Raw genomic sequence first — 111336 nt, 5'->3', positions numbered from 1 at the left:
AATCTTCAATGACTCACATTCAAGTCTTTGTTTCACACACACATTCTTACATATCAGCGAACAGAAACGAATTGCGACTCACAGCTACATACACACTAACAAGAATAAGGTAAATCAACACACATACACACATGAATACAAATAAATCTAATTTAATGTATTTTCGAAATTCCTACTGGACAATGAAATACTAAAATAATTTCAAAAGTTATTCTTGTTCAATCTTAATCAATTTCAAAAAGTCACAACTAACTGCAAATTATTGCACATGTATTTCTTTTCAAATAAATTGAACTTTTCGAGATGTACCCTGCGTTCTAATGAGAAAATGAAAAGAAAAAAACATAAAACAAGAAATGAATAATCTTATTTCATATTAATGAGTAAGACATTTATTTTATAAAACACTCATCAAGACGAAATATACAATGTCCAAAGAACCAGGTGTGAACTCTTTGACGTTTTAATAAAAAGTGAGTAAAATAGTTTATTTTGAAAGCAAAAGAGGAGGAAAGAAAAGTTCTTATCTATCATATAATTTGTAAGGTTGGATAAAGAGAAGGGCTGACTGTGGAACTGTAATGTCTCATCTGAAGATTATAAGTTTAATTGTGTTTGCTCTGCAGTGTGTTTGGTTATTAAGCATCATAACACACCGAGTTAGCAGTTTTAAATTCTAGACAAAATGCATGTAAAGAGGTCGCGAATATGAAACAATCCGTGTGATACAATACATGATACCTCTCACTTGTCTCTCGTTGACCACAAGGTTGTGTAACATGGATTTTTTGCTGAGGAGGCGCACGCAGAGGTTCGCAAGTGTAAAAATAAAATAAAACAAAATACAAAATCACAAACTCTGGCACATTCTGCAAATATCAGGTGAACTTTGGGTGTGATGTATGATACCATTGACTCTCCACACATCAAGGTCCATATCTACGTTCTGTCAAAGCCGTGTTCATCAGCTTATCTCGATCCCCTAAAGCTCTCTCAATCTGCTCTAAGCCACAACCTGCCTTCAACTGTCTAACTCACCTGTCATCAACTGTTCTAAACTGTCCACAACTCTTGTAAACTGTCGCAAAACTTACCGCCACACCTAAAACTGCCTGTAAACTAATTCTAAATATATCTATTGTTATGGCTGGTCTTTTATCAGCCACACCTTGATTAACAATTCCATTTCTGTTTCCTTTGTGTATCTTGCTGAATAACTTCCTTTCCGTTGTTCTGCTGATAAACCCATTGCCTCCTTTTTTTGTTAGATTTTTTCCTCTTCTTTTTATTTCCTAACACTTGGGGGCAGGGATATCGATAGTATCACCTCAGTACATATCTTAAGAAAGATAATCACAGAATCAGAAAATTTGAGTTCATTTATTAATTTTGAACTATTGAAATTTATGATTTCACCCAAATGAAGTACCTTATAAAATTTGTAGAAAGCCCATCAACTTACGAGGGTCGTTCAAAAGTAAGGCCTCCTCTGAAAAACTAAAACATTGGAGAGCTACGAAGACGGGAGTAGTACCATTAAAATGAGCAACCTTTTGAGTTCTAGAATTTATTTTTCTACATAGTGTTACAAAATCATTGCCAAGAGCTCATTCCAATTTATCAAGCTATCTCCTAAACTGATAGAACCTCTTTCAGAGTTATCAAAATAACAAAGTAGCAACAATGACAAGAACAACAAAAATTAGCAGCAGTAGCAGCAGCAACAGGGACGAAATCAGTAGGAGCAGAAAAAAAAACGATTTTTGTAAAAATAATCAATTCTGATTGGCTAAATACTCAAAGTTTGATTGGTCATCAAGATCCAATTTCAACAAATCAGAAAGCTGGGCATCTGCCAAATTTCTAAATATAAGGAATAATCCAAGCACACCAAGCAGAGAGACTTAGAGAAGCAGCAGTGATCGCCAAACAAACACCAACTTCAAACATTTGGATTTGCACAAAAACGTCATCTTCATGGACAAACAAACCAATATCTTATTTTCTCAGCAGATGAGAGATGACTTTCGCGGTTAAAGTCCACTCAATATTATCACAAATAATAATAGCTCCAAACAGAAATATTTCTCCAAATCTAGCGATTTAACTCCAAACAGAAATATTTCTTTGAACCGCATAGTTAAAACGTACTCAATATTACCTCAAAGGCCTCCTGCAAAACAGAAATATTTCTCTGAACAATGTGTTTAAAGCATGCCCAGTAGTATCACAAAAGGATGTCACTCACAAAAAAAACCGTTTTCTCTAATAATCTTTTTGTCATTAAATTGATAACTTTCTTTCAATTTTCATCTAAATAAAATAATTGAACAAAAACCAGTTAAAAGTTGTTGTCTGTTTTTTTTTCTTTCTACCATATACTTATTTGTATTATAATTCCCAATGGACTCTTGCCAACCTCTTTTGATGCATCTGAAGCATCAAAAGAGGTTGGCAAAAGTCCATTGAGAAGCACTTTTTCACTCAGATGTCTATCACCACTCTGAAATCGACGAACCCATCTCCTAACTGTGCTGATACCAACTGCATCGCTTTTATAAATGTTCAACAGGTGGCAGTGAATATTGATTGGTTCAATTTTTTCTGTATGAAGGAATTCAATGACGCATCTCTGTTTCTGATGCATGTCCATGACAGGGGTTACTTTCTTAGAGTTTCATATCTGCAACAGAGAGATGAAACTTTCAGGTCATGAATGCAGAAGTTCAGTCATCATAACAATTTGTAATCTTCTTTGATTCATTTGGATGGAATAAAAAAACAGGAGGCATTAGGGTAAATTTTGGAACGTCTTTTATAAGTGAATAATAAGAAACTGTTGTATTGACTATAATGTTCATTCATTTTGTGAATGTAATCATTATGAACGGTAAAGAAGATGAAGAAATTGAGTGAGTGTTCGTTTTATATATGGAGAATTGAACATGGTTTATTTGTGAAGAATTGAAGTATTTTGTAAAATCGTAATCATTTTAGTTGAAGAATCTTTCTTTTTGTAATGTAAGGCGTTTTACTGAATGGAGCGATATGAGATGTCATGTTTGTTTAGTGTTCGGCAATAATATTTAAATATTCCATAATCAGTCAGACAATCAAAATGACGTAAAAGAAGTTCCAACGGACATTGTCGAGAGTGCCCCCCCCCCTAAATTCCACAATTTTCATTTTTTTTTTACTTTTGCCTGTTAATATCATCGATTATAGACTTAAGTTTCAGATTATAAAAAAAAAAAATTGAAAAAAAAAAAATTTTCATAACTTTTCACGTGGAGGTTCAGTTTTCAATTATAATGTTGCACTCAATTGAACACAAAATTTGTGATCACGATGAGAGAGGGGGAGGGGGGAGGGTAAAGAAATCTGTTTTTTTTTAACCCTTTCGTTCTAGCCCCTACCATCCAGTCACATCAGAGAGAGTTGCCATTTTTTTTTTCATTGTGGCCACAAATTTCATGTTCAATTTAGTACAATGTTATAATAGAAAACTGAACCCCCACATGAAAAGTTATGAAAATGTTTTTTTTTTCAGTTTTTATTTATAATATGAAACTTAAGTCTGTAATCGATGATATTAACAGGAAAAAAGTAAAAAAAAAGTGAAAATTGTGGAATTTAAAGTGAGAAGGGGGGGCACTTTTGACAACGTCCATCGAAGTTCTTAACCTGAAGGGAGTGATCTGATTTAGTAAAGAAAATTATATTTGGCAAAAAATAATATCATGGAATAAGAAAAAGAAAAAAAAATGACTGACTGAGCTGGAAAATGTAGCCATGAAGGAAAAGCCCCGTTGATTGATGGGAGAGTCTAAATTAGTAAAAGTTATGCCTATTTGCTCTAAGTATGACAGTTTTGTGGAATTCAAGTAGGTTGGAACAGTGGCATAGCTAGAGCATCTATTTTATTCTACTGACTGATACGTTACTGTTTATATGTATGATCCAAGACAAAATCCAAAGATTAAAATGCAACTGTTCACTTCCAAAACAACTAAATACAAAACATGGTAATACACAAACGAATAACATTCAATACTATGGTCTTAGAATGAATGTTTTCTTAGGCAAACTGGTCAGTGACATCATCAAAATATGTTTGTCTTGTAAGTTCGCTTTCAATGGATAGCACAGCCCGATTCAACAGTTGCGACTGGCTCATGGTTGACCGGAGGTAATTTTTTATGTTTCATTTTAGAGAAACGTTTTTTACACGATGCCACACAAACGCATATTGTCAAAAAGATTCTTAGAGTCAGTGTAAGGTATGGCAATGACTCAACAAAGTCCCACTTGATGATAAACTTCAGGAACTGCAGTGCAGTTCAGTACTCGGCTTACTTCAAGTTTATTTCGTCCATTCTTTTTTGTTTTACAACCAGTACAGACACATAAACTGAAATCAAGGAGAAAATGACGCCAAAAAGTGCCGCTGTGTGCATAAAAGTTTTAATACACTAATTCTATTAATGTAATTCATCTGACGTCAAGACCTTGAAATTGTCAAGTGTTTTTTCACACTTTTTTGATAACTACTTGTAACGTTTGCCAATGCTAATGAGGGGACTAAAATCTATCATATAATTGGAAGAAAAAAGACAAAATCCCAACAGCATAAAATAAATGAATTAAAAACATTAAAAATCATTTTTTATATTTTACTTTTAATTTAGGAAAATTAGGCAATGATGGGATCAATGTCAAATGAAGATAGATTTTAGGACCATGCTTGAAGAGGATATAGATTTAAATACGATTTAAGTGCCGAAAGATACATATTTTAAAATATTTACTCTTGTTTTAAAGCAAATAAACCGATTTTTCTATATTAAGTAAATTTCTGTTGCTAATTTTCCGGTGTCTAATCTTCTGTTGCATCATTTTCTGAGTACTATCAATGATTTTTAAAAGCATTTTTCTTGACAAAAATGTTCTATTGAATTTTTAAGCCTTTTTCGGAACACTGTAGATCAACTGCATTCTTTTAAAGTTTACCTAGAGAATTTATGCAAAGTTTATTTTTTTGTTTTTCTTTATACAAGTAAAATAAATTTACATTGTATTTTGATATTATTAGGATTTTAGTTTTAAAAACAATAAATGTTTATCATCAATACCAATAATGGAAATTTAAGTTAAAAAATTGTTAAAATTGTTTTTTGGAATTGGAAAATAGGCATAAATTTCCCCGATTCCAATACCAATTCCGATACCCTCAAAAGTTCTGATTTTTTTTATTCTTGATTCTGATTCCAATTAATCGTCCCAACACTAGTCAATATATTTCAAAATATATAACTCACTCAATGGAAAATTGTATCAATGGGTTTTGTTAGGTGTGAAAACATGCAATAACGACGCCATACCAAAAAATAACAAGACCGACAAGGAACATTTAACATTTGGATAGCTTTTATGCGCAATAAAAGTTCAGTTAAAATTTGAGTGTTAAGAAAAAGCCCGGTTTTATATTTGGAAGGAAAAAGAAAGGAAAGAATTGAAAGACAAATTTTTTAAGAGTACTTATTATTTTTGCTGGGGGAATATCTTTTCTTCAGTTTTTGATGGGTTTGTAGGAGAGGAGTATTGTTGACTTTAATTTCGAAAAGGAAACTTTTTCTCACTTGACGCGGTGTCTGTGTCTTGTTTGCTGGGTCCCTCTTCTTTCTTCTCTCTTGGTTCACAAAATCTCGACTATTTATCTCTCCCAACAGGCTCCCACAGCATGCTGGCTGTTTATACTGTATTTTAGGTGTACAATTTCTATTTTTCTTTTTCTCTGTGAAAAAGTGTATGGAGCCAATGTGCAGAGATGCTTTTGTACACTTTTTATGTAACAGCTGACTAGTCAACATCTGGTTGGGAATTTCATTATTTTTATTCATACATCCCCAGATATCTCAACGAATTAATAAACAGGCAAGACTGAAATTGTTGCACTTTTGGCCTCATATTTTGCTGATTAATACATATTAATGATGCAAAGTTAAAAGACCATATCATCCCATAAAATATTGCAACAATGTTTCTTATTAGTAACCAACATTGTAGTAATTGAAACACATGAAAGCTGAAAACATTGCTATTTTTCCTACTCACAAATTTTATGACAATTTATTAGAAAATTTCTGACGTGAGCGGAGGTAACAAAACTGGTGGGGGGTGGGGGGTCTTAAATTATTTCGAGAGTGGGGGGCATACGCCCGTCTGCAAAACTTTGTGTCTCCACCATTGTGTTCAGACTATTTTTGGCACCTTAGTCAGGTTGAAAACTTTTGTTAAGGATGACATGTCACCCCTTCTTTGCTGGCATGCGGGGCAGTCCGCTCCCACTCGACTCCTCCTTAGCTACAACACTGAGTTGAAATTAATGGAGGAAATTGTGAAATTGAATGAAAGAGACTTAATTTCTGGAAATACACATCAGCTATTTGCAGAAAGCATGATAATAGTGGAATTGCACTCAATTCTTCAAATTTGCACATTCACCTGCATGCATCATATTCAACCATGCAAATTTATTTGCTATCATCACCTTTAACTGTGCAAACTCACTTGCATTCATCATCTTTAACCATACAAACTCACTTGCACTCATCTTTAACCATGCAAACTCACTTGCACTCATCTTTAACCATGCAAACTCACTTGCACTCATCACCTTCAATTGTGCAAACTCATTTGCACTTATCTTCACAATATCAGGATAACCATGCAGACACACTTGCACGCATCATCTTTAACAGTGCAAACTAAATGGTAGTTATTATCTTTAATTATGTAAACTACCTTTACACATCTCGTCATTACTACCATCATAGCAACTAGATTAGCTATCAACTGATCAGTGTATCATCATCTAACATTTGCAGTTTATTCTCCAGGCAAGTCTGAAATTCTACAGTATTTATACCAAAGCGACAGGTCCCAGTGAAAAGACCAAAGGAAACTATGACCAGAGTTAATTACCACAACATCCATCAGCTGATTCATACACCTGCATCACCATTCAAAATACTCTGGGTTAGGATAACTATCATCATTATCATTCTACAGTAACAATTCATCTTTTCCGGTTGACTCACTGAAGCACCGACTCTTTTCCTAGAGGATACATATTTATTTATTTAGAATAAATGCCACCTTAATATTTTGCTGTAGATACAAGTTTATTTTTTCTTCCTTGCCATTGCTGAATTTTTTTTTTTTTTTTACTTGGAGAGTTGAACACTTACCATAAAAGTATTGATAGAGCAGAGATAGACTTGTGACATTTCTTCTGTTAGAAAAAGAGAGTGGAGAATTGAAAAGGTCGTCGGCCGCTAAATTTCGAAAACAGTTTTGTATCCTGTCAAGCTCCAAAATCTATCATCAGTGACTGGTTCTTGCAACTCAATCATTTGCTGTTATTTCTAACCCCTCTCTCTTTCTCTTTTTTGCCCTGTCTTTTTTCTCCCTGAAAATTTTATAGGATTACTTTTCTCTTTCTTTTTCTCCTTTCTATTGAATCTTACCATCACTCTTTTTTCTTTTTCTTTTTTTTTTTAGCAAAAGTGTTCACCAACGAATACAAATTATCAATTCTCAGCTGAAAAATTCAAAAATATTATTTGGAAGATCATTTATGAAAATCAGGAAGATAGCACCTCAGAATAGATCTTTGAGTAATATCACATTGATACTTTTGTCCATCAACAATTACTTTTATAGATCTATCAGAGAGGATTATCTGGTAATGTTTTTGCAATCAGATGATTGAGAAAACATTGCCAGATATTCCATAGTTAGCAAGTTTATATTACCTGTGCCTGCCAGGATTATTATAATTTTTTTTTTTTTTTTGCCTTGGTAGAGTACAAAATCGACGTTGCAATTTCCTGGGAGATGATTTCATTGCTTCTCTACAGAAAATATAGTGTTTCTTTACTTTATACTTATTTTCATAGCAGATGCTTGACTGGATTTCAACCTCTAGTTCTTAGTAGGGAATGCCTGATTCTTATTTATTCTTTCAGAAAGATTAACTTGGCACAAAAACTAATGGAACTCAGTGATCATTTTTTTCAGTATAAACTCTGTTCCAAGTAACTAACCAATGTCCGGAAGTAGACCGAAATTGAAATCACTTATCAACTCATGTCATTACATGTCCAAACTGTTGGAACTCTTCCTGTTATTGTCTCCCCTTTATTGTAAAAATCTCACAATCCCTTTTTTGCCCCATAATACAATTTTCTTCTCTCTATCCGTCCACATGTGCTTATATTTCCTTCTTTGAATTTTAGCCCATTTCCTATCTCAATTCCACCTAAAATGCACCACTTAACAGGTTATGGGCCCAGCCATCACAATCAGTGGCAGATGGCTATACAAAATTAAAGAAAACTCTGACGGAACTCCAAAATACAAAGCAAGATTCATCGCAAGGGGCTATAATCAAACCAAAGGAGTAGATTATACAGAGACTTTCTCACCGACAGCCGACATCACATCAATCCACATATTAATGCAAATGGCTACCCAATACAAACTCATCGTACATCAAATGGACGTAAAAACAACATATCTTCATGCCCCTATCGACCATGAAATTTCCATGGAGCAAACAGAAGGATTTGAAGTAAAATGGAAAACAGGCGAGAAACCAGTTTATATGTTAAACAAACCCTTATACGGCCTAAAACAATCAGGCAGAAACTGGAACCAAACTCTACATAATCAGCTCACCAAAAATGGCTTCACTCAGAATAAAGTGGATCATTGCATTAACATATGACACAGCAGTAAAGAAAGAGTCATTGTCATCTCATGGGTCGATGATTTAATTATTGCAGCTGATAATAATGATTCACTAAACACTACCAAGCAGATGCTGATGTCCGAATTTGAGATGAAAGACCTTGGAAAACTCCGGCATTTCCTAGGAATAGATTTTAACATAACTTAAAAATATATATCATTGAGCCAGGAACAGTATGCGACAAAAATACTGGAAAGGTTTGACATGCCCAACTGTAAGCCCAGGACAACACCATGTGAGCAGAAGTTGGATTTAACCAACAATAACTCCAATGACATGATCAACCCCAGAAAATACCGTGAAGTTGTCAGTAACTTAATTTATTTAATGATCTGTATGCGACCAGATATAGGTTATATTGTCGTAAAATTATCCCAGTATTTATCCAAGCTGTGCGAACAGCACTGGACCGCAGCCAAGCATGTACTGAGATACATAAAAGGCACTGTATGATATCAATTATGCTATACAAAAACAAACGACCAACTCCAGCTAATTGCGTACAGCGACACCGACTGGGCATCAGATCAATATGACAGATGCAGTACATCTGGGTACTGCTTCAGTTTGACAAGAAACGGCCCACCCATTTCATGGAAATCAAAAAGACAACCTACGGTAGCATAATCCACATGCGAAGCCAAGTATGTGGCATTAGCGAAGACCACTCAAGAAGGTATGTACCTCCTACAATTACTCACAGAAATGGACCTATGCAAAAATTACGGACCGATTAAGATATTCAAAGATAACCAGAGTGCAATAGAACTTTCCAGGAACCCTGTGCACCAACAGAGGTGCAAGCATACAGACATAAAATACCACTTCATCAGGGACGCCCTAAACAACGGAGGCATAAAAATTATCTATTGTCTTACAAATGACATGCTAGTGGACATTTTGACAAAAACCCCAACCCGAGCAAAGTTAGATAAATTCAAAGAACTTATTTTTGGACTTTAGATACGATGGTCTTATATAATATACACAATAACATTCTAAGAGCAAGTGGAGGTGTTGGAACTCTTCTTGTGATTGTCTCCCTTTTATTGTAAAAATCCCACAATCCTTTTTTTGCCCCAATAATACAATTTTCTTCTCTCTATCCGTCCACATGTGTTTATATTTCCTCCTTTGAATCTTAACCTATTTCCTATCTCAATTCCACCTAAAATGCACCACTCAACACAAACACCTCTCATGCCTCCAAATAGACTCCATTTTTTATCATCCTCCATGATGAGCCATGAGATGTCTTATCCATTTTAGTACATTCCTACAGCTTCAGCAATTTTTATAGAGAGTAAAAAGTTGGCCTTGGGTTTAATTTCAGCAGCTTTGCAAATTCTCACTTATTTTGTTCTTTAGTCCTCACATTCCATGAGTGATATTTCTGACAAAAGGAGAAAGAATTATTGTTTTCTGGATTGAATCTAACACTTATTGTTGGCTAAATTTTGATATTGAAACAGTATTTTTTATTAAATTATTATATCAAGTGGCTTCATGCTTTGTATGGAGCAATTTCTAAAAGAAAAAAAGACGTTAATGTAACGGACTTGTCTTGTACAAGTGCAAAGAACTTTCCTTTTTATTCTTCTCACAACATTAAACAGAATTTAGAGTTCCTTTTCAAAAGCTTCTAATTTATGGAACACATTATTATGAGACTGTATCACTGCTGGCTACAACAACTTGTCATAAACTGACAACATAAGTAATCAAACCTTATTTGGTTGGGGACCTACTGCAGTGCACCACCTCCCTGCAGTTACTTAGACTACAATAGGCTGTAGTTTACATCAAACTATAGATAACCTACTGTTGATTTTATATAATGGCTTGAATTAAATTTTAAAATACAAAAGTCAAATATCGTGGTCCAATTGTGCTCTAAACAGAAACATTCATTTTGAACGTAGCCTTGTTCTATCAAGAAACCTACTGTTGATTTATACATTACACCCTTCCGCTTGTGCAACGAAAAAACTTCTTAAATGTACTTGCGATGTATAAGGGTGTTAACTGTGATCAATAATCGATGCTTATCAAATTAAAAAAACACTCCTAGACACACAGAGTATATTTGTGTGATATTTCAAAACAATTTCAGAGTCCATAGGGAATGAACTCACACAGACACAATTATTTCAGCACATTGTTGGTATTTCAGTATATAATAGTTCTCAATTATCATTAAGTGCATGAAAAGCAAAGTCTTGATAATGAACAATAAAAACCAAGTCTTGATAATGGGCAATCGTCTATATTTAAAAAAAAAAAAAATCCTTAATGTGAATATTGGATTGTTGATATGAAAGGACTATCCATGAACTGTTGAAACCCAAATAGACTTTGGTTTTTATGGACTTTTTCTATGCTGATGAGTTGCCTAGTTGATATACTGATAATTGAGAACTATTATATACTTAAATAACAGCAATGGGCTGAAAAAAAAAACAAAACAAAAGACTTATAGCTCTATATAAATGCATTATTGAACTATCTAAAAAAAAACTGTGTTAGTTTAAATATATGTGTGTGTGTGTGTGCAATTTCGTTTTTAAAAATGAGTAAAAATAGAATCATTGATAAAAAAACTAGTATTAGATTTTGAGCATCCATCAGTAATTTGCTCAAAATCTCCTCCTTAAAGATGTCATTATCAATACGATGGTCTGCTATGTCTTTGAATTTGTTTTTCCTTCTGTAACGATACAACCCAAACATGAGTCCCATATATTAGTATATGTCCCGCACAAGCGTTCTGTGTAATGATACTAGCCATGAGAACTTAATTCGGGAAAAGCCGCTATGAAATTAACAGTATCTCACCACATTTTTGTAACGTATTAACTCTGTCAAGGCAGTATAGGGTGCTCTAAGCAGCTCCTGCTCAGATGTGGCATGGCAACAGTTATCCATCCTAATGTACTTGGCTCTTATGCAGGTAAAGGATTGCATTGACAGTGAGATATCTACTAGAGTTGTAGAATGATCCATTTTTCCGGCAATCTTGGCAATGGATTTGATGTATATGCTCCATTTCAGATCAGGAATGAAGGTCAAACCCAAAAGCTTGTCTAAACATTGTGCTTCCTCAAGACGAGAGCCATTCATTTCAATTGGGCCAGATGGGGGTCAGAGCATTGATGATGAAAACAGAGAACTTTGGTTTTAGATGCGTTAAAATTAACCAGTCGCCTTTTCCCCCACTGCACCACATGCTCAAGATCAGAAGAGAGAGAATCAGAGACACCTTGGTGATTACCAACTTATAAAGTGTTGTCATAGATGGTAATGTTGTCTGCATAAACATCTACGAATAATCTAAGAATGTGATTTGGGAGATCATTATATATATATCGACTTGCATTCAAGCATAATTTCTCTTTTAGAAGTTCGCCCTCTTCTGCCATGCAGGAAAATCTATAAGCTGCCTCACATATTTCCATGCAGTTAACTCTAACTCTCCATGAGTTAAACATGGGTGTACAGCAATTTCCTCATTTGTTTCACTGTGGAGTCATATCGTTAAGACATGTCTTAACGATATGACTCCATGCCACTGATGGCCAGTGAATGTCAAATTACTTTCTCTGAATGTCCTTGACCCACATGTACTGATTTCTACTAAAATTGATTTTTCCTAATTTGTGCTATTTCTGTTTGCTCCACATTTGGAAGGGTAGGTGGCGTGAGTAGAGAAAGATATATATATATATATATATAGTGCCGGCAAAAAGAAAGTCTGCACTTGCAATTTTTTCAAAAACTGCAAATTTAAGCTAAATTTAATGTAACTGTTTAAACAACCTACACCTCATTTGATTCACCTTTTATTCCTCTATAATTTTACCTGTTCATATTTGACTTTTAATTGAAATATTCTAGGTTACATTAAATTTAGCTTAAATTTGCAGTTTTTGAAAAAATTACAAGTGCAGACTTTCTTTTTGCCACCTGTGTATATATATGATGCACTAGGGAATGGATAGAGTTACTTGTCTGTCTCACATCCATTCATGTTCCAAAGCATGGGCATTTCAAAGAGAAGGGTGCTATCTGTCTGATGATTATATTAAAAAAGAGGGGATTGTCTAGTCTTTCTACACTAGAATGCTGCCATGAGCTCCCATTACAATCCACATAGCCCTACAAGCATCTAGTTGTAGTTTTTGATCCACTAAGAATGTTGCATCTTTTTTAGTCCAACTAGCTGTTTCCAGCAAGAATTTTTCAAAAGACTTATAATTGCCAGAACAAAGGCACTTTTTCCAACCAAAAATCTACTCAAACCAGAATTACCCAAAAATTTAAATACGATAATTATGTCGGGGAGCAGGAAGGAAGAATATAACTCAGGAAGGAAGAACATTGCTTCAATCACAAAGTAAAACCACTTCAACCATTGCACCCGGAAGTGTGGTACAAATTAAATCACCAAGAAGAGATTAGAAAGAATGGAAGAAAATCATTGTGTGGCAGAGACTGGATGAGAGGTCATACCATGTCAAAGTTAATGGAGAGCTGCATCAACAAAATTGGGTGAATTAAAAAAAAAACAGAACAATCCCCATTATCATCACCAATCTACTAACCATTCCAATTGCATCGTGAGGTACCAGCGAATGTGGGACTGGGTACAGAAGAGACTTGTAACCCCCAGATATCTCAACAAGAAAATGACAGAAGAGAAAGATTGAGCCAAACACCATCTCCAACAAAATCAAACCTAGAAAGGGTGAGGATGACATGGTCAGAAAGACTAGTAAGAAATCTTGCTAGGTTCAAAGACTATGCATCTTAAATTGAGTCCAAAGTGAAAAGGGCAGAATAATCCCTGTTAAATAAAAGGGTAGTCAGCCCAATGAATGCCTCGGTCATTATCTTTTTTTTTTTTTGTCTGTTGCTTTTTATTAGATTTATTTTGTTTTCTTGTTTTTCTTTTTCAAAAAAGGAAAAACGTTGCATGAGGAACTAATTGAGGTTTACGTTGCCTTTAGCAGTGTCACTGTAGTTTTTTCTCTCAAGAAAGGAACCATGCAATAGAACTCTTTACATGCATTGTGTTGTCTTTTCTCTATTGCCATCTACATATAAACATTAATGAAACAAAGATGAAGGAGAAGAAGATCACAGGAAACACCATTGGGGTTGGCAATGTTATTGGAGGGGGGACCATATGGTTTTGTCACTCACTATAAACTTTGATGACACACATCATTAGCATTGTCTAAAGAAACAGACCACAACTCTCAACAGGCAAATCTACAAGAGTGGTTCCACAAGTAAAACCTCTTATCTTTTTTTTTCTTTTTTAACTCAAACAGTTGCACAGCTACAAACACAGGAGTGGTACCATTAAAACAAGTGACCATTTTTCCTCCAGAATTTATTTTTCTACATAGTCACCAACATTCTTAATGCACTTTTGCCAGTAATGAACAATGGCTGTGTATGGAGCGTGTTTGTCATACAAGGGTCATTTCAAAAGTAAAGCCTCCTATTTTTTTTTAATTCAAAAGGTTGAAAAGCTATAAAGACGAAAGTGGTATGATTAAAATGAGTGACCTTTTGCACTTCGGAATTTATTTTTCAACACAGTCACCACCATTCTCAATGCACTTTTGCCAGGAATTCAATAACGCAGTTCTGCTGCTGATGCACATCCATGACACAGCTGCTTTGTTAGAGTATCACACTGCCAATATCTGCAACAGAGAGAGGAAACTTTCAAATCATGAATGCATACTTTCAGTCATCATAATAATGCAATTTGCAATCCTCTCTGATCCATTTGGGGTGGAATAAAAAAATAGGAGGCATTACTTTTGGAACGTTCCTTTTATGAACACTTTTCTCCCACATATTTCTTCTCTTCTCTTTCACACAATAAATTATATCATTACAACCGCTGTATTTCATCTCTAGTTGAATCATATATGCCTTTTTTCAATTATTAATTCTGTGTTAGCTGAGTGTTGTGGTATATTGGAAGACTGGCCATAGCAAATCATGTCATTGCTCTCACGGTAAAATCATACAGACCAGACATAAAGAACGCAGGCTTTCCCACTACTTGTTCATTGGCCATTTTGTATGAGAACTCAACTTGCTATTTTAACTATCGCAAATATTTATGCATGTTTCAGTAAATTAAATCAATGGAATAATTTTTGTATAACTAGTGAAAGGTGATCCGGAAATAAAAATTACTTTGATAAAAATAAATCTAAAATAATTGATTACATTTTATCATTAGTATTCTTTCACTATCTGAGATAAAAAGGAATTTCTTTACAATAACCTCACCATGAAATAATGTTTGTCTCCAGATGATACATGATCTCGAATTAAATTTAAAATCAGAACAAGCAATTTTTATTTCTGTAAAATGTTTTCAAATTTAAAATCCAATCAAGCACTTTTATTTCTGTAAAGTTTTTTTTTTTCAAAATTTAAAATAACATAAAGCAATTTTCTTTCTAAAAATGATTACAAATGTAAAATCCGATCAAGCAATTTTATTTCTGTAAATTGTTTTTAAATTTAAAATGTGATCAAGCAGTTTTTGTACTGTGAAATGTTTTCAAATTTAAAGTATTTTATTTCTAAAAATGCTTTCAAATTGAATATCTGATCAAGCAATTTATTTCTGAGAATGTTTTTCATTTTAATATTCAATCAAGCAAGTTCTTAATTCATACCAGTTTACGTTTAAAAGAAAGACTGCGTTATATAGAATTAATAACAATATTTCTTTGGTCAGAGATGTCAGAAAATCTCTATAATTACCAAATATCCAGTTTTTCTAATATATATATATATATATATATATATATGTTTTCAAGTAAGATCTTTGACTTACTTGTTGTTTCATCAAATACTTCTGCATGCAAAATCCGATCCCGCATTTTGCTAATTCCTTCCCTCTGATGAGAAGGAGAGTATTTCTTCGAAACTCCGCGAATTAAGGACTATCCATTTATCTAGTGTTTCCTTTTCAGATTAAATATGTTTTTAACTCATTTCAAAGTGTTTTTTAACATATTTTATTAACTGTTTGCTCATATATATATATATATATATATATATATATATATATATATATATATATGAGCAAACAGTTAATAAATATATATATAATAATATATATAATAATATATATATATATATATATATATATACTAGCAGTTCAGCCCAGCTTTACTCGGGTCCTATGTACTGTTCATAACTGTTCATAACTTGCCCTACGTGTGAATACACTTTATGTAAGATTTCAAAAATGAGTAATTTTGTAGAGATCGCAGAGGTCAATTTTTTAAAATTTGACTCTAATTTTGACCCCATTTATTATTTTGCTCAAAATACAAAGTTTAACCCACGTCCAAGTTACCTACATCTAAAATTTCAAGTCTATAGACCTAAAATTGGCAGAGGAATTTGGTAGAATCTGCAAAGGTCAACTCTTTCAACTTCGACCTTTTGGCAGCCAAATTTTCGCTCCGAAACTGATTAAAATGCTTGCCACATGTCTGAATACCCGTTATGTATAAATTTCAAATGTTTAGACCCAAAATTGGCTGAGTAGTTTGCGAGACATCGCAAAAGTCAAATATTTTGAACTTTGACCTCTCGGCAGCTCAAATTTTCGACCCAAACCGATTAAAAAGCTTGCCCTATCTCTGAATAACCTTTATGATAAATTTCAAATGTTTAGACCAGAAATTGGCTGAGTAATTTGGTAGAGACCGCAAAGGTCAAATTTTTTAAAACTTTAACCCTAGTTTTGACCCCTTAACATTTGTTTTGGGCTCAAATCAAATTAAAAAGTTTGATCCATGTCCAAGTAACCTACATTTAAAATTTCAAGTGTTTAGACCCAAAATTTGCGGAGGGGTTTGGTAGAGTTTTTAAAGGTCAAATCATTGAACTTTGACCCCTTGACAAACAAATTTCTGGCCGGAAACCAATTAAAATAATTTTCCCATATCTCAATACTCCTTATGTCAAATCTCGAGTCTCTAGACCGAAAATTGACAGAATTATTTGGTAGGGAAATGTACACAGACACACATATACACACATATGCAGCCATTTTCACTTATTTATATATATATATATATATATATATATATATATATATATATATATATATATATATATATATATACTAGCGTTGAACTTTGACCCCTTAGCAGTCAAATTTCTGGCAAAAAACGGATTATAAAGATTTTCTCAAATCTCAGTACCCTGTATACCAAATTTCGAGTCTGGTGACTTAAAATTGACAGAGTTATTGCATAGGGAAATGTACACACACAGACACGTTCACGTTTATAGATTAAACAAAAATATATATGTATACATAAATATATATGGAAACAATTTTGTGTTTACTGTAAACTTTTTACGCAAATATAATGCAAGTATAAATCATGTAGAATATCTGCATGAATATAATTATACGTAATAGTTAACTAAAGATGATCATCCCATAAGAAAACCGAAAAAAACTAATAGAGAATTAATTAAAATGAATGTTTAAAAGAATATGCAAATTAACTAGATATTTTGCTAGTGAATGCAATTTCATAACCCATATATAACAAAATTGTATTTTCTTTTTAAATAAATAGAAAAGAGCGTTGAGTTCGGCTGTCTTTTCTGTTTGCTGCTGTCCAAAGACCGGCTGCCGGTCCCTGTTGGGCGGGTGAGCCTTGTTTTTATTTTTCTGCCTCCCCGCGAGGCCATTAACTGTCTTGTTTTCGAATTATTTCAGGTTGTCTCTTTTCCCGACTCGACCGGTCTGCGTCTGAGGTGGTTGTTCAGTGTCATATCCAACGGAAGCTTCAGCCAGGCCAACCGGAAAGAAGACGTAGAGGAGGAGGGTAGCTGGTCCGGGCTCCAGTGCAGACATGCCTAGCCCGGGGTCCGGTTCCCAGAGGGGGCTTCGGCCACCTCTGAGCACCGGATTAGGCCTTGGAAAAATTCTACCGCCACGTGGTCCGGGTTCCGCCCCCCTGCCTAACCCGGGTTCTGGCGTTCGTGTCCCCGACACGCCCGCCGGTTCAGGCCCAGTAGACAGACCACTAGGATGGATTAGTGTTGACCCCCGCACAAAACTCGGTGTTATCCCCCGCACCGCTAATCTAGGGGAATCGTTTGCGTTAGGCAGCGACTCTCACGTAACTAGTCGTACTGCTGTTCCTGGCAGTAATAGTAGTAGCAGTAGATTTAGGCCAGCTGAAAGAGGTGTTCCGACTCGGTGGAATCACAAGAGGAAGAGGGCTTTAATTGTCAGCCCTCCCGCCCATAGGAGAACGGACCCCCTAGGGTCGGGAATTAAACCAGCAACCTCTGGAGATATCTCAATATTGAGGAACACCGAGTCGGAGCAGACGTTTTCGAACGGGTTGCCGGACGACAGGGAAGAGGCTATTAATATGTTAATGCTTCTAGATGAACAGTTGAACGCCGCGAGGCAAGCCGACTTAGAATTTAGTAGCAGCGACAGTAGCGCAGATGAATGCAACACGCGGCGACCGCTGCTACGACAAGCGAGAAAGTCGCGTCAACGAGAAAGAAAGGGGGCCGCTCAGACTGAAAAAAAGAATGGGGCAGCTAGTACCACAGCCACAAAAGAACCGGCACTGACCCCTAAACCGTCGTCCCCAAAGGAGAAACCAGGAGAGTGGCCGACGTTGCCAGGGAGTTCACAAACAATAGACTCGTCCGGCTCTATTATTCCCCTGGAACAGAAATCACCGCCGTTAACAGTGTCACCGACGATAATATCAACACCGCAGACGGCCGCGGCGGCAGTGGTCAAAGAATGGGGCCCCCAGTCGCAACTAACTCTCGGGGATTACCGCCGGTTATTCGATACAAAATACAAGGATTTGACCGACGGTAATGTTATTAGAGTAGAACCGAAAACTATGGAAGAACTTTCGAAGAGAATAATATCGTTAGTCTCCATAGACACAAAGAAACGAGCATTAACCGGTGTGCCGAAAGACGACATGGCGAAAATTCTGGGGGAATTAAATATCCCCGCAACCTATATCTGCCGTAGAAGCTATGCAGTGTGGGATTTACTACTGCCCAAAGAAGAAGACGCCGTCAATATATTCAAATCGAAACACATGTGGCGACATATTCAACTTAAGCCGGAATATTTAAGTAAGACGCGGACGAACGTGTCTATTTTGGGAGTCCCCTGTATTCTCGGCCCTGAGCAATTAGGTGCCTTTATGAGTCAATATGGGGACGTAGAGTCCGTCATTCCTGTCCGTGGTCCCCGTAACCTTATGGTAGGGGACTACAACCTAAAAATGCGTGTTGACAAGGAAGGATTACAAAACATCCCCCCCATGCTCAGGTGCGACATATGGTCGATGAGCATTATAGTAGAAGGTCGCAGGCCCCACTGTTGGAATTGTCAACAGCAGGGCCATATGGCACGGGAATGTCCGAAAAGAAACCCGCAGACAGTAGTAGTAGTAGCAAAACCGGCGGCAGTGGTACCAGCAGCCCCTGAGAAGCTAACCGGAGGGGGCAAAGAAGCAACAACGTCGGACGGCTGGACTACAGTGGTAAAGAAGAATGGCAGAACCACTAAGACCCCCTCCACAAGAGAGCAGCCCCCTGAGGTACAAGGTCGGCCGGTTCCCACAGTGTCGTCAACGGTCTCTTCCACCAACGTTACCACTAAAGAAGTTGTTAGCGGCCAGAAAAGAATGCATCCGGTCTCCTCGTCTGACTCAGAAGGGGAGCACGATAAGGAAACGGCTACTGTGGTAGAGTACCAAGTGCCGAAAAAGGAAACTAAAAAGAAGGCGAGAAAAAACAAGGAGGCAGGGTCCCGTTCCCCGTCCCCTATGAATGTAGAGAAGACTGTCTCTACGGTGCAGCCACCCAAAACCCCTACCCTAACCCCATCGGCTGAACCAAAATCCCCATCCCTTTTCGATACCCCCCCAACTGGTGCCCGCTTGTTGTCCCGGGAGAAGCCGGCGACAAAAACCAACAGCGGTAGAAGAGCCGCCTCTGTATCTCCTGTAAGGAGTGAAAAGACGAAAAAGCTCCCCTACCTTCCTGGAGACCGGATTTGCGAAGTAGACCCCCTTCACGCTGACACGTATATAACGCAGCGCCATAGGGGTCTGATTAAGCCGCTTAGAGAAATGAAAATAATCGACGGGAAAAGTGTTACCAACCCTAAAAACTTCCCAGACGCCCCCCTAGTCATGACCTTTGTGCGCCATAAAAAAACTGAACGCACGAAGGCCATGTGGAATATGATCGACGACGCCAGGAGGGCGATTCCAGATTTAAAGTTGGTGGAAGAGAGGCATGACTCCCTCAATCAGCTGGCGCCGAGATGCGAAGGTAGGGTTCCTATTTACGTCCACCCTTGTTTGTATAGGGCCCTTAAATTAACGTTTCCCCTGGATGTCGGAGGTATTGCGCGAGACGGACGAGTAACGTCCGAGTTGCTTTCGGGCAACCTCGCCCAGTCCTGCGGCACCCTTTCTAGCAAAGACTTTAGGTCGGTGGTTGCGGATATCTAGACACAATGGCCACGTCCTTGAGCTTGTGTAGTTTGAACGTTAGGGGCATGAGGTGCCGAAGCAAAGCCGCTAGGGTACTGAGGGACCTCATGTCGATGAATATAGATGTGGCTGCGTTACAGGAGACTCACTACGATTGCGTTGATGATCATCGGGTGCTGGAGGGGCATTATGATGTCTTTTCAACATACGGTGATAGTCAAAGTAGGGGGGTTTCTTTGTTAGTTAGGCGCACCCTTTCTGCAACGGTTAGCGTTGTTCACGCGGATACTGATGGTAGACTGATCGTGGCCGATGTTGCCGTGGCAAATAGAGCGTTTCGAGTCGTCATGGTGTATGCGCCCAATTGCGTACGGGAGCGGGTTTCCTTTTTCCGGCGGTTGGAGGTGTTTCTCGGGGGTTCGGAACGGTTAATACTAGTGGGTGATTGGAATGCCATCCTTGACCCCAGGGCAGATAAGGTGGGCGGGACTAGCAGGACGGATGGGTGTGAAACCAGTCTGTCGGACCTGATGGCTAGATGCGATCTGGTAGACAGGTATCGGGTGGATCACCCGGGGCGGGAGACGTGGACGTGGCTCTCTAGCAGGCCTTCCGCTTCAAGTACTTACTTGGATCGGTTGTTAGTTAGAAGAGGCAACATAGAATACATATCTTGTCCCATGTTCCACTGGTTAGGCCACTCTGACCACAAACTACTTGTGGCCAGGTTAGACTTAGATAGCAACCCCAAGTTAGCTGGGTACTGGAAGTTAAATACCTCCCTACTGGAGATAGGTGACTTTTGGGAAAGGCTAACTAAACACATACAGAAGGGATTAGTGGGGGCGGTTACCGGGAGTAAGTGGTGGGTAAACGCCAAATCTAGCATTAAAGACTTCTCTGTCAAATATGGCCAACGCCTCGCGCTAGATAGGGCCAAGGCAGAGAAGCGTCTAGAGGATAGACTATCCCGGGCCGTGGCTGGGGGGGATTCCCTAGAAATAGGGTTAGCTAAGGCGGACCTGAGTCGTTTGGCTAGCGAGCGATATCAGAGCCAGGTAGTTAGGGCTAGAATTAAAAAGATGCCCAACGAAGCTGTGAATGTTGACAAAGCCGAATGAGTCTATTCGCTCGGGCGCAAATCGGATAACTACATTCGTAAAATTCAGAGTCCGGAAGGGGACTCCTTAGTGTCGGCTCGGGGGATTTGCGAGCGGTTTCGAGTGCACTTTGAAGATCTCTTTGCACAGCTGTCCAGGCTCCGCGTCCAGGAGTTTGGCAACTATTTAGCTGGCTCGCCCCGCCTGGAGGCGGCCCGAGCGGCTGGTTGCGATGGTCGGGTTACAGAGTGTGAGGTCATAGCTGCTATGAAGCAGGTCGCCTATAACAGATCACCAGGACTGGATGGACTACCCTACGAACTTTACTTGAGGATGTCGCACATGTTTGTTCCGATTCTGACGGGTGTGTTTAACCACTGGTTTGACACGGGATCTATCCCGAGTCAGGTTACCAAAGGAGTGGTCACACTTCTGAAGAGGAACGACACACATGTTGGGGGATAGATGATTTTAGGCCAATCACGTTGCTGAATACGGATTTAAAAATCCTGGCCCGAGTGCTGGCGAATCGTTTGCAGATTGTTATCGCTGACTTGGTCGAACCGGATCAGAATTACGCTGTGAAGGGAAGATCAATTCAAAGTAATTTGCATTTGATACGTACAGTCATAGAAAATTTAGAAGACGACACTGAAGCCGCGCTGATTAATTTGGATCAGTCCAAGGCGTTTGATAGGGTGGATCATCGTTTCCTGATGGCTGTTTTAGAGACCGCCGGATTTGGATCCGGCTTCTGCAGATGGATTTCCATTTTGTACGCTCGTCCGACGGCAGTTGTGCAGGTCAACGGGGTGCGGTCGGCGCCGTTCGCGGTTTCTCGGTCGGTGCGACAGGGGTGTTTGTTGTCGCCCTTGCTGTATGTCCTCGCGCTGGAACCATTCCTTAGGAAAGTGAGGACCAGGGTGGCTGGACCGGCCCTGCGCGGAATTGCTCTTCCTGGCGGTGCGCGAGCCAGGGTTTCCGCGTTTGCCGATGATGTCACCGTATTTGTTTCGAGCGTCGTTGATATTATTACGGTGATTAAGGCTCTCAAGCGTTATGAACAAGTTACAGGGGCCGTAGTCAATCTCAGCAAATCCGTTGGCCTGAGGTTGGCCGCTTGGCGGGGCTCGAATGCTTTGCCTGGCGCATTTGTCTGGACGGATGGCCCGGTCCGTATTCTGGGTGTTTGGTTTGGACCCGGTCTATGTCTAGATAAGAACTGGTCGGAAGTACAGAGCAAGGTCGAAGCGTCTGTGAGGGTTTGGCTTCGAAGGGGATTGTCCCTTAAAGGTAGGGCGGAGGCATGCGCCACTTATGTGTTTCCGCTGATCCTTTACCGATTGGCTGTACTTCCTCTGCCTGCGGTCCGCATGGCGGCCTTAACGCATGCGCTCTTCTTACTGTTGTGGAATGAGCGACGGCCGCTTGTCCGTAGACAGGTCTGCACTCAACGTCTTGAAGATGGGGGCCTGGGGATGCCCGACCTGGCTAGCCACAAAAATGCCAAAAGGTTGGCGTTCTTGGGTAGAACTCTGATTGAGGAGTCTGATTGGGGTCCCGCGGTCGGTGCAGCTTTTCCCGACCTTATCCCCAATCATTTAATTGAATGCCAAAGAAGGCCGAGAGGGCAATCAAGATTCTTCAACGAATGCCGAAATGCGCTTAGAGCGATGCCAGGGTCCTTGGACCTTGCACAGCCTAGAAGGGCATTATATCAGGGATTAGTGGTGGGGACCGCTTCGGACCCGCTTGGGGAGCGGCTGCAGCTGTCGGAGGGGGAGGTTCGCTCTCTGTGGAATTGGGCGCCAGGCCGGGGATACCTAAACAATTCACAATTTTCCCTGACCTGGCGATTGGTTAGAAACGCTCTACCCCTCAATGACATATTGTTTAGAATTGGTATGGTATTTAGTCCCTTTTGTCTACGGTGCGACGAAGATAGCTTAGAAACCGTAGAACATGCTTTTTATACTTGTTCCAAGCTCCGTGAATTCTGGGAGTATGTCAGTGAGGTCACGGCTCGCATCATCCCCGATCAGGTGACGATCCTGGATTTAGCATCCGTTGTCTACAACGCAGATCCCTTGTGGCCTAGGGAGGAACGAATGGTGTTCCTAGCGACCTTGGCCGTAGCTAGACTGGTAGTGTGGGTTTCACGCATAGAGATAGGGCGTGGGGGGAGCCGCCTTCTCATCGGGATTTGATTTTGTATTTTAAACACCAACTTAAAATCAAAATCAGATGCGATAGAAGGAGGTTATCTCGCTCACAGTTTAGTAGGAGGTGGATTCACACCGCTAGCTTATGTGCGTTTGTACGAAACAGGCTTGAGTACGTGTTCCCTGCCTAGGCATGGCACACGCCGACCGTAAAAGCAACCCCCAGACCAGATCAAGATAATCCCGTAGTGGATCAGTCCCTTAGCTAGTTGGTATAAATGAGTTCCATGTCCCCAATTTTTATTTTTAGGTGTTAGGATACCTCCAAAGAAGCCCAGTCCTGATTAATTTATTTTAGTCCCAACCCGTCCCGATGTTATTTTTCTTGGAGGTCACAGAATATCCCTCCCCCCCCCCTTTATTTTGTCCGTAGCTGTGCCCACTCCCTCTTAGGAAGTGCTTCCTTGTTTTCGGCCGATACCGGAAAACAGGAACCATTTCAAAATTAAATAGGTAAGGGTGGGTCCGTACTAACACAGTCACCGTTTAACGTTTTATTTGGTTCATTTAATTTTTATTACTGTTATTTTTCTTTATTTTGGGGTGTTTTTAAGGCTCTCATTATCCCCGCCCATCATCCGCATATATCATACACATCACAATTTCATCCGCATATATCATACACATCACAATCTCCATTTTGTCATTATTTCATTGTAAATATAAAGGCATTATATATTTTAATTTAAAAAAAAAAAAAAAAAAAAAAAAGAAAGGAAAAGCCATTGTATATAATTTTATTGTTAAAAAAAAAAAAAAAAAAATTGTACATATTGTCATCTGGGGCTTTAAGTAGATCCAACTCCTAGAGTGAATGCGGCATTGTGGTGATTGCAACTAGTGATAGGGAATAGACAAGTGGACGACCCCCGACACCCATCTTCCCCCCCCCCCACACCCTTTCTGGCCTCATGCCACATTTAAAAAGAATTAGTTGCCTGTTTTATATAATTTTAACCCTAAAATTCTGTAAAATTTGTGATTTTTCTTCTTAAATAAATATTTAAATAAATAGAAAAGAGGGTTTTTAATATGAATATCAATACACACAAAAGAAAAACGAATTTATAGGAGTATATATATATATATATATATATGTATATATATGTGTGTGAATATATATATATATGTATGTATGTGTGTGCTTCATTTTACTTTAGTCAAAGTTCTCAGAAATCAAGGAGCTCAAAGATTTGATCTTTATGAGACAGATAGATATTTGAATATTCCATTAAAGTTCTCATTTGCCTCTCAAACATTAAGTTAGTAAAGAAGTTTCGAAGATTATTTCCCGCTCCCCAAATGACCATTTTAAATGTTATATCTTTCTTGTGGTTCTTTTAGTCTTACTGAAATCCAGGACAAGTACCCATCTAGTTTGGTGGAATATCCAGCTTAGTGCTGTTACTCTAAATAAAATCACTTAGAGAAGGTGCACAATTCCTAAGCCAGTGCAGGATAGCCATACAGAGGAGATCTTATTTGGCCTTTAAATACTGCGTTATTTTAAATATTTAGTTACGGTTTATTGTAGGAAGAAGTATCCTGTACATGGATTTGTCAGGTTGTCCTGACAAATCCATGTACAGAGAGACTCAAGTTCTCTACTGTAGACATCTATTATCTCTCCAGCAGGTATGTGCATGTGTGTGTGAATGTGTGTGCGTGCGAGTGTGTGAATGTGTGTGAATGTTTGAATGTACGCGCGTGCGCGTGTTGGGGGTGGGGGTGAATGTAAGCTGGCGTTTACTACTAGAAAAACAATAGAAACTTGTTTACGTATTTAGGCAGGAATAGATGTGTTCTGTTCGTTCCCAAAATAAATCTGAAAGCTTCACACGTGTTTTATATTTTCTCTTCATTTGATTTAAAATGTGCACCTTATTTCCTTCGGGATTATTGTATAATGAATTATTGAGCAAAGTATTCACATAGTCCCTCCCCACCACCACCAAACATAACAAGACGCTATGATAATCTTAGTATAACCAAAATCATGAAGAACGTCATCAGGGCACAAACTGCAAACGTGGTGTTTTAGTCTCATAGGAAGGAGTCGTCAAGCCTTGACATATTGCTTTTGTGGCACAGCAATGGAAAGAACTAATTACACCGCCTCATTTCTGTATTCTTCTCCTACACATATAAGGGTACAATAAAACTCAATAGAAAGCTTTTCTTGGGTGCTACTGTACCCATATTACTCCTTTCTCTTCTCGGAGAAGGGGAACTGCAGTGCACTAAACAACCCATTTCCTTTTTAAATTTTATTTTTTAAACATTGTTCTTATTCTTCAAGGAAATTAATTCGATGAGTTAGATTACTTTGATGACGAGGAGAGAAATGGGTGCCAACAATAAAACTTAAATTGACTTAAACAACAAAAAGAAATGGTGAAACACTGAAAAATCACCTTATTGTGAGTGGTGCCGTGAAGAGGAGCAAAGTGTAGGATCTGTTCTGATACCAAACTTCATCTTTTCTGTCCTCGATCTGTAAAGGAGAAATCCTTTTAGACTAAGGCAATTAAATTTTTTCTTCTAATCCAAAGTGCACAATTTTGGGGTGTTCTGTCCTCGTGGGGAGCAAGTAAATAGAAACAAATAAGAAAAACTTCCTGGTTCCAACATTTCGAAGTTAAATGGTTACTGCCAACAAACAAACAATAATAATAATAATAATAATAATAATAATAATAATAATAAAAATATCATCAAGTAAAATATAAAAAAAGTAGTATAGCAACTTATTTATCATGTTACTGTTCCTTGAGGAGACATTCCTTTTCCCTCCGGCAACTTGTAGTTAAGAAGTTTGACAACGGTCGGTTACATTTTAGGTCAGACGTGTCACGTTCTCCCTAAAATTCATTGAAATAGATTTTTTTTTTTTCTGTTTTACGATATATCACCCCCCCTCCTTCTGTATGTTGAAGATCTATCAATGTGGCTCATTGATACAATACTTGCGCAGTGAAAAAATATGATTTATTTAGTTTTTGTGCGGCAGGTTATCTCAATATTCCATAAGAATTTTTCACTTAAGCACCTTAAGTGAAAAATTGTTTCAGCAATCTGTCCCACTATTTAGGCACAAACGAACCATAAAACGCATCATTTTGTATATAAAATCTAATTTTAACCAGCAATTATTTCTAATCAATCAACAATTTAAAAAAGGTTTTGAAATCATTTTCAGATGTCTGACAACGGTGTTGTATATTTTTACTCTAATTAGATTTTTTAAAAAGACGTCACACTGCATTCTTTGAGTTTTGGAAGCGATTTGAGAGGGGAAAAAAAAGGAAAAGAGAAAATGTATAAAATTCTGAGGATGGAGTCTATCTCTGTGCAGTCACTCATGCACGCATGCACGCACGCACACACACACACACACACACACACACACACACACTCGTGCGCAAATAACTAACCATTATTCAGTGCAATTTTCCCTGCGCATTTTGAAAAAAAAACAATCTCTCAGCAACGGCACAATTTCAAATACGCCCACACATTTTTCTCAAACAACAAAAGTAAAAATAACATATGCTGGGCAGACGTAGGTGAAAGCACCATCACGTGACACAACCAGCCAATGAGAAAATTAAGAAAATAATCCTTTTAACGAATTTCCAAACGCCAAAATATCAGCAGAAGCTAATGCTCTCTGGAGCCGGTCTAGATCTATAAAAAGAGCATTTTGCGTCCAAACGAGTCAGTCGACCTTTTGAGCAACATGGTGTAAACGTCAACGTCGACCCGTCTGCGTTGGACGTTAAACACGCATACGCCTGACAATTAATTCCTCCACATGGAGACGGACTTGCTACTCTAATGGGCTTTTTACTCTTTTCTATCTCTCCGCTAAGTAAGCGAGGAACTTTTATATTGATTAATTCTTCCTTAAAAAGAAGTGTTTTCTTCCTTACATAAAAACATTTAATTACCTCCGTCACCGTTCACAAAGAAAACAACCCTGTCTGTTTTGTTCATTTATTCACCTTTGTGTAATCACCTTATTGTTTTGTTATAAAATAAATGCGGTGCATTTAAATCAGAAGGAGGTGTCGTTTGTTTCGTTCTCATTCCTTTTTTTTTATTATTTGTTTGGGGCGAGGAAATTTAATCTCACTTAAATTTCTGACCCCCACTACATCTCCGAAATATTAATTTTAAACAAATAAATATGTGCTTATTTTCATAATATTACGTTATAATTTGGCTTATAAACATATTTATTTTAAAATTCAAGCAACGCTTCTATCATGGAAAATACAATTCTGACTTTAAGAATGTTTTTTGGAAGCGGCAAATTTTAAATTAAAATAAATCATAGAAAAATATTTTTATTATACGAATATTCCAAGGACTAATTTTTGGCATTTATAATTTAATTAGAATTTCGGAGATATGACCTCTACGTTCCATGTGTATATGGCATAATAGGACGTCCAATTTTCATAAACTCTACACATTAAATTAGGCTGTATTTCGGTCCATTTTCTGAAATTATTTGTTCATCAAATATTTCTCTCAGTAAATTGATTATATCATTTGCAATTTGCAAATGCTGCTCGGATGTCAGTCTCTTCATGATGAATTGCCGAACCAAGCTGAACTCAAAATAAAGATAGTTGCCAAATCTGCAATTAAAGAAAATAGAGTTGTCAATTTACAACCACTAGAAACTGATTGTAAGATTATCTCTGAATTTGTGACTTAACATGAAAACAGAATGTCAGTTGATATATAATATATATTTCTACTATTATATAAAAGGAACTGTCCATGTGTGTCACTTCATTCTCTATGGACTCAAAATTGGCTGGGTTGATTTTTATGAAATTTCACATGGGGGTACCTTATGTGGTTGGAGAGATATGTATCTTTGTCTTTGATAAGTATCGCTAATTGAAATAATCCTGTAAAAGAAAGAAACAGGCGATATTGACCAAAATTAAAACCTTACAAAGCCTAACATCACAAGTGCATTGGAAAAGTTTCATTACCACACAAGCCGAAAGGCTCTATATATAAAATTAACAGTAGGTTCTTTGATATGACAGGGGCTCATTCGAAATGAATGTTTTGAGCACAATTGAAGCATGATGCTTGACATTTACAATTTAAACTTTAACATTATATATAAAAAATTATTTTATAAAATCAACAGTAGGTTCTCTACAGTGCAATATAGACTACAATATATTGTGTATTAAGTCACTTGGTGAAGGAGTTTTGTAGAGTCTGCAAACCTCTTCCAACTTTAACCTCTTGGCAGCCAAATTTTCACCCAAAAACTGATTAAAAAAAATTTCTGCTTGTCTGAATATCCTTTATGTAAAATTTCAAATATTTAGACCCAAAATTGGCTGAATAGTTTGCTAGAGACCACAAAGGTCAAATCTTTTGAACTTTGACCTCTTGGCAGCCAAATTTTCAGCCAAAAACCGATTAAAAAGCTTGCTCTGTATCTGAATACACTTTATGTAAAATCTCAAATGTTTAGACCAAAAATTGGCTGAGAAGTTTTTAAAATTTGACCCCAATTTTACCCTCTTACCATTTTGAGCTCAAATCAAGTTAAAACGTTTGATCCATGTCCAAGGAACCTACATCTAAAATTTGAAGTGTTCATACACAAAATTGGCGAAGAAGTTTGGTAGAGTTTTCAAAGATCAAATCGTTGAACTTTGACCCCTTGACAGCCAAATTATTGGCCGAAAACTGATTAAAAAGATTTTCCCAAATCTCAATACCCCTTATGACAAATCTCGAGTCTGTAGACTGAAAATTGACAGAGTTATTTGGTAGGGAAATGTACACACGCAGGCAGACACACAGACAATTTCATTTTTGTAGATATACTAGCATTTCAGCCCAGCATTGCTCGGGTGTTTGGAAATGTGTGTTGAGCAAAAAAAAAAAAAAGAAGTGGCAGCAGGAAGGCATGCTCGCACCCGTACCACGAAGGAGGAAAAGAACGGGGAAAAAAAACTGACGTCTTTGCTGTTACGACCATCGCCAAACCGGAAGTGACGTAGGTTTTAATTAAGGCCAGACAATCGAAAGGAGAGGATGACATTAAAAAATATCGTAAAAAAAAACCCTTCCCTGTAGAAAACTGCCCAGTTGAAGGTGAAGATATTAATGTTTTTAGCCAATTTTTCGATATTTGTCATCCGAAAGGTCGAACTTCAAAACGATACTGATCATGCAAACATACATACATACATACATTTATATATTGGTAACTCAAATTTTCGACCCAAACTGATAAAAATGCCTGCCCTATCTCTGAATACCCTTTATGTAAAATTTCAAATGTTTAGAGCACAAATTGTCTGAGTAATTTGGTAGAGACTGAAGCGGTCAAATTTTTAAAAGATTTGACCCCTATTCTGACCCCTTAACATTTATTGATTTGGGCTCAAATCAAGTTATTAAGTTAGATCCATGTCCAAGGAACCTATATCTAAAATTTCAAGTGTTTAGACCAAAAATTGTTGGAGGAGTTTGGTAGAGTTCTCAAAGGTCAAATCATTGAACTTTGACCCCTTAACAGACAAATTTCTGTCCGAAAACCGATTACAAAGATTTTCTCAAATCTCACTACACTGTATATCAAATTTCGAGTCTGTAGACTGAAAATTGACGGAGTTATTGTGTAGAGAAATGTACACATATACACACACAGACACTAGCATTTCAGCCCGGTGTTGCCTGGATGTTTGGATGTGCATGTTGAGAAAAAAAAAAAAAAAGTGGTAGTAGAAAGGGAGACTCGAACCTGTACCGCAAATGAGGAAAAGAATGGGGAAAAAACCTGACGTCTTTGCAGTTACGACCACCGCCAAACCGGAAGTGACTTATGTTTAAATTAAGGCAAGACAATCGAAAGGAGAGGATGACTTTCGAAAATATCGGCGAAAAAAGCGACCCCCTCCCCCTGTAGAAAAGTGGCCAGTTGAAGGTGAAGATATTAATGTTTTTAGCCAATTTTTCGATATTTGTCGTCTGGAAGGTCGAACTTCAAAACAATACTGATCTTAGTAAAATCCGTCGCCCTGTCGAAAGTTTTAGGCAGACATGCAAACATACATACATTCATATATTGGTAACTAAAAATTTTCGACCCAAACCAATTAAAAAGCTTGCCCTATCTCTGAATACCCTTTATGTAAAATTTCAAATGTTTAGACCAGAAATTGTCTGAGTAATTTGGTAGCGACCGCAGAGGTCAAATTACTTTTAACTTTGACCCCTATTATGACCCCTTAATATTTATCATTTGGGGCTCAAATCAAGTTATTAAGTTAGATCCATGTCCAAGGAACCTATATCTAAAATTTCAAGTGTTTAGACCAAAAATTGTTGGAGGAGTTTGGTAGAGTTAACAGACAAATTTCTGGCCGAAAACCGATCACGTAGATTTTCCCAAATCTCAGTACCCTGTATATCAAATCTCGAGTCTGAAGACTTAAAATTGACAGAGTTATTGCGTAGGGAAATGTACACAGACACACGTTCACTTTTATAGATATATAGATAGATAGATATAATGAGGGCGAAACTGGAGTCTTGGACTTCCGGTTTGTTGGCTGTCATGGCTCTTGTGAGCTACGACGTTGTTTGACTGTGGAAATAATTATATAATCTCTCACATTCTGAAAATTATATATATATATATATATAGTTGAGTGTGTTGCTTATCTTCAGGTGAAATAAGTTAAAAACGAAAAGGCGGACCTGTACAAGAATCCCCCCCTTATATATCAGTCAATAATAATCCACTGAAAAAAAATTGCAAAAAAAAAAATGAAGCTGTTCTTAACATGAGGAGGTTGGGGGTGTTCATTCCGAAAACTGTTCTTAACATGGGGAGGTTTATTCTGAAAGCCGTTCTTGAGGTGGGGTGGGGGGTGATTCTCGTTCAGGTCCACCAAAGAAAATAATAACTTATCCTATTACTAACCCTGTCCAGGGGAAAGACAATTTTGCCAAGTAGACTTAGGATTAGTGGCAGGATATGTCATTTTCTTTTTTTGTTACTATTTTGTAAAGAATGACAGAGGGCCAAGATACTAACTGGACTAGTAACCCATTTTGTTTCTTGCGCGTCGAAAATAAGAGATTTGAATGAAATATAATTTAAAAATTATACACAAACTTGAAACAATTTATGAACGTTAAAAGTATGTAGGTCGGTAAAAAATTAAATTTGAATACGTTTGATGAAACTTATTTGTTAGTTGTATATATATATATATTTTTCTATATCTCGGTTAATGTTATTCTTAACGATACTGAAATTGTACCGAAAATGCTTATAAAAAAAGCAAATCTGAGAGTTTTTAAATCACCAGAAAATCATTGTCCCTATTTAGTTTCCTAGGCACGAGGGCAAAGTTAGAAATAATATAACGTTTTAATGTGAGAGGTTACATAGCTCTCATCAAAACGAGGCACTTTAGGTAGGAACAAGAATAACAAAAAAATTACCAAAGTTTAAAAGAATTTCTCCTCTGACTGAAGACAGAACAGATTGATTTTAGCTAGAGAGTAGTGAGATTATTTGTTTGTGACTATTTAGTTGCCTCCACACGAAGGCAAAAGGATATTTTTTTTTTACCTGTCCCAGCGTAGTATAAACACCCCCAACCACCCCATGTTAAGAATGGCTTTCGGAATAAACACTCCCCCCAACCTCCCCGTGTTAAGAACGGCTTTCGAAGTTGGGGGTGTGTTTTTCCGAAAGCTGTTCTTAACATGGTGAGGTTGGAGTGTTTATAATACGATGGGGCACGTCGTAAAAATTTACCGGCAAAAGATAGACACAAGGCCGTCTTTCATTGTGGAGGAAATGAAAAGTTTCTCACAAAATTGTCACTTTTAATTGGCCCACTTACCTCTCACAACGCAAGGTTAAAACGAAATTCCGCGCTTCTTTGTTGACATTCTTTGTCGGCTGTTCTAATCTGATATATACTAATACCCAGGAAAAGTCACTTCCGATTAATGTTTACCAGGTTTAAAGTTTCTGCTTATTCTGAAAAGTAGTCATGTTCGTTTGCCTATTTTTAAAATCTGGTAAACATTAATCAGAAGTGACTTTTCCAGGGCATCCATATATATCAAAATCAGATCAGCTGACGAAGAATGTCAACAAAGAAATACGGAACTTGACTTTAGCGGGTTAAACGTAAGGCTAGTTTATAGTGGGAATCAACGACCTTAAAAAGAGAGAAGTTTTGATGGGAAAAATATAGTTAATGTTTAGCCAAGAAAGGAAGTTTTGCCTTGGCGGTTTTCTTTTCGACAAGAATTACACGAGAGCCAACGCGCAAATTGATTGGTTGAACCGAAATCGAGGCTGAAATTTTATCCAATCAAAATCAAGTGTTGAATGTCTGCGACCATTTACAACGTAAACAACGTGGCAGCTTTCCTTGGGAGCGTAATTTTTTTTTCTTTCAATCGCATCTCCAAAATCTTTCCAAACCTTTTATTCCTCTTTTTCTTCAAAGACGGTGGATAGATCACAACAATTATCATTTTGACGTGGATTTTGTTTTACACATTCTGTTGGATGCGCCTTTATTTTGTCCGTTTGCGTGTATAGTTGTTAAAACAAAACAAAACAAAACAAAAAAATAGGAGTGTTAGCAGAATCCGAAGGTGGGATCAATTTCGGACCCAGCGATTTTCCCTTTTTTTTCCCCCTCATCTAATTTAATTCGTTCAGAATTAATAGAAACATTTCCCCTCTTTTTTGCTCTTAAAGGACTTTATCAATTTAAAATCATGTCTCGGTTATACCAAAGTGTAAAATCTTGTATTTACAAGGTAGGTTTTTTTTTTTTGTTGTTTTGTTTGTTTTAAATTATTGATGTGTAGACACTACAGCTGATCTAACAAAAACATAACCTTTGTGTACGTTTTCAGCGCTCGAAATGAATTCTCTTTTTAAAACAAGACTATCATTCGATTTGCAATTTTGAAATTACATTGCAATTTAATGCATTTAAAGAAGAAAAAAGTGAAAATATTTAGAAAAAAATTTATTTAATATCGATTATTTTTAAGAACATGCTTTTTTTTTTCATATATATAACCAAGTTTTAAATTGTGATTTTTTTTTCTTCATATTAAAGTTAATAAAATACAAAATTCTCCTAGAGACTGGGAATTAAATTAATGAACATTTGATATTAATTCCAAGATAATTTTAAAACTACAAATCGTCTTAATTTTTTCGAAATGAGAATTTCAGACGCTGAACACGTACACACGTACACATCCAACATAACCTATTGTTTGCGATCGAATCCTGTAAACAAATAGAAAATTTGTTTGCTTTCTAGCTAAAGTTATATACCCAGAATTTTCCCTATTGCGTAATTTTATTTAATTTGTATGTTTTGAATTAATGTTTTCAGGAAATTTGTTATCTTTCTATATACTGGGAGGGGGGGGTATTGTTTTGCTTTCCGATGACGATCTTCATTTTTAATTGATAATCCAGAATTATTGTGTCCTTTATATCACCAATACCTTACGATGCAATTATTATATTTGAGAACCAAAAATAAGGTTATTAATCTAATAACTATTAAAAAAATTTGATTCGCGTAAAAAAAAACAAACGTGACGTTTCATCATTAGAACGAGTTCTTTGTATTGTCAACAATAAAAAAAAATCATGTTATTGTAATGAAATTTAAGTTAGAAACTTTTTTGCTAAAATGATTTTGAAAACGAGTTTTTAATCGATGCTTGAAACTGTAAGCATTGAAATTAAGCAATTTTTAAATTTCTTAATTGCATTCTTAAAAGAAATGACGGTAACTCCTTACCCCCCCCTCCTCCGAAAGTTCCCTTTTTTCTTCCTTTTTCTTAAAGAAACCAATTAATTAACATTTTATATTAAAGTTATTGGTTATGATTTAAAGTGTCTATTAAAAAATAAAAATGGCACTTGTACATTTTAATACCACTCCTCGTGCAAATTTAGAAAGTGATTCTTAACATGGGTATGAGGATGGTTGTTAACTCTTCCCTTTCTCCGGACGGAAAACAAAAATTAAAATGCATAAGTGCTGTAAAAATATATCTTCGCAATGTTTCCAATTTTACTAGTTAAATAATTAAATAGTACTGTCTTTTTTTTTTTTTCTCGGGGTGCTAGTGATCCGGACGCAAATAATAACGTTATTATTTAAAAAGCCATTCTTAACATGGGGAGGGTGTTTTGTACATATTCTATACTTTAACCTTACAATTGAATTTAAAAAAAAAAAACTTTAATTAAACTTGGAAATACGATTTAAAAAATAGTGCAGATCACTCTCTGCACTAGCAAACACCCATTAATGCTTAGCGAAGTGGTTTTTTGATGATTGTTTATTTTTAAAATTTTAATAGTACTTAACTTTCGTAGTGACACGTATTTTATCTGAAGTTGCATCATTTTTTTTTTTTTTTTTAGATCTTTCGCAGAGTAATATATAATACATGCTACTAAAACTTTGATTTCTAGGGGGGAAAAAAAAAAAAAAAACTTTCAAATTTGCTTAAATTCTAATGAAATGAATTCCCAGTGTTTATTTTATTTTAAGGTGAAAATATATCTAAAACACCTAAGGATGGTTATCGAAAAAAAAAAAAAACTGACGTAATTTATTTTCAATGTTTCTTTTAAATTTGCGTTTATTTTGCGCAAACGTTTCAAGACTTTATTCCGTACATTACCACCTTAATTTTGTCCCCTTTCCCGTTAAAGTGATTACTAAGAAACATTATTATTCCTAAACAACAAATTCTGCGACCACAATTTCATTTTTTAATATTTTTTTTCACATTTACCTAATGGTGCCTTTCTATGATTTGTGAATAAGATTCCCCCCTCCCTTTTGCATCTAAAGAAAAATATGCCAATTCCAATTGTCTAAAAATGGTAAACTCTTGAAAAACCTTATTCTAGATTCTTATTTTATATAAAAAAAAAAAATATTCGTTGGAAAATATCTTCGTAAAATATTTTACTTGTCGGAATCTCCATGTTTTAACTTTTTTCTCTCAATTCAGAAAAAAAAAAAAAAAAAAGGGGAGGTACTTACGCACTTTTGTTACCGTGCTGTGCTGAAATAATTATTTTGAAAGCTCTTAACATGAGAACGGGAGGGTGTTTTGTAACTATGCTGTGCTTCCACCTAACAATTTAATTTAAAAAAAAAAAAAAAAAAGATATAGTGAAACTTGAATTTAACCTGAAAAAAAAAAAACTATTTAAAAATAGAATGGTAACAAAAGTGCATAAGCACCAAAAGAGAAGATGCTTAAAAAAGATGTTTTATATTTTAATCAGTGGTTTCCCAACGTTTCAAAAAAAAAAAAAAAAAAAAAAAAATTAATTTGATTATATTGCTCGAATATTTACTTCAACAATATTTCATCATGCAAATAACGTTAAAATGTGGTTTAAAACTTTTACCAGAATCTCTTGAGAAAGATTTTGCTGACATTGCATAAAAAATCCGAAGTAGCAAAATTCAGAAATTCGCCGTCTTTTTGTAAAAAAACAAAACAAAAAAACGTCCTATTTTCTTTTTCTTTCCGATATTAAACTAAAACTTTATGATCCTGTCTTTACTTTTTCATTAAATAATTTAATTTTAAGAATTTTATTAAAAAAAAACAAAAAAACAGAAATGGTATTTATGCTAATAATAGCATAAGTACCATTTTTTTTCACTTAATATGGGAAGAGTGTTTTGTAATTATTCTATACTTTCACCTAACAATTTAGTAACTTATAATTAACTTATATATATTAATAGCATGGTAACATAAGGGTATAAGAACATAAAGTTTTTATGATTGTGGAGTGGGGGCACATTTTTCACAAATCTAAATTAAAGATGCTAAATTATAAACTTGAATATATTTCTTTATGTTCTTGAAAATATGGGGAGAGGGGTAATATTAAATAAATGTGGCACGAGTTTATTTAAGCATAGAGGAATCCAACCTGTGCCCCTAAAAAGGGAGATATTTCTGAAGAGTTGCAAAATTTGCCGTGGTCGCGCCTCATCAGCATTCCCCAATGGAGATGTCTCATGCTCCCGGCGATAAACCAATCCTTCTCCCAAAGGAGGGGTTAATTCCTGGGAAGGTGGCCTCCTGAGACTGAACGTTCAGAACTAAGCTCGCGTGCATGTGATTGGGTGGGTAAGTGGCTCTAATTTTACACACCAACAAAATGAGAGACTATGTCAACTTGTTGGTTAAAAACCACTGAATCAGATTTTGAAGTAGAACACAATTACCAAAATAAATCTCCACTCTTAACCCCTTACTCCTACTTATGATATAATGGTTTTCTTTTGTTCTCGGTGGTTTTTTAGATCTGTTTAATGTTCTCCTCTTACAACTAAAATCTTTTTCGTTGAATGTAAAGTGTGGGGAAAAAGTTGCCACGTACGTCTTCATTTTTTTTTTTTTTGGCAGGTGCTTGCGCCTCAAACCATTTTAAACTTTGAAGGAATATATATACTATAAATGTTTATATTATTTTTATTTTTTTCTACTCTTATCTTTCAAAGTTTTACTTGTAACATTCATTGAATTGTTTGATTCTGATAAAATTTAAGAATTGTCAAACCAAACGAAATAAGGGAATTATTGTAACTGTGCCTATAGTACATTTGAACAAACGATTGTACCTAAGAATTAATCTTTGCAGAAATTTAGTTTGTATTGTTGGAATATGTTCCCCTTTTTTCTGTTTTGAATCTGAAGATTATAATTTTTTTTTAAAAAGCGGTGCTAATGCACTTCCGCGCTATTTTTTTAAAATCGTATTTCCAAGTTTAATTAAAGTTTTGATGTGTTTTTTGTTTTTTTTTAATTATTCAATTGTAAGGTTACACTGCCACTTCCAATGTTAAGAATAGCTTTTTAAATAACGTTATTATTTCAGCACGGATCAATAAGTGCATGATTACCAAAAAAAAAGCAAAGTATAATTTCACGCAAGAAAATCGCTAGCGCCCATGTCTTTTAACCAAGTAATTTTTGTTTTACGGTTTTCAAATTTTTATAACGTCCCACAAATTTATAAGAAAAATAGGGGGGTTGTATTACTGTACACATAGATTCGAAAAAGTTGTAAAAAAAAAAAAAATAAATAAAAACAAATATATAACAAATATTATCAAAGACAAGATAAGTTACTTTTCTACCTAACTGGATGTTGTTAGTGTTTTTATTTAATGTAACATGTTTATTCGGCTCGAAAAACGTACAATGTTTACCGATGTATTGGAAAATTTAAAATGGTGGCCATGGCCGACTCTCTCTCTCTCTCTTTGGCCCGGTAAGTTTGGAAAAAGGAGTTATAAATAAATAAATAAATAAAACTAGACAAAATACAGTTAAAAACTCGCCTAATATATGTTACCATGACATAGGCTGACATATATTCGATGGGTTTTTAACAGTATTTTGCATATTTTTTTTATTTTTAACTCCTTTTCCCAAACTTACCGTGTCAAAGAGAGAGAGAGTTCGGCCGCTATTTTAAATTTTGCTATACATCGGTAAACACTGTTTTTCGAGCTGAATAAACATGTTACATTGAATAAAAACACTAAAAGCATATCCAGTTAGGTAGAAAAAGTAACTTATTTTGCCTTTGATAATATTTGTTTTTGACAACTTTTTCGAATCTGTGTACAGTAATACAAACCCAAAATAGGTTTTCCATAAATTATCGGAAAGAAAATTGCTGCGACTGGTACAAATTCGGCATAAGTTTAATTTGAGATACGGTAAAAAGTAAAGGTGCTTCTTCGTTATTCGAGTGAAAGTTAAAATATTGACTTTCAAGTAAAATGAGAGGTTGTCATATCGTAATGGAAGTGTCCAAAGATTTTGAAAAATAAGGTAGAAAATCATTACTGAAAATGGTTTTGTTAGAGTTCGAATCGCAACAAGGGAGGTGCTTATTTTCTGAAAACTAAAAATCTTGGACCAATTTAGCAAAACTCAATTTTAGCTAATAGTATCCCAAAACTGTTTTCATCCATAATTAATTTTCTACCTTATCGTTTTTTGTAATTTTGGGATATGTTCATTACTACGACATTACAATTAAGTAGATACCATTGGTTTTACTTGAAATTCAATATTTCGATTTTCTAATTTCACTCTAATAACGAAGAGGCACCAAAGTAAATTAGATTTTATTTCAGAAAAAAAAAAAATCAACATTTTGGTAAATAACAATGAAATACTAGGGGAGATAGTTCACTGATCCTGATAATATAATTGAACTGAATTCAGAATGACATTTTTATTTTAGTAATTTGGTCCAAACAATGACCACAAAATGATATACCTTAATATTTTCATCTGGTTTTAAAAAACTTTTGTGACTAAATTAAAGATGTAAAAGCTGTATAAAAATGTAATGGAGACTCGTGAGTCAAAATATTTCTATATTTTCCTTTGTACTGACGAACAAACACTAAAAAGCAAATGACTCTAATTGCTTAAACCCCTTCCTTCGCTTAGTTTGAATTCACTTCCCTATTCAAGCAAGTTTTCACAGGAACGTGTTAACTCAGATGCAGCTCCATTTCGTGAACATCCACTAGCCAGAAGTATTTTCAATTAATGAAAATGGTTTCAAACCCCAAAAGTAACAAGTTTATCAAATTAATAAGCCGAAGTGAACTTAGAAACTCATAAAACCAGAAAATAAACAGATAACAGCTAGAAATTCAACCGGCCGAACCTCGAATAAGGCGCAAGAACGTACACTCTACAGGTGTAGATGAGTTGAAAAGGAATCTTCAGTGACTTGTGTACAAGCCTTCATCTCTTGCACACATTCTTACACATTAGCGAGAGTTAGGCGAACAGAAACAAATTGCTATCCATTCACACACACGCACTTACAAGAACAAGGTAAACTCACACATACACACTGTACGAAACCATGCTGCCATATACTCACATACGTACATTACTTGCATACGCATATTATTCGCACTATGAACATTTTGACTACTAATTCGACTTTCTTTATATCAAACATGAATTTGCATTAATGAACATTTTCTTATTAGTTGAAAATAATTTTTATATTCTTACTAGCAAGCTACCCGGCGTTGCCTAGTCATAATATATGCTTAAATATGATATTTAAATTTGTGCAGATTTCGTATGTATTATTATAGTTAATTCTCTATCGATTATTTCATATTATATTGTACCCAATAAAAAAGACTGGAGTGCCATTAACTAGACTTGAAACTGAAACCAAAATTTACAAGGTTCAAGCAAGCAAGCAAAGACACCTTGATGGTCCACAGAGTTTTTGTAATTATTAAGTCTTCATAATTAAGATAACCTTATAATATAAAAATGTTTTTAAAAATTTTGCCCCCCCCTTTTTTTTTTCAATTTACATAACTATATTTGTTTTAGTAAGCACTTGATAACTGATGACCCTTATATTTTTATATGCATGCCCATATGTATACATCTTTTATTACCAATTTATATTAATTGTTGGTGTGGTTTTTGTCAATACCCAAAGATGCTATTGTCATCCAAAATAGTCCTACCAAAACCAGAGACCATGCCATATCTCCAGTGAAGAAATCCTTCTAGATTGAAGCATTTGTCTAACTTTGATCTTGTTGATGAGCAGCAAATAAGGAAATTTTATTTTAATTTAAACATGTTTGCACCTTTTTGATCAATGAATATCTTTTATACCCCCTCCCCCTTACTTTTGTGGAGATATAATCTGAACAACGTCAAAAAGTGACTGAGTTGAGTAGCCAACCCCTTTCTCAGGTTTGTTGTAATACGCTCTCCTCTTCACATCAAAAAGCAAGTTTTCACGGAAGGTTTTAACTCAATATTTTTCAACCAATGAAAATCGTTTTAATTCCAAAATCTAACAAGCCTATGTTAAATTAACAATACTTCTAAAAACAATGATCTGACCAACGAAATCAGTTGCCAAAGATCATACCCAGCGCAGTAGCGCAGCGCACCGCACCTCGACCCCCACCTCAGGCCTTTGACCGGTGTGCGAAATAAAATAATAAAAAAAAAACACTTCAAAACTCGCATGCAGCTCCATTTCGTGAACATCTACTAACCAGAATAAGACCCCCCCCCCCCAACATTGCCTAATTCTCACAATATGTATAATACTCCTGCGCACATATTCACACTAACAAGTATAAAGATATACACATCTTTATACCTCGTGTCTGACATTCACTCAATATTTTCTTACCCAAAACACAAGTTTGCATAAATTTTTTTACTAAAAATGACTTATCTTTTGGTAAACTTATAGTTATATAAATAGTTTGTTTTTTAATGTTTTTCTCGATTTTTCAAAAACACTGCTTAAGTTAACATTACTAGCTGGTCCCTAATATTCCTCAATGTTTCATTTATTGCTATTTTAATATGCATACACGTCCGTTTAATTCGCTTATTTTTTAAATTTTTTTTTTCCTTCACCATAGTGTAACATTTCTAGACAATTTATATCAATTGTCGGCGTGATTCTTGGCGATACCTACAGATGCTATTGTCATTGTCCAAAATGACCGTACTAAGTCCAGGGACCATGCTATTGCTACAATGCTACACCCTCGCAACAATTATTCAAGTAACATAGCATAGGTCTCTTTCATTAAAAATTTAACATATATATATATTTATATTATATGTTGGTTTGTTTTTTGGTTTTAGCGATATGTTTTGAACGAATTCAATTATTTACGAAAGGGCATTTTTACCTAAATGCGAGCTGGGAATAATTTTACCTTTTAACCAATTTGGTACCCCCACATGGGGAGTGGTATATATTATTTATTATTTTTAAAATGTAATTATCCATTATTATACTTGCATATACACAATTACATTTTAAAAATAATATATATAAAAATAAATTAGTGGCCTGGCACAAACAAGCAAAAAAAAAATATCCCTAAACAAAATTCATCCTAAAGCAGCAAAACTAAAGCTAGCCTGCCAGGACACTATATATACAAATGTAGGCAAATTTGGGCATATTTTATTGCTTTGAAAACATATATATATATATGCATATATTTTTTTTTTTTTTTTTTTTTTTTTTTACCGATTATCATAAATTTTAAGTATAGAATAGTAGTCTTCAGAAAGTCTGTAAATTTTCATGTAATTTCGTCTCATAGAACCAAAGACATGAACATTTCAATATTCAATTTGGCTGTGTGTGTGTGTATATATATATATATATATATATATATATTATATATATGTGTGTGTGTTTACCATCTTTTTTGGCAATTTTATAAGTTCCAAATTTCAGCGACTACTGATCAGATTTAACAAATGAGGGCTTGTTGGAAAGCTAACGGTCTGAATTGTGCAGTGGGTGAGGTGACATTTGCCCTTAAAGTCGCACATTAAGGGGATAATCCATTATCCAATTTTTGGCACTTTTTTACAGCCAGTTTTTTTCTTTTTTTTTTTTTTTTTACAATGTGGTCATCACTTATCTAGGCCCGGAAGCCACTCAGGGATTTTGTTTTCCTAGTTTTGCATATGAATTACAAAATATTTGATATTTTCCCCCAAACCTCTGGCCCTGGTGGAGGGGAGACTAAAACTTGCTGCTATGGTTTCACATGATCATAACAGCAAGGGAAGACTTGATTCCAAATATTTCTCATGTTATATCTCCCCTCTTTGGTTTTAATACATAAAATAAATTTCACAGTGTGTGAGGATTATTTGATACTAGAGATATTCATAATCGTACCCTATTTCCAAAAGAGGGGAGTCATAACATATGAGAAATATTTGGAATGAAGTTTTCCTTTACTGTTATTTTAGATCATTTGGAACCATAGCAGCAAGTTTTAGTCTCCCCTCCATCAAGGCCAAAGGTTTTGGGGAAGTGTGTGTGTGTGTGTGTGTGTGTGTGTGTGTGTGTGTATCCTCTATTATATAAAAGGAACTTTGTGCAAGTTCGTTCCCTACGGACTCAGAAACGGGTGGGCTGATATATATATATATATATATATATTTTTTTTTTTTTTTTTTTTCACACGAAGGTATTTTATGTGTCTGGGAGTGCTCTTATGTGATCTTGTATCAGAATGCAACTGATAAGTATCTATAATAACAAAAAAATGTAATTATAAAGAAGGAAGTTCAATTTTAATGAAAGTTAATACTTTCAACAACCTAACATCACAAGTGCATTTGAAAAGTTTTATCACCATACAAGCAGAAAAGCCCAGCCTATAAAATCAACTATAGATTCTTTTCTGAGAAGAGTACGTTTGAAACGAATGTTTCTGTTTAGAGCATAATTGAACCATGGTACTTGACTTTTGCATTTTAAACTTCAAGTGAAGCTATTATTTACAGATAATTTTATAAAATCAACATTCTCTACAGTGCAATGTAGACTAAAATATATTATGGACTGTCACTGGAGGGAGGCATGTGAAGCTTCCTCCTGGTACACTGAAGGGGGAAGGGGTCCCTAACTAGGCAATCTATCGATTTGATTAAAAAAATAGGCGATTTTTACCGATTTCGATGACAATAAAAGTATGAGAGGGTGGAACATTTGTTGATCTTCATTCAAACCCGGACAACGTCAGGTCTCCCTGTTTATCGATAATGAAAGTGGAGTTAATCAACTATTGTTCCCATTACTTTGTTCCTATTGTTGCAGACAGCAGTGACGTGTTAGCAAAGAAATGCGTTATTGTAAGACACAAACATGATTTTTCTAGATTCAAATAGAAATAACAAAATCGTTATATGTTCCAAAACTCAATTTTTTGGTGTCTCAAAAGATATCAAACACAACAGTCTGAAGAACATATGACACAGAGCATAAAATATATATCTTATGAGAAGATGTACCCAGTGTTGCTTAGTATTAAACGTAATTTTAAATTCCTTTTGAAAAAAAAAAAAAAAATGTGCACGCGAGTATTATGTTTTTTCTAATTTCTAAACAGTTCACTTCTTGTAAGTAAAAAAAAAAAATACTCAAGCTGAAAACACAATGTAAAAATAGTCAAGTATGATAACCATTACACCAGCTTGCCACGTCTTAAAAAAGTGTATGCAAACCTTGCGAAACAGTTGACAGACAAATAAATATCCAATGACCCCCCCCCCCCACGTACCAATTTTTCAATTTTGACCCCTTAGCAGCTCTCTTTTTTTCTGGATGAAAACTGATGAAAAAAGTTTTTCACATGTCTGAATACCTTATATACCAAATTTCAAGTCTGTAAATCAAAAATTTATTGAGTACATAGGTTGAAGTGTCCTTTCAGACACACACTCACATTCTCACAATTATAGATATATAGATTAACATGGATGTTAATAAAACAGGCACAACAAGAATGGGAGAAAATTAACAAAATAATTGTGGTGAAATGATAATGTTCTTGTTTGGAGTGACTAAGGGTTTTAGGATAAAGCAAATTCAAAATTTTCAAAATGTTGGTATAAAAAAGGAATAATGCTTTTGCTTTGAATAAATGGTCTCTGAATGAAAAACTGTTCAAAAGGTACCTATTTTTTTCTTTTTCGGTTAGGAAAAGTTGAAATGTTCACCATATATAATTGAAATAGTTTGTTACTAGTGAACTTCAAAGTCTAAAGATCAATATTTTCATTTAATGTGTTTTGTGGTGTTTCCAGGGCAAGAGATCAAATATTTTCTTTCAATTAAAAATATAGTTATCTGATAGATTACACAGTGTAATATTTGACAATGTCTTTTTCAAAGGTTGATTTTAAGCTTCAGGTTTAAATGATTTTTTTAGTGTGTCTAGGTTGATGACTAGGGCTATGACAACAGCATATTCTTTTCATTGTTTTGACTCTCGAGTGTGTATCCGTTGATATCTTATATGCTTTTATATAGTGATGTAGTTCTCGGTTGATAACCTGTGATGGATAAATACTCCAGAGTTAAAACAATAAGAATATGCTGTTGTCATAGCCCTATTCTTGACTTTGAGGATAGCTGAAAGATTATGTTCTGAAAAGAGTTTTTAGGTATGGTCTTGCGAAATTCACATTTCTGATGACTGGATCCAAACTGAAGAAACTCTACATGTTGATTCTATATACAGACTCATATATAGACAAATCCTCTCCATCGTATAATTATCATTATGATTTATTTTAGTCGTTCTCCTATATTTGTTTTTCCTTTCTGATAGTTTGATTTTATTTTAGTCATCTTCCTGTTTGAATTAGTTTCCCTATACAACCCCCCCCCCCAAAAAAAAAACTCTATTCGGCTTTGAAAATTGAGGGTGAAACCTGGTCGGCTGACTCTACCTCCTTATTTAATTTTTTTTAACCTTCATTTAATGTTTTCCCTCCGCCCTTTTTACCACGAATACAAAAAAAAACTCTGTCTTCCCTTTTTAACAGCTATAATATAGACAAAAATGTATAAAAATATCTTTGATTCTCTTTTGTCCAGAATCTATCAAAAGTTAGTATTGTCAGTTATACAATAAATTATGGCATGGCAAAGCACAACCACTATGCTTGCGGATATGCTATTCGTGTGATATTTAGGGTATGACAAATTGCTTCTGAGTTTTTTTCTTTTTTTCTTAATAGGAAATATTTTTACAAAATGGAAATGAAAAGTATATCGATATATTTATATCAACAAATAAATTTTCCCAAATCTTGGTTTGTCAGTCTGAAATTTAAAAAAAAATTATTTTTTACAAACTTTTAGCAAAAAAAAAAAAAAAAAAAAAAAAAGCATGCCAGTCTAAATTAAAAAATTGCAAGAATCCCAGGTTGCTCGAATGACATGTCTAAATATTACATGAATAGAGAATCGGCCAGAGCAGTTGTACATTTGTCGTACGTAATTAGTAAAACCCGAGTAATTGTTAGTTATATGAAAAGCAGTATTGGTGAGAACATTCTTGTAGGACTGAAAAATCTTCAAAATTTCTCTAAATCTAATAAGTTTTAATTGTCTATAAAAATGTTGGTGTAATCAAGAACATTTCACTCATTAAATCTTTCATTGAAACATTTGTTTTAGCTGACTCCGATGTTAAATCCATAATTAAAAAGTATGAACTATTATTACTGCAAATATTTTTAAACTTGGTCAAAAACTGTCTGCATATGTTGTAATCAATTGTTGGTTGCGATCATCCATAACGTTTTAGCATCTGTGTACATTCCGTTAAGTGTGACATGCTGAACCTTCTAGAAATTGGACCTTTTGATTCAAAAGTTCAGGGTTCACAAACTAATGGAAAAGGAAAGGATCAATAAATGATCCGAAAGAAATGCCAAAGGACAGAAATCAATCCAGCAACTTCACCAGGATTATTACCAAAATAAGGATGTTTTCAATTCTATAGGGAGAGGTTTTAACATCTAGAGCCCTGCTGGTAGGTCATTTTCTCCCATGAAAATGACATCAGGGAGATTCCTCTCCCTCTCATCTTCTCTTGAAGAACTAAAATAGACTCGACTTTTAATGCATCTAAAATAAACCTTTTATCTTTACATCATCGCTCTGATCCCCATCTGGCATCAATTGAAATGAATGGCTCTCGTCTTAAGGAAGCCTCATGTTTTGACAAACTTCTGGGCTTGACTTTTACTCCTGATCTGAAATGGAACATGTACATCAAATCTGTTGCCAAGGCCGCTAGAAAAATGGTGGGATCCTTTATCGATCCAGTAGATATCTCACTGCTGATGCAATTCTCTATCTATATAAGAGCCAGGTACGTCCAAGGATGGAGTACTGTTGCCACATCTGGGCAGGAGCTGCTAGAAAGAATTTGTTTTGTCTTGATATAGTTCAAAATAGATTTCGTAGCCTCGTAGGAGATATGCTTTTCTATTTCCTGCAACCTCTTTCTCACAGAAGAGATGTTGCAAGTTTGTCTCTGCTTTATCGTTATTTTCATGGAAAGTGCTCAACTGAGCTTCAATCTATGGTACCCCCCTCGCCAAACTTTCACAAGACACACGCGTCTAGCTGAAAACACTATCAATAATTCCCCCCACTCTTTATCTGTGCCTAAACCTAAACATAGATTTCATGAACAAAGCTTCTTTCTTAGAAGTGCACGCCTGTGGAACTGTCTTCCGTTTTCCTGCTTTCCAGCTGACTACAATATGATTGTCTTCAAGGCCAATGTAAACAAGTTTTTGATGAACCATTCCACTTAAGTTAACAAATTTACTGAATTTCCATTACTAACGATTACTATATTGTCCAATTGACTACTGTACACCCTTATCTTCGAATGGTCTCTGGGCCTTGGTAAGTGGTGATGCGTATATAAAAAAAAAAAGTCGCTTAAGACTAAAAGCCACTCACAGATAAGAGTTAATTAGATAGTGACTATCATTCAATTGATAATCTATGAGTGGATTAAAAATTCTACATGCTACATGTTCAAAATAACAAGCAACTAAAAAAAAAAACAGCAATTCTTTCACCTTTGTCAAAAACATTGTTCAGCTTTGATTTTGGTCTCCATATGTTAGGATATGCAAGGTATTTTGTTCCATCAATAGCAAATATTGGTGCATTTGAAAGAAATCGCTAAAAACAAAATCCAACTACAAATGAAAAAGTGCTTTTCACCAAGACATTGTACTCTGTCACAAGTCGATAGCAATAAAGGCAAAACTATATGAATTGCACCCGCACCTATCCTAGTCAGGCAGTGATTTGGACATTAGTCTTCCCAGCGGACGCAGTGATTTTTTACACCCCCCACCTCCCAGACCACAGATAAAAGCATATGCGAGAATGAATACTGCGCTGTTCCTCTTTGAAGGAATGCCCAGTGAAGACTATCGCCACCTCCCTGCCTTGTCTGATCATGTAGGGAAAATTGTGGAAACCAAGAAAATGACTTACCGTAAAAACAAGGCACTTTGGCCATTTCAAATTGTCCTTTTCAAGGGCTAGCATTTTTGTCTCACGCGGCTAGGATTTGGGCTCAGTGTGGCACTTCTCATTATAAAATCTGTTATCAACACCATCATATTGCAAGACCACATCATCTAGTGCACTGTGTCAGCAAAAGTCGATGACATTTTCATTAATGAAAGTTTGGTCTCTGCATTGTATGCGCACCAGCATTTTTTCGGACCTCTGTTTGGTCTGCAAAATGTGTTATTAAAAGATGGAGCTAGAGTTCTTGGCTTGCAAGTTGAGGAAGAAAGTTGCACCTTGCAATGGAGATGAGGAAATCAGATTCTGAAAATCCCTGTGTGCAGACCCATCAGTGCGTGCTTTCCTATGTGGGGAATCTTGTTAGTCATTTTTCTGTGTGTGGGTGGCTCAGGGTTGCAGTCGTGTTCAAGTGCATAGTAACCGCAGCAACCAAGGGCTGGGCGAAGAGATCAAAGACCTTTCTTTCTGTTGCATATTAGCAGAGATAAGGACCTTGTCGGAGTAGAATGGTGCATGGGTGGCAGTGAGATTACAGTCTGGGTAGATGCAAATTCTGTAGCTATGGAAGTGGCATTGAAGATGCGTATTGGCTGTGTCTGAGCAACGATGCCAGGCATATAAATTTAGCCGAGCTTGACACAGCACTCATGGAGGGGGGGGTCAACTTGGCCCTCCAGTGGGTGGCAATGGCATTAAACTTGGTCACTGATTTGGCATACGTGCACTGGTGAATTTCCGACACCCTAACCAAAAGGGAACAAGTAAATGTGATATTCATACAGTTTTGTCAGAACCACACAGATCGTCTCACCAGAGTACTAGATCTACTAAAAGAAGGAGGGAGGCCACTGCTTGAAAACTGTGCAGTGGTGGGTGGATGACTGGACCAAGACCAGGTAGCCAATGTCCATTGTCAAAAAAAACCCCTGTACTTTGCCAGATTAATCAACCCACAAATACCCAGAGAGAAAGTTAAATCTCTTGTAAAAGCCTGCCAGTCGATCGATCTAACACCTGTTCACTGGACAAGAGGGAAACTGAATACAAAAGACAACTGGAACAAACTGGATATAACTGACCACAATGGTGAGAATTTTTTTTTTTTTTTTACACTTACTGATTGCGGTCCAGCTAGGTTTGGTGGCATCATCATCCAACAGTTAATAACTTCCTTGAGTTAAGTTCATCAATGGAGATACTGACCACCAATCGCACTGCATTTACTCTTAAGGAGTTCAAGAAATTTGTGGATAGTTGGAACGTGCATCTGCGGTTTCAATGTGCCTATTTGCTGAGTGGAAACCGGATCATCAAACAAAACCACAGAACTCTCAAGACCATTGCAACCAGAAAATACTGTACAGTGTTTAAGCTGGCCTTACTGGTATATCACCTCAAAAGAAGACGTTACACCTTCCACAGTACCGGCCGACACACTGCACAGGTGGCATGTCAGGGTGAAGGGCATTGAAGCCAATCCACTGCTTGAACTAGAAGTGACTGGAGAGAAGTTTAAGAAGGGAGATATCATTTGGGTCAAAAACCCGTGTGACAGGTGTACGACAAAGTATTGTACCAGATGTGTTACCGAAGAAACCAGCCCATAATGATGGTGTACTCCGTCATGTTAAAGACTTATGGCTGGTGACACAATAGCGACCAATCTTGGATGATGAAAGCGAATCAGATTCTGAAACCAGTGAACCATCACTCTGGTTTATGCCAACCCCATCAGGCATGAATTCAGATATTAGCAGCCTCCTTGCAGATGTGATTCTCAGCCCTCAGACTGTGGACAAAAGTACATGTGAGGATGAAGCCTGCATCGTTCCTCTTCAAAGAAGCGCCCAGCGAAGACTATCACCACTTTCCTGCTTTGTCTGTGATTATGAGATCAGAGTGTAGGGAAAATTGTGGAAACCAAGAAAATGGCTTAACATTAAAATGTCTGCGCCATGTGGAATCAAACTCCTAGGTGGGAATGGGGAAGAGTAGAGATTGCGGTGCCTACAACTTTTTATAACTAGTGATCTCGCAAAGTGTCCCAAAATCTCACTGCTTGACTGCATAAAAATAGGCTACAACAAGAATGCAGACAGATGGTTGTAGGAGAATCCTTGGACACGGTTGTTGCATATTACTGAGTCACTGCTTTTTTATTTTATTTTTTTTACGTTACAATTCTCTCTTCCTCTCTCTATCTATCTATATATATGTGTGTGTGTTCAAAAAGACTTGATAAAAAAAGCTTTCACGGTTTTGATAGATTTATATGAAATCTTAATATCAAAACCATGAAAGCTTTTTTTTTTTTATCGAGTCTTTTTGAACTGAACCGAGAATTGAACTAGTCAGTGAGTAGGTAGCTTGAATTACTACTTTCTTTTGTAAGATGCTAAGCATTTGTTAAAACAAATTATCTAGAATGGTTCATTGTTAAAGAATTGTAAATATGTTGCGAGGGTATAGAAAGCATGTTCACAACTTAGCAATAAAGAAAACCATTATACCAGTATATATATAAAATTACATTATTTATTTAAAACAAAACAAAGTTCATACATTAGTGCAATAATTGGGTAGTCATGTAAGGACGTGTGATTGTGGCTTGTACATGTTGACCTCTGTGGAAGTGTGCACAAATAGAGGTTATAGTTCATATTTTATACGAGCGGCTTAATTATATGTCTTGGATTGTTCATATTGTATTAGCTCTATGTGTAAGCATCTTACAGGTAACAATGTTTATATGAAAACTATGCAAGCCTACCTCATGTTTCTGTCGTCGCTCTCAGAGTGCATGCTTATGAAGCGTGTGGTTTATGTGTGCATGGCTTGGTGTCAAGCGAAGAAGAGAAGGGAGACGGAAGCCTAATGTCAAAGGTCACTGGAAATACATGCGCCTCAAAGTCGTGTGATGCCTGCACGTGCTCCGCTCCATGCTTGTTCTGTCTGTGCGTTTGATCCAGAATAAGCAAGTTTGGCAGGTCTAAACGGCTCACTATAAATATGAATTATAATTGTCTGACTTTAAACTTTGACTTCTCTCTAGATATGTTTCAAGCTTACTAGATGCAATCTATTTTCAAGTTTACATTTAGAATTGTAAACAATCCTTTAAGTCTTTCAATCAATTATTCATGAAAAAAATAAATCAAACATAAAAATGCTAAGTTTATGCAGTAATTTGTAGTGAAATTGAAAACCAGTGTTTAACCGTGGCAAACATAAATATATAAGGTGCCTTAAATAAGTTTCCAGGCTTTTTTGTATGGGCACTTTTATTGATAGTACTCACCTCGAGTCTTCTTTGAAGTAATTTCCTCTGGCTGCAATGCACTTCTGGAAGGCCCCATGGAAAAGTCCTCTTGTATAAGTGTGTCAATAACCCTCATCACAGCCTCTTTCACCTTGATTGTCTCATAACGACAGCCTCTAAGGTTTTCCTTGAGCTTAAAGAATAATCAAAAACCACAGGGAGCAAGATCTGGATTATAGGGAGTGTGAGAAACTGTCTTGATGTCCATCTTGGTCAAATAGTGTGTGACTAGGATGAAGTTGTGAACTAGTGCATTGTCCTAGTAGAAATGAAGAGTGCTGGTATCTTCTGGCATAAACTCTTTCTAAACTCCCTTAAAACATAATATTCTTTGTTTACTGACCAGTGGGAACCCAGTGCATGCATATCATGCCCATGCTGTCAAAAACAGGGATCATCATGTTTCTGGTTGGTTTTGCTCTGTCTGACCTTCTTGGATCTGGAAGAGCTAGCATGCTTCCCCTGGGAATTCTGTCTCTTGGTCTTTGGGTCATAGCAGTAGATTCAGCTTTCATCACAAGTCACCAGGGCATAAAGAACTGCAGGATCGACCCTTTCCCTGCTGTCATGACGTTTTACTTTCTGATCTTCTCTGCACACCCTTGGGACAAACTTTGCACAAATCTTTTTTCATATCTTCAGTTCCTCATGTATAATTTTGTGTACAGTTCCAATGCTGACATCAAACTGTGCACTTAATGTCTCTTTAGACACATGACAGTGCTTATCTATGAAATTCTTTATTTGGCCAATCAACTCTGGTGTTCTGACTTCATTACTCATCCCACACCTCTCATCATCCCTCACAGAATTCCTGCTTTCCTTGAATTTCTTATGCCACTCAAAAAGTGATGCTCGATTCATGCAAGATAGTCCAAAAGCAGTCTGAAGCATTCCATACGTTTCTGTGGCATTTTTCCAAGTTTAAAACAGAATTTTATTGCATATCATTCTTCTAAAGTGTCCTTGCATTTTTGAAATTCACCAACTGTGACAATCAGTATGGTGTATTCCAATTCCTGCGGTAGCTGTTTATTTGAACTTAAAATCATAAAAATTGGTCAGTCATTTCTGTCATCTCGTACAATATACAGTAGAACCCCAGGATATGGCATTAAAAATTAGTAACAAAATACAGTACAGTATATAATACACATGTATTTAATCAAATAACATAAATAACACTGTAAGGCAGGGCAAAAACAGTAACCACAGGCCATAAAAACAGCGTATTCCACATCGTAACCTGAAAAAACTGTATCCTAGGGCCACAGTATCCCAACGTTTTATTGTATAGCAATAACATACTAAATTTTCAGGGATCTACGACAATTTTAAATGCCTGTACAAAAAAATTTAAGGTACCTCCTACATGGCCCTTGCACTAAAGTCATGTAATCTGCTGATGTCATGGAATAAAGTTTAGATATGACCGGAAGCTCCTCTGTTGTATCAAATTGCAGAGGGAAATTACAAAAATTGTCAATAGAGGCGCGCGGAATTTCTATTTAAATACATGCAATTAAAAGAATTTATTGCCGGAGAAATACAACAAAAGAAGATATTTATATTTTGTAAGTTTGTTTATTATTAAAATTTGAAATTTAAAAAGCTAAAACGATGTGCTTTTTTTTTTTTCTTTCTTTAAAGATAAATATTTATTTAATTTTTCAAATAAATCTTTAAATGAGTTTAATTATGATGAATTATTTTTTTCATTTAACTATTAATTTTTTAACACTTCAGGGCAATATGCTTTGTTTGATGTGAACAAAATTTAAAAATGTTTCTGAAACTCCAAAAGATTTCTCATGTTTTCCTGGTGTATCAAAGAATATTTTTATCTGTTTATTTATAATGTATACTTATTAACCACAAACTGGTCTTGTACACAAACTATATAACTTCTTTCATTATTTTTATATAAACCATGTTTTAGTTTAAAAAAGGAAAAAGAAAAAAAAATCTGAACATGTGAAAATCGTGTATAAATGAAATCCATGCAGGAAAAATAAAGTAGCCATCTTTATAAGCAAGTAGGTGCTAGCTATAAAAAAACAAACTGTAGCTTAAGTTCATAAAGATGATGACCGTTTTTCAGCATTTTGATTTCATCACTTCACGGGTACAATTTGCTATGACTTGTTTTTATTTTAATACTTATGCAGAGAAAGTTTTGTTCTGAAATATTTAGAAAACTATTAACATGTGGAGGGCAGGGTGTTTTGTAACTATTCTGTACAATTTAAAAAAACAAGATACTGTAAAACTTAATTCTATTAAAAATAGCATGGTACATTCTCGGTATAAGCACCATTATTTCTTTTAAAAGCATGGTAAATAAAAAGTTTGGAAGCAATGTTGGAACTCATTTCACTAAAAAATTTGTGACTAAATTAGGAATTCTATTTATTTTGTGCAAATAAGCTCTATTGAAAACGGAACTTATCTAAGTTCTTCCATTTTGCTTGAGATCTCATTCCATGTTTTAAATTACCTTGTGTATCTAATTATATATATATATATATATATATATATATATATAACTGCTCAATACTCTAGAGTTTGGCAGCAGTATAAAATATACGCTTGTCACAAGTGTTTCATTTTATAGAAGGAATTTGTCTAAAAATTAGCCTGGTAATTCTTTTAATAGAAACAAACATTTGTGTAGTTCACTTGCTATAAATATGTATTTCGACACTATTACACACATACACACAAATGCTTATGTTTGCAGAATATTATGGTTTGTTCTTAAAATGATAAAGGTATATTTATGTGAAAAACAAATCAATGTCTATTTTATTAGAAAAGTGTAAATATACTTTATTAGTTGGTTTTAACACTGAAGTCGTCGTTTTAAGATTTAGGAGAAATAATAAATAAATGAAATGCATTATTTTATATATTTATAAAAGTAATTTCTAACAGTTAAGAAAAAGAAAAAAAATTAGAAAGCCATAAATGTAATGCTAGCAGTAATTAAAAATCTAAAAATTTTGTAAAAAAAAAAACTTTTATTGTCAGTCTGTTGAACAGATCTTTCTTGCTAGGACTTCAGATTATGGCGTCATTTTTCAGTGCAAGGGCCCAACTCTATATTTATGATACCCACGGTTTAACCATTTTACCCTAACCCCCATCCTTAAACGAATGTACGTTTTTTTTATTTTAGCAATTTATTTTTGCTCTCCTATGCTTCCTGACTCGTGAAGGTTTTGGGTGGTTGAAGTTAACAGAAAAACAAAAAGGAGTATAAAAACAAATTTACAACAAAGAATCTTTACCACAAGAAAGTAGTTTTCTATTGATCTGCATAGCTTTTCAGTTTTGGAACTTAAGTTTTTTGGGGTTTTTTTTTTTTTTTTCAGATTTTGTATCAAAACCTAGAAATCTTGTAAAAATAAGGACTCAAGATGATATTGTTTCTTTGATGTGAAGATTTGCTGTGATATTTAAAAACTGAAAAATTGAACATTAAACAACTAATACAACTAATAACTGTCACCAATGAACGAAATTTTTAATTTTCAACCGATCTGTACATTTTAACTTAGTGAATCTGTTTTTAAGTTCTTAATTATTTCAAAGTAGTTTGCACTGTGCAAAACTATTCAATTTCACGTAGCAGACATTTTGTTTTGCAGCGATAGAAAATCTGAAAAAAACAAACACTTAAACAGTTCAAGGACTGGTACAGCTTTTGAATGTGACAAAAACAACTTTTTTTTTTTTTAAAATCATAAACCCAACCATCCAGTTCAAAAAATATCAGATGCAGATATCAATAGAAAATTAAAATTTCTTTTATTTGGTAAAAGTTATTTGTTGGAAATGATTTTTTTTTACTGTTAACTAAACCTGGCGTGCAGTGTAGTTAACATTAGCAAGCCACCCGGCATTCCCTGATCCTAAAATACATTTCAATATATTTTAATTCATGCAGATTTTGTATTTATTATTATCGAGCCAATACTCTGTTGATTATTATATTGTACCCAATATATAGTAGTGATTTTAAAAATAAAAAAAATGACAGGTGGCATCAACTAGAATAGCACAGCTTCAGTCATTACCATTTAAGCATTTGTCAGATAAATAAGAAACATAAATGTGTGTGTGTGTTTATATATATATATGTACATTTGCACATGCATAGAGGAGCACTTAAGTAGACTTATGCCTGTTAAGTCCTATTTTTTTTTTTTTTAATTTCAATTTTGACCCCTTAGACATTTTTATCAACTAAAGACCAAATCGAATTTATTCCAGATACAAAACCTCTGTATATCAAGTTTCAAGTCTATAGATAAAAAATTGACAGGAATTTGGTAGAAACCGTTCTTCAGACAGACTAGGTTACTTATATATATTTATATACGAGAGAGATTAAATTTGAATTAAAATTGATCCCTCACATACATCCTCCTCTTCCAAAGAGTATTTTATGGTGATATTAAAGTATGTTTTTGTTGTTTAGGTTTTAGGATTTTATAATTTTTAAAATTATTTATTTAATTAAAAAGATATATGTATTTCACTGTTAGGGGGAGGAGCAACAAATTTGTGTTAAGGTTTGCTTTTTATTTGCATAAATCATTTTCAATTTTCTTGATTCCAATTTCCTTTTAACGATTAAGTTTGCTATAAAAACATTTAATATTAAAACTGATTTTACTAGTTTGTTTGAACATTAAATACATTAGATGGTGTGTGGAAAAAGCAAATAAGACACGTTTTAAGTCTCTAAGCATAGTTTTGGGACAATTGAAGTCAAAAATCACTGATCAGTCACACAATGATCTACAAAGCTATTCTTGTGATATGTGAGGCAAAACTAAATTGTCTTTCAGAAAATCATAGGTTTATATGGTTAATATACCTGTTTTCAACCGGAAAAAAACAATATAACTGAAAAAAAGGCCTAAAATGGAGATATTTTAGTGACAATTTTTGTTACCTCACCACAAAGAAGAGCCAAAAATCACTTTTAGACATGAAACTAAGGGAAGTAAATAATCATTTTCGTTCAACAATAGTATAAAATTGCATTTGTGCAAAAAAACGCTGCTCATAGAACTCTCTTCGAATTTTACCCATTCTCCTCAATTACAGGCTGTGACAATTTTTTCCCGATTTTGGTCAAAAATGCGTCTTTTTGGCAAAGATCCCTCTAAAATGATGACAAACGAAGCAAACACTGTCCCTATGGTCATTTCTCAGTAACCTTGATCAGTTAGCTTTCATTTAAGCTTTAGAACAGCAGCAACCGGCTAGCGGTTCCCAAAATATTGCACGTTTTGTTTGACCGGGTGAAAAGTGAAGCTGAAAATAATTTTTTCTGTAAAAAAAAAAACCTGCCTTCAATTTTCGAAAAATCAAAAATCCCTTCTATACAACTTGTCATTAATATCAATCTGAACAACTTGTATATCAGGAATTTTTGATTTTGGCCAAATTGAAGACGTACATTTTTTTTTTTTTTTACAGTAATATTTTTTTTCTCCAAATTTGTCCCCAGCAGTATTTTTCGCAGTTGATACCAAATTATGTGCTAACAAAGTGGTCATATCACTTCTGATAGATTTCCACAACTATTCCCTCCAACAGGGTTGAAAACTAAGTGACTCACCCTTCATTTTTGCTTTGAGGGTTTCTCTTGTGAGTGATTTATATGTCAAAGGCAATTTCTCAAGATCTGGTATTCTCTCCCTTATTTTTGGATTCCTCACAAAATTCTGGTTAAGAAAGATGGCCTAACACTTATGATTGATAGGTTTTGAGTAATTTTCTTAAATAGTTTCGCAATCTGCAGGATACGGTCCTTGGGACAAAAAAACGGGAAGTGCAATTCCGGCCGTCATGAAAGAATTGCTTGAAAACATGGTTTCCCATCAAAATTTTGTATTCGTTTTTGTTTTATTGGATTCCTCGTGAAATTTTGGTTTAGAAAAATGGTATAACACTTATACATTATCTGTTTTGAAAATTGACCTAAAATGGCAATTGTGTCCCAAAACTATGCTTGGAGTCTTGAAACGTGTCATAAGATGAAGTGGTAGGAAGAGGGAAATACTTTTTCTTTCAAATATCAAGTCATGTTCATAAAAACTGTTCGCAATAGACAGATTACCAAGCTAATTAGAGAATGCATAAAACTTAGGAACATCACAATAGATGATACAGAACTCTGAAAAATGTGACAGTGATACATGTTCATTCACACAGTTCTGAGGCAGCATGTTCAGGACAGCAGAATACTATGCGAAAAGAGATTGCCGGTACATCTCTGAGCAAACACTGGTGTAATTGTGCAGTGGGTCTAATGTGAATGCAGATTGTTGTAGGTTTGGTCCGTTCAGCCACAGCACAAGACCATACTTTAGTAGTAATTATTAGTAGTAGCAGAACAAAAATAAAGAGGATGCCATAAATAATGGGTTAACTCTTTAACTGTCTGACTAATTACCATGACGACAAACGTTTTGAATGGATGACGTATAATTATGATTTTATCTAACAGAATTTGAAACTAGTTCCCCCCTTCTCATCTCAAAGGCTTATTCATGAAACCTTACAGATTTCCAATTTCTATTAAATTAAAAGCAGACCGTAACTTTATCTAAGTTTTAAGATATCCATTAACCTCACAATCTCTTAAGGTCATTAATGTACATTGTGCAATAAATTAAGGTTGATCCAAATGGATCACAAGTCGTCTAATATGGTACAATAATTGATGCTACCATCACTTAATAACTAGCTGGTCTTTGGGGGAAATTCTTTGATGCTTTTGTAGCAGTAAAGTTTACTCTTCGATGTTCAAAATCGTTTCTGCACACACTGCTCCATGCATACATTTATCTGAATTAATAAAATATATTTTCAACCAATCACAAACCTCTGTAAAATTGTCAAATTTATTTCTTTCATCCACCTTGAGTGCATGTAAAAACAGATTTTTTTTCCCTGCAATAAACATGTTGAGCCAAAATTCAGAATAGTGCTAACATTTATCAATAACTGGCTGGACAGCAGCTTTCCTGTCAGAACTTGGAAAGACTAAATAAATTTCTCAAATCATGCATGCACACACAATGTCTTAACGCTTTCACTGTCGTCTGCTGACTGAAAACAAACGTTTAAGCTTAGTCATTTTAATACTCCTAACATTTCTCACTGAACTTTCTACAATGTAAACAAATAAACATTGACTCTTAACTTTCAACCATACATAATTTGTGTAATTGGGTGTGGAAATTTTGATTACAATTTTTCTGAAGTGTGGATAATTCAAAGCCTTTTAATTAAGAGGTCTGAGTTGATTATTTATCTCAGATTATGACCCCCCCCCCCTGTTTTGAAATGACTCAAAATATGGACAAACATTCCTGTTTTTCTATGTAACCTGTCATTTTTAACATATATAAAATATCTCTTTTGTGAACGTGCTTTTTTAAACATTATTTCGTTTGTGTTGGCCATATGACTTTTCTTTTGCTCTCCCACACTCAAGTATTATCTAAAACTTTTCTTAAAAATATTTCTCTAAAATCGGCTCTCCTAACAAAATCTAGAACCCTAAAAGGTGTTTATAGAAGTTTTGCTTCAATTTCTTCCTTTTGAGCTAATGAATGTCAGTTAGATTCAACATTATGAAGATTTTTTTTTTCTTCCATGAATATAATTATTAGCTATTTATACTTTATAAAACGGATATAAATATATTTAAATTATATTTAAAATTGTATCAATTTAATTTTTTTCAAAGAATAATTATTCTGTCATTATCGTAAAAAATAATTGTCAACTAAATATTATGTGAATCAAAACGAATATCACTTTTTGAAATGTTTTTATTTAAAATTGTACTGTTTTAGTTAACCGGACGACATAATTTGATTTTGACCAATTCATTTTAAAATGAGTAATGGTCGAAATTTTTTGCCGTAGCAATATTAGATTAAGGTAAATGTTGAAATTAGTCAGGGACATATTTAAAAAGGCGATTCCAAATTGTATAGGCTGTAATTTATTTTTATTTTTTTAATTTTTAAGATTGACATGCCGAACGTTTTGGAGTTAAAATTTATTTAGTATTATGCATGAATTCTGAAACTCATTTTTTCAATGAGTAAACATGCCAGTATCTCCCCCAGAAATCATCTGATCTCAGTCTCTCACATTACACATCCATCATATCATTTTCAGATCATTCTGCTCTATGCCATACATCTTCAACCCCACTGGTCAGGTTTGATTTCTTACAGCACACTGCGTACACATGTCCAAAATACCCTTTCTTGAGTTGATGATAATGCTTTCCTGGTTAGTAATGGAAAAATTCTCTATTACTCCATCCATTCCTACTTCTTGCAATCATACTAGCATATACTCCTCCCTGTGCTTCAAAGGTATAATCTATCTCCTGACAAGTTTGACGCCCTGAAATACTTTTCAATAACCGACAGATTTATTTAACAGCTGATCATTGTTAAAACTTGCAGAGTTATGTGAATGAAGATGGTTGTTCCAATGAACAAAAAATAGTCTAAAAACTATCCACAAGTACCAAAAATAATTTTTTTCTGAATCTCTCCAGACAAGACAAGAAGCCACTTGATGTAAGGAGCTAAAAAGAACAAAAAGATGATTACCACACAGACAGGAGATGCCTATTGATCTTAGTCATTAAAATACCAGGAGAAAAACAGTCAACAGGAAGAGAATTTCACAAGCCTGCAGTTCTTGGAAATAAATTCCAAATGAGTTAAATGAGCTGGAACAAAGAAACCAGGGAATAAATAGGACAATTCTGAAGAACACATGGCGTAATAGTACTTACTGACAGGACCTGTGGAAAGTCTATGGAAGGAGAAATATATTTTATCAACAAATGTTTTGATAAAGCTGATATTTTTCTCGATTAGTAGTTTTTTAGGACAGAAAAACCAATAACACAGCAACTATGAGTTTAACAGTTCTATGAAAATAGTGTCCATTGTATTTTAAATATACAACTGACCCAAATGAGATAAATTAATAAATACTCAGAAAGTAATATTGTGCAATACAAATAATAAAATCACATTATAGAAGACAATCTTGAATTTATTCCTTCAGTCTAGCACCTCTTGGCAGACAAATTTTTTTTTTTTCTTTTAGAGGTTTCCTTTCCCATAACGTTTTGCTGACTTTCTTAAAAAAAAAAAAAAAAAAAAAAAAAAAAACTGCTGCACATCGAAATTATTACTAGTTCTTTTCTCACACCATTAATAATCACATATGATATTCTAAAACAAAGCTAATCGAAGGAATGTAACTTGTTCAAGATTGCTAGATCGGCAATTTCTTGAATTTGGACTTTTTCTTTAAGCAGTTTAGCCTTCAAAAATTGCATCGTTTCATTTATTTCTTTTTCTTTCCTTTTTATACATTACACAAAGAAATAATAGAAATGTTAAACTGGTGTAAAAATAGAAATTTAAAAAAATCTTTGGAAGATGTTCTTGTTGAATGACAAACATTTAAAGCAGATGTCTTAAATATGTTGGCCATTATGAAAAACAATTGTCACAGATAACTTTTCCATTTTAGTTGTCCCTTGCTTCCTTCCATACATTAGCAATATTGAACTTTTACCTCAACCCAAAAAGTACAATCAGTCAATCCATTGATTCTAAGTTTCTCTTCAGGTAAGGAAGAAAAACTTTATCCTATCACTGGAGTAGAAAAATACTTCGCAACTTTTTTTTTTTTTTTTTTTTTTTACAGCAAAAATATGCAACTTTGATCATGTATTTTTCCTTAGTTTTTAAAACATCACAAAAAATCTGACCAGAGTTGCATATTTTTGATAGTATAAAATAAAAGTAGGTAATTCCTGAGAGGACAGTATCATAACAGAATTGATACAAAAAAAATGAAAGGATGTAATGCCTGGAAAAATAGTATCATAACAGATGCTATACTACTACCCATCCTCTGAATTGAACATCGAAAGTACATTAGTCTGAAATATTGCTACACTGAATTGAGCATAAACAGCTGTATAGTTAACAGAAGTAATGGTGTAGTTTTGGTTTCAGACAAAAGATAAATCTCCATTAGCAATGTTAGATGTGACATGATTATGGCTTGTTTCAGAGAAAACCTATTCATTATTCTTTTTTATTTTTTTATTTTTGTCTCTATGATAAATGATCATAGAGACAAAGAAGAAAAGAAAAAAGTTTTTTTTATGTTCATAAAGCTAAAACATTGAGAATTAAATAAAGCTCCCTCTACCCCAATTAATTTTTTTTGATAAATATTTTCTTTTCATTTCAGGAAGCTCCAGCAACCGAAACTGTGCAACAACAAACGCAAGATGTCAATACACCAAATAATGCTTCAGCTTCATCAAACCAACAATCTAGTCAGTAAAACTTCTTTTGCATGTTTTTTTTTTATTCATTTCTCATCTTCATTGCTGTGTATTTGTTTTTATTTTGTTTTGTAGTTCATCAGAAATTGAATCATTTTAAAAATAAAATCTACATTTATTACCATTTTTAAAGGAAACGACCTATCTATTGACTATAGGTTCATTACATCTGTCGGTACTAAAAGTATTTAAACTCCACCTCTTTTTCTGAGTTTATATGGCTCAAAAGAAGAGGGACAAGTTTAAGTCTGTTATAACTTGTAATTTTATTTATTTTTATCTTTATTTTTTGTTTTTTGTTGGTGCCGTTTCAGAGTTTCAACTCTAAAACTTAAAGCAGAAGAATTTGAAAAAGTTAATCAGTCTCTTCAAATCTACATGAAAAAAAAGATGTTATAATATTACTCCGGTTTTGTTTTGATGAATCTTTGGTATTCAAGAAACTACAACTCAAAATAGCTTCTATAATTACAAAACTGTTCAATTGTTGGTTAAAGAAATGTTTCCCATCACCTTGTAAGATTTTATTAGTCTGCCTAATATTTAAAAATGTTGGAGATCAGTCTTCTGCATCTCAGTATAGACTGTTAGATCTCTTGTGTGTCATGAGTAAGTTGCTTGAATCTGTAATAAATCAAGAAGTTGTCAACCACAAACAAACTATGTAGTGACAAGCCATATGGATTTTTTCCTGCAAGATAAGTAGCGGATGTGCTGACTGACATTGCACAGGATCAGTGAATCGATGCGGCTCTGTCTCTAGGGCAATAGCTCTTGATTTACCAAAGGCCTTCCTTAGGGTTTGGCACAAAAGTTTGTTTAATAAGCTTGTTAGCTATTGATATTTGGAAATGTCTTTGCAGATAGCCATCAACTAACTCCTTAGTTTGTTCTCATCTTGAGTATTATTTTCACAATGTTTCGGTCAGTGTAACCTTTGACTTTCTTAAAGTGTATCATGTCAGACTAAAGAGGAATTTCTGTTGAACTTCAAGGAATCTACACAATCCACGGGGGTAGCATGCTTTCGTTCCATTGGTCATGACTGGATAGAAAACCTAAGCAATTTACAACTGCATTTTGAGTGTCTCCTGCACTGAGAATTGAACCTCTTAACTTCCAGAAGTGTAATATTTTACAACTGAATTTTATCAAGTACTTTATCTATGCCACGGACCCTTTTAAATTCTATGCACATTCTGGAGTTTGACAGAAATTTACCTGGTCCAACAAATGTCAGTTCAACAAGATACACCTAAAAAGGTCAGAAGTTACATAGACTGAAACATTAAAATAACTCAAGATGAAAACAGTAATCTAGAGAATCCAAATAATACCAAAGTTGGCGGTGTTTAAAAAAAAAAAAAAAAATGGAGGAAAGACAGATGCTAATTATCCGCCTTGTCGCTTAAATTAAATTTTCTCAGTGAAAATAAATACTATTACCAGTCATCTAGGCAGCTATTAATATTAATGTTATGTATAGATTAAGAGTAAAAATTAATTCATGAAATTTCAAGGATACCACAAAAAAAATGAAGAAATTGAGATGAAGTGTTGTCAGCATAAATGTCTATGAATGATATAAGGATGTGATTTGGGAGCTCATTGATGTAGATCAGGAAGAGAGTTGAGTCCCTGGATGGACTCCAGCATTAATATTGTGAGCTTCTGATTTCTGCCCATCAACCACTGCCCTTATAAACCTACCAGAGAAATGATTTAATAATTGAAAAGACATTTCCAGCTATACTGTAGCTGGAGATTTTGTGGTGTAGACCGTTATGCCATACCCTATCAAAGGCCTTTGATATGTCAAAGGCAATTGCCCTAGAAAGGCAGCCTCCATTGAAAGATTCGCTAATCCTATGAGATATAACTTAGCATATCTGCTGTAGATCCATATTGCATGTCAGTGAAGAGGTTATTTTTGCTGAAGTGGTTGACTACTTCTCTATTTAACAGATTCCAGAAACTTACTCATGGCGCACAGGAAACTGATTGGTCTGTATTGAAAGGAAGATAACCGATCACCTGAATTTTTAAATTCAGGACATACTGATGAGATTTTCCGGAGTGTTGGCAAGCAATTCTTAAGACAATGCTTAAACAGTTTTTTTAAATATGTGAGCTGGTTCTGGTTGAAGCTTTTTGAGCACTATAATAGGAATGCTGTCAGAGCCGGTTGCTTTACTGGAAACGAGGGTTTTTAATTAGCTTGGCAACATCATGCACAGATATTTGTATATCGCATAGCATGTTTTCAGACATAGAAGGAAAATGCAGGAGGTTGGGGCCCTGGTTGCATAGGGTAGAATTAGCTGCAAAATTTTTGGTAAAGAGTTTGGCTTTGTCCGATGTTGACGAGATTACCTCAGGTCCATTGATGATGGTTGGGATAGAGCACACACTTTTCTTCAGGACCCTGTTTGTTATTTGCTAAAATTGGTAGGAACGAAGCTGCTGCTCAGCTATATGGACTTGGCATACAACTCTTGCGTTCTTTATTACTCTTTTACAGTGGTTATTGGCAGTCCTGAAGACGGTTTTAGTCTCAGTACATCTTTTCCATTGGAAGCAATGGAAATAGTGATTTCTGTGTGCAATGGCAACAGCACATTCTGGAGAGAACCATGGCTGGCTGTTAGGATTTTGCTGGAACTTTTGAGGGTATGAAGCGGTTTATACCTACAATTAACTAATTCTGTCAGGTCTGCTGTTATGGAGGACATGTTATTTTTAAACATAGAACGCAGAGGTAGATCTGATGCAAATGTACGAAATCTATCCCAGTCAGCCATAGAGTATCGATATACTGTACAATGGAGAGGTATGTCAGGACTTATTATATTTTGTTTTTATCTTTGCTGAGACAACCGAGTGGTTAAAAGATCCCAGTAGGGACAGAACAGAAGATGAATATAGCTCATATTCCATGCCAATATCGATCTCGGTGGTCAGATTTGGATGTTAAATCAGGATATCCTTTAATTACGAACTCCTCTAGGGAAATAGTCAGTCTAATACCAGTTTCGCTTAGGAAGAATAGGTATGATTTGGTCTCCTGTAATTGGATTTCAACCTCTGCATGGTTGTAACATAGACCCCTGATGTTCGGAGACCTGGTAGTGGGGGGTCTATATTGGAAGTTGGACTTCTGGGTTTAATCGTGTATTCTTTCTGGAGACTTCATGATGGAATTTTAGGATTTGTGGAATAGGTCGACAGACTTGGTTAGAGCAGGACAGAAAGGGAAAGTAAGGGAGAAAAAGAAGTGAAGAAATAATTTTTTAGACCATAAGGTAAAGCTGTAATCATTACCCACTAATATGGCATCGAGAAACCCCACCAGAAACTACTGCATGGTCCAGAATCCATTCACCAAATGGCAATATAATAGCCCCAGTACTTTTCACCTGCTGATAGGATGGCCTCGTTACTGGTTAGTCCAAGGTTCAGATCCCTGACTATCAGGCAGATAACATCAGCCCAGTAAAACGTTTACCTCCAGCACCCTTATTAGTGACATGGTTACAAGGATCGAAATAGAAACCGAAAATTTGTCATCTCGGCGACTGCTCACGCAAAAATACTGCCGACCTAGAATAGAATTTGTGAGATGTTTCCAGATATCTTGTGAAGTAGACCATTATGCCAAACCCCTATCAAATACATTTGATATGTTGAGCTATTGCTCTAGAGAGAAGACTCCTATCAATAGATTCATTGATCCTATGTGAAATTACAGTCAGTACATCAACTATAGATCTCGCAGGATGGAAACCATATTGCTTCTCACAGAGTAGGTTGTTGACAGTTTTTCTATTTATCACGAATTCAAGCAACTTACTCATGACACATAGAATACTAATTGGTTTGTACCGAGATGCAGAAGACCAATTTCCAGTATTTTTAAATACTAGGCAGATTAACAAGGTTTCCCAAGGTATTGGGAAGCACTTCTTTAGGCATTGATTGAACAGCTTTGCAAGAATGGGTACTCGTTCTGGCTGCATCTTTTTGAGTATTATGACTGGAATATTGTCAAGACCAGTTGCTTTGTTAGCAACGTCTGGAATAGATAGGTAGATTCACTCAGATTATTTTTGATCTTTTAAGAAAATTTGAGAGGTGCATAGCCCTGATTGCATATGATTGTGTTTGATGCAAAGTTCTTGGCAAAGAGTTTAGCTTTGTCAGTTGCTGACGAAATCACCTCAGGTTCATTAATGATGGTTGGGATAGAGGATACACATCTGCTCAGGACCTTGTTTGTTATTCGCCAAAATTCATAGGAGCCAAGCCTCTGTTCTTCTATTTTGGGCTTGATGTATTGAACATATGACTCTCTGGTGTTTTCTATAATCCTTTTGTTGTGGTTTCTGGCAGTCATGAAAGCAACTTTAGTTTCCAAACATTTATTACATTTAAAGCAATTGAAGTAATGGTTTCTAGGAGCAATGGCGACAACACATTCAGGATTGTACCACGGCTGGCTGTTTAGTTTCTGTTGGAATTTCTTAAGATATGTAAAGTCTCATGTCTATACTGATAAACCAGACACGATAGATCCCTTGAAGACAATGTTCAATGTGTTATTATTGAAATACAGCTTAATTTAATGTGGTGCCGCTATTGCTCATAGAAACCACTACTTCAATTGCGTTAAAAAAAAAAATATAGATGTTTTGAAGCTAAAGTCGCCTTTACGACTGCCAGCAACCACTGCAAAAGGATTATAGAAAATACCAGTGTCATATGTAGAATTTGTGAAAATTGGACCTAAACTGTTATATACACAAAATTGTATTTAAATTATAAATGCCAAAAATTAATCTTTGGAATAAACTACATATTCGTATAAGAAAAATATTTTTCTGTGATTTATTTAAAATTTGCTGCCTATTAATTTATTCTCTTTCCTGTCTACAAGGACAGAGTTAAACAAGGTTTTTAATGTGAGTAAAATCCAGCTTCCTAAAAAAAAAAAAAAAAAAAAAAAAAGGAGGGGCATTTGATTTGAACATAAATAAAATATGCCTTGGTATAGAAGGATCGCTCATCCACCATGAATAGAAAAGATGAAGTGTGATATTAGAGCAGATGCTCCACTTTGCTTCTCGTCAAAAAGAAAAAAAAAAAACTCAGCTGCAAATGAGAAAGTCAAAACTTTTTTTTTTTTTTTTTTACATGGAGGTCACCACTTATCAAGGCCCAGAAGCCACTCGGGGATAAGGGTTATTGTGTGTACAGTAATCAATGGGATAGTGTTGTATTATTCGTTAGTATTGGAGATTTGATAAAGTGTCATTACTTAAGGGGGCGGTTCATCAGGAATTTGTTTATGTTTGATTTGAAGATATCCAAGTTGAGGTCAGGAGAGAAACAGGCAAGCGGAAGAGAGTTCCACAGGCGTGCAGTTCTAAGAAAGAAGCTTTCTTCATGGTATCTACGTTTTGATTTAGGCACAGATAAAGAGTGGGGAAAATTATTGACAGTGGTTTCAGCTAGAAGGGTGTTTTTCGTGAAAGATTGGCGAAGGGGGACCAGAGATTGGAGTTCAGACGAGCACTTGCCATGGAAATAATGATAAAACAAAGACAGGCTCGCAACATCTCTTCTGTGGGTGAGAGATTGCAGGGAAGAGTAAAGGGCATCCCCCACTAAGCTACGAAGTCTATTTTGTACTCTGTCAAGGCAGGATAGGCTGTTTTTAGCAGCTCCTGCCCAGATGTGGCAGCAGTACTCCATCCTTGGATGTACTTGGCTTTTATATAGATAGAGAATTGCATCACTAGTGAGATATCTTCTGGAGCGGTAGAAAGATCCCACCGTTTTCCCAGCGACCTTGGCAACAGACTTGATGTACATATTCCATTTCAGATCAGGAGTAAAGGTCAAACCCAGAAGCTTATCAAAACATGGGGCCTCCCCTAGACGAGAGCCATCCATTTCAATTGATGCCAGATGGGGATCAGAGTGTTTATGATATAAAAATAGGAGCTTCGTTTTAAATGCATTAAAGGTAACCAGCCACCTCTTCCCCCACTGTACCATGCGCTCAAGGTCAGAGGAGAGAGAATCAGAGAGAACATTGTCATTTACGGCCTTTGATGTGTTGCCATAGATGGTCGTATCATCAGCATAGATGTCAACGAATGATTTAAGTATGTGTTTTGGGAGATCATTGATGTAGAACTAAGAAAGATATTACCCAGTGCATGTGTGGAAAGGGGGCAGGAAGTCATTTTTTAATAAACTAAGAGAGGGAAAGAAATAAATAAAATTCAGCCAAGGAGTGGAGGCGGGGGTCAGTTTCTATTGGTTTGGTAGAAATCTGATTTTTAAATTTAAATTCAGAAAAGGCAAATTTCCACTTAAATCGCTAGAGTCTCCCATGTGTGGGAGTTCCTTGCTTTTTCGTTGAAATCTGCTTTGAAAGTGTGGTAGTGGTGGGGGCGATTTTTCATTTTGTGTTCAAAAAAAAAAAAATCTATATTTGTGCTCTTCATTATATGGTGATTATGAGATTCTGATTCTTGAGAGAAATTGAATTTTTACATTTTCTTCAATAAAAACTATGATAAAAGTTTTCACAAAGCACTTCTGCAACAGATTTAGCATAATGATCGTGCCATAATCCGATAGGTGAGACTGCAAATTGGAGGAAGAATCGCCTCAACTGCACTTCATCCTAACTTGGTATTGGTGGGATTATAGATGCTTTATGATATTGCAGTTGGTTTAGCCACGCACAGTATGTTGCACCTTTTGCATCAGCTGCATAACATACTTGAATATCCTAGCTATAAGGGAGCATGGTAAGTTAAGGAAGATCTGCTTTACATGTGTAAGAAGTTTGTTAGTTTGTTAATTGGGAATTAAAAAAATCCAAACTTCCAAATTTTTAAACTTAATTTCCCATTGCTAGTACTAATAAAATTATTTTTTTTTTAAACTTACCAGTAAAGGTAAAACCTATAGAGAACCCCCTCCACCACACACACAGAAATGTATTTTTACCCTGGCAAAAATATATGCACATATTACTTGGGTTTTTTCCAATGAGAAAATTTAAAAAAAAAAAAAATTTTTTTTTTTCAAATATAAATTTTTAAAAGAATTGGAATTGGTAATTGCATCGGAATCCAGAGAGGGGGTGGGAATAATATTGAAATCGTTCCATCACTAGTAAGAATTGATATAATTACATGCAACTTGATTAGTATTAACCTTTTCAAAGGATACTCACAGCACCATAAATACCAAAACTGGGTATGATGATTCTAAGAGACTTGGAAACGTTCTTTTCATTATAATATATTGTTGGAAAATTTCTTTGCTCACTCATACCTTTGAAAAGTTTATTAATTGGAGCCAAGAAATTTGGCTACCAACTACATAGCCATGCACATAAAACTATTTAACAAAATTATTCATGTATTTTTTTTTTTTTTTTTTTGTTTTTTTGTTTTTTTTTTCTGGAATATACTTTCGTTTCCTCACAGGCACATATATCATATACGTTCTTCTTTACTTTTGTTTTTAATATTCGGGGAGAATTCTGGACAAGAACCAAATACTCTAAATTTTTTAACAGTTTGTGATTACATACCACTAATTGGTTAATTAAAGAACATAGATGTAGTTGATTATTCGAGATTGTCACTGATTTATTGCTAGAATTATTGCATACCATTTAACATGATTAATATTTTAAGATATATTTCTCTTTGTTCCACTTTTTCTTGGAAAATACTGGCCTAATCTGGCTGAAATTTTGTATGGGCCTATATTATAAGGTGCAGCAAACTAAGTATTTTGGTATCTGTTTAATACGCAGTTAAGATTAATAGGGATTAGTATTAAGTGAAAAAATGAGCACAAATTAATCATATTCAACCATCAATTTGGCATAAAACACCAAGTCAAAAGTCAATGGGCTATAACTATATGCTTGTCTTTAACAGACTAAAAAATCTAGTATTTTGAAATGCTCTACAATTTGATACGAGTTAATATTTTTCATATTAAAAATTCAAAATTTACTGTAAGTGTTTGGATTATTTGGACTACTTTTCTCATTTTCGATGTTATTTTCATGTTTCCGATGATATAACCTTCAACCTTATCTTAACAAATTCTGGAATATGTGCAGAACCTTTTATTTAATCCATGAATTTAACTCGCTCTCATTCTGTCAGTCATGATCAAGTAGAAGTCTTAAATAATTCCTAATTGTATTCTTAGTGTCGCACAGTTTGAGATTAATATGCATTTGTGTTTAATGCAAAAATGAGCACAAATTTAATCATACTCAACCATCAATTTGGCATAAATCTACGTCAACAGGCTATAACTTTTCCAATTTTAACAAGCAAACAATCTAATTATATTTGGTTTCTGCACTTAGAAAAATGATTGCTTCTTTAAAGCTGGAGTTGATGCTAAGAGATTGGACTACTTTGAAATATTGCAGAATTAATGTATGACATTTTAGAATTTCACGTTCAACAGAAAATCAGATGAAATTTAAAAAATTACTTTTGGACAGAGGGTGATAACATACATATGAACATGAAATTGCTTTAGCATATTATTTATATTAGGTTTTTCTTTGTTCCACTTTTTCTCTGAAACTACTGGGCTGATCTGGATCAAGTTTTATATGAACCTTTGCTATGGTAAGGTGCAGCAAACTAAGTTGTTATGGTATTTATAGTCCTTTTATCTTCAGCAGGAACTAGAATAAGGGTTCAGTACTGTTCAAAGATCAGATTAATTACAGTCGTTTGACAGGGTTAGCATGATATCTTCTGATGATAGATTCAATTCTCGATTAATCGACATCAGAGAAATTCATAATGCATGTTCATTTGCAAGAATTGTCATTAAAGACAGGTCAATAACTCTGATCTTAAAGTCTCTGGGAGACATAACTTAGCCTAATCATTTAGGCTTTAAAAATAGTCTCAAGGAGACGAAGGGCAGAAGCGTCAAATGCCTCATATCCAGAGGGTTGAGTTCCATGTTTTTTCCATAGCTGCTGTAACTGAAAAGAAAAAACATTAAAAAACCAGCCAAGCCCATCACTCAGCGATTAAAATCTCTCCCAATCTGATTAGTTTAAACAAAGACAGTGCTAATCAGCCAATGAGGGGCTTGCTTATAAATGTAGAATTTCTCAGCCTTAAATAATTCCTAATTGTTACTTTTAGTGTTGCTTGCACTGAGAATTGAACCATCAAACTCTACATGACTATTACTTAGAACTGATTATTACTAGGGCTAGGACAACAGCATATTCTTTTCATTGTTTTGACTTTCGAGTTTGTATCCGTTGATATCTTATATGCTTTTATATAGAGTGATGTGGTTCTCGGCTTACTGTGTCGGATAGATATTTGACAATCAAAACAATGAAAAGAATATGCTGTTATCATAGCCCTAATTATTACTTAGCACTTACAAAACAAACTCTGAAAACCGTAGTTGGTAATAAAATTGAACATGAACATTACTATGAACATATGTTAATTAATTTGCATACGTCTTTGCAAAATCACATTTCATTAATTCACCATTCATTATTGCTTTCTAATCAGATAATTGTGGATAGAAAATGTTTTAGTATTTTGGGTGAACAGTCTCTCCACTCTTTTCAATTAAATTTAATTTTAGTTTTTAAACTTTAAATTATAACTCATTTTTTTTATTTTGATAAATGATATCCAGTTCTCCAAAAATAAATATTGCCCTAGTCCAGAACAGTTTCTTCAAGAACAGAATACTACATATTGATTTTAGCCCAGCCGATTTATTTTTGGAGTATTGTAATTCTTGATTTCATCAATTGTTCTAGACAACTCAGGGAATCGTCTATTTTTCAAAGCACTATTGTCCAAAATGTTAAGATATACTAGACTACCCGTGACCCGTTGGGTCAGTATGTTATATTAGCTATGGAATTAATGTATGAGTGTGGCACTTGTGACGTAAAGAAAATAGTTTTTTGTGACATAACAAAAAGATTTCTATGAAAGTATATTAAAATGAAAAAAGAATATAGATTTCTATGAGTCCTTCTGTTTATAATTGTTTATTTTTGAAAAAAAAAAAAAAAAACTTACAGCCATCGAATTATAAGTGGTTTGCCATACTTATAGGTAAATGTGCACTGAACAGATACCATAATATTTAAAGTTAAATTCAAATTTTGATATATCTTTTAATTTAAACGCGAAAAAAAAAACAAAAAAAAACAATTGGGACGCTGAAAACGTACACAGTAAAACAATACGTTTTATTGTTGCGTTGATTATTTGTAATGCAAATTAAAAACATTTTCGGGGTTATTTATTTATGTTGGTAGTGTAGAAGAAAATGTATGAATGTTTCTTAAGAAAGGTGTATTAAAAAATGGAGAATAAATTTTAAAAAAAAAAGGTAAATCGTCGTTGTAAAATGCTCTTATGGTTGTCAACAGATTAAAGTAGATTTATTTGTAAGAAAATTGCATTAAAATAACTTCAACATAATACAGAAATGAACGATATAAAAAAAATGCAGAAAGTATTAACAATTGTTTATTTGGATAATTTAAACACGAAAAAAACAATTGAGACGTTGAAAATGTACACAGTAAAACAATGTTTTATTTTCGCATTGATTATTTGTTTATGTATGCATGCGCAACCAGAAGACGTAAACCGGATGTTGGGTTACAACACTCGTTACAAGTTCATTTGAGTTTTGTAATTATATAGATTGATAAAGTTCATCTTATTGAGAAAACCAAACCAGTTTTAAAATTGACATGTTGTAAAAGCTTTTAAAACATCAGACATTGAATTAAAACTGTTGTTTAGCAAAAAGCCTCTGTAATAGAGCATTTTTGCCTGCTTGTATATGTAGTCTCCACAACTATGCTAAAAAATTAAATCAAATATTGCATGACATCCTTGTAATATAGGGAAGGGGATAGTAATACTACTACTGAATGCAAACAATTATAGGCTCTGATACTATTTTTAGAATTGCATTAGATTTATCATGAAGAGCTATTGAGAATATCAAATGTGTGAACATTAAAATACCACTAAAAATAATAATATATATTGATAATTAGAAGTTCCTACATGTAATTGAATTAAAAATACTAATTATGACATAAGAAATAGGGTGGCACTTTTTTGATGTTTGTTCAGATTGGCACTTTATAGCGGCATTTAAAATTAAAGAAAATACAGAAATGTCTTTATAATGTGCGTACCAATCATGGGACGAAGACGAAACATTCCAAAAATTACATGAAATTAAATAACTTAAAAGGTTGCATTGCTGTAAAACCAAACAAACAAACAAGCAGATTTAGTATTTTTTATTATATTATAATATGGGGGAGGAGACAGGGGTGCCCCCCCCCCGCCACTGCCTCCTCCCCCAATGTCAACAGAAAACAGTAAAATCTAAAAATACCCCCTTCCAAAAAAAATTAAAAGACCCCCCCCCACCAAAAACAAAAAAACTTAAAAGAAATTGGTATTTGTGCGCAATAATTATCTAAATTAAATGTAATGTTTACAAATACTTTCATTACGAGGACGGATGTAAACAAAAATGTACACCCAAAACGTTTGCAGAGACATATATCTAGAGCCATGTGCCGAAAATGAGGCACACTCCTCCCACCAAAATGTGCGCAAACTAACATTGGAAAATGAGGTTGTTCTCTGCGAACAGGGGGGGGAAGGGGGTGTAGTAAGTTTTGACTATCTGTAATTCTTACCATTCGTAAAACGTTAATATTTGATATGAAATAAAGAGCATTTAAAACTACTTTAAAACACTAATAAATGATTTAGATAGGTTGCAAAGTAACTTTTATAGCTAATGTTAATATTTCTTTCTTGTATATTTTAATTCTTGACCACTTTTTGAATCTGTGTACAGTAATACAAACCCCAAAAATTTATCTATGGGATGATATAACTGTTCAATGTTTTTTTCATCTTTCAGATGCTGGTCAACAACCTGGTATGGTGTGGCGTATGTCTAGTGGCTTATATAACACAGCGACCGGGGCTGTTGGACTTGGTGTGGGTGGAGTGAAATGGGTTGTTGGGGTGGGGTCTTCAGTTGTCAGTCATGTCCCAGTACCAAGCAAATTAAAATGGAAAACAAAAGACAAGAGTGAGTAAAAAAAGAAAGGTGGAAAATGATTCGAGTTTTGTTGGTTTTTCGATGACCAATGTGACATTTATGAAAAAACAACTGCTTGGAGCAAAAAAATAAAAAAAATATTTCGATCCTGTTCAGAATGTGAATTTAAAAACTTTTTTTTTTTTTTTTTTAAATACATGAACCAAAAACTTATAAAAGTTAAATGTGAGAGGATCTCTTAAATCTTATTTGGTTGGTCTCCTGGCAACCAAGTGGGATGGGTTGGGGTGGGTTACTTCTAAATACTCTTCACTGAAGTCTGAACATTTTCATTATAGTTTAAAAATATATTTTTTTTTAATATCAATATTTGTAATTTAGCTGGTTTAGAGTGAGAACGTTCTGATCACTGAGAAACAGCTTCCATTGTTTTAATGGTTGATTAATGGATGCCGGTTTAATTATTGGGGCCAAATTGTGTTTACACATGGAAAAGTGATATCATATCCTGCCTATCAATAGATACCATTAAAGGAGCCCTGACTAATTTTTACTTAAATTTAAAAAAAAACAAAAAAAAAAACATTCTTTGATTTACAATATTGGACAAGTCCCTGTTAAATCTTTTTGTGATACTTCTATTAGTGTATCAAGTACTCTTATCTCTTTCTTGTGACGTGAAGTTATAATAGATTGATTTAACATTGCTTTGGAAAATCTTTTAATGAAGTTGAGTCACTTCTCAATAACATGGTTACAAGATTTGACTTTACTTCATGTATACACGATTGGAATGCTGCTGACCCCCCCCCTCAATGTTTGTACATCTTAGATATTCAAATGGATGTTTTTAATTTTGAAAAATGTGTCAAATATCTCTCAAATTAGAATTTAGTCATGAGAAAAAAAATCGTTGTGGATAGTATTCATGCAATTCCAAAAATATTCATAATTAATATTTTATAATTCATGAAAATATTTTACAATTTAAGAAAAATCCAATAGAAAAATTGAAAACTAAATATTCTGATTATTGCTCCCCGTCATGCGCACACAAATTTGGTTCAACATGCTAATCCCTGAAAAAAGGATATATTGATCAAAATGTTAAAATATTTTTTCTTTCACTTGAATTGGAAGAAAACAATGTAGTTAGAATCAATTTTTTATGCTAAAAAAAGAAAAAAAAAATGGAGACGTCTACTTTTTTTTTAATCTAATTTTTTTTTAATGTTAAAAAAAACGAAAAAGTAGCCCTAAATAAATGTCCAATTTGTAATATCCGTCCTGTCACAGCTGTTTCTAAATGTTCTGACTCCAATGTGTCCACTTTGTTTGTATAGCAACATGTTGATGTTGATTTAACTATGTGTCACTGATACCTACTACATGTTAATCATCATTAGTTGACATTTTAAACATTGATAAAGTTGTGAAATTTGTTTTAAAATTAATATAGAACTATCAGAAAAAATTTTAAGTAGTGTATAAAGAATATATTTTAGAATGTGAAATAGTGAAACTAATTCAATGTTTGTTTTATTTTAAGCACAATATCATTGCATCCACAAAAATATACAAGACAATATTGGATTTTTTTTTCTTTTTTATATAAAAAGATATATTTTGTTTAAATATATTTACATTCCTACATTAATTTGTGGCAACTATCAAAGAAATATCACTTTACATCATGTTAAAATCTTTTCTGAAATATTTGATGCTTCTTAAAAACTGTCAAGTTTGAGTGAAAACAAATCCATAAAGCAGATGTTTTTGTCTGCCAAACAATCTGTATCCTGGGACAAAGCCGACTTTAGAATCTCTTCACTAATCCAAGCTTAAGATTATTACAGTTCAAGGGCTTGTTATCTTTAAGTGCCATAGAGCTCATGGTTTGATCTTTACTAAGACAAATAATGTCAAAATGAAATTTTAAAATTTTAAACAACTTGTTTGTTTTTCACTCAAACTATGAATATTAATTGCCTAGACACAAAGTTTGCATCTTATTTAAATTTTTTTTAGCATTGAATGTCATTTCAAGATGCAACAAGTTTTTATTCCAAAATATACAATTTTATATTTTTATTTTTAAAAAATGTTAATATCCTGTTCTTACTGCTACTAATATTCATATACTCAATTACTTTTTAATAAGGTGTTTGGAAAAGAAAATCTGAATGTTAATGAGGGCTTAAGATGAAATTTGGCAGACAATTAAAAGAAATAAACAGATTTAACCAAAATCTTGTTGACGTTTTAAAACATATCTATTAAAAAAACTTGTCCAAATATTTGTAATAAAATTTAAAAATTAACAAAAAAAGTCATTTATGCAGAATAGTTTAAGTGCAATTATGCCTTTCTTTCTAAGATGGCTACCATGTTATATTTTACAACCACATTTGTTGACTTCTCTAGTCATTCTTTCAGTGATATTTTTTTAGGAATGGAAAAAAAAAAAAAACTGGAAGAAATATCGAGTATTACAAAAACAGATTATTAAACTTTTTTTTTAAATTTATTTTATCAGTTATGACAAATTTATGATTTTAACCATTTTTTTGTCCTGATTATCTAATATTATCTCTAATTTTCAACTATTTTTAAAAGCGAGATGCCAACTGTAAATGTTAAAGGAAAATAGTTTATGGTGAAAGCTTTATCATATTGCAACTGGATTTAAGTTTTATTTTCTCAAAAAATTATAAAAGACAAATCATGTTTTGGTCTCATGATTAATACATTTTTTTTTTTATTTTGTGAAAAAAAAAAAAATGTATATCTTAATAAAATTGACTACATGCTTCCATAAATTTTTAACAAAAATAAAACTTTCATGTGAAAAAAAAAATGTTCCAGCTTTTTTTTTTTTTTTTTTTTTTTTTTTTGAAAACTTCATTTTTTTTTTTTTGTGGTTTTTATATATCAAATGATAAAACCGCTCTCATTTTCTAATTTTCTTAAACTGACACTCCAAGAATTAATATGGAGCGGTGCTAAAAAAATTAAAAAAAAAAAAAAAAAAAAAAAACAAAGCAAAGTATTTGGATTGTTATGCCTTGTTTAATGCCAAATTTAAAAAAACAAAACAAAAAACACAAAGCCTGTTTTACTTGATTATTTGTAATGACGGAAATGTTAATGTGAAATAAAATGTTTAGGATCATCAGTTGTTAATTTTTGTTTCTTTGTTAAAGTGGACAATTACAGCTTCCAATAGGATTTGTATTGTTTCAGTTAAGGTTTATATCTCTATAATTTATAAAATGGAAATGATTTTTTCCCACCGAGAATAAAATACAAACACAGATGCCACATATAAATTTGATATGGTCACACTATCTGCCAATATATGCTGTAGGTTTTGTGGATATTATCAATCGCTTTAATTCATTATCATAAGTTCCTATATTTCTGAGAAGTCACTTTCCCAAATAAGTCATATTTACAGGCAGTAGCAGGATACTTGCTCACTTATCTTCTTTCAATCTCCCATATTTCACTGGAGCAAATATTTCAGAGTCTTAGCTTATCATGCTTCACCAAAATTATTTCATTTTGTGATTACATGTTTTTGTTTTTCACTTAAAACTCATTTCCTAAATAAACAACTAGTTCTTTCCTCTTAAACGCCTGGTTTTTCCAGTGATTTCATTGGCTGTTCACTTCTATTCTACTATTCATTCTTTTACATTTGCCGAATGGTTGAATAAATATTTCTGGTCTTTCCAACTTGGTGTCCTCATCAAACATATTAGATAACCACACTTTTAGATTACACAAAGCATACACAACCCGAAGAGTAGGAAAACCTATTACTAAGATTTGTACTTATATATTTATTTGTCCTAAAAAAAAAAGTTTCATTCATTTTCAAAGTTATTTTTGCAGAGAGACCTATCTTTTACAAAATTACTGTGCTTTCATCTAATACTTTAATAAGATATCATAAATACTTTTTTTTTTTTAAATAAATCTTTTGCAATCACTACTATATGTTAAGTACAATACAGAATTGGCTCTGTAATAATAAATACAAAATCCGTACAGATTAAATATTCAAGTGTATTTTACGACCTGGCAATCCCCCCCCCCATTCTTCCTATATTTTCTTTAGCCTTCTCTCATGAATTGAACCTGCTACTTTAACTGTTCAACATCTACCAACCCTAGCCCATTTTTCTTTCAATGTGGCCATACCATGGAAGTCTACTTTTCTGCGCACATTTCCCAATACTGTCCAGTTTTAATCATCCTCTGAGGTCATCAGAACTAAGCCTATCTTTAAGATGCACGTTACACACTCCTATCATTCTCATATTTCTCTCCATCCCTCAGTTTCACATTCATACACTGCACACACATGCTTGATACAATTTTCCCTTGGTTGACAGTGATAACACTCTGCTGGTCAGTTAAGGAAATTTTTGCCATTACTAACTCCATCTGCTCCTAATTCTTGCAATCACACTAGCACCTGCTCCACCCTTGGCTAAAATGGTATCACCAATGTAACAAAACTTAACAATCTCAATAGTTTTGGCATCTAGATATGCTTTTTCCACATTTGAGTTCTCATCCATCTCCACTGTGTTAGACTTCTTGCGCACAAATAAGGTGTCTTCTCTCAACCTACCATTGTACTTCTTTCATACTTAATGCTAGTAAGTGCCACAAAAAATTGAATGGCACCTGACTCCCTTTCCACAAACTGAGCAGGTTAATTGTTAAAAATTTTTGAGAGCTTTCTAACATAATTACTGATCATCGCTTTCATCTTGGTAACCAGGGTTCGCACAGTCTAAAAAAAAAGTCCTTGAATTTTGACTTTTGCTTGAAAAGTCCTTATTTCTATACAAACACAAATGCCACATATATATCATAAACACTTTCTGAAAATATGGAAAATGTCTTGAAAAGGTCTTCAAAATCGTATTCTTTATGTCCAGTAAAAATTTGTCGAAATATTAAAAATAAAATCGAAATAAATACTATTAAATTATTTTTAAAGTATTTATAAAAATATTGAAAATATAATGGAAATACATTGTTCTGAAATTGCATCGTATTATTGGATACAAGAGTTATATCCCTTTATCACAAAACTATCTGAAATTTTCCAAATAACATCAGGTAATTTTGTGATAAAGGGACATAACTACTGTATCCACAATACTGGAAATTCAAAATTTAAAAGTAAAACAAACAGCATAATAGACCAATCTACAATGAGGAAAACAACATTTAATTGCACTTGGTTGACCAAATATAAGTGGGGCAGGGGATGTAAATATGATTGTCGACAGACATGTAAATGAAAAGGATTTTTACTGTTGTCAATTAAGTTTTTTGGTTCGTTATATCATTGTTTATACATCAAATTTGGTTTTGAAAACTTGAATTTTGTCTTGAAAATAGATATTGAAAATCTGTACAGACCCTGCTAACATTCATTTTCACACGTCTACTTTCCATAGCATTCTTCCATGAATTTAACTAGATCACCCATTATTTCACAAGCAGGCACTAAATCAGCATACCTTATCTCTTACAGACAGAGATCTTTCATAATGCTTTTAAGACATAAATGAAAAGCAATAAGCTCAGTACAGAACCCTGATGTACTCTTTAACATTAAAACTGTCATTAAACATGCTGTTAATTCTAACACGACTTTGAACCTTTCTGTACATTGCTTGAACAGCCTTCATCAATCAATTCTCTGCCTCTATTTTATACAAAGCCCACCAGACGAAATACAGGTTCTTTTTCTTACCAAGATACTTTTGAATTTGTCTTCAGCGGTACTTTGTTCATATATAAAACCAAACTGCATTTTATCTATTCTCGGAATCAGTTTCAGGATGTGGTCCATCAATTTTAAGCTGGTGTAATTACCTCTAGTGCTTCTCCCTTTCTCCATGTTACAATTCACAATCTCTTTTATGAAGCTTTCAATATTTCTGCAATCTCTGAGGGTCCTTCAGCCTTGTACTTCTTCATCTTACAGAACCATTTTCTTTCTCAATTTTTATAGCCGAGTGAAATACTGCTTCAAGAACTTTTAGATTTTCATGACACTGTTATTTTGCATGCACTTCTCTTCGACAATATCCATATTTATCTTATTTGTTTGGCTATTCTGAATACTACATTCTTTTGTTGCATACCTAGAAACCTGGCTTTCTCAGCCTCCTTCTTGGCTTTGTACATTATTCTTTCTTTTTTGCCTCCAGACACACATCCTGATTCATTAAACTTTATATCCATTGATTTTTTTGTTTTCTCTTTTCTTTGATACACTTCTCAATTTCCTCATTCTCCTACCATGTCACGCTATGCCTTAGGTGTTCTTCTGTCTATCCACAAATTTAGTCTGTTACTTCCAAAGAGGTAACCTTCAGTATCCTCCACTGTTCTAACTATTACAGTCACTTCAATTAAATATAGAGCTTCAGATCTGATAAGGATCATGCCCAACTGACGTCATGCATAAAGGAGTTAAATTTACCATTAGCATTATATATACATTTTATAATACATGTCCATGCGTATTTCTGTTCAAAATATAGCCGGTGAACCAAGTGCAAGAGAGATTCAAGTAATTGCACTTACATAGATGGTTAGAATCTTAAAAAGATCTCTCGGTTGGAATATGAGATAGCTGGTGAATGTCTGGCATCTGGTATGATGCCTCATCCCCAGCTAGAACAAAATAAGAAAAATTCTAATATATTTTTTTGTATGAAATAAAAACCAACTTGATTACAGATAACTATAACTTGTCATTTTGTTTATTAAATCTGTTCGGCAGTATTTAGCTTTTTTTTAAAGCATGGTTAAAAGGATTAATAAAACCAAATAGATTTAATAAAGCAAACGATGAGTTACTGTTATTCGTAATTAAGTTTTTATCATTTATTTCTTACAATATGTTTTAAGTAACACTTTTCAAATGCTTAATTGATATTTTAAGATTATTATACTTACTAGGGATGTTCAATAAGTAATGCCCCTGACCCACTTCCAGTTGTCTGTTCTAGCTAAAATTTGGCATGTGCAATGATTTATATCTGTGTTATATGGCAAATTACAGCCCTGAACTAATTAAAGTTTCTGATTTACAGGTGTTTGAACTGGGTCAGGTATGAAATGGAGCCTGTTGAGTATTGTGCAGTGATTTGGTTTTGTATTTGGAAAGATGCACACTGCAGGAGACTTTTGATGAAATGAAAGAAACCTGGTAATGATGTGTTATTATATAACCTTGTAAAACTAGCATTATGAATTCGAACATAGCCAGAATTCTGTAAAAACAGCTCTCAAATATGTTCACCCCACTTTTGCCATTGATAAGGCATCTGTCAGTTAAACTGAGGCTGCCATTTTGAAAAATTGATGCATGACTATTTGCCAAATAGCCCAAGAGATTAAGATTAGTATAGGGTTTGTGGAAACTATCATCCATGACCATATGCATAAGGTGTCTGCTAGATGGATTCCCAGGTTGCTAACACCTTTCAAAAAGCGAGAACAGATGAATCTGAGCATGTGCCAAGAAGATAAGTGAAAGTTTTTCAAAAGACTGATTACACAGGATGAAACCTGGGTCTATCACTATGATCCAGAGACTAAAACCCAGTCAATGTAGTGGAAGTATTTAGGCTCATCACTTTCAAAGAAGGCAAGGGTGCTGCCCTCTGCTAACAAGGTCATACTTACAGTTTTCTGGGACCAAGACTGAGTAGTGATGAGATATCCTGGCAAAGGATACCACAATTACAGGAGACTTATAGTTCACTTTTGAAGAAATTAGGAAATGAAAAGGCAAAGCAAGATTAGCAAAGGTATCCTCTTCTTGCCAGACAATGCTCCGGTCAACAATGTTGTTGGATCAGAAGCATGACTTTCATCTCTTCCCAGCCACAAAATTGTTTTTGTAAGGCAAGCGTTACTCAGATTATGCAACCATTATTTCTGAAATCACACCATGATTAGACGACCAACCTTTGGGTGTTCTACAAAAAACGGTCTCTAGAACTGCATTAAATGATTGGAGAAATGTGCAACTCTAAGTGGTTCCTGTGAAGAGAGACTAAGAACTGTGCCAAGTTTTGTTGCTCTACTATTACTTACTGAATGTGTCTCATATACTCAGTGTTCTTGATAAAATTAAATTTATAAGAGGAGAAAGCAGGAATATTTGATTCCAGAATAATTTCATGAACATGTGTAATGAGACTTTTGGACATGATTTTGACAATTCCTAAAAAAATAAATAAAAGTGCAGTGCCTTTATATTTTGATTCTTATTTTTACAATATAAGGGCGGACATAAATTTATTCTATTTTCTATATAATATTCTGCTTGTTACCTTCTTAGTCTGCATGTTACGCCGCAAAAAAGTCTAAATACAATTTTTAAAGGTCAAATTCACAAAATTTGCCTTTAAAAAGACCAGTCTGGCAACTCTGGACAAGAATATGAGAGTAATCTTCCTTTGATGTAGCTTCGTTTCTGAATATCTTAATAATATATGATCATTGTTGTAATAGTGTAAGAAAGAGCTCATAATAATTTTGACATACAACGGTTCTCCAAAGAAAAATTAGCAAAACATTACATAAAAAGGGGAACATTTGGAAGAAAAAGGGAAAAGAAAAGACCATTGTCTGCTGAGAGGTGCTAAACTGAAGGAGTAAATTAAAGATTGTGATTTTATTATTTGTATTAAACTATGTAGTACAATATTACTTTCTGAGTATTTATTAATTTATCTCATTTGAGTCAGTTCCATAGTTAAAATACAATGGATACCATTTTCATAGAAATGTTAATGAACTCATATTTGCTGAGTGTTATTGTATTTTTTGTGCTATACAGAAAAAATATCAGCTTTATCAAAACATTTGTGGATTAGATATATTTCCCATTCAATGGAATTTATGCAGGTTCTGCTAATATTAAAAGAATCTGTCCCAATAATCACATTATTTGCAATGGATTAAATATATTTTCTCAAGATTTAAAAGAAAATCAACCCCGAAATAATAAAACATTGTAATTACAATAAATTTATTTAATGAGTGCTGGGAATCAAATTTCAATGTACATTATATACAAAAACAATTTTTCTATAAAAAGAAAATATAACACATATTGGTCAATTATTTACTTTCAATGTGGGATGCAGTGGTTTCACTTTTTGGTTCCGTGAAAGACCCAGGCGGCGAATACTCGGAGGTGATGTCATGTTAGTAAGGTTTCCCGCTGACTTTCCTTGAAAAGAAAAAATAGTAATAATGAAACATTTTTTTGTTTTGATATTGAAATAGGATTGTATTTTCTTTTGCAGTATCTTTTCGGAATAATTCAGATGGAGACAAAAATGATTTTTATAACTTAAAATTATTCAAGTAAATAATAAATTGAAAGATTATATTACTTTTTTTTTTATTCTTTCTCTCTCTACATACATATTCTATATACATATATGTTTGAGGTGTTCAAAAGTCAGAACTAATGAAGACAATGAGGTTGTTAAATAGTACACAATAAAAAGAGCAAATGCGACCATATGTAACTGTTTACCCCAAATAATATATATATATATACACACACACACACACACACTATTTCCAGGTCAAAAGATTATATATATATATATTTAGACAAATATTATTGAATAGCACGGAATTATTCTGTTTTACAATTTTCCTTTTTATCTTCTCCAATCTCCGAATAGTCCTTTTTGTGTTCTTCTCAAAATTGTATATGTTAGATCCATAATCGCGAGCGCTTTCGTACTTCTATCATCCTCAGGCATATTGTAGAAATAAATGCAGAAATTGTTTTTTAATTTACTTATATATACATTTTTTTTCCTAGTCACGTGGTAACTTGTTACAAGTTAGGTAGGCGGACTTTTTAAAAAAAATTTTTTTTTTTACATATATTAAACACATATATACAAACACATCTATACATATTAAAAAATGTATCCCAAATATTTCAAAACATTCTGGCTGCACTCATAATTAATATTTATTTGAGGCTTCTTTGTTTTTATGCACAATGCTTTGGGTATTCTTAGCCTATTTACATTTCTCTCACTCTGCAATACTCTTGTATTTTCTACCATAATGCTTCGAAATTCCGAATGGTGGCAGCCATGTCCCTTCAAATGTTGTGATATGGAGCTAGTCAGAGAGGTGGAGAGTCAATCTTCGCTACAATGTGTTTGCTGTTGAACCAATGTAGCTAATATTGGAGATACACTCTCCTATTGGGCAGCTAAATTTGTAAACTACATTAGTCCTTTCCAACAGGTCGTTTGTTTGCGAAATGTTGTTTTTCATTACAAGGCTTGTTGTCTGTATTTTTTTTATAATATATAATAAATTTTATTTTTTTATTATTATTGGGAGCCACGTATCTACGGATCATATTTTTAGGAATACTCATCGATTTTTGAGTTCTTGTGGTTACAGTAATATATATTTAGAGGTTGATAATTTTCTTGAATATTACTAATTTGATTCAAATTACTAATGGCTAGTTTTATTTCTTTATCTACAAGAGAGTTAGGGAATTGATTATTTACTAACACTTGTTTTATATTTTTTAATTCATTAAAGAATATTTTTTTGTTTGAGGAGATCACCTTTGCACGATGGTTAAGATTCCTTATTATAACAGAATAATTCTGTGCTATTCAATAATATTTGTCTAAATGAGAAAATGCTGCCTAAATATACACTATATATATATATGGCACTTCCTATCAAGTCCTTTCTGTGCACAGATGAATGAATCCTGTAGTATCAAGTCTTACAAAATATTTTTAGCATGTGCTATTATATAAGATAATACCAGCCAAAAAGGGAATAGCCTCAATATACCTGATAGAGCAAGTGGAATTCAGTTTTTTTTTGTTTTTTTTTTAGTAGTTTGTGTATATGTATATATATATAGACACTAGCAAGTAACTCAACATTGCCTGGTCATAAAATACGATTAAACATGATATTTTGATTAATGCAGATTTTGTATTTATTATTATATTATATTAGACCCAATATATAGCAATGATTTAAAAAAAAAAAAAAAAAAAAAAAATGACTTGTGCGCCACCACCTAGTATCGAAACCAAAACGTTCAGCTTACAATTTACTTTTTCCTTTGACATTAATGACTGTACTATGAAGATATGTTTACTGCAAAGCTAAAAATTAAAACATGAACCAATAGCTATTATGTCATGCATGCATATTGGTAATGCCGTTATTTGACCATCATCTGACAAATTTCTTTTTTTTTTCTTTCTTTTTTTTTTTTTTTCACACTTTTGCACCGATTTTTCCCTGGCTAAAACCTAAATATAAAGTTTTGCATGGGTTCAAATACCCTATATATGAAGATATGAAGATTCATGTCTGTAGACCAAAAACTGATGGAGAAGTTTGGTAGGCAAAATTTTTTAAATAAAAATATATACGCATACATAAATATATATATATATAGAAAGAGTTTTGTGTTTACTATAGTTTTTTATACAAATATTACACAAGTATAAATTCTGTAGAATATCTGCATGAATATAATTACACATAATAGTTAACTAAAGATTATCATCCCATACGAAAACTGGAAAAACTTACAGGGAATTAATTAAAATGAATGTTTAAAAGAATATGCAAATTAGCTAGATCTCTTACATATGAATGCAATTTAACGACTCATATATAACAAAGTTGTATTTTCTTTTTAAATAAATAGAAAAAAGGGTTTTTAATATGAATATCAACACACACACACACACACACAAAAAAAAAAAAATTTAAATATATCTATGGATACACTTCAAGGTTAATATATATCTATATAATTATAAAAATCTGTGGACCCTCCGGACATCCTTCCTTGCCTGCTAGCTCGAATCTTGTCTTTGATGATTCTATCTTTTAAAAAAGGGACGACAGGTGAATATATATATATATTCACCTAACTTTTGTGGTAATATCCATCAGGATTTTTCATCTGAATTCTATCAGTGTCTTCTCTTGTGTGTGTGTATATATATATATATATATATATATATATATGTATGTGCGTATAGGCATGGCTCAAAAACTAAAGAATGAGGATGCAGAGTTGTAGGTTTTGGTTCTAGCTGATGGTCATATATATATATATATATTTAGTTTTGATCTTACTACCATATATTAGGTTCAATATAATAATCGATAGAGAATTGTCTCTATAATAATTAATATGTAATCTGCATAAATTAAAACCTTTAAGTGTGTCTTACAACTGGGCGATCTGCTAGTATATATTACTACTTAAAGGTTAATATATATATATGCATACATATATACAAAGTATTCAGAAATTAATATCAACCTATAACATGATGTGAACTAGTACAGTAAAAAAAAAAAAGCCCAGCTCAATTGAAAATACTTTAAACCCACAATTATCTTAAACCAACTTGATCAATGAAATTAACAAAATCTAAGTCAGATTACTTTTCACATTTTGGTTGTTATTTTTTCAGCATTTTAGTTGATGTAACCTCCCACCTTTTTCAAGTGTATCCTTTTTAACTAAAAATTTAAAACAATAGTCCAAATCATAGGAAATTGTCAATTTTCATCTAAAAAATTCTGAAACAAAATCCAAGTCATTTGAATCATAAGCATTAAATGCTAAAAATAAAAAAATCATTTTTTTTTTTTTTTTTTTAAATCCTTACCATAAATGGATATTGTGTGTAAACAAAAACTCTGAATTGTATTTAAAAGGAACATTATCTTAGACAATATTGGTTATTATATTTATGTAGCACTGGTGTTATTTAATACCATGTTCCTTTTCATTATAATAAAAAACAAGCAAATATATTTTTAATAGGATCCATAACTTTAGGGATCTATGATCTCCCCCTCCCTTAAAGTTGCAAACCATTGCTATAGAAGATCATCAAGAAGATTTAACAAAAATAAAAATTTTGAAGGGTAATTTTTTAATTTATTTATTAAAACACAAATTTGGTTTCTTGAGATTTGCTCTGAAATTTTCAAAATATTATGTCGGAATATATTCCAAGATATTTGTGAGAAAAAAATGACTAAGATTTAAGAAATGTTAAAAAATGTGTTTTTATTAGCTAGTCTTAAATATTAAATTCAATTTAGCTTTAGGAGAACATCCTCTTAGTACCCTTCCTACTCTTAGTACCTTCCTTGCACTAAAAAAAAGGTCAAGAGATTACTTGTCAGTCACTTGGTGTGTCCTCATTTGTAAAGGAATGAAAATTTACCCTTGTATGTGTTGAGGCAATTAAAAGCACATTCATAAATTACTAATACGCTACCCAGCATAAAAAAAGAGTAAAATATGCTTAAATATATTTTAATTCATGCAGATTTTGTATTTCTAAAGCCAATTCTTTATTGATTATACTCTCTCTCTCTCTATATATATATATATATATATATATATATAATTTCGGTGCCATTGGTTAGAATCGAAACCCAAACATTTAGTTCTCCAGCATTATTCGCTACCATTTGAGCTAAGTTCACACATATATCCAAACATTACAAATTAAGTGACTAAAACGTATAAATATATACTTGCACATGCATAAAGATTACACATTAGTCTGACATGCACCTACCAAGTTCCAATTTGTCAATTTTGATCCCTTAGCAGTTTTTCTTCTGGCTAAAAACTAAATCAAATTTGTTCTATAGGTCCAAATCCCCTATATATCAAGTTTCAAGTCCGTAGACCAAAAATTAAGTAGGTTGGTAGAGATCATTCCACGGAGAGAGAGAGAGAGAGAGAGAGAGAGAAATCGACACTTAGTGTTATTTTCTAGCGATATTAAGTTTTGAAATGCCATTTTGTATTTTTAAATTTGCTACCTTAGCGATGAGTTACCTGCCCTTTGTTTTGCATATAAAACTGCCTCCCCTTTTATTGACAGGACGTATTTTATATTATCGCTACTTTATTATTTTTAAATATTTACATATTTAAATATGCATAAAGTTATATATATATATATAACTACTTAATTTACTCACATAAAATTAATATATGGAAGTATAGATTTATGCATAAACTTTAAGTATTTACTTCAAAAGTGCTCAATACGTAGGTAGAGCTTGTGGATGAAATGCGGAATATTCAGTGTAGCTTAATCGCCATATACATTTTATAACTTACTATATATATATATATATATATATATTAGTACAATTGTCCTTAGATTACCTACTATATTTCAAGTCCATAAATTCTCTACAAGTACAGCTATACTAATTATAACTAGGAGAGCATGTGGAAATTCCACAGTTAAATTTTATCTTTTCTTTTCTAATTAAATATAACCATGTATTATTACACATGTAAATTACACTCTTCTGTTCTCATATGAATGTTTCACCCTTATCTATCTGTATATATGCAGACAAGCAGCTGTTATTTCTACTGGACATTGAACATGACAATACTTTGTTTAAATACATACAAAAACAGGTAAATATATAAATGGTAGCATTTTATATATATATATATATATTGATATGTATTTTAGGACAGTAGAAAGTGGACCTTGGGTTTACTTTTGGCAGCTTTTTTGGCCTCCCTTATTTTGTCCTTTAGTCCTTATATTTTATGAGTGATGTTTCTGACAAAAGGGAAAGAATTACAGTTTTTCTGGGTCAGGATCTATCCATCTAACACTTATTGTTGGCTAGTTTTGTACCTTGAAGTAGTAGTATTCGTTTTTTATCTCCTTACATCAAAAGGCTTCATGCTTTGTCTGAAGCAATTTCCATTTAAAAGAAAAGGTTAATAATCTGTTTCTATATGAATTAAATGGATGCGCCTAAGCATCTCTATAAGAGGCTCCGTCGGCAACTTATCACACTTCAGTTTGAAATGTAATTTTCATTGTTAAATGTGCAGCTTGAATGGCCACATCTTATAGATCTGCATTCTTACTGAAATTGATCATAATCTCATCTGGTATCAACATGTGTATTTCAGCTTTGTTTATGTGATTCTTAAGCAAGAAAAAAAAATGAGCATATTTATTTTTTAATGTCATGATCAAAAAATAGAGGATTTAATCATGTACAGCATACCACCTCCTGCATCAACTCAATAATACACAAAAAGGATGCATGGTAGACTATGGAAGACCTGGCTAGAGTGTGTATGAAGTGATTTAACTGCTTGCAACATGACCGGTATCAACCCTTTGGATTCGATTTCATGAAGAGCAGGTGTGAGACGTTGCCTGGTGTTACCCAATCCAGAGTCAAACACATCTATAGCATCTTAAATACTAAATAATGATGATGAATCATATAAAGATCTTTCAAAATAAAAATAAAGGTAAACTTTAATAAAACGGGTTACTTACCAAGAGGAGTTGACGTTTGCATTTTAGAAGGAATTTTAACTGAAGTGACACGCGCTGATACAGTTTCAGTTTTATGCTTGTTTACCGATGTTGGAGTCATGCTGACAATACCGATGCTTGAAACAGATTTAGTTACAGCCTTAACAGAATTTGTAGAATTTATTGATTTAGAACTTAAGGATGGGCATGATACTGATGGTGGTGATGGTTTTTTGGTTTCTGTTTTCTGCTGCACCCGATTTGAAGTTATTGATTCTGAAATTAAAATATTACTGATGAATACGAAATTCTGAAAGGTTAAAAAGAATTCACTCGACATAAAATTGAATATTTAAAGGCATTTATTGTATTGCGAATAAGAATTTACGTGTTTTGGATGGTTATCCACATCAAGTTTGTTAAATTAAATATTAAAGTTAAACAAAATAATATGCTAAAAAAAATTAAATATTAAAGTAAAAAATTCAATGTTTCAGATGATGTCATTTCTGACTTTCTTGAGGTAACTTTTGTCATAGTTTTATTAAATAAAGTACTAAGTTTGAAATTCTTATAAGGTTACTGTTTAGGAAGAAAGACACTTATAGAAAATGAGAGAGTACAGTTTGTTAGTAGCAATACAGGTAATTGTTAAAAATAATTAAAAATAGAAATTTATTTTGTTCATCTAATAAAAAATATAATTTGTTGATGACAAATAGTAAACACACAAGGGCCCGACAATATTTTTCGGACACTTTAGTATTCGACTTTCCGAGTACCATAGAGTGGCGAAATTCTTTCAATAGAATAGCATAAACATATAAAGACAATACCTGTAGTAAAAAATGGAAGAAAATCGATTAGGTAAGAAAAAATATTTAATTTTCATAATTTTTTACAAAACACACGCAATATTATTTTTCGGACATTGTTGAAAAACTGTTAATAGTCTGTAATATCACCTTTCTTCTCAATAACTTTTATCAATCTCTCTTCATAATGATCAAACGTATGCACAATAACATCTGTGTTTTTATTAGTTGTTTTTTGGCATCTAGTATTCGTTCCCATAGTTGAGCCTCTTTCGTTATTTCAGGTCCATCATAGACAAGTTGCGCAAGCATTTCCCAAACATTTTCTATTAAATTTAGATCTGGGCTTTTTGCAGGCCATTCCAAAGTAGCCATATTCACTTTAGCCATTCATTCTTTCATGAGTTTTGACACATGGATCCTGCAATTGTCTTGCTGTAGAACGAAATCATTCCCCATCTCTCTTCTTATCCTTGGTAGAGCTTTCTCGTCCAGCAACTGTTTGTAGCTTTCGCTGTTCTGCTGTCCTTTTAGCCACTCCAATCATATATTTCCATTAGCAAAGATCATACCCCAAACCATAACTCCTCCTCCTCCCATCTGTTGTTTGTTCAGGACAACAGGCTCACCCCTTCTTAACCAAGTACACCATCCATCAGGCCCATCAAACTTGAAACGCTTCTCATCAGTAAATATAACCTTCTTAAAGTCAACATGCTTTGTTAACCACCTTCTAGCACACTCCAGCCTTGCTCCTTTGTGTTTCTTTGTTAGTGTAATTTTTTTCTTAGCCTTTGCATACTTCAAACCAATCCTATGCAGCATTCTTTGTACTGTTCGGATGTTTACATCCAATTCACATTTCTCCTTCACTTTTCTAGCTGTTATTTTTTCTCCAGATGTCAAAAGCCATGTCACAGTCCTCTTCATTCTCCTTTCAGTCCTCTTGCCAATTGATCTTTCCATCCTCTCTTCTTTTTCCGCTCGGAGTTTGTCTTCAGCATGTATTCGACCGTTGATTTTAACAGCTTCAAATCCATGGCTATCCTTGCTGAGGCCATCTTCCCACTTCTTCCATGCCAAACAAACGACTTCTTTTGAATGCATTTTACCTCATTTAACTTAATTGTTTTGCCAGTAGAATAGAACAGATAATTGATTCTAATGACGACAGCTAAGTGTACAAGCAGAAAATTTGCATACAGCAACATATACATGAACATAGCTCTTAATAAAATAGGATTTTTTGTCATGTCCGAAAAATAGTGTCGTGCAAGTTTTCACAAAAATCACAAAAAACTAAAATTATCAAAGCCAAACTAAAAAAAAATGATTACATTAGTAGTGGATTTTCACTCGTCAACTACGTACTTACAATCTCAAAAGTTTTTGGCACTAGTAGCCACTTTGAAGTACTTTTTTCAGTGTCCAAAAAATATTGTCGGGCCCTTGTATACCCTAAGTGAGTTAAACCAATGTCCTCCACCTTCAAAGGAAGAAATGTCAAGAGAATATTACATTTTCAAGCAGTCCCCAGTCATATGTATATCCCAGTCAGGAGAGATGACAATGTTAGTTTTTTTTGCAGTTGTTGCAGGGCGGTGTCAACAGCCTTTTACATACAGTGCCTGGTATTTCCTAATGACCACTAATTGGGTACTAATGTACAGTTTCAATATTGCTTAATGAAAACAGGAGTGTCAACATGATTATGCTTTGGTAGCGCAGTAAGCTTATCAGTCTCATAATCATGTATCTTAGCTTGAGCTATTTGAAAGTTGTGAGCTCAATATGTTGTTAGTATTTATAGAGAATGAAAATTTTTTAATTGATAAATGCAAGAAATAACCCAGAAGTATTATTGAAAGATGAGAAATTCATAAAAATACATTTTATACAAAATAATTTATTGAAGATTAATTAAGATCAAATCTAGTTATTTATGGAAAATAAGTGGTTCAAAATGTGATCAAAATATTAATTGAATTAGATTTTTTTTTTACTAATAAAAATTTGAAAAAAATTTTTTTTTTAATATTTAGAAGAGAAAAGTTCATGGAATTATTTCATACTTTGAGCTGCAAAAGAAAAAATATGGAATCTTTCATCTGCATAATCATTAGAATAAACTTCATCCTTTAAAATAAAACTGAGTGGTCAAAAATGTAAATTAAAATTTTTGATGACTTTTAGAGAAATTTTGGAATTCTACAGAATGCCCTACAAACTATGTAGAATTTTTTAAATATGCAAAACTTACGTGACTGTTTTTTACTTTCTTTTTTGGCTTTTGTGGAAAGAACCTGTTTTTGCTTTTTGTTTTTTGGCTTTTCTTCAAAATCACTGTTTTCTTCAGAGTTGCTTTCTAGAAACAATAAAAATCATGGAATTATAGTCAGCTAACATACTTCCTACCTTCTGGCATAGCACTATAAGAAGCAGTGACAAGGCAAATCAGTTCCTTCACTTATTGTTCTTCAGCATTTCTATGGTGAATAATTTATTAAAATTCATACATAAAAGGGTGTTATTGAAAAGTATGCAAGAAAAATTAACAAAATTATAAAAAGATAAAAATAACACAGTTGGTCTTTATTTACACTTTTAATAACAAAATTTAAAAAATGAATGTTTTTATATTATTGTAAATTTTATAAGAAATATGTTTATGAAATTATAAAAATAAGTGTTTTTAATTTTGAAAAGAAGTCATTTATTTGAATTTGTTATTATTTGTTATTTTGATTTAAATAATTTTATTTTCATATTTTCATAAACACATATTTATTACATAATAAATATGTGTTTATGAAAATATAAAAATAAAATGATTGAAATCAAAATAACAAATAATTTATAGGCGTGAAAGAAAAAAAAAAGGGAAGGAACTGATTTGCTTGTCACCGCTTCAAGTAGCACTACACCAGAAATTTTTTCATATCTCCTCACACTGGAATTATATTAAAAAAATTTTTAAAACTAAATTCGATTTTTTTCTAACAAGTTAAAAAACAATTATTTTATGTTTATGTATGTTCAGTAATGAATTGTGGAAAAAATTATCTGATTAATGTAAATAGTACCCGTGTAGAACCTTTTAAAAATAAACTAGGTGAATTTAAAGACTTTTGGGAAAATTTTTTAAGGGAATCTGATCTGTGTATTCCTATTATATATTCTGCAGAATATGTACTAAAAAAAGAAAAGATCCATGCCCTATAAATGTTGAAATAAAATAATTGATTGAAACAAGAGATGCTCACTATTATATAATAAAATGACTGCAGAAATTCATCCTTTTGAACACCATTGCAGACACATTCAGTCATGATATAAAATGCCACATGGCATCTGACGAGCAACACCATCACAATCGGAGGAAGGAGTTCTGATTTTTCTCTCTAAATAGTTAGTCCTCCCACCGCTACCAGTTGACACCGGAACCAATTCTAAATTTTACAATGATACTGTGATTACACCATCATAACTGGTTAACAGACACATAGACATAACATAATCATTCCATTTTACAATTCATAAATAATAAATTCTCCCTTCTGTAGTCTGTCCATTCTGATTGGCTGAGCTCTTAAAATTCTATTCCAGAATTTGATTCTTCTATTCATAAATGAACAGTTACTGAATTTTAAACATGGCGTCACTAACGAACATATTTCGTTTATTCGACAACTATATTTCTTTATTAATTACTTTATCCCTTTTTGTTTTGATGTGAATTTTCGCTATTTACATTATTGCGACACAGCTATTCATTAGATTTTATGGCACCAACACAATGAAAACAGGTTTTTCTTCCTCTCTCCTTCTCTCTCACTGCAATTATTTCTCTTGTGTGTTTTTGTGTCAGTCTGGTTGGTTGACCATGTGGCTTGCTACAATAAATTGCTTTGCTAAAAACAAAATTCATCTACCTAATTGTCATTCCGCATTTAATTACATATTCACAGATTAAACATATAAACGATTTTGACTATTCCTGTTTTGGTCACGTGATATGCCATGAACGTCAAAGAAAATACCTATTGTTTATACTTCTTCAATTACTTTTTACCTTTTTGCTTTTTCGTGATTTTCCGCTATTTACATTACATGCAGCTCGCTACAATAAATTTCTTAAAAAAAAAATTTCAGTTACCTAATTGTCATTCTGCATTTAATTACATATTCACAGATTAAACAAAAAAAAAACTGATTTCAACTATGTTTGTTTTGGTCACGTGACATGCCATAAACACATGGAAAAAACCCCCCAACATTTCTAATTTCTTCAACTATTTTTTTTAGATTTTTTAATTATTGGAATTCTTGAGATGAGCAAGTGTTATATTTATTTGTGGACTGTTATCCCCATCTTCATAGTTTTGTTTAACAATGTTTCAGCCATCTATTCCTCTGGCCTTCGTTAGGTGGTTAACTGTGACAGGATAGGAATGCTGAATCTCTTACCTGCATCTTCAGCAATTACTGCAATCCATAGCTGTTGTCATTTCACCACATTTTTGGCCAACTAATCTGAAGGCCCGTGGCACAGTGGATAAAAATGTTTAATCTCTACCGTGCAAAGTGAGGATTGTCTGATGATAGTGGTTTCAATCCTACTCAAAGTCGGCCAGAGCATTAGTTTGCCAAAAATGTGGTGGGACGACAACAGTTATGGATTGCAGTAATTGCTGAGGATGCATTTAAGAGATTCAGTATTCCTATCCCGTCGCGGTTACCACCTGACGAAGGCCAGAGGAATAGTTGGCCGAAACATTGTAAAACAACAGCTAAAAAAAGATGAGGATAACAGTCCGCAAATAAACTATTTTCATTATTAACTGAAGAATAATTTTTATAATGAAAAAAAAACAAATTTGCCACACTAAATCTTTCTTATAAAAAACATACATTGTGTCTCTTTTTTTTTTTTTTTGTTTCCATTTACTCAAACTCAAGCAATGCATGGCCAGGTACAGCTAGTTGGGGTAATAAATCAATTTGACTGAAAAAATTGCTTAAATAAAATTTTTTTTAAATCTATAAATATTCCTAAAGTTTAATAACTAAGAATATCATACTTAAAATATCATCATCATATTCGGTTTAAAGTCCATTTTACATACTGGAATACGCTGGATGGCTTTTAGAAATTAACTTCCAAATGAACCTATCTCTGGACAGGTCTTTATTTATCCCTCTTTCTCTCAAATCCTTCCTTATCACTTCCTCCCATGTTTTCCTTGACAGCCAGTGCCAGAGTGACTCTACTATCTCATTTTTTCTACAACTAAACCAAGCACTCATCTATTTTCAGTGTGACCATACTATCAAAGTCTTCTGTTGTGTACACATATTTATACACTGCCCAGATTTAAGCTTGTCGTTAAGACTCACATTATACATCTATCATATACATTATCACACTATAGATACATTTCTGATAAATTCTTCCTTTGGTTAAACAGTGGTAATGCTTTGCTGGTGAGTAATGATTAAAGTTCTCTGAACTTAGTTATCCAATACTAACTTTTGCTATCACACCAGCACCAGCTGGAGGACGACATCTGACAGAGATAAAAATACAGAAGGGCATTTTCCATGGAGACTTCCTATCTCTATTACTTTTTTATCATAGCTATGATATCACTCAAGAACATAAATAGGAGGTTCAATGCTGGATTCAAATTCACACACACACAAAAAAAAAACACCTCATGTATATGGACAACCTTAAACTATTTGGTGGAAAAAACTTTGAGATGAAAAAGGAAAACTCAAAACAAGAGAGGTCATAAAACTGAAAAAACCAAGAGGTAATGAAGACACTTGGTGGAAATTATACTTATAAATATCTGGGAGTTCTGGATTACACTGGCTATGTAAAAAGTAAGAAGAGAGAAGAGGACTGGTAAGTATAAGATTATATGAATGATACGATAAAAGAATTAAAAAATTACATAACCTAAATTACAGAAAGACTGATCAGTAGCAGAACAATACAAAGAGCAACGAAACTGAAAACAAAAAAGCTAAAATAATGAAATCAGAAGAGAAGTAGTACATGGATGATTTATAAGACTAAGAAAAGAAATAGTACATGAAAACACATGTGCATAGTTAGAAAAAGGACATTTGAACAAAAAATAAAATCGCTACTGACAGCTGCACAAAACAACATGATCAGGACAAACTATATACAAGATATGATAGACAAAACACAGGTAAACAATAAATGTAGGCTTTGTAGACAAAGAGAAAATACAGTAAACCATGTCATAAGTGAATAATTCAGTATTAAAAAATGAAAAACATAAAATCCTTTATGGCATGGAAATACAAATTCATCCAAGCAGGAATACCAGGTTTGATAATAGTTATTAAGTAAAAAAACCCATCCCAAATAGTAGGTTTCGACATCTTATCACTTTACAAGAAGACAAAAAACTAAGCAAATACGACATAGCTTATATTACATACGGGCCGGAGCAATATTTAAATATAACAATAAAATGCAAACACAGGGGTATGGATGGGCATTTATGGATAGCAAACGCTTATCATAGGCAGATAAATCTTCTGCAGTAGGGGTATGTTCATAGGTCCAAGATTGGGTTCAAGTTTTCCTTTTTTATACAAAAAAGGTTTAAAACAAATAAAACAACAATTATTTTCTGTGAGACAGGTGGATACAAAATAAACACAAAAATCGAACACAATAAGATTTGCAAGAGATAATGAAACAAACACTTTCAAATCATATAAAACTAAATTTATTAATGATAAGGGGAAAGAAAGATTTAACAAAAACAAATATATTCAAAACTAATGGGATTGGGGAATATTTTTAACATACTAACTGAAAGAGAATCCTATAACAGAAAGACAAAAGGCAGCAACCGGTCCACACGAGGAAAAGTCCGATCTCCAGCTCGACAGAGAAAGAAAGCAAAGTTTTTTTTTTTTTTTGCACTTACAGTTCAATTCTTTTCTTTTAACAATTTGCAATTGCTACAGTTAATCCAAATAAAATCTCTTGTGAGGGAAGAAAGTTTCAATCACCAAATTCAGTCTTTCAACGCCGTGCGACACACTCCTGTTCCGCGTGGGAGACATAAGTTCTAGACGATGTCTTCGCAGATATTTTTTATTTGTTTCTTTTCTTTTTAAACATGCCTGTCGGCATCCGTTTTGGATTATCCAAAATAGCTTCATCGAGGGATTAATTCAGAGATCTTTTTTTTTTCTCCGTCTTTGCCAACTTCGGAAATGTTACATATCGCTTTGGTTGTCCAGAAACATGTTTTACGCGGTCGGACTTTTGGTCAAAACTACTCGCACGAGGGAATTATTATTTTTTCCTTTCTTTGTTTCGCCCTTTGATTCTAAAAATAGAATTGACGAAATCCTGTTCTTTCCTTATTATGCTTCTTGGGGCAACGAGGTCACCACGTGCACTGACCTGTCACTTGCCTTCATATTGGAGGAGGTGGGAGGTGTTTGGTGCTAACGTTGATCAAACGTTTTTCAACTCCCTGGTTCTCTGTTTCTATTTTCCTCTCTCTTTCTCTGTAGGTGATGAAATCCGTAGTGGTTTTTTTTCTCTGCTTCCGAGATCAGATCGCAGTGTAGTAACTGTTCTGTCGTCACACATCACTCTCTCCGTCCTCGGCCAAGGAAAGAGAATCTCTCGAGACTGATTTTAATACTGGGTTTTTGGTGGATTCTCGTTCAGTCAGAACATGCCAATCAAATACCTACTCTATACTACTAACAGAATAATAAAACAGTACTTGATGTCGAGGTGGCTGCTTGTAACACTTGCTAGAGAATATGTAGGGTATATGGAGTATGAAGAAGATTGCTGTAATACAAATAATCAGAGGAGCACTAGAAACAATTTTGAAAAACCTGGGAAAAAGACTAAGGGAAATTATAATCAAAGGAAGGCTTGGCATCATACAAAACATGGTACTGATGATAACAGCTGAAATATTAAGAAAAACAAACTAATGCTGACCAATTGCATAAATAATGTTATTCTACATCAGTCTAAGTATGGCTGGAGATACAAAGAGGAATTGCATGAAACCAAACACAGAAGCTGAAGGTGCCAAAGTGGATGGAAAAAATTCCAAAGAAAACCAATGGCCCATATTAGTGAGAAATTAATGGTAAACAGCTGCTGTGAGAATGCAATCAGTGAGCAAAAGAATGTAAGGAAATTTTGTCACTCAAACTCCAAAATGTGTTTTTGCCAATGTCACCGTTCCATTTAAGAAACAATAGTCATCCGATAACAGAAAATTCTTGCTATGAAACCGATCACCATATTCAATATCAACACTTGGAAGTAGCCTAAAAACATCACAGCCAATGTCTACATTCAGAGTTATACATAGGATTAGCACACAGGACTATGTCATCAAAGTAAATAGCAAAATCTATAAGACCGTCATGATTTGTTGTTTTAGCTTTATTGTCTAAAGAACTTATTAGCTTTATTCCTAAACAATAAGAGATATTCTTATAGATGTTTAGTTTCACACATTGTTTTTAATACTGTAGAAACCGACTGATGTGATTGTCAACACATTTCACTTGATTCAAGTTTATTTATTTATTCCTTTAAAAATATCCAAAAACTAATTTTGTCAACTATAACTAAGCCTGTTGGTTTTTTTGTTGTTTTTTTTTTTGCTCTTGTTTCAAAGCAAATTCTCTTTTCGAAAACATTTTTGAAACTAATGTCATTTTATTAACATCATTTCAAAAATATCTTATTTCACAATCAAAATAGCTTCATTCTAAATCATTGGATGAATGAATATTTAAATCTGTTTATTGTAGTTCAATAGCTTAGATAACAATCTTATATAAAAACTAATATACAAGGGGTGTTCAAAAATGAATTCCCCATATTTTTTAATCTGGCCGAATGGATCAGATAGGATTGCAAATTGCATTGTTATGATAACTGAACTTCTGCATTCATGACCTGAAAGTTTTATCTCTCTGTTGTAGATATTGACAGTGTGTAACTTTAAAAAATCAACCCTTGTCATGAACGTGTATTAGAAGTGCACTGAGAATGGTGGTGACAATGCAGAAAAAGAAATTCTATAGCAAAAAAGTTGTTTGTTTTAATGGTACCACTCCTGTCTTAGTAGTTCTTCTACGTTTTTAGTTTGCCAAAACATTAAAAATTATGACTACTAGCATTTCAGCCCGGCATTGCCCGGGTGTTTGGATGTGTATGTTGAGCAAAAAAAAAAAAAAAAAAAAAAAAAAAAGTGGTAGTAGGAAGGCAGGCTCGAACCGTACCGCAAAGGAGGAAAAGAACAGGGTCAAACCTAACGTTTATGCTGTTACGACCACCGCCAAACCGGAAGCGACATTTTTTTAAATTAAGGCTAGACAATCTAAAAATTTAAAATTGAGCTGATTTCCACAACCATACATATATAAACAAGAACATAAGTCAGTCATGGGACTGCTTTCAAAAACCTACCAACGTAAGGATGGGTTAAACTCTAATCTGTGTCTTGCTCTTTCGCATTGTATGACGCATTACTGAATTTATGTCATGAAATACATTAACAATTCCCAAACTATTTGATTAAGCTAAAATTTTACATGCTCGTCATTATTTTCAAAGAGTAAAATATACAAAATTTAAAAAAAAAAAAAAATCAGAAGTCAAAATTCCATCAAATTTTCAACCATAATCGCATTTTTAAAGTCACGTAAGATGCACAAATATGGACCAAGTAGCGAGTCTCTACAATAAACAAAGTTAACGCCACAGGTGTCTTTCACCCTTGATCCAGATGTTTCCAAGTTAAATCAAGATTGATATTTTGACCAAGTTTGGTGGTTATTAGTTAAGTGATGTGGACGTTAGGCTGCACACAAACAAATTTGATTGAAAAAAAAAAAAAATAACTTCCATGGTAGAGGTTAAAATCAAAAGATGGGAGAAAAAAAATTCTGAATGTTAGATTCCAGCTCAAAATTCCAGTAAGTCTGTCAGAATCAAGGAAAACAGTTTCCTAAAATTTAATAAAAATCATATTTTGGAACTACACCAGTTTTCATGTTTACTTATAATCATAATGATTGATCCAGACACAGACATTGAAGCTCCTCTGTAAGAAAAATCTCCACCTGACAAAAGACCAGCAGAACAGACCCCACCCACCTACAAAAATTAACCAAGCTTCAATGAGAAACATGTTATATAACATCAGACCATTTCACATCTGATTTTTACTGATAAAGGTTTTACAATCACATTGATATTTTTTTTTTTATTTAATATTGAATGACTATTGAAATCACAAATGCAATAACATAGAAGAAAATGAAATTATTTAATAAAATTTACAAAACAATTCATTTTTAAAATGTTCCCCCTCCTCAAACATAAATTGGCTTTTAGCTAAATGGGGGATACATTTTGATAATCCAATATAATAATATGAGATTCAGTGTAGTTCATATAGTTTCACATTCATTTGCATGCAATGCTGGGTATTTCTGCTAGCATTAAATAAACTTACCAATACGAATTGGCTTTACTTATTTTAGGAGGTAAAATTAAGAATCTCGTCAGCTTAGATAGATAGGTAAAAGTAAGAATCTCATCAGATAAGAGTTGTATATGCTATCAGTCAAAAAGATATTTCTAAATCTGCAAACTTTTAACAATTCTATTTCTTTTTTTTAAGTTACAAAATTTCATGATTGCAAACACACTTGCACTTATCTGATTGGCTAAGAGCATTCACCAACATATGCAAATTATTTTTGTCTGTTTAACAGTCTAAGTGCTTTTAATACATAGACCTGTATAGTTGAGCAGTTTGGATTTGCCTTAAAAGGACTACAGGAATCACACCACATCCAACTCAGATTTACTAATTTATAATTCACTCCTTATCCAGTATGAGTTGAACTTAACATACCATAATCAGAGATGTGAGTAACCAATAGAAAAAAAAATGAAATCTAGGTTATAACCCTTCCTATGTATGGGGATTATAGCACAAAAATCAATAAAACCAACTTAACTAAAACACCAACTGAGGTTAAATGAATAAAAACACATAATGACTTTGATGTTCTAATGGGATTATATGATTCTGCAAAAATTGCAGACCTAGTGGGCATTTTTATCTTACATACTTTATATAGAATAATAAATCTAAACCATTTCTAAAGCACCAATTTTTGAAATGTATCTTCATTTATGAGAAAGTAAGGGAAGGGAAAAGAATATGAAGTAGTAGTTCAATTTAGGTTCACACTGAATAATTTTATTTGAAGTGCAGTAAAGTGAAATAAAAGAATAATTATTTTTGCACAAAACAAAAATAACTATTTCCTCTGACGTCCTTTAAAAGGAAGCAAATTCACTAATTTCCCAGTTGTTGTATACAAACCTTATGCAAGAGATCATCCAGAAAAGGAAAGTCATTTATCAAGATTTTTACAACAATTACAGGTATGAAAACGAATCATTAAAATAGAGCAGTACCTTCTTCTTCAAACTCAGAATCTTCGTCATCATCAGAATCATCATCGCTATCTTCAGGTTTATATTCAATAGTTTTCTTGGCATTTCGACCAGATGTTCTGCGATTTCGAGTTTGTTTCTTTTCTTCTTCATCATTCAAGCCTAAAAATTCAATAGCACCTGAAGGTCAGTCATCAACATCTTACAGATATGAAAATAAAATCCTGCTTGCTAATCTGATCATAAAGTTCACAATATGTACATCTTTACCAAAGGGACGTAGTTCATCGAAACGACGTAGTAGGAGTAGTAGCAGTATTAATGCAGCCACTATCTGTAATATGTAAACAAAAAGCGAACAACTGATTTTCATTGTATCGTGCTAAATAGCTGTCATAATTTTCACCAAACCTTCCAGTGACTAGATATGGTCTCACTAGTCATTAAAATATATAAACTAGAAGTAGACGACAACTAATTTTAGCTAAGTAAATTATTAATCAAAATTTATACAGTAAAAATGTAGATAAAACTGAATATTTTACTTATACCATCACTACAAAAAGAAAATATCATTTAAGATCTTTATATTGCATAATATTTGGACTTTTTAAAAAATTTCATTTACATGAAGAAAACAACCGTGAAATTTCTGAGTCCTGCTAAAGTTATTTTAATACTAAAATATTTGTTAAAATAGAACTACCTTGCTGCTCATCATCATCATCACTATCTTCGGGTTTATATACAATCATTTTCTTGGAAGTTCGACCAGACATTCTTCGATTTTGAGTCTGTTTCTTTTCTTCTTCATCATTTACACCTAGAAATTCAATATCATCAGATGGTCCATTGACAGGGGTCAAAACTAAACAAAAAAAAAATAAATAAATAAATAATAATTTGCATAAGAAAATTGAAATTTGAGACAAAGATTTTTTTACCGTTACAATTTAAAACATTGCTTCTATTACTCTTAAAATTTTCAGTTTTTGGAAAAAACCTGTCCTAAGATGTTCAGTTTTTGAAAAAACTTGTGATACTGATTAAGCAAAATTTCAGATGTAAAATAGTTACAAATTTTTTTTTTTTTAACTTTAGAACCATTACCATTAGTTCTTTGTTATTTTAGCAAAATTTAAAAAATAAAATATTAAATTTCAAGTGAAACCAATGGTATCTACTGAACTGTCATGTCACAGTAATGAAAATATCCAAAAATAAAAAAAACGATAAGGTAGAAAATTAATTATTAATGAAAATAGTTTTCAAAGACAATTAGTAAAAATTAAGTTTTGCTAAAGTGGCCAAAGATTTTCTGTTTTCAGAAAATATTTACCTCCTTTTTGTTACAATTAGAACTCTTTGGGTTTTTTTTTTTTTTTTGCAAAACTCAATTTTCGCTAATTGTCTTCGAAAACTATTTTCATTAATAATTAATTTTCTACCTCATCATTTTTCGTAATTTTGGGATATGTTCATTACTGTAACGTGGCAATTCAGTAGATATCATTAGTTTCACTTGAAATTCATTATTTCAATTTTCGAATTTTGCTACAATAATGAAGAAAACCCGAAATATTTCCTTTCTATTATTTTGATTATTCAGATTATTGTTCTCATTCTTGATGTTATTTTCACATTTCAGATGCATTTTGTTGAACTCAGAAATCTGTATGGAATTTCAAGCAAAACCCTTTATTTAATCTACAGGAGTAATTTGTTCTTGTTCAGTCAGACATAGTCCAGTAGAAGCATAAAATTATTCACAATTGAATTCTTAATATCACCCATACTGAGGATTGAACCTTTAACCTCCAGAAGATTGTCACTTAAAACTGATTATTACTTAACATGTTACAAGTCCATGTTGAAACTTTTAGTATGAATTTTGGGAATCTATTTTTGTTTTAGATGTGGAGTGTTATTACTTATTACTATATATATATATATATATATATATATATATATATATATATATATATATATATATATATGAAGAGGATGTTGTAGTTGGCTTTTTTGTAAAAAAACACTGTTGGACATGAGACGAGGTAAAAAAATAAAAAATAAATGGCAACATTAAAAGATTTCAATAATAAATTATTTATTCATCAATGTACTGTGTCAAATCAAGATGATGTTATAGTGTTATGTTCTTTGAATTTTCGAGGTATATCTCATCTTTAGAAAGAAAAATATGTACTCAGTGGACATATGTTTATGTCAGGAGCCATGAAAGTTATTGGATGCCTATTGCATTAGGTTTGCAAAGAATCCTAACTTATTAGTAAAGTGTGAGTTAGCATTTATGTTTGACATTATTAATTAATCTATATAATATTCTGCTTGTTCCTTTTTTGGTTAATCCGTATGTTATGCTTTGAAAAAGGCCAAATTTGCAAAATTTATCTATAAAAAGGCCAATCTGGTAACTCTGGACGAGAGAGTGACCTCCCTTTGATGCAGCCTCGTTTTCAAATATCATTATAACAATATATTATCATTGTTGTAATGGTGTGAGAAAGGAACTTGTAGTAATTTTGACATGCAGCGGTTCACCAAAGAAAGAAGTCAGCAAAACCTTATGTTAAAAAGGGAACATTTGAAAGAAAGAGAGCAAAAAAAAAAAAAAAAAACAACAAAAAAAAAAACAACAAAAAAAAAAAACATTGTCTGCCAAGAGGTGCTGGACTGAAGGAGTAAATTAAAGTTTGTCTCTTACAATGTGATTTTATTATTTGTATTGAACTATGTAGCACAATATTACATTCTGAGTATTTATTAATTTACCTCATTTGGGTCAGTTCTATATTTAAAATACAATGGACACTATTTTTATAGAAATATTAATAAACCTATATTTGTTGCGTGTTATTTTTTCTCCCCCCCCCCCAAAAAAAAATATATATATATATATATATATTGCACTATACAGAAAATATCAGCTTTATAAAAACATATTTGTTGATTAGATATATTTCTCATGCCATAGAATTGTCACAATTCCAGCTAGTTGTTATATTTTACCAGTAATAATTCTATTATTATTATGTGTTTCACTTCTATGTAATTCTCATTTATTTATCTCACTAATTTTGATGACAATGAAAGTATTGGAAGTGTGGAATAATTCTAGATAATGTTGCATATCCCAGCTAGTAATAGATAGCAGTCTGCACAAAGCAGCAACAAAAGTTCATACATTAATTACAAATGGGTAGGGTTTTTTATATAAAAAAAGTTTTTTTTTTTTTTCATTTGTATAGCAGAAACTAAACCAACTTTTTCTGGAAAAAATACTTCAATTGGATATTTTAAATATTTAGTTTACGTTATAAACTGATAAAATAAAAACTGTTCCATCATCCTTCACTATCAGAGCTATAAAATTCTCATGGCTGTTCATATGGGAGTCAAAATCATTTTGCCTGTCCCTATTCACTTGCCTCCACAGGTTCAATTTTAATGTGGGGAAATCCAGCTTCCCAAAAAAGGAGCGCTCTAAAAGTTGTATTATTTAATGGATATATAATTTTCTACTTTGCATTTTTCAAATGCTTGCAAAATTATATATACACCTAACAATTCTTTTGCCATTGTTCTCAAAATCAACAGACAAATTTTGTCAACATACAAGTTTATTTATAATTCACTGTTGCCCATTGACATGAAAGAGAGACAAAACAGTACAACTGCATTTAGCAGTAAGAGTGTGTGTGTATGTGTGTCAGGCGACAACGGAATTTGTCACTCACACTGGACTACTGTCGGCTCTCCACTTTTTTTGTTTATTTTATCTCTGTCTTATGAAGATATCAACTGACATTCCTGAAATGTAAATATTTAATTGTTCTTCTTTATTTTGCATTACGCAATTCTAACTCCTTGAACTGGAATATAAGCCTTTCTTTGTTTTCGATGATAGCTACAATTCAGGTCATTCTTATTGGACACAAGAATGTAGATCAAAAGCCATTTGAAATGCTTGCGTGAGCATACCTCCAAATTTATTGCTGTCACCCTAGCTCAATATTCAACATAAATTGCATCAAAAATTAAAAATGCTTCAGTCTAGCTAGAAAGATTTCTCATTGACAGAGTACAGAAAAGATGAAGTATAGTAAAAAAAAACAAAAAACGATCAAGTCCAAGATACCTTGGAAAATGTGCAAGAGGATTAATAATAATAATGTGCTTTCATAGACGAAACATTATACAGCAAACTTTCAGATTATCATTGATCTGTTAGTTTAATGTTAGACTACAGACTTATTGATCAAAATTAATTTTAGAGATTTTACTTTGTATGTTTTTCAAGGACATTATAAGCGAGTGTGTGTGTGACCATATATATATATATATATATATATATATATATATATATATATATAATTATAGACAAGATAAAATATATATTGGTGTATATGAATGTATGTCAGTTCAACAAAGAAGAAAAAAAATCAATAGGTGAAGAGGCTGTAAATACTCTTTATATCTAGGCATTTCGAAGCCTTTAAAGAATCCTTTAATCCCCTCTCAATATATATATATACACACACACATATAAAATAAAATGCTGTTGCTATATTTATCAAGGTAATATTTTTAGAAACAATAAAATTCCAGAACAAACTGCACTTTAATTTTTATGTTTATTTGATTCTTTTAAAAACAAGAATCTTTTTCTCTATCAATAGAAAGAGACAATAGAAAAACAACAGATGTTACATTACTCTAGATCTATGACATCTGTCACCAGGTGTAATGGGGAGGGGAGAAGACAACTATCATACAAGCATTTCTACTTTTAAAAAGGAAAAAAAAAACCTGAAATATGTAATTGTGCTTTCAGCACAAAACATTTGATGTCTTACTTGGCATGGCTGGTGTTTTATTTGTAGACTTTTTTTCTTTTTCTTCTTTGTCACACACACTTACAGTTAACACGGGAGGAGATTTAGGGGGTGAATGAATGTCATGTCTCGATAAATACAATAATTCTTTATGAGGTTGGGGTTCAATCATCTTAGACTTTATTTTACAAGGACTGCTTTTACTTTCAGGTGTATTTTCGGTGACCACTTCGGCGTTGATTTGCATTGATAATTCCATAGCCATTTTGATGTCGCGTTCAAATATCTTCTCATCAATTTTCTTTCTGAAAAACAAAAGTCAGTTATTTTTCAAAACAACTGATAAAAATGCCATAAAAATAAGTTCAGAGAAGTGAGTAGCCGATGACGAAATAAGTGAACAAATACTGTAGATTTCCCAATCTGTGAGCCACACTCTACCCTTCAAACACAAGGACAACAAATGCCTTGTCTTAGATGAATTGTTAGAGATTAGTAGTAAAAAAATAAAGTTTGTATAAAATATCCAAAATACTTAGGAAAATATGTCAAGAATTCACCCAACGTTAAAAAACAAAACTAAAGAAAATCTGTATTATTAACACTTTAAACAATTTCAATATATGTTTTATAAATCAATGTAATCAGACTGGGCAGAAGGTCGAACTTAAATGGCTTTAACTATTTCATCCTTTCCTCTCATCAATTGCCTTTCTCCTAACTTTTTTTCTCAAATGGAGCAAGACCAAAAAAGAATTTTAAAAATTAATTTTTCCACTCAGTTCGTGTATGAAGAAAATCGGATGATTAACTTATGTAAAGTTACTAGCTTTAATTTTTTTCACAAATATTTTCATTCAACTATACTGTAATATTCTGCAAGTTACACCCAATTTTTATCATCCATCTTACTATATATATCATTTGATCAACTCCAATATGCCTGAAGCGATATTTTGTTAATCCGATATTTGGTATAATTCTCCTTATATAAAAAATTTTTTAAAAATAAAGCAAATCTGTAAGATGTACATACCCGTGACAAAATGAAAATATCAAATTCCAAAGAATCACGTAAATTGATCAAGTCGTATTTTAATAGTATTTATTTTGATTTTAAATTTCACTTTGGCTACATCTGTAAAGTATATGGATAACACTGGGTAGTTTTGTGATAAAGGAACTCTTGTAACACCAATACCGGAGATAATATGAGGCAACTTCTGAAGAATGTATTTATTTAAATTTTATTTTTAATATTTCAACATATTACGGAATATAAAGAATATGATTTTCAAACTCTTTTTAACATATTTCCTGCCTTTTCAAGAGAAAGCAAAACACTTAAGGCCTTTGTGCAAACCATGTACTAAGCATACAATCAGGAATTACTTAAGACTTCTACCCAGTCATGGCTGACAGAACTAAAACAAACTATCTTCAAGGATTAAATAAAGGGTTCCATTCAAAATTTCATACAGATTCACAAATTCAACAAAAATGCACCTGAAGGTCAAAGGTTACATCGATCAAAACATGAGAATAATATAAAGACGAGAACAGTAGTCCATATGAATAAAAGGTTATGCTATAAACAAGATAAAGAAATTTGAATAGCAAAAACAGTCGCACACAACTTCTACTTAGCAAGCACATAAATCTCTAAAATTCAATTCTCTGTCTGTTTGACATTACATTGCCTATGATTGCAGAAATGGCATTTAAATTTGTTTCTTATTTTTTGAGATGAGAATCAATAATTTGTATTATTTGGACAACAATTTTCAACTTGAGTGTTATTCTGAGGTTTCAGCTGATGTAACCTCTGACCTTTAGGTGTATTTTATCGAACCTGAGAATTTCAGACCGAAGCCGTTACTTAATCCACAGGGGTAGTATACTCTCGTTCTGTTAGCCATAACCAGTTAGAAGTCTTCATAGTTATATTTTTATTATCACCCATACTCAGAATTGAACCTTCAACTTCCAGAAGAGTGTCACTTAGAACTGTATTTTATTTAGTATTTTATCCGTTACGCCACGGTTCCTGCGGACAGTTCTTTATACCTTTTTGATTTTGTGCTCTTGTTCTTCTGTTTCTCTGGTGTCAAAGCATCTTCTTCTTGGCTTGATTTGACTTTTTTCAAAGGAGGAGGTGCTGAATTTCCAACAAAATCATCTGGAATTGAAGAAAACATCAGTTTAAAAGTTGACATTTTTATTAATAAATACTCATTTTGACATGCGTGCACACACACATACCTGGACTGTTTTTAAGGGCATCGTGGCTACGAACTTGTTGGCATAAAAATATTTTACCTTTAGCTAATAGAGGTATGGATTGTGAAACCTCTACATCAGTATCATCGCAAGTTTCAGAAATTTCACACCAATTTTGAGTTTGAGTTTGGAACCACAGTTGGATTGCTTTGAACAACTTCTTTGTTCTCTTGGAGATGGAAGATAGAGAGAATCCAATCCTATTATCTCCTTTTGAGTCTTGTCAGGTTCCCACAATACTTGAATATTTTTTTATACCTCTTGAGAATCTACCTAGAATAGATATTCCATAAATCGAGAAAAAAATATTATTTTACTCATTTCAACTTCTTGAAATTTTACAATAAATATTTGTCTAAAAAGCAAAAAATACAAAATAAAATAAAATAAAACTTTTCATTCTTTTTGCATAAACAATTTTTTTTAATTATGTTATTGGTCATTTTTGGAAGAGTCAAAACTGCATGAAGGTTTGATACTACGAAGACAAATTTTTGTTTATTAACCTCCATTCTATTATTCTTATAAAGATGTTCAAATTTAGTATACTTATTGTGTATAAAATTTGAAAATAAATCCATATAGATCATGGTCCGACCCCTGATTAATAGTCAATATATATAAGTCAATATTTGTGTTTGTATGCTATAGAAATCAATATATTAACACGGCATTCAAACAAGTTGCGATAAGAGTTCTATTTTTTTTTTTTAAGGAATCTAAAGACAGTAGTGAAATTTTTTTCTATTCCATCTTGGATCACTAGTGGCAATTATTGGTTAGTTCCATAATATAACTGAAATACATTAGAACGTAAAGAAACAAATTTGTTTTCTAAAAACTGATCTTGTTGTTTTCATAAAATATAAGTAAAATTAAACAAAAAATATATCGGTAACGAATTATATATTATAAATATGATTATAAAGAAATATATACTTTTTAGCGTAGATTTTCAATTTTTCCAAATCGCCACAATTTAGTAAGCTCAATAAAAATGAATTTACACTTTCAGAGCATTTATATTGGAAGTAAACATTTCAAACCAAAGATGCATTTATATTACACCGATAGTATTTTATTGTTAGTATAGTGCATCTTACATGTTTCGTTGAATAGTGAAAATTCACCAAACAACTTATCAGAGACAAACTTATGTTCCTTGGAAAAAGAGACAATTGAAGATTTTCTTATCTTAGATTTTACATATATATATGTGTGTGTGTGTGTGGTTTACTGTACATTCTGTCTTGTGGTAGCCATTGCACTGACAAAGATATAAACAAATCATCTGTGTGGATTTCCCAACAACTTAGTTGTTGTAACGGAACCTCATACATCAAAATCAACAGAAGGCTCCATTTTGTACCTATATATGTGTGTGTGTGTGTGTGTGTGTGTGTGTGTGTGTGTTGCAAGTTAACTATTTTAAAGCCTTAAAGTCTAATAAGAACATTTATATTACTAAATCAGATAAAGATTCTGGAGTCATCATTCTTGATAACAGTGATTATATAAACTGTAAACATTCAAATAATTACTTTTATTGATATTTAAAAATTTTTAAATGAAAAAAAAAAAAAATTTGTTTTTATTTGTTTTAACCATATCCCATTTTATAGATTTTTTTGGGTTTTTTTTACATAGGCATAACCACTTATCAAGGCCCAGAGACTATCCGAGGATAAGAGTTAAGAGTGTACAGTTGCCAATTGGACAATATAGTAATCATTACTAATGGAAATTCGGTAAATTTGTTAACTTAAGTGAAACGGCTCATCAAGAACTTGTTTACGTTGGACTTGAAGACAACCATATTGTAGTCAGCTGGAAAGCAGGAAAATGGAAGACAATTCCACAGGCGTGCAGTTCTAAGAAAGATTTATGGAATCTACATTTAGGTTTAGGGTTAGGCATAGATAAAGAGTGGGGGGAATTATTGATAGTGTTTTCAGCTAGATGAGTGTTTCTTGTGAATTTTTGGCGAGGCGGGACCATAGATTGAAGCTAAGTTGAGCACTTGCCATTAAAATAACGATAAAGCAAAGACAAATTCGCAACATCTCCTCTGTGAGATAGAGGTTGCAGGGAAGAGAAAAGGACATCTCCTACGAGACTACAAAGTCTATTTTGAACTCTATCAAGGCAGGACAAGTCCTTTCTAGCAGCTCCTGCCCAGATGTGTCAACAGTACTCCATCCTTGGATGTACTTGGCTCTTATATAGAGAATTGCATCAGCAGTGAGATATCTGCTAGATGGATAGAAGGATCTCATCATTTTTCCAGCGGCCTTGGTAACAGATTTGATGTATGTGTTCCATTTGAGATCAGGAGTAAAGGTCAAGCCCCGAAGCTTGTCAAAACATGAGGCCTCCCCAAGACAAGAGCCATTCATTTAAATTAATGCCAGATGGGGATCAGAACGTTGATGATGTGAAGATAGAAGCTTGGTTTTAGATGCATTAAAAGTAACCAGCCACTCCTTTCCCCATTGTACCACGTGCTCAAGATCAGAGGAGAGAGAATTGGGGAGAACTTGGTCGTTTACGGTTTTAGATGTGCTACCATAGATGGTAGTGTCATCAGCATAAATGTCTACGAATGATGTAAGGATGTGATTTGGAAGATCATTATTGTAGATCAGGAAAAGAGTTGAGCCCAGGATGGACCCCTGAGGGACTCCAGCATTAATACTAAGAGCTTCTGATTTCTGCCCATCAACTACTACTCTTATGAGCCTATCAGAGAGAAATGATTTAATAATTGAGAAGACATTTCCAGCTATACCATAGC

At 33.5% G+C, this 111336-nt stretch overlaps 2 protein-coding genes and 1 long non-coding RNA gene across 3 annotated transcripts in view; 1 reads left to right on the top strand and 2 right to left on the bottom strand.

The window, feature by feature from the left end:
* Positions 1–13739: 13739 nt before the first annotated feature.
* Positions 13740–36933, bottom strand: LOC145293191 (uncharacterized). The gene is made up of 3 exons (XR_013869681.1): positions 36732–36933; positions 26113–26192; positions 13740–14529 (listed from the first exon to the last, which is right to left on the bottom strand). It is a non-coding gene; the product is annotated as an uncharacterized LOC145293191 (long non-coding RNA).
* LOC145293190 (uncharacterized) lies at positions 33068–74071 on the top strand. The gene is made up of 3 exons (XM_080139683.1): positions 33068–33547; positions 61387–61474; positions 73502–74071. The coding sequence occupies exons 1-3, from the start codon at positions 33506–33508 to the stop codon at positions 73681–73683; spliced, it is 312 nt and encodes a 103-aa protein (XP_079995809.1). The 5' UTR covers positions 33068–33505; the 3' UTR covers positions 73684–74071.
* Positions 74072–82707: 8636 nt separating this feature from the next.
* The window catches only part of LOC145293187 (uncharacterized), a 43521-nt gene continuing 14892 nt past the window's right edge, over positions 82708–111336 (bottom strand). The window contains exons 3-9 of the mRNA XM_080139679.1: positions 108330–108441; positions 106284–106567; positions 102113–102274; positions 101428–101568; positions 92149–92253; positions 89095–89349; positions 82708–82931 (exon numbers count right to left, since the gene is read on the bottom strand). Of these exons, the coding sequence (XP_079995805.1) occupies positions 82816–82931; positions 89095–89349; positions 92149–92253; positions 101428–101568; positions 102113–102274; positions 106284–106567; positions 108330–108441 (1175 nt within the window). The 3' untranslated portion in view covers positions 82708–82815. The remainder of the gene's footprint in view (positions 82932–89094; positions 89350–92148; positions 92254–101427; positions 101569–102112; positions 102275–106283; positions 106568–108329; positions 108442–111336) is intronic.

This window comes from Euprymna scolopes, chromosome 14, assembly GCF_053919585.1.
Source record: "Euprymna scolopes isolate OS-2025 chromosome 14, ASM5391958v1, whole genome shotgun sequence".
NCBI lineage: Eukaryota > Metazoa > Mollusca > Cephalopoda > Sepiida > Sepiolidae > Euprymna > Euprymna scolopes.
The sequence above is the reverse complement of the archived record's forward strand: the minus strand, read 5'-3'. Positions and strand labels throughout refer to the sequence as shown.

Bases quoted from the DNA above. Each gene is read 5' to 3' on its own strand.
- LOC145293190 (XM_080139683.1), top strand. From the start codon at position 33,506: ATGTCTCGGTTATACCAAAGTGTAAAATCTTGTATTTACAAG. The intron at 33,548-61,386 runs GTAGGTTTTTTT...TTTTCATTTCAG, and splicing joins TAAAATCTTGTATTTACAAG to GAAGCTCCAGCAACCGAAAC. The intron at 61,475-73,501 runs GTCAGTAAAACT...TTCATCTTTCAG, and splicing joins TTCATCAAACCAACAATCTA to ATGCTGGTCAACAACCTGGT.